Source organism: Pleurodeles waltl, chromosome 9, assembly GCF_031143425.1.
Source record: "Pleurodeles waltl isolate 20211129_DDA chromosome 9, aPleWal1.hap1.20221129, whole genome shotgun sequence".
Taxonomy (NCBI): Eukaryota; Metazoa; Chordata; class Amphibia; order Caudata; family Salamandridae; genus Pleurodeles; species Pleurodeles waltl.
Genome location: NC_090448.1, coordinates 670842817 through 670986995, shown reverse-complemented (window position 1 = coordinate 670986995; position 144179 = coordinate 670842817). Strand labels below are relative to the sequence as shown.

Here is a 144179-nt window from a genome sequence, read left to right as displayed (position 1 = left end):
CGGCAAATGGAGTTTCGCTATGGAGTACGTTATACATTTTGATTGTGCGGTAGGAGTCTCGGTTGGATGAAGATATAATTAGTATGACATCTATTTGATAACGTTTTATAGGATTAATTTGAATGATATTAGAATGACGATGTATAACCAATTGAATCCTGTTCTGACTGAATTTATGCCTAAAAATATCTTTGGAAATAAGTATCGTAGTTCAGAACATGAACCACGCTCCTAAAATAAAATTACAGTAAGATAGAACTTAACAGAAGCATAGGAGGCTGAATTTGGACGTCGTTGACATATTGATGTCTATTAAGAAACAGAGCGACGCAATTGCCATAGGCACCGGCATGTATAGAAAAAAGAAATATTGAATGCAGGGAAATTTGATGTAAGGTCAATATTTACTTTGGTAACCTATCTAATTTGGCCTTAATTAACAAGAGAAGAGAAAATCTCTTTTATTTTGATATCAGTAATGTGGTAAATATGACCTAGTAAACATAGAGGACATTTCAATAGGGCCGCCATAGATACACCCATTAAAACGAGATCCAAAAGGAACTCTTTGGATGTTAATTACCAATTCTAAACTTTAAATTCAAATTAAGACCATATTAATGGTATAAGAGAATGCGATGAAATCTATAAGGTTGTTGCCAAATAGAGTTCTGTTTCTGAGTAAGTCATATATTTGGGCCATATAGTCGGAGCGTGTTCGATCATAATATAATACAATCATTATGATGTCAGATTTGATTCTGTTTGACAGAATTTTATAGAACTGATTTAATCAATATCTGAATGACTATGTAAAATCAAACGTCTAACCGATATCGGACGTTTTGACAAATGTTCGTAACAATGGGGCTGTATTGGTTTCAAAAGAACTAGAGCAGTAGATTTCAAAATGGCTGCCACCACTTACACTTGTGTGCAAACAGTTTGTCAGTATATCTCTCTATTACATATTCCTCCGATTCCCGGTATATGTGATTTTACTCGTTTTAGACCAGTTATGATAATTTACTTTGACACGGTAGCCACATCAAATATTTTGGTCATTATTCTGGTGTTTATAGATTTTTGCAAATTGGGCTAAGATACCTAACACAGTAGTTATGGATGTGAGCGTCTGAATTATGGACAAAACATAGGTATTTAGAAAGACAATCAAATTATTAAATGTGACAATGTGACAATAATAGCTGTATAATATATTTTGGATTAAGGGGTATCCTCTTTTCCTTTTGGGTACTAAAAACAACAGAAATTCATGTAATATTAATGACAGTAATATTTGGTTTGTCTATAATTCATTGACCACTATGCAGAACATTTGCCAGTTTGAAATATAAACCTTTTGTATTTCTTCTGTCTCTGGGTCACACATGTATTATTCAAATGAAATTTAGATGATGGTGACAGTAAAATTGAAATATTCATGTACACACATATTAACAATGCAAGAGGAGAGCAAAATTCATATGTTCCATTATAAATGGTCTTAAGTTTTGTACAAGAAACACAGACTCACAGGATGATCAATACCATAATGGAATATCATCATAAAATCATGAGGCCGTAAGCATGTGACTTTAACATGTTTAATGGAATTCTAGAAATACAGTATTTTAGGATATAGATACAATTTTGTATTAAATTATGGTTTTATATGGTAAAATATATTTTTAGCCCTGAAGAAGTCTGTTAGGACGAAATGCGTTGGCTATGGATTATTAATCTTCAATACAAATTAATAAAGAACAACAATTTTAACAAGACTTGACTTTGGAATTATGTGACTTATGATTCAATTTGAAAATATGGGAAGATAAATCTTTTGGACACTAACAAATACGGCTGGGTGCTGGGTCCTCTTTTGAATGTTTTAAACCAGATATTCTAGTTATATGAGGTTTAGGGGGTTGGGCCTCAAAAGCCAAGCACCAATAGCATTATTAATTGAATATGCAACTAAATATAAAGCTGCGGCAATGAACACCTCACCCCCCTATTGTATTGTGAGATATGTAGGCATTCACATCTTGTCCCTTTCCCACTTACGTGTGACAGGAACATAACGTACTTTTGGAGGGAATTGTTTATAATTGCCACCCCAAGCATGCCTCCTTATCTATTGTTTGGAAACATACCATTGTCAGGGGTCCTACAAGATCTGTATAAATAGATCTCACGCAGACAAAGTTATCAGAGGGATTCCTATGAGATGCCATCAACTCTAACTATGCTACATGTCGCTTTGATGCAAATCTAGCCTTTGTGTCCCTGTGGAGTCTGATCTAGAGACATCATTCCAAGGTAACAAGAGTTGGGGGGTGCTTCTCATGGACACTGTACTGGTAGATTAGGTTTATCACACCTAGCTCTCTTTAGGTTAGAGATTAGGTTCTTCATGCTAGGGTATTAGTGCCTATTTTACATCCTATGTTTATTGCAAGATGGTGGGGGTCTTTATTCATGACTCTCATCTTCACAATTCTGTTTCTTGCACTGTTTATTATCTTAATCATTGCAGCTCATGCATTTTATAGTAGATTGCAGTCTTGTTAATAAAACCTATTGAAAACAACACTGCATCTCCTGTATTGCCTATGTGTGACTGAGACTTGTTGCTAATGTGAAAAAGGAGTACTCTCTGTATAACCACGACTCCCCTGAAATGTCGCACGCTTGATTCCACACGTAAAGGCTGCCAGAAATTACCTTTTACTGTTTTGGTTTTTGGTAAGGTACTGCTTGTGAGCCAGGAGGGTTGGGCCGACAGTTGCGACTTGTTGTAATTGCCTACAAACAAAAGTGCTGTCCTCCCTAAACCAGCAGCCTTGCCTAGAGTAATAGTCCATCTACCACATGACCTATGGGGAGGGCTCTTTAGAGTGCAGCTTTGCTTCCCCTTGGCCTACAGACACCAGACGCACATCGTTTTGAGTATAACCTGTGTGAAAATGTCAATTGTGCAAAGTCTAAAGACATGTCTGTACAGCTTATGGGTCATCCAGGAATGTCATATTTCTCTAGCTCGGCTCAGGATCAGAGCCCAGGCCTTTTGCCACCCAGATGTGCCAAGTTAATCACATTCTCTCCAGCAGCAGGAACAAAGGCCTCCCCACACAAAAGAGCAATTAATAGTGTTTAACTCAGCTCCTGAGGAGGAAAGGGGTGGGGCAGAATGCTCAGTCAGCTAGTTGTCATACTTTTCTAGGAATGGGCCTACCCAAGCAAACTAAATAAAAGAGGGAGCCCAGACCTCTGGATTCAACCCAGGGGCTCCCTTTGAAGATTTGCTGGGAAAGGCTCTGGCAATGATGTCAGCAAGGGTCGGAGCTGAGACCCCCAGAGCAGATGTGGCAAGTGACTCCAGGGAGACGACAATTTGAAATATCCCTGCAGGCTGTGCACAAAGGTTGGGACAGGGTCAGAGAGGTGACATGGCACCCCAGGATAGGCCAGATGTGCATCAGTGCTGGAACCTCCCACCACCCCTTAAAAGGACTTCTGCAGGGGGGAGATCTCTCTACTGGGTGTGCTTTTCTGCTGGACACTGAAACTGGAAGCAACGTCCATAGGTAGTTGGAAAAAAGAACCCCCTGATGGCATCTGGACTAAGGAGTTTTACTTTATTGACCCTATGAATCTTGTCCTCTTACACATCCCGAGAACTATCTGTGGGAAAGACTGGCCTTCTGTGCCAAGAAGGACAGAGGTCCAGAGGAAAACAAGGAGAAAGTCTGATGCATGGAAACAGTGAAACCAGCTCTCTGCAAAGATTGTCACCTTTGAGACCAGGAGGCCTGATGAAGGTGCTCCTGGTGGCTAGGATTCACCATCAGGAGCAAAACAAGACCAAGACTGAGACAAACAGCCCAACAAGGCCCGAGATATGAGCCTGCAAAGGATTTGACCTTTGACCCCCCTCCAGTGAGGCCCGGATGTGGCGCTCCACTGCTGGAGCCTTTTTAACTCGCCCATTTGTGTGCCAGGGCCCAGGGTTCTCACCAAGAGAATTGCGATTGTTCTACTGGCTGGAGGTTGCGTGGGGCCAACTCCCCAACATCCAAAGGGGCTTGGAGACCCCATCCCCCAGGCCGGTTAATTATTGAGGGCACAGGGACCACAACACTGGGCCCCTTAGGCAGCCCAGGTGGGACAGCACCGTAGTGCTTCTCCCATGTGAAAGGATGAAAAGGGAGGGGCCGGAAGGGGCCTAGGACCCCATCCCAATGCCCCACAATGGCCAGGAAGGCAGGGGGAAGAGCTGCAGCACTGCCCCTAGACATGGACAGCCTGCCCCGCTCTTCGTGACTTGGGGGAGCGAAGGCCACCACAGAAGTCAGTGCCTGCCAGCTCCTGCAACAACATGGAAGAGTGCTGCCAGTGCGGGGTGCCAGAGGAGGCAGCAAAGGGTGGACTCCCTGAGCTGCCACCCAGCGCTAGCCTGCATGGGGTGCAAACAGTGGGACCGTGCACCCCAACTCCTAAAAAAAGAAGGGCCGCGCTATGCTGCGCAGAGAAGAAAAACAAAAGAAAACAACAACCAAAGCTCTCTCCGGCTCAGTGGGAAAGCCACTAATTAAATATGTGCGTCCCATTATGCCCTGCAGGGCTTGTTCAGGTTGCATTGTTTTATCACTTGTGGTAGCCCCTGGATGGAGGGCCACCACTGACATCATGGAAGAGGCTCCAGGGTAGCTGCAGAAGCACTGCAGCCCCCGCTCCCAATGAGACTACAGAAGTGTTGGGAAATGTACTGACCATAATTTTGGAGGGTCTACAAAAAGATCAGTAACCAAGGTTTCTTGCCTATTGTTAAGCACTCCCTACTCTGGAGATGTGCTCTATAGTTGGGAATGCAGTGCCCTCTAAGGGCAAAATCTATGGCTGCAGTATCTGCGGCATGAAGGTGATTAGCATGAGCTTCCATGTTGTGTAACGTCCCTTAGGGGCAAAGTCTATGGTGGCAGCTATTATGATCAGAAATGTGATGCTCTTTAGGAGCTATGTTTTAATTGCGTTTTTCAGGTTGTAAGTTACTATGGGTACACAAATCCTTCCGACATGCCTATACCTTTTTCTTGTCAAAGCTTTATAGAAATAATGATGCTGACAGCCTCTTGTGATCAAAGTATACATGCTTTATCGCCAGTTATGGGCCTGGCACTTTCTACAGGGTCATCCCCAAACTGTTTGCCTTCCTCCTCCTATTTTTTCTGACCTTTTTTTATTTCCTCTAGGACTCTGAGCTCTTAATCACTGCTGATCAGTGCTAAAGTGCAGGTGCTCTCCTTTCTAAAGTTGGTATGATTGGCTTACACCTAATTGGCACGTTTAATTTACCTGTAAGTCCCTTGTACAGTGGTATCCTTAAACCCAGGGCCTGTAAATTAAATGCTAGTAGTGGGCCTGCAGCACAGCTTCTGCCACCCACAGAAGTAGCTTTTCAAACCTGTCTACGGTCTGCTAGCGCAGGGCCTGCATGCACAGTTTACTGCCACAGGACAGGGACATGGCATCTAAATTTACTTGTCAGGTCTGGATCTCCCCTTTTACTGCACATAAGCCACCCCTAAGATAGGCTCTTTCTAGCCCCATAGGCAGGGTGCTATACAGGTAAAAGGCAGGACATGTGCCTGGTTGGGTGGCCTGTCCTGGTAGTGACAAACAGCCTAGTTAGTTTCTCACTGCTGTGAGTGCGGCCTTGCTTCTAGGATTCCATTGGAAATGCCCTACCTAATATCTTGTGGCATTTTCTGATCTATGAGGGGTAGCGTAGGCATCTTTGGTATGGTTGTAATGGTAGTGAGAAATGCTGCTTACTGGTGTAGGTGGATTTTTTTATTACCATTAAAGAAATGCCACTTTTAGAAAGTGGGCATTTCTCTGTGCTTATGACTCTGGTGTGTTGAAGCTTGACTCCAATCCACGTCTAGGGCAGAGTGACAGCTTGGCTTTGTGCATAGTTTTCAGACAGCCAGTACACAAGGAGGATGGAGGTGTCACAGAGGTGCATCTACATACTGAATGGTCTTCTTGGGCTGGGAGAAGGGGAGGGGGGCACACTTGCATTTCTAAAGGCTGTGTCCTGGCTTCACACAAAGGACTCATTTACCTCCCGCTGATATAGGGAGCCTGTGCTGGAGGAGAGAGGGGACACTCCAAGAACCAGTTAGGACTGGTTGGGACCTATTCTCCCCCTTTTGTAAAAGTTGGGCAAAACTGAGTAAAAGTACAGGGGTATGTACCATGTTAGACAGCCTCAAATGGACTACTGAAATGGACACAGGATGCTGCTGGAAGGACTCACCAGGAACCACCTTTGGACTGCTGCTGTTGTGCTGTTCTGTGACCTGCTTGTTCACTAAGAGGAACTGTCACTGCCTGCTAAACCTTTGTGCTGGCCTGCTTGCTTGTGCCCTGATGCCCTGTACCCCATTTTACTGTCTCCAGGGGCTGGGTGGTGTGCCCCCTGTTCCCCTGCAGCTCTTTTTGTCTCCCATCGCTGGAGAGAGCTCAATCTGACTAATTCCCTTGGTGCAGGAAGAGCGCTTTACCACTCTGCCTTTTAACAGCGCGAAGGAGGTGCTGGAGGCATTGCTGAGGAGCGCTTTGTCTTTGTGAGAGGTGTAGGAGGCTGGCCTGGTTTGTAGTGGGTACCTACAGTACTTACACCTTATACCAGGTCCAGTTATACCTTATTAGTGAAATGTAGGCAGTGTTCTAGCAGCTTAGACTGTCTAGAGGTAGCTGCAGCAGAGCAGCTTAGGCTGAACTAGGAGACATGCAAAGCTCCTGCAATACCACTATAGTTACACAGTACTTATACACATTAAAAGACAATACCCAGTGTTACCAAAAATAAAGTTGCTTTATTTTAGTGACACAAGGCCAAAAATACGTGAGAGGCAGTGCTCCTTCTGGAGGTAAGTATTATACACAATATATACACTAGAGAGGAAAATCTGGTAAGTAAATAGTCATAGAATAGTGCAAACAGTAGAAAATACAATAGAATGCAATAGGCCTACGGGCAATACAAACCATATACTAAGAACGTAGAATGTAAATCACGAATTCCCCCCTAGGCAAGTGTAGTGTGTAGAGGGGCGCTGGGAGTGTAAGAAAGCACCAAAGTAAGTAAAATACCCCACCCCAGAGCCAAGGAAAGTAGGAGTAAAGCACTGCAAGTTTCCTGAGGACACACTACAAGTCGTGATAAGAGTTTTTGCAAGAACCAAGTGTAGGAAAGTACCATCTTACCTGGCATGTTACCCCCATATTTCACTGTATATATGTTGTTTTAGTCTATGTGTCACTGGGACCCTGCCAGGCAGGGCCCCAGTGCTCATAAGTATGTGCCCTGTATGTGTTCCCTGTGTGATGCCTAACTGTATCACTGAAGCTCTGCTAACCAGAACCTCAGTGGTTATGCTCTCTCTGCTTTCCAAATTTGTCACTAACAGGCTAGTGACTAAATTTACCAATTCACATTGGCATATTGGTACACCCATATAATTCCCTAGTATATGGTACTGAGGTACCCAGGGTATTGGGGTTCCAGAAGATCCGTATGGGCTGCAGCATTTCTTTTGCCACCCATGGGGAGCTCTGACAATTCTAACACAGGCCTGCCAGTGCAGCCTGAGTGAAATAACGTCCACGTTATTTCACAGCCATTTACCACTGTACTTAAGTAACTTATAAGTCACCTATATGTCTAACCTTCACCTAGTGAAGGTTGGGTGCAAAGTTACTTAGTGTGTGGGTACCCTGGCTAGTGGTGATCCCACATCGTTCGGGGCAAATTCCCCGGACTTTGTGAGTGCTGGGACACCATTACACACGTGCACTGTACATAGGTCACTACCTATGTACAGCATCACAATGGTAACTCCGAACATGGCCATGTAACATGTCTAAGATCATGGAATTGTCACCCCAATGCCATTCTGGCATTGGGGGGACAATTCCATGATCCCCCGGGTCTCTAGCACAGAACCCGGGTACTGCCAAACTGCCTTTCCGGGGTCTCCACTGCAGCTGCTGCTGCTGCCAACCCCTCAGACAGGTTTCTGCCCTCCTGGGGTCCAGGCAGCCCTGGCCCAGGAAGGCAGAACAAAGGACTTCCTCTGAGAGAGGGTTTAACACCCTCTCCCTTTGGAAATAGGTGTGAGGGCTGGGGAGGAGTAGCCTCCCCCAGCCTCTGGAAATGCTTTGATGGGCACAGATGGTGCCCATCTCTTCATAAGCCAGTCTACACCGGTTCAGGGATCCCCCAGCCCTGCTCTGGCGCAAACTGGACAAAGGAAAGGGGAGTGACCACTCCCCTGACCTGCACCTCCCAGGGGAGGTGCCCAGAGCTCCTCCAGTGTGTCCCAGATCTCTACCATCTTGGAAACAGAGGTGTCTGTGGCACACTGGACTGCTCTGAGTGGCCAGTGCCAGCAGGTGATGTCAGAGGCTCCTTCTGATAGGCTCTTACCTCTCTTGGTAGCCAATCCTCCTTCCTAGGTAGCTAAACCTCCTTTTCTGGCTATTTAGGGTCTCTGCTTTGGGGATCTCACCAGATAACGAATGCAAGAGCTCATCAGAGTTCCTCTGCATCTCCCTCTTCACCTTCTGCCAAAGGATCGACCGCTGACTGCTCAGGACGCCTGTAAAACCGCAACAAAGTAGCAAGACGACTACTAGCACCCTTGTATCGCTTCATCCTGCTGGCTTTCTCGACTGTTTCCAGGTGGTGCATGCTATGGGGGTAGCCTGCCTCCTCTCTGTACCAGGAGCTCTGAAGAAATCTCCTGTGGGTCGACAGAATCTTCCCTCTGCAACCGCAGGCACCAAAAGACTGCATCACTGGTCCTCTGGGTCCCCTCTCAGCACGACGAGCGTGGACCCTGGAACTCAGAAACTCTGTCCAAGTGACTCCCACAGTCCAGTGACTCTTCAGTCCAAGTTTGCTGGAGGTAAGTCCTTGCCTCCCCACGCTAGACTGCATTGCTGGGTACCGCGTGATTTGCAGCTGCTCCAGCTCCTGTGCACTCTTCCAGGATTTCCTTTGTGCACAGCCAAGCCTGGGTCCCCGACACTCTAACCTGCAGTGCACAACCTTCTGAGTTGTCCTCCGGCGTCGTGGGACTCCCTTTTGTGACTTCGCGTGGACCCTGGTTCACTCTTCTTCCAAGTGCCTGTTCAGGTACTTCTGCGGGTGCTGCCTACTTCTGTGAGGGCTCCCTGACTTGCTGGGCGCCCCCTCTGTCTCCTCCTCCAAGTGGCGACATCCTGGTCCCTCCTGGGCCACAGAAGCACCCAAAAACCTCTACCACTACCCTTGCAGCTAGCAAGGCTTGCGGTCTTTCTGCGTGGGAACACCTCTGCAAGCTTCATCGCGACGTGGGACATCCATCCTCCAAAGGAGAAGTTCCTAGTCCTCTTCTTTCTTGCAGAACTCCAAGCTTCTTCCAACAGGTGGCAGCTTCCTTGCACCCTCAGCTGGCATTTACTGGGCTCCTGCCCACTCTCGACACTGTCGCGACTATTGGACTCGGTCCCCTTGTCTTACAGGTACTCAGGTCGGAAATCCACTGTTGTTGCATTGCTGGTGTTTGTTCTTCCTGCAGAATCCCCTATCACGACTTCTGTACTCTCTGGGGGTAGTAGGTGCATTTTACACCTACCTATTAGGGTCTTGGGGTGGGCTATTTTTCTAACCCTCACTGTTTTCCTAGAGTCCCAGCGACCCTCTACAAGCTCACATAGGTTTGGGGTCCATTTGTGATTCGCATTCCAGTTTTGGAGTATATGGTTTGTGTTGCCCCTATACCTATGTGCTCCTATTGCAATCTATTGTAACTTTACACTGCTTGCATTACTTTTCTTGCTATTACCTGCATAATTTTGGTTTGTGTACATATATCTTGTGTATATAACTTATCCTCTTGCTGAGGGTACTCACTGAGATACTTTTGGCATAAAGTACCTTTATTTTTAGTACTTCTGTGTATTGTGTTTTCTTATGATATTGTGCATATGACACCAGTGGTATAGTAGGAGCTTCACATGTCTCCTAGTTCAGCCTAAGCTGCTTTGCCATACTTACCTTCTATCAGCCTAAGCTGCTAGAAACACCTCTTCTACACTAATAAGGGATAACTGGACCTGGCACAAGGTGTAAGTACCTCTGGTACCCACTACAAGCCTAGCCAGCCTCCTACATTGGTGGCAGCGGTGGGATAAGTACTTGTAACTACTTACCACTTTGTCATTGTGTACTTTTCATAAGAGAATAATATACAAAACAAGTTCAGTGTATGTACACCTAACCAAAAAGTTTTGCTTTTCTCCTCTTAAACTTTTTACTAAGTTCTGAAAAGTACTCTAAAAACTTCTAAAAGTTTCTAAAAAGTTAGAAAAAGTTTTTTTCTCTGTTCTTTAAAAAGTTCTTAAACTTTTTCTTCCTTCTCACGGTCTCTAAACCTTTTGGTATCATGTCTGTGGTAGACTCTACTCTTAAAATGGTCAATACTACTTATGATAATTTGAATTACAAGAGCCTAAGGAGTCTCTGCTTAGATAGAGGTTTAGTGATAGGAAAGAACCCTTCAAAAGAGTTTCTATATAACATGCTTATTGTGAATGATGAGTCCCAAGGAGGCACTTCAAATGAGAGGTTAATAGAAGGTTCCCATTCTGACTCAGGGGATCTCCTTGAGGGAGGTGGGGAGGGCTCTGTTCCAGATCTGCCCCCTAGCAGGACACCTAGTAATGTTGGAAGTAATGGAGGTTCCCATCATAGTAGGGGAGTCTTTATTCCTGGAGGCCAAGTTATTAGGGTTCAGTCAGTTAGGGACAGATCCCCCTCTGTTGTTTCCAATTTATCTTCTGTGTCCAAGCACTCCCAAACCACCCACCCTGAAGACAACATGTTAGAAAGGAAACTCAAAAAGTTGAGGGTTGAAGAGACCAGACTGAAGCTTAACCAGCAACAGCTGGCCTTAGATAGGGAATTCCTAGACCTGGAGAAGGAGAGACAGAGATTGGGGTTTGGACCCCATGGTGGCAGCAGCAGTATTCCTGATAGTAATCCTGTTAGAGAGCATGATTCCAGGAATCTGCACAAGATAGTCCCCCCTTACAAGGAGGGGGATGACATCAACAAGTGGTTTGCTGCACTTGATAGGGCCTGTATGGTACAGGGGGTCCCTCAAAGGCAGTGGGCCGCCATATTGTGGCTATCTTTCAATGGAAAGGGTAGGGATAGGCTCCTTACTGTTAGAGAAAGTAATGCTAACAATTTTGCAGTTTTGAAGGATGCACTCTTGGATGTAATTGGCTTAACCACTGAACAATACAGGATTAAGTTCAGAGACACCAGAAAAGAGTCCTCACAAGACTGGATAGACTTTGTTGACTGTTCAGTGAAGGCCTTGGAAGGGTGGTTACATGGCAGTAAAGTTTCTGACTATGAAAGCCTGTATAATCTTATTCTGAGAGAGCATATTCTGAATAACAGTGTGTCTGACTTGTTATACCAATATCTAGTGGACTCAGATCTGACCTCTCCCCAAGAATTGGGAAAGAAGGCAGACAAATGGGTCAGAACAAGAGTGAACAGAAAATTTCATACAGGGGGTGACAAGGATGGCAAGAAGAAGGATGGTAAGTCTTCTGACAAGGGTGGGGACAAAAGTAAAACTGAGTCTTCATCAGGCCCACAAAAATTCTCTGGTGGGTGTGATGGGTCCATATCCTCTTCCAATAATCAAGTTAAAAAGCCTTGGTGTTATTTGTGTAAAGTCAAAGGCCATTGGACAACTGATGCCAGTTGTCCAAAGAAAAACACCAAACCTCCCACTACCACAACCCCTACTGCAAATTCTAGTGCCCCTAGTAATAGGAGTGGTGGTGGGAGCAAACCAACTAATAGCCAATCCAAGGGAGTAGCTCGGCTCACTTTTGGTAATTTAGTTGGGGTTGGTCTTGTTAGGGAGACCACAGAGGCTGTGTTAGTCTCTTAAGGTGCCATTGATTTGGCCACCTTGGTTGCTTGTCCCCTTAGTATGGATAAGTACAAGCAACTTCCCTTAATAAATGGTGTTGAGGTTCAGGCCTACAGGGACACAGGTGCCAGTGTTACCCTGGTGATAGAAAAACTGATGCACCCTGAACAACACCTACTTGGTCAGCAGTACCAAGTGACAGACGCTCATAACAACACTCTTAGCCACCCCATGGCTGTTGTGAATCTCAACTAGGGGGGAGGGGGGGTTACTGGTCCAAGGAAAGTTGTGGTTGCCTCAGATTTACCTGTAGACTGTCTACTGGGGAACGATTTAGAGACATCAGCTTGGGCAGAAGTGGAGTTGGAGGCTCATGCGGCAATGCTGGGCATTCCTGGGCATATTTTTGCTTTGACAAGGGCTCAGGCCAAAAAGCAAAAAGGACAGGGTAACTTGGATCCTGGAACAATGGACCAAGTGCTCCCAAAAGCTAGGGGTAGCAAGGGTAAATCCCTACCCACTATCCCTCCCTCTACAGATGATTCTCCTTCTGAGGAAGAAGAATTTCCTCCCTGTGCGGAACCTTCACCAGATGAGCTGGCAGCAGACACTGCTGAACTTTTGGTTGGAGGGGGGCCTGCCAGGGAAGAGCTGAGTGTGGCACAGCAAACCTGTCCCACATTAGAGGGTCTCAGACAGCAAGCTGTCAAGCAGCAAAATGGGGATGTCAGTGACTCACACAGAGTTTACTGGGAGGACAACCTCTTGTACACAGAGGCAAGGGACCCAAAACCTGGAGCAGCCAGGAGATTGGTCATTCCCCTGCAGTACAGAGAGTTCCTCCTAACTCTGGCACATGACATTCCTTTGGCTGGGTATTTAGGCCAGATCTAAACATGGGAAAGGCTTGTCCCCCTGTTTCACTGGCCTAGGATGTCAGAGGACACTAAAGATTTTTGCAAGTCTTGTGTGACGTGCCAAGCCAGTGGTAAGACTGGTGGCACACCAAAGGCTCCCATTATTCCACTACCTGTGGTTGGGGTCCCCTTTGAAAGGGTAGGGGTTGACATAGTTGGCCCCCTTGACCCTCCTACTGCTTCAGGCAATAGGTTTATCTTAGTGGTTGTGGACCATGCCACAAGATATCCTGAAGCAATTCCTCTAAGGACCACTACAGCTCCTGCAGAGGCAAAAGCCCTCCTGGGAATCTTTTCCAGGGTGGGTTTCCCAAAAGAGGTTGTACCAGACAGGGGTAGCAACTTTATGTCTGCATACTTGAAAGCTGTGTGGAAGGAATGTGGTGTAACCTACAAATTCACCACTCCTTATCATCCACAAACTAAAGGACTGGTAGAGAGGTTTAATAAAACTCTCAAAGGTATGATAATGGGACTCCCTGAAAAGCTCAGGAGGAGATGGGATGTCCTGTTACCTTGCCTCCTTTTTGCTTACAGGGAGGTACCCCAGAAAGGAGTGGGCTTCAGCCCCTTTGAACTCCTCTTTGGACACCCTGTAAGAGGTCCACTAACACTTGTGAAGGAGGGTTGGGAACAACCTTTAAAAGCTCCTAAACAGGAAATAGTGGACTATGTACTTGGCCTAAGATCCAGAATGGCTGAGTACATGAAAAAGGCCAGTAAAAACCTTCAGGCCAGTCAAGAGCTCCAGAAGCAATGGCATGACCATAAGGCTGTTCTGATCCAGTACCAACCAGGACAGAAGGTGTGGGTATTGGAGCCTGTGGCCCCAAGAGCACTCCAAGACAAACGGAGTGGACCCCATCTAATTGTTGAGAAAAAGGGTGAGGTTACCTATCTGGTAGACCTGGGTACTGCCAGGAGTCCCCTTAAGGTGATTCATGTCAACCCCCTAAGACCCTACTATGACAGGGCTGATCTCACCCTGCTCATGGCAACAGATGAAGGACAGGAAGAAGAGAGTGACCCTCTTCTCCTCCACTGAAGAGGATGCTTTAGTGGAGGGAGTAGTGTTAGCAGATTGTCTGACTGCAGAACAGAAAGACAACTGCATAAATCTCCTTGGACAATTTTCTGAACTCTTTTCAACTGTGCCAGGCACCACATCTTGGTGTGGACACACAATTGATACTGGAGACAGCTTGCTTGTCAAAAGTAAAATCTATAGGCAGCCTGACCATGTCAGGGACTGCATAAAACAAGAGGTACAGAAAATGCTTGATCTAGGAGTGGTTGAACCTTCTGAAAGCCCATGGGCGAGTCCTGTGGTGCTTGTACCAAAGCCTCACTCAAAAGAGGGAAAAAGAGAGATGAGGTTTTGTGTAGACTACAGAGGTCTCAATCAGGTAACAAAAACTGATGCTCACCCTATACCCAGGGCAGATGAGCTCATAGATACACTGGCATCTGCCAAGTATCTAAGCACCTTTGATTTGACTGCAGGGTATTGGCAGATCAAATTGGCTGAGGATGCTAAACCTAAAACTGCATTTTCAACTATAGGAGGGCACTACCAATTTACAGTGATGCCCTTTGGTTTGAAGAATGCACCTGCCACTTTTCAGAGGTTGGTGAACACAGTCCTGCAAGGGTTGGTGGCTTTTAGTGCAGCATATCTTGATGATATAGCTGTCTTTAGCTCCACCTGGGATGAGCACCTGGTCCACCTTTGGAAAGTTTTGGAGGCCCTGCAAAAGGCAGGCCTCACTATCAAGGCCTCAAAGTGCCAGATAGTGCAGGGAAAGGTGGTTTATCTGGGACACCTGGTAGGTGGAGAGCAGATTGCACCACTTCAGGGGAAAATCAAGACAATCATGGATTGGGTTCCCCCTACAACACAGACCCAGGTGAGAGCCTTCTTAGGCCTCACTGGGTATTACAGGAGATTCATTAAAAACTATGGCTCCATAGCAGCCCCACTTAATGATCTCACCAGTAAAAAGATGCCTAAAAAGGTATTGTGGACAGCTAGCTGTCAGAAAGCTTTTCAGGAGCTCAAACAGGCCATGTGCTCTGCACCTGTCCTAAAAAGCCCATGTTACTCCAAGAAATTCATTGTTCAAACTGATGCATCTGAATTAGGGGTAGGGGCAGTCTTATCACAACTGAATTCTGAGGGCCAGGATCAACCAGTTGCTTTTATCAGCAGAAGTTTGACCTCTAGAGAAAAGCGTTGGTCTGCCATAGAGAGGGAAGCCTTTGCTGTGGTCTGGGCACTGAAAAAGTTGAGGCCATACCTGTTTGGCACTCACTTTATTGTTCAGACAGACCCCAAACCTCTACTTTGGCTAAAACAAATGAAAGGTGAAAATCCTAAATTGTTGAGGTGGTCCATATCTCTATAGGGAATGGACTATACAGTGGAACATAGACCTGGGAGTACCCACTCCAATGCAGATGGCCTCTCTAGATATTTCCACTTAGACAATGAAGACTCATCAGGTCATGGCTAGTCTTATTGTCCTTCGTTTGGGGGGTTGTGTAGGAAAGTACCATCTTGCCTGGCATGTTACCCCCATATTTCACTGTATATATGTTGTTTTAGTCTATGTGTCACTGGGACCCTGCCAGGCAGGGCCCCAGTGCTCATAAGTATGTACCCTGTATGTGTTCCCTGTGTGATGCCTAACTGTCTCGCTGAGGCTCTGCTAACCAGAACCTCAGTGGTTATGCTCTCTCTGCTTTCCAAATTTGTCACTAACAGGCTAGTGACTAAATTTACCAATTCACATTGGCATGCTGGTACACCCATATAATTCCCTAGTATATGGTACTGAGATACCCAGGGTATTGGGGTTTCAGGAGATCCCTATGGGCTGCAGCATTTCTTTTGCCACCCATGGGGAGCTCTGACAATTCTTACACAGGCCTGCCAGTGCAGCCTGAGTGAAATAACGTCCACGTTATTTCACAGCCATTTACCACTGCACTTAAGTAACTTATAAGTCACCTATATGTCTAACCTTCACCTAGTGAAGGTTGGGTGCAAAGTTACTTAGTGTGTGGGCACCCTGGCACTAGCCAGGGTGACCCCACATCATTCAGGGCAAATTCCCCAGACTTTGTGAGTGCTGGGACACTATTACACGTGTGCACTGTACATAGGTCACTACCTATGTACAGCGTCACAATGGTAACTCCGAACATGGCCAGGTAACATGTCTAAGATCATGGAATTGTCCCCCCAATGCCATTCTGGCATTGGGGGGGCAATTCCATGATCCCCCGGGTCTCTAGCACAGAACCCGGGTACTGCCAAACTGCCTTTCCGGGGTCTCCACTGCAGCTGCTGCTGCTGCCAACCCCTGAGACAGGTTTCTACCCCCCTGGGGTCCAGGCAGCCCTGACCCAGGAAGGCAGAACAAAGGACTTCCTCTGAGAGACGGTGTAACACCCTCTCCCTTTGGAAATAGGTGTGAGGGCTGGGGAGTAGTAGCCTCCCCCAGCCTCTGGAAATGCTTTGATGGGCACAGATGGTGCCCATCTCTGCATAAGCCAGTCTACACCGGTTCAGGGATCCACCAGCCCTACTCTGGCGCAAAACTGGACAAAGGAAAGGGGGGTGACCACTCCCCTGACCTGCACCTCCCAGGGGAGGTGCCCAGAGCTCCTCCAGTGTGTCCCAGACCTCTGCCATCTTGGAAACAGAGGTGTCTGTGGCACACTGGACTGCTTTGAGTGGCCAGTGCCAGCAGGTGACGTCAGAGGCTCCTTCTGATAGGCTCTTACCTCTCTTGGTAGCCAAACCTCCTTCCTAGGTAGCTAAACCTCCTTTTCTGGCTATTTAGGGTCTCTGCTTTGGGGCTCTCTCCAGATAATGAATGCAAGAGCTCATCAGAGTTCCTCTGCATCTCCCTCTTCCCCTTCTACCAAAGGATCGACGCTGACTGCTCAGGACGCCTGCAAAACCGCAACAAAGTAGCAAGACGACTACTAGCAACCTTGTATCGCTTCATCCTGCCGGCTTTCTCAACTGTTTCCAGGTGGTGCATGCTCTGGGGGTAGCCTGCCTCCTCTCTGCACCAGGAGCTCTGAAGAAATCTCCTGTGGGTCGACGGAATCTTCCCCCTGCAACCGCAGGCACCAAAAGACTGCATCACTGGTCCTCTGGGTCCCCTCTCAGCACGACGAGCGTGGTCCCTGGAACTCAGCAACTCTGTCCAAGTGACTCCCACAGTCCAGTGACTCTTCAGTCCAAGTTTGGTGGAGGTAAGTCCTTGCCTCCCCACGCTAGACTGCATTGCTGGGTATCGCGTGATTTTCAGCTGCTCCGGCTCCTGTGCACTCTTCCAGGATTTCCTTTGTGCACAGCCAAGCCTGGGTCCCTGACACTCTAACCTGCAGTGCACAACCTTCTGAGTTGTCCTCCGGCGTAGTGGGACTCCCTTTTGTGACTTCGCGTGGACTCCGGTTCACTCTTCTTCCAAGTGCCTGTTCGGTACTTCTGCAGGTGCTGCCTGCTTCTATGAGTGCTCCCTGACTTGCTGGGCGCCCCCTCTGTCTCCTCCTCCAAGTGGCGACATCCTGGTCTCTCCTGGGCCACAGCAGCACCCAAAAACCTCTACAGCGACCCTTGCAGCTAGCAAGGCATGTTTGCGGTCTTTCTGCGTGGAAATACTTCTGCAAGCTTCATCGCGACGTGGGACATCCATCCTCCAAAGGAGAAGTTCCTAGTCCTCTTCTTTCTTGCAGAACTCCAAGCTCCTTCCAACAGGTGGCAGCTTCCTTGCACCCTCAGCTGGCATTTACTGGGCTCCTGCCCACTCTCGACACTGTCGCGACTATTGGACTTGGTCCCCTTGTCTTACAGGTACTCAGGTCCGGAAATCCACTGTTGTTGCATTGCTGGTGTTTGTTCTTCCTGCAGAATTCCCCTATCACGACTTCTGTGCTCTCTGGGGGTAGTAGGTGCACTTTACACCTACCTTTCAGGGTCTTGGTGTGGGCTATTTTTCTGCCCCTCACTGTTTTCCTACAGTCCCAGCGACCCTCTACTAGCTCACATAGGTTTGGGGTCCATTCGTGATTCGCATTCCACTTTTGGAGTATATGGTTTGTGTTGCCCCTATACCTATGTGCTCCTATTGCAATCTATTGTAACATTACACTGCTTGCATTACTTTTCTTGCTATTACCTGCATAATTTTGGTTTGTGTACATATATCTTGTGTATATAACTTATCCTCTTGCTGAGGGTACTCACTGAGATACTTTTGGCAGTATTAGTACTTCTGTGTATTGTGTTTTCTTATGATATTGTGCATATGACACCAGTGGTATAGTAGGAGCTTTACATGTCTCCTAGTTCAGCCTAATCTGCTTTGCCATAGCTACCTTCTATCAGCCTAAACTGCTAGAAACACCTCTTCTACACTAATAAGGGATAACTGGACCTGGCACAAGGTGTAAGTACCTCTGGTACCCACTACAAGCCCAGCCAGCCTCCTACACCAAGCAAGACTGCAAGCACCAAATAGTGGATTCCTGGACCTGAAGACCTGTGAAGAGAGGAGATCAAGTCCAGAAGTCGCAGAAGATTCCAGGAAGGACAGGAGTCCCTGCCAACCTAGAAGATGGTGCAAAAGAGGATTCTCTTGTTAGAAGAAGTCTGTAGAAGAGCACTGTAGGAGGCTGGCCTGGCTTATAGTGGGTACCTGATGGTACTTACACCTTGTGCCAGGTCCAGTTATCCCTTATTAGTAGATTAGTAGTGTTCTAGCAGCTTAGGCTGATAGAGGTAGCTATAGCAGTGCAGCTTAGGCTGAACTAGGAGACATGCAAAGCTCCTACTATACCACTTATATCATATAGCACTATAGCATAAGAATCACAATACTCAGAGTTACTAAAAATAAAGGTACTTTATTTTAGTGACAATGTGCCAAAAATATCTCAGAGGATATACTACGTTAGGAGGTAAGTAAAATATACAAAATATACACACAAACCAAAATCAGGTAAGTAAACAGTTAGAGAAGTAGTGCAAACACTGTAGGATACAATAGGATGCAATAGGCATAGGGGCAACACAAAACATATACTACGAAAGTGGAATGCGAACCACTTAGGGACCCCAGGCCTAGTGTAATGTGTAGAGGGTCGCTGGGAGTGTAAGAAAACACTAAGGGTGTCCAAGATACCCCACCCCAAGACCCTGAAAAGTAGAAGTAAAGTTAACCTACTTCCCCAGAAACACACCAAAGTCGTGATAGGAGATTCTGCAAAGACAACAACTGACTGCAAAGAACTGAAGACGGGTTCGTGGACCTGAGGACCTGTAAAGGAAGGGGACCAAGTCCAAGAGTCACGAAAGTGTCCGGGGGGGGCAGGAGCCTACTAAACTCTGGATGAAGGTGCAAAATGGCTGCCTACAGGTGGTAGAAGCTGAAGATTCTGCAACAACGGAAGATGCCAGGAACTTCTCCGTTGTATAGAAGATGTCCCACGCGTGCTGGAGGATGCAGAGTTGTTTCCACGCAGAAAGACTGCAAACAAGCCTTGCTAGCTGCAAAGGTTGCGGTTGAAGAAAATGGGTGCTGCCCGGGCCCAGGAAGGACCAGGAGGTCACCCCTTGGAGGAGGAGACAGAGGGGGCACTCAGCAGCACAGAGAGACCACGCAGAAGCAAGCAGCACCCGCAGAAGCACTTGAACAGGGGCTCAAGAAATCTGAGCACGTCTCAACACTACAAAGGAGGGTCCCACAGAGCCGGTGCTCAACTCAGCGAGTTGAGCAATGCAGGGTGAAGTGCCGGGGACCTGAGCTATGCTTGTGCATGAAGGATTCCTTGCAAAAGTGCACAGAAGCCCTAGCAGCTGCAGTTCACGCAGTACACAGGATTACTGTCTGGAGTGGGGAGGCAAGGACTTACCTCCACCAAATTTGGACAGAAGGAACTCTGGACTGTCAGGGTCACTTGGATCTAGCTCCTGTGTTCCAGGGACCACGCTCGTCGAGATGAGAGGGGACCCAGAGGACCGGTGAAGCAGAAGTTTGGTGCCTGCGTTGGCAGGGGGAAGATTCTGTCGACCCACTGGAGATTTCTTCTTGGCTTCCAGTGCAGGGTGAAGGGAGACAGCCCTCAGAGCATGCACCACCAGGAAACATTCGAGAAAGCCGGCAGGATTAGGCACTACAATGTTGCTGGTAGTCGTCTTGCTACTTTGTTGTGGTCTTGGAGGCATCCTGTAGCAGTCAGCAGTCAATCCCTGGCAGAAGTTGAAGAGAGAGATGCAGAGGAACTCTGGTGAGCTCTTGAATTCGTTATCTGATGAGAAACCCACAGGAGAGACCCTAAATAGCCCTCAGAGGAGGATTGGCCACCTAACCAAGTAAGCACCTATCAGGAGGGGTCTCTGACGTCACCTGCTGGCACTGGCCACTCAGAAGACTCCATTGTGCCCTCACACCTCTGCATTCAAGATGGCAAAGGTCTGGAACACACTGGAGGAGCTCTGGGGTGGTGATGGACAGAGGAGTGGTCACTCCCCTTTCCTTTGTCCAGTTTTGCGCCAGAGCAGGGGCTGGGGTATCCCTGAACTGGTGTAGGCTGGTTTATGCAAGGATAGCACCATCTGTGCCTTTCAAAGCATTCCCAGAGGCCAGGAGAGGCTACTCCTCTCAGGCCCTTAACACCTATTTCCAAAGGGAGAGGGTGTAACCCCCTCTCTCAGAGGAAACCCTTCGTTCTGCCTTCCTGGGACTGGGCTGCCCAGACCCCAGGAGGGCAGAAGCCTGTCTGTGGGTTGGCAGCAGCGGTAGCTGCAGTGAAAACCCCACAGAGCTAGTTTGGCAGTACCCGGGGTCCATGCTGGAGCCCCGGGGATGCATGGGATTGGCACCCCAATACCAGATTTGGTACTGGGGGACAATTCCATGATCTTGACATGTTACATGGCCATATTCGGAGTTACCATTGTGAAGCTACATATAGGTATTGACCTATATGTAGTGCACGCGTGTAATGGTGTCCCCGCACTCACAAAGTCCATGGAAATTGCCCTGAACAATGTGGGGGCGCCTTGGTTAGTGCCAGGGTGTCCTCATACTTAGTAACTTTGCACCTAACCTTCACTAGGTGAGGGTTAGACATATAGGTGACTTATAAGTTACTTAAGTGCAGTGTAAAATGGCTGTGAAATAACGTGGACGTTATTTCACTCAGGCTGCAGTGGCAGTCCTGTGTAAGAATTGTCTGAGCTCCTATGGGTGGCAAAATAAATGCTGCAGCCCATAGGAATCTCTTGGAACCCCAATACCCTGGGTGCCTAGGTACCATATACTAGGGAATTATAAGGGTGTTCCAGTGTGTCAATCAGAATTGGTAAACATGGTCACTAGCCTGCAGTGACAATTTTAAAGAAAGAGAGAGCATAAGCACTGAGGTTCTGGTTAGCAGAGCCTCAGTGACACAGGCACCACACAGGGAACACATTCAGGCCACAAACTATGGGCACTGGGGTCCTGGCTATCAGGATCCCAGTGAGACAGGCAAAAACAAACTGACACACAAGTAAAAATGGGGGCAACATGTACTGGAACACACAATTGTTCAAAATATGCTCGCTCAGGATTAGATTATACAGGCTTTCCTAGTCAGTCACCTTACTGCCATGTAACCAACCCTCCAAGGCCTTCACTGAACAGTCTACAAAGTCTGTCCAGTCTTGAGAGGACTCTTTTCTGGTATCTCTGAACTTTATCCTGTATTGTTCAGTGGTTAAGCCAAATCCATCTAAGAGTGCATCCTTCAAAACTTTGTAATTATTAGCATCACTTTCTCTGGCAGTAAGGAGCCTATCCCTACCCTTACCAGTGAAAGATAGCCACAAGATAGTAGCCCACTGCCTTTGAGGGACCAACTGTACCATACAAGCCCTCTCAAGTACAATTACAAATACAAGTGCAGCAAACCACTTGTTAATGTCATCCGCCTCCTTGTAAGGGGGGACTATCTTATGCAGGTTTCTGGAATCTTGTTCTCTTACAGGATTGCTATCAAAAACACTGTTGCTGCCACCATGGGGAACTAACCCCAATGTCTGCCTTTCAATCTCTACATCTAGAGATTCCCTGTCTAAGGCCAGCTGCTGCTGTCTTAGCTTCAGCCTGGCCTTTTCCAACCTCAGCTTTCTGGGTTCCTTTTCCATAGTGTTATCCTCAGGGTGGGAGGCTTGGGAAGAAATTTGGGAATTGGCAGAGTGAGACCTGTCTCTGACTGGCTGGACTCTATTAATCTGGCCTTTTGGAGTGAAAGGTGCCCTACTAGTGTGTGACCCTCCCCCCCCCACTACCAGTGTCACCAGGAGGCCTGTTAGCTGGCAGGTCTTTGGATGAACCCTCCCCAGCATCCTTAGGGGACTCCTCTGAGTCTTGCTGGGTACCCCCCTCCTCTACCTCCTGATCCTGGGATGGGCCAAACTGGTTCTGGTCACTTTCTAGGAGAAGGCTAAGGAGAAGATCTTTGGTAGGGTTCTTACCAATGCTTAAACCTCTTTCTATGCAGAGACCCCTCAAACCTTTAAAGTTTAAACCATAGGTTGCCTGGACAACTGAGGAAGTAAGTTATACTGCAGACATGATTGTTAGAAAGGGTTTAGGACAGAGAGAAAACAAATTAGAAACTTTTAGAGAAAAGAGAAAAACTTTTTCAAACTTTTCAAAACTTTTCAAAACTTTTCTGAAACTTTTTAGAAAGTTTCTAGAAAGAAGGTTAAACTGTTTAGGTTAACTGTGTATATTTTAAATTATTTGGTATATGTTTTTCTTATGAAAATCACCAATGACAAAGTGGTAAAGCAGTTACAAGTACTTATCCCACCGCTGCACCACCAACGTAGGAGACTGGCCTAGCTAATAGTGGGTACCTGATGGTACTTACACCTTGTGCCAGGTCCAGTTATCCCTTATTAGTAGATTAGTAGTGTTCTAGCAGCTTAGGCTGATAGAGGTAGCTATAGCAGAGCAGCTTAGGCTGAACTAGGAGACATGCAAAGCTCCTACTATACCACTTATATAATATAGCACTATATCATAAGAATCACAATACTCAGGGTTACTAAAAATAAAGGTACTTTATTTTAGTAACAATGTGCCAAAAATATATCAGAGGAAATACACTCTTAGGAGGTAAGTAAAATACACAAAATATACACACAAACCAAAATCACGTGAGTAAACAGTTAGAAAAGTAGCGCAAACACTGTAGAATGCAATAGGATGCAATAGGCATAGGGGCAACACAAACCATATACTAAGAAAGTGGAATGCGAACCACTTAGGGACCTCAGGCCTAGTGTAGTGTGTAGAGGGTCGCTTGGAGTGTAAGAAAACACTAAGGGTGTCCAAGATGCCCCACCCCAAGACCCTGAAAAGTAGGAGTAAAGTTACCCTACTTCCACAGAAACACACTAAAGTCGTGATAGGAGATTCTGCAAAGACAACAACTGACTGCAAAGCACTGAAGACGGATTCCTGGACCTGAGGACCTGTAAGGGAAGGGGACCAAGTCCAAGAGTCACAAAAGTGTCCGGGGGGCAGGAGCCCACTAAACCCCGGATGAAGGTGCAAAATGGCTGCCTCCCGGTGGAAGAAACTGAAGATTCTGCAACAACGGAAGATGCCATGAACTTCTTCTTTGCACAGAAGATGTCCCACGGCATGCTGGAAGATGTAGAGTTGTTTGCACGCAGAAAGACACAAACAAGTCTTGCTAGCTGCAAAGGTTGCGGTTGAAGAAAATGGAAGCTGCTCGGGTGCAGGAAGGACCAGGAGGTCGCCCCTTGGAGGAGGAGACAGAGGGGGCACTCAGCAGCACAGAGAGCCCACGCAGAAGCAGGCAGCACCCGCAGAAGCACTTGAACAGAGGTTCATAAACTCTGAGCACAGCGGTCGTCTCAACACTACAAAGGAGGGTCCCACGAAGCCGGAGGTCAACTCAGCAAGTTGAGCAATGCAGGACGGCGTGCTGGGGACCTGGGCTATGCTGTGCACAAAGGATTTCTTGCAAAAGAGCACAGAAGCCCTAGCAGCTGCAGTTCATGCAGTACACAGGATTACTGTCTGGCGTTGGGAGGCAAGGACTTACCTTCACCAAATTTGGACAGAAGGACCACTGGACTGTCTGGGTCACTTGGATCCAGCTCCTGTGTTCCAGGGACCATGCTCGTCGAGATGAGAGGGGACCCTGAGGACCGGTGAAGCAGAAGTTTGGTGCCTGTGTTAACAGGGGGAAGATTCCATCAACCCATGGCAGATTTCTTCTTGGCTTCCAGTGCAGGGTGAAGGCAGACAGCCCTCAGAGCATGCACCACCAGGAAACAGTCGAGAAACCCGGCAGGATTAGGCACTACAATGTTGCTGGTAGTCGTCTTGCTACTTTGTTGTGGTTTTGCAGGCGTCCTGGAGCAGACAGCAGTCGATCCCTGGCAGAAGTTGAATAGAGAGATGCAGAGGAACTCTGGTGAGCTCTTGCATTCGTTATCTGATGAGAAACCCACAGGAGAGACCCTAAATAGCCCTCAGAGGAGGATTGGCCACCTAACCAGGTAAGCAACTATCAGGAGGGGTCTCCGACATCACCTGCTGGCACTGGCCACTCAGAGGCCTCAATTGTGCCCTCACACCTCTGCATTCAAGATGGCAGAGTTCTGGGACACACTGGAGGAGATCCTTTGTTCTGCCTTCCTGGGACTGAGCTGCCCAGACCCCAGGAGGGCGGAAGCCTGTCTGTGGGTTGGCAGCAGCGGTAGCTGCAGTGAAAACCCCAGAGAGCTAGTTTGGCAGTACCCGGGGTCCATGCTGGAGCACCGGGGATGCGTGGGATTGGCACCCCAATACTAGATTTGGTACAGGGGGACAATTCCATGATCTTAGACATGTTACATGGCCATATTCGGAGTTACCATTGTGAAGCTACATATAGGTATTGACCTATATGTAGTGCACACGTCTAATGGTGTCCCCGCACTCACAAAGTCCGGGGAAATTGCCCTGAACAATGTGGGGTGCCCTCACACTTAGTAACGTAGGTGAGGGTTAGCCATATAGGTGACTCATAAGTTTCTTATGTGCAGTATAAAATGGCTGTGAAATAATGTTGACGTTATTTCACTCAGGCTGCAGTGGCAGTGGCAGTCCTGTGTAAGAATTGTCTGAGCTCCCTATGGGTGGCAAAAGAAATGCTGCAGCCCATAGGGATCTCCTGGAACCCCAATACCCTGGGTACCTAGGTACCATATACTAGGGAATTATAAGGGTGTATCAGTGTGCCAATCAGAATTGGTAAAAATGGTCACTAGCCTGCAGTGACAATTTTAAAGACAGAGAGAGCATAAGCACTGAGGTTCTAGGTAGCAGAGCCTCAGTGACACAGTTAGGCACCACACAGGGAACACATTCAGGCCACAAACTATGAACACTGGGGTCCTGGCCAGCAGGGTCCCAGTGAGACAGGCAAAAACAAAGTGACACACAAGTAAAAATTGGGGTAACATGCCAGGCAAGATGGTACTTTCCTACAGGCACCAAAGAAGATGGCTGCGGGTTCCTGAATGGTACAGGAGATGTCAAACGTTGAAATCTTGTATGCAGGCTGTTTGCGTCGCTGGATTTGTCCAACAAGCCTTGGTGCAAGCAAGGTCGCGGTTTGCGTCAAAATGGCGCTGCCTGGGCCCAGGAGGGTCCTGGGGGGCCTCAACTCGGACTGAGGAGGCAGAGGGGGCTCCTAACACTGGAGAGAGCCCACAGATGACCAGGCAGCACCCACGGGAGTCCCAGGCTACGGGGACAAAGAAGGTGCAAAATACAGTTGGTGCAGCAAAACAAAAGAAGGTCCCACGCCGCCGGAGAACAACTCAGCGAGTTGTGTGTGGCAGGGTGGAGTGCTGGGGACATGGGCTACACTGTGCACAAAGGATTCTTGGAATAAGTGCACAGAAGCCCAAGGAGCTGGAGATGACATGGTGCACAGGGGTACTGTCGCAAACCAGGAAGGCAAGCTCTTACCTTCACCAAACTTGGACAGCTGGACCTTAGGACAGTCTGGGTCGTGTTGGTCCACCACCTTTGTTCCAGGACAGCATGCTCGTCATCAGGAGAGGAGTCCCAGAGAACCGGTCATCGTCGCAGAAGGTGCCTGCAGGAGCAGGGAAGTGACTCTGTCACTACACAGGAGATTCCTTCGGTTCTTCTGGTGCATAGTGAAGACAGGGAGTCCTCAGAGCATGCACACCTTGGAAACTGTTGCAGTTGCTGGCTGGAGCTGAAGTTGCAGGTCATTGGAGTCATCCTGGATACTTTGTTGCAGTTACAGTGGTTCCTGGAGCAGTCTGTGGTAGATCTGATGGTCAGAAGCTGAAGCAGAGGATTCCTGGAGGAGTCTTGCAAGCTGAATCTGAAGAGACACCCACAGGAGAGACCCTAAATAACTCTGAGAGGGGGATTGGCTACCAACCCAGGATGCACCTATCAGGAGGGGTCTCTGACGTCACCTGCTGGCACTGACCACTCAGAGATCTCCAGAGTGTCCCCACACCATGGAAATCAAGATGGCTAACGCCAGAGACACACTGGAGGAGCTCTGGGCATCACCCCTGGGGTAGTGATAGACATGGGAGTGGCCACTCCCCTTTCCTTTGTCTAGTTTATGGGGGTCCTTGAACCGGTGTAGACTGGCTTATGCAAGGCGGGCACCATCTGTGCCCTTCAAAGCATTTCCAGAGGCTCTGGGAGGCTACCCTTCCCAAGCCTGTAACACCTATTTCCAAAGGGAGAGGGTATAACACCCCTCTCCTAAAGGAAATGCAGTGTTCTGCCATCCTGGGACTGAGCTGCTCAGACCCCAGGAGGACAGAAACCTGTCTGTGAGGTGGCAGCAGCTGTAGCTGCAGTGCAAGCCTCAGAAAGCTGGTTTGGCAGTAGTGGGGGTCCATAGTAGAGCCCTCAGGATGCATGGAATTGGCCCCCAGTACCAGATTTGGAATGGGGACAATTCCTTGATCTTAGACACCTTACATGCCCATATTCGGAGTTACCATTGTGAAGCTACATATATTTGATCTATATGAAGTGCATGTGTGTAATAGCGTCCCAGCACTCACAAAGTCCCGGGCAATGGCCCTGAACTATGTGAGGGTACCTTTGCTAGTGCAAGGGTGCCCTCAGACTTAGTAACTTTGCACCTAACCTTCAGCAAGTGAAGGTTAGACATATAGGTGACTTATAGGTTATTTAAGTGCAGTGAAAATGGCTGTGAAATAGTGTGTGCACTATTTCACGCAGGCTGCAATGGCAGGCCTGTGGAAGGGTTTGTCTGAGCTCCTTAAGGGTGGCAAAAGAAATGCTGCAGCCCATAAGGATCTCCTGGAACCCCAATGCCCTGGGTACCTAGGTACCATATACTAGGGACTTATAACGGGGGTCCAGTGTGCCAACGGAAATTGGTAAATGAAGTCACTAGCCTATAGTGACAAAGTTAAAAGCAGAGAGAGCATAAGCACTGAGGTTCTGGTTAGCAGAGCCTCAGTGACACAGTCAAACACTATACACACCACACACATTAGGCCATAAACTATGAGCACTGGGGTCCTGACCAGCAGGATCCCAGTGAGACAGGCAAAAACATACTGACATACAGGTAAAAATGGGGGTAACATGCCAAGAAAGATGGTACTTTCCTATACATATACAGTGGGAGAATAGGGTTTTGTCCAGGACACATGTATGAAGACAATGTTTCATTTTATGTGCATTGAGGATAGTGTCTAGGCACCTCTGATAATGTATTTACTGTGCCATGTGTATCTTTGGTAGTAATGATGACAACCTGACTACTGCTTATGTTGCAGGAAAACCAGTAACCTGTGTGTTGCATGTGGCTACTGCTGGCTTTTGCAGAGTACCAGTAAGTCTGTAATGTTCTGACAACTGCTTGTCTAGCAGGGTAATACTGACATGTTGAGTTTGGTCTAATGATGTTTTATGCAATACAGTTCAGTTTTCTATAACTTGGTGTTGCGTTTCCTTTGTGGTGTATTTTTTGTGTAACATGTGTTGTGTATGTTGTGCTATCTCTTTACAAATTGCCTCTGGGATAGGCCTGACTGCTCATGCCAAGCTATCAAGGGGGTGAGCAGGGTTTTTCTTGGGTGTGTAACTCTATCGCTCTAACTAGAGTGGGTGGGTTCTGCCTGGTTTAGGTGCATACTCTAGCTAACCAGAAACCCCATTTTAACACCAGTATTAAGGTGGTAATTTTGAACAAGACGGTAAATGCTGCCCTGCCGGTGCTGGCGGTAACTACCGCCAACAAGCTGGAGGTCCGGACCGCCAAATAATGAAGCACATGAGAAACAAGTAGCGGTCCATCCACACACCACCATCATTGTGGTGTGGATGAGGACGGAGGAGGCCACCCACAGGCCGGCGGAAAGGAACTACCCGCCCACCAAATTATAAAGCACAATACCACAGTCAGTTCCGGGGCAGGAACAACTGCCACACAAAGGGGGTTATTCTAACTTTGGAGGAGGTGTTAATCCGTCCCAAAAGTGACGGAAAAGTGACGGATTTACCACCAGCCGTATTACGAGTCCATTATATCCTATGGAACTCGTAATACGGCTGGTGGTATATCCGTCACTTTACCGTCACTTTTGGGACGGATTAACACTCCTCCAAAGTTAGAATAACCCCCAAAGTGTGGTGGAAACGAACAAAATGAAAGAAAACACTCACCGGAGGCACACAGAACACGCCAACGCAGACATGGAGAGGGAGTTGGAAATAATGCCAGTGCTACTCCTTGCCATATACCTCCACGACTGTGACAGCAGATGACAACGGTAAGTACCGCAACCTAGTACACATGGGGAGAAAGGGCACAGTTACACTCCCACCCCACCTACCCTGCAATGCACTTCCAACCCCTCCCACCATCCCACACAAGCACAAGATGTACTTAACCGGCACAAGGCAACAAAGACATGCACCAAAGTACACACATGTGCACACCAAACCCCCACAGTGAAACGCTGAAACAACGTCACCATAATGTGCCAACAGCACTACTGGGCACTGAAATGTATTCACAGTAAAAAACGTACTGTCTAAATAAGGCCATTGGCCAGTCCATTAGATAAAATAAGCCGACTTGACTCCTGCATGTGCACACGGTACTCCACCTGAAGGGGGCATCAATGGGGCAGCCAGGCACTTCAGGGAACAGGGGGTGGCGGGTATGGGGGCTTACATCTGGAATGGGGGGCTTGGGCTTAGGTTTGGCAGGTGGAGGGGGTTTGGGCTTGCCCTTGGAAGGTGGGGGAGTGTGCTTACACCGCGGGGTGGCCGAGGTACCTGGGGCAACACAGGGCTTCTTCTACCCTGGGGAAGGGGCACGGGAATGAGAAGGGTGGACTGGGGTAGACTTGGACGTGGAAGGACTGGACTGGGCAAGGAGATGGGCACAATTAGGGACGACACGGGTGGGTCAGAGGATTCAACAGGTCAACACGGGAGAGGAAAAGCTTCTTAGGGGCAGTTGGGGGTGATTTGGAGGAAGGTCTGGGAGTGACGGTGGAGGGAGTGCTAGTGCCAGGTGTAGGTGTGCCGGATGTGGATGCAGGTCCCTGTAAAGTATGCTGATGTGTGGTGGATGTGTGTTGTGTGGATGTCTGCGAATGTTTGAGTGTTTTGGGGGGGTGGACACAGTGGGAGAAGACAGGCTGCCAGTGTAGATAGATGTTGTCTGGGTGTCTGCAGGTCTGGTGAGTGTGCTGCAAGTGTCTGACAATGTAGTTGTGGTGAGTGCAGGTGTGGTGTCTTGGGTGCATGTCTGGATATCAGATGTTGTGGTGACTGCAATAATGGGGCCAGCAGCAGTGACTGTGGGTGCAATGCATGTGGGTGTGCATGGTGAGGTGACAGGCAGGGTGGCGGGGGAGGTTGACACACTGGGGGAAGTGGGTGTTGTTGTCTCTGCTTTGGTATATTGGGTGTGTGCATACCTGTGGTGGGAAGTGTGGTGCTTGTGTTTCTCTGTGTGCTTCTTGTGTGTTGATCTGTGTGCATGGCTGTCTGGACGTGTGCTTGGGATGGGTGAAGGGAGTGGGGTGCTGGATGGGGTAGAGGTGGTGGGTGGAAAAACCAGGGACACTGGCTGCCGTCAAAGAGGAGGCCAGAGCCTGAAAAGATCTCTGTAGGCCAGACATGGCACTGTGAATGCCTTCCAGGTATGCCTTGCCTTGCTGCATCTGGGATGCTAGCCCCTGGATGGCATGCACGATGGTTGTCTACCCTACAGAGATGGTCCTCAGGAGATCAATAGCCTCCTCCGTGAGGGCAGCAGGGCTGACTGGGGCAGAGGATGAGGTGCCTGGGGCGAAGGAGACGCCCACCCTCCTGGTGAGAGGGCACGGGCAAGTGGGTGGGGAGCAACTGGGAGGGCGGAGATGGCATGGGGGGGTGGCAGAAGATGACATGGAATGGGTGGGCCCAGTAGGGTCCACCACCACCAGGGAGCTGTTATCGGATGAGGTATCAGAGTCACTATCGCCAGTGGTAGTTGCCTCCCCGTGGTACTACGCTCGCCATCCAACCCACTGGTCCCCTTGGCATCTGCCGACTCTGCCTCCTTGGAACCGTGGGCTGCTGCATCCTATCTCGCCGGTGCCACTGCTCCCTCACCAGATGATGTTGATGTACACAAAAAACACAAGGGCACAGGGGTGGGGAGATAAAACATGGGAGAACTTTGTAAATACCTGAATTAATGTACAAACCCGGCTCACACACACTCCCATCCAGGTCACACACCTACACGCAGCACCTACAACAATAGTCATGACTGTGACCCTGACTAATGGCCACTGCCCCAGAATACACCCCATTACCCACAGGAAACACGGACCTCATTAACTCTGTGGAGTACACACATGGGAGACAATGCCCAATGAATGCACTCACCAGTCAATGAGCCCACAAAACATCCAGGATTACAGAAAGGGCCCCCCCCCCCATGGGCCTATTGGGGCCGCACAAACATGCCCTCACACCATTCCTGGGTCTTGGAGGGAGCAAGACTGCATGAACACACCTGTCCGAGTGCCTGGCACTAGACAGCAAACATACCACAGCACTCAAACACATCCATCAAAGAGTATTACAACAGTGTTGGTACTCACCCCCTTGTGGCTGCTGTGCTGCCTTCAAGCGCCCATCCAAATCCGGATAGTCCACCACCAGATTGCGGGCCATTAGGGGGGTCAGAATCCGACAGGCACCGCTTCCGCATTGGGAGGCCTTCCCCAGCTGGGCCTCACCGGTCTTCCTGGCCCAGCGCCTCAGGTCCTCCCACTGCTTCCTGCAGTGGATGCTCCGCTGGTTGTAGACCCCCAGGGACTGCACTTCCTTGGCAATGGCTTGCCAGAGTCCCCTCTTCTGAAGGGCGCTGACCTGCATGGGACACACAGAGCAGAAAAACAGACGTCAGTATGTGTGCACCGAATACAGATGACATGTCGTCCCCTATGGAACTGACATATTTGAAAGCCATGTCATCAACACACATACATTACATGCCAGACAGTGTACAGCTGGACAGTCACATATCGAACACATATGCATAAAGGCATCCGCCACAATCTCACACATCCAAGGATGACACCCGCCAACTCACCTGCTCCTCTGTTTGCCCATACAACTTGGCATACAGGAGTAGGACCCCGTCCACCAGCTTCTCCAGTTCCTCTGTGGTGAAGGCCGGGCCCGTTCCCCTGTGACTCGCGCCATCTCAGGGACCAGAGTCAGGACGCAGCAGCACACACAGTGGAGTATTGCCCTGCACAGGAATCAGGAGTCAAGTGGCAAGGGTCTGACGACATGGTGTACGTTCTGTATGTTCTGTGGCCGGCGGCGATCATGATAGGCCCAGGTTCCCCATCGACAACCATGTAATCCAATGATTGGGTGCACGGCGGTGAACATCGCTTTCCACCATGACGACTACCGCCAGCGGTATGATGTTACTTCCACTCCCTCAGACCTGGATGGCAGGAGGCTGACATCTTGCTACCACCACGTTATCGTAGCCTGGCTATGGGCCCCATTCAGGTCCTCCTTGTCTACGACCTTAGTCGCTTGCTTACATGAGTTTCTGTTCCTCACATGCACCCATCTTCGGAAATGTGTCCACACTGGTATGCCATTTAAACAGAGTTGACTGCACACATTTGCCTGACGGTGTACTTAATACTTAGCGTTTGTGTGTGTAACCTACGTGACGCACATTAATTGAAACAGTAACATCATGTGTTTCTGGTGTATGAGTGCCCTTCAAATGTGTTCTTTCCTCCCCCATAGGTACAGACCCATGTGGCGAGGGAGGGCCCCATCTGTGTACGGACCTTTGGTTGATTTGGAAACGATGGATGAACGTCACATCATTGTCATCTTCAGATTCAATTGTGCTACAATCCATGACCTCTGTGCTTTACTGGATCCTGTACTGAGAGCGGCTAATCGGAATCAGCATGCCATCCCTACTGAAGTGCAAATGCTATCGGTACTCCATTTTTTGGCTACAGGCTCATTTCAGGTGACAGTAGGCATGGGTGCAGGGGTCTCACACCCAATGTTTAGCCTCATCCTGTACAAATTCCTGGATGCATTCGTCCAACACCTGCAGACATACGTCCAGTTCCCTCAAAGGGCTGAACTGACTGCCATCAAGTCTGGATTTATGCCTTTGCTAACATCCCACATGTGATAGGTGTCATTGATGGAACCCACATAGCTGTCATACCCCCAAGAGTGAATGAACAGGTGTACAGGAATTGAAAGAACTTCCACTCCATGAATATACAATTGGGGTGTACTGTTGACCAGTACATATCACATGTAAAAGCCAGGTTCCCAGGCTCAGGCCATGATACCTTTGACTTGAGAAACAGCAGTGTACCATACTTGATGGGACTACTACAAGGGAACAGAGGATGGCTCATAGGAGAGTGTGTATGACAATGGTTCTGTACATAGGTGACAGCTAGCCAATATGTACGTGCAGTCAGTTCATTATGGTTATATTTACGTCCACTATTGCAGGAGGTTCTGGCTACCCCAACTTGCAATGGCTCCTGACACTAGTGAGGAATCCCAGGACAGAAGCAGAGAAGAATTATAATGAGGATTGTGGACGTACTAGGAGGGTGATAGAGCGCACTATAAGTCTCCTGAAGGCTAGGTTTTGTTGCCTCCATCTCTCTGGGGGATCCCTGTGCTATGTCCCTGACATGGTGTGTTAGATGGTGGTGGCCTGCTGCATTCTGCACAACTTGGCTGTGAGGAAAGCTATCCCCCCTCTGGAAGAGGAGGGTGATGTCCAACTAGCCCAGCAATCTCAAGGAGGGGATGAGAGTGATGGTGAGGAAGAAGAGGGGGAAGATCTTAACTCCAGGAGCCAGCTGATCTGATATACTTCCAGTGGCCCTAAGGTATTGTTCAATATTGCTGTTGTCTTCACTGCATAGTTTCAGTTTGACTCATGTAGTTGGTAATGTGGTGTCTATAGTCATTGGCACTGTTAACTGAGTAGTGAAATAGCATGTGCCAGGTGACCCAATATTATGTACAGTGTGGCTTACTTCAGACACTACAGTGTGTTGGATCCCCTCCTGCAATAAAGGTATGATTATGAAATTGATTGCCTAATGCATACATACTCACAATTTAAACTCATAATGATGAGGGACATACGATTTGAGTGCATATGTGTTTTTATTAAGTGACACAAATTTGTTATATTGTTGTACAATGATAGGGAGTGGGCGCACAGTGCATATCTATACTCTGGTGCATGTGCTCAGCTGTTGGTGGCACTGGGTTTTGGTCCATGTGTCCATTGGTAGATGGTGTGTTGGTAGTGGCAGGTCTACAAGGTAGCACAGTGGCACACAAGGGAGACAGTTCAGGACAGAGCCACTTCTTAGCGGAGGCCCTGACCTTGGCTGGTGTTCCAGTGCCATGTCTGGGTCTGAGGGCACGTTTACGTGACTGGAGCTGCGCTGCAGGGCTAGGGGTGCTGGTCTCCTGGGTGTCCTCTGGCAGTGCCACCAGTCCAGTAGCTGCTGCTGATGTAGATGGCAGGGCAGCGTCCTGGCTAGTGGTAGGGGCTTGCAGGTGGGTGCAGGTCTCAGGCTGGCTGGGGTAGTGGTGCTGCAGCCCCCCATGCAATGGTGGCCATGGTGGCATTGAGCTGTTTCCAGTGCTCTGTGGCCTCTTTGTGGTATGCTATCTGCAGCCTTTGATTCCGCTCAAGGGTGGCCAGGATCTGGCCCATCCTGTCCTGGGTATGGTGGTATGCTCCCAGGACCTCAGATATCACCTCCTAGGCTGCTGCATCTATCCTTTGGCTTCCCCACTGGGCCACTGATGCCCTCCCACTGGCCCCTGCCCCCTGTGCCTGTGTCCCCTGCACAGGTCTGGCAGTCCCACTTGCACTGGGGCCTTCGTCATCCTGCCTGTTTGTGGGTGGAGATTCTGGCCTCTGTACATGTGGGCCGCCAGACTCTGCCTGGGAGACACTCGTGTGGGGTCGTTTGTCCAGAGCTGATGTTGGTGGCTGGGTGGTAGGGCTGTCAGTGGTATCCTGGGTGGGGCTGCTGGAGGGTGACAGTCCAGGACTGTGTGACGGGCCAGGGTATTCCTCACTTTCCATACATCCCTCTCCAGTTTCCTTTAAGGAAAACAGGCTGCATTACAAAAAAAAAACTGCTTTATTTAGAAGCAGTCACAGACATGGTGGTCTGCTGTCTCCAGCAGGCCACCATCCCTGTGAGGGCCGTCATTCCCAAGGGGGTCGCAAATTGCCACCTACCTCATGAATAATCATGAGGTGGGCATTTGCGACCCCCTTGCGAGTCGCAAATAGTGTCAAGGACACTATACTACATACAGTTTTGCAGCTCGCAAATTGCGAGTCGCAAACAAAAACATTGATACATGTAGCCCTAACTTCAGTTGCCCTAATTGTTCAAATATGAGTAATCATGTCTTCTCTCAATTACACGTAGTTGTTAATTTCAGTTGTGAATATGAACTGATTGCAGCCAGGTAAGTCAGCAGGCAGGATCATCCTACTATTGTCCAGATTTACAAAGAAGTTGTGTTGAGTTTGTGTTACTCATTTGATATTGACCAGGTGCAAAATTTATTTTGGTAGTTACAAACCAGCGCAAACCTCGGTTTGTGTTGCTCTGTAAAAAAAAAAAGAGTTAACTCAATGCAAGACACTGTGCTGCTTTGCTTTACTTTGCTCAGGTAGTTGTAGAGGCATGGGAACGCCTATTCACCAAACATTGATTCGGACATAAACCCATATCTACCAATACTTGCAGATACTGATTTGGGCTAAAAGTGGTGTGCATTCTGCAGCACACACAGAAAGAGGAAATAGCCTCAAAGCATATTTTTTGTGCAAGAAGGTACACCTCCCCGCACAAAAACTATTCTAATCATAATGCAGGCACCCCTGCACTATGGCGCAAGGGTGCCCAAGTTGGCACAAGGCAACCCCAAGTCCATCAGTGCAGGAAGAGAACAGAACTGCCACATTTCTTTAATAATATGGTGCTGTTCTGATCTCTCCCTGTCAAGCACTGCAGCAACTTCACCTGGTACACTGCGTTGCATTAATCAGTGAAGTAAACTGTGTACACCTGGGCCTATGTGTTGGCCTTTAGCAGTGGTGTAATGCAAGCTCCTTTAGCCCCCTCCACCTCCCATTGCAGGGGGGCCAACCCTCAAGAGGACACCTAACTCTTCACGGGCCCCAATAAACTCAAGGTCAATGCATATCTTTGCTATATAGGAGACTTTGGGACCCCACTTCACATTCTGCAGGAGGGCCCCATCATTTTGTGTTACACCACTGGCCTTTAGCGAGGCAGTCAGAGACAGTGATTACGATAAGTAAGTTTTGAAGGTTGGCTGTGCAGGCGTGCCCAGCATTGAGTGAGGCAGCTAATGCTTAGTACCACTGGGCTCCAACTCTAAGGAAGCTCCAAGGCTCCTTAAGAGTCCTTTATCTCCCTGCAGAAAGGGAAACAGCCTGTGGGACAGGTATCATGTGCACCGTAATTTGCTCAACACAAGACACCGGTAATTGTGTGGATGGCACGCAAATGATGATGAGAAGTCATTCAAACCAAGTGCCTTTTCTACGGCAAGCCACTGAAGACAGACCAATAAGGGCATGCTGAGGACGGCGCAGAGGCCCAATCCCAGATTTTTTTTCAGTGTGCTCTCTGGATCAGCAAGAGCACATGGACGCGCGAGGGACAGGAAGAGTACTCCTCCCCAGTAAACAATGACTCCTGAGGTAGGGACCATTTGGCACAAATGTATCACTGCTTTGTGGACTGGCCTCTGAAGTGAATGCACACGAGAGGCTTCAACATTGCAGTTTCTGAGTGCTTTGTTTGGGGCCAACCAGTCTAAGAGTGTCCCCTTTGAGGTGAAATGTATGGGAAGCCCTGGTAGGCCTCTAACGCAATAAGAGATGTTTCTTGTACTTTAGGGTGGCTACTACTGGCTTTTTCTTTCTGCTTGGATTTCTTAGAATGGTTCCTTCTTTAGTTCCTTTTCTCTCTCGTGCGGCCGGCCCTGCTGGCGCCTTAGTTGATTTGGAGAAGATGACTTGGACTCTGAGTGGGTTAGGGTGCAGTGGAGGGACTGTTTATAGGAGGTGGCACTGTGATTCAGATATCCTGGTATCCGGCTGCTTTGCAGGTATTGGTCTAACGTTCTCAGTTTTTGGCCATGTGTGACCCCTATCACAGGTCATGGTATCCTTTCAGTATGTGGGTTTCCTGCCCGAAGGGATTCAGTTCGGTTTAACTGCCTTGTTTTTGAGTGGTCAGAGGGGAGCTAAGTATGTTTCTGTGTGGTGTGGTCAAATATGTCTCCAATGGTGCTCTCTGCTCACATCTTGAACAGTTAACTTCAGCAGCTGCCAGCGTGTCCTATATTCCAGTGCAGAACTTTCGCCCACCGGTGCACTGGCACCATTTTTTCTGTTGTAGTATTCCTTGAGAAGGGTTCCACCACGATTATCTTACAGGCCATATGCATCCTCTCACTTCCTCTTAGCGCAGACTTTTAAAATATTCTTGATCCCCGTTCTGCTCTCTTATGAGGGGTCAGCGCTCCATTATTTTAACTTGTGGAAGGTTCTGTCTTTAGGTTTTATCCTGTTGACTCCTTTTTGTACCATGAGCTTCCTTGGCAATGCTTTGTTAGCTGGAGTCTGCACCTTGGCATGCTGTGCCTGAGGCTGAAGACCCTCTTTTGGTGGGTTTCTAAGGTTACACTGTTTGTGACTTGGCAGCTTCTTGGGACAGGGCCCTGTTGATCCTTTAAAGAGGTCTGTGGTGCACTGTCTCCCTTGTTAGGGTCTCGCGTGCAAGGGCATGCACTAGTGCATATGTCTCTCTTGCAAGGCACCATTATATACAAAAATGGCTTGGAGCCTGCCTACAGCTTACCATTTGTTGACTTCATGTCATTCCTCTTTGCAACCTCCTTAATTGGCCAGTGAATGCGAAATGTAATTTCTGATCATTTTTGTTGAGCAGAGACCAAGCTCAGATTGATTCAAGTTAATCTGTGGCTATCCACTGCTCCCAACGCTATTGAGGTACTAGTTCTTCCTACTTCCCAGGCCCCCTGCTTCCTCCATAGCGCTTAGGTTTTTTCTTGTTTCTTTAGTCTCTGATTTTGCTCCATTAAAGGCATACAGGTTTTCAGGTTTGGCAAAGCTTGAGGTCTTTTCCTGTGAATTGATTGTACTTTAAAACGTTCTGCACCGTTTTAGCAATCAAACCAAGCATTCAATTTCTCACAGGAACATCAGAGGCAAAGGAACGAGAGTTCTTGCAAGTAGGAAATGTGCACAGCTCTTCACTTGGTTTCATCAGGAGGTGTGTGAACCTTCCCTTATCATCCATGAAATCAGAATATGACTCTTTAGAGGCATAGGGTCTACCTGCTCCTGCAGCTTCCAAACCAGTTTCTCGAGAATACCAAGAGTTGCTTTTATTGCACAGCCTTCTTCCACTTGACACAGAGGAAGGAAGGAAGAGATCAGAACTTGCAACATAAAAGTCTGACATAGATCTCCACACCACGTGCATTAAAAGAAAGCTTTTTGTACTTGGTTACATATGGATTAAGTTTTTGCTGCTTCGCATCATTATCAACAATGGGGCTTAATGCTACTCGAGTTATCAGTACTTAGGGGGTCATTCTGACCCACGGGAGCACCGCCAACAGGCTGGCGGTGCTCCAACGAGCATTCTGACCGCGGCGGTTCAGCCGCGGTCAGAAGCGGAAAGTCAGCGGTCTCCCGCCGACTTTCCGCTGCTCGTTTGAATCCTCCATGGCTGCGGAGCGCGCTCCGCAGCCATGAGGATTCTGACCCCCCCTACCGCCATCCTGTTCATGGCGGGAAAGCCGCCATGAACAGGATGGCGGTAGGGGGGGTTGCGGGGCCCCTGGGGGCCCCTGCCGTGCCCATGCCAATGGCATGGGCACGGCAGGGGCCCCCGTAAGAGGGCCCCGCAAGGTATTTCAGTGTCTGCCTTGCAGACACTGAAATACGCGACGGGTGCTACTGCACCCGTCGCACCTTCCCACTCCACCGGCTCGATTACGAGCCGGCATCCTCGTGGGAAGGGAGTTTTTCCCTGGGCTGGCGGGCGGTCTTTTGGAGACCGCCCGCCCAGGGAAAAACTCATAATACCCTCCGCGGTCTTCTGACCGCGGAGCGGTATTATGGGGGCGGAATTCTGGCGGGCGGCCTCCGCCGCCCGCCAGGATTAGAATCAGCCCCTTAGTGTCTCTGGAAGATGAACGACACAGTTGGTCATAGACAGATCGCAAGGGCAGTCTCATTAACATCATGAACCATCTGTGCGCATGGAAGAGCACTCTCAGACCTGTCTTACTTTGTTTACAACTAGAATCTCTAACCAATAGGCAGAGATTCTGGTGGACCTACCCAGGGCCTGCTTAATAGCAGAAACTGTAAATTTCTCCCCCTTTCAGCCTCATTCAGCTCTGGTGACAACGGTATTGGAGAAAGCAAATAAAACCCGTAACAAACGCAGCTCACCGCTGTCAAAGGTGCCACTGCAGGGAGAACACAACTATTATGTAGATTCACTGTCCCAGAATGGTGGCCTTAATCCTCGTTCGTTCAGGCACACCACTCGGATCTACAACAATTTCAGAATTGCCTGCTCCTTCTGTTGCCCTCTTCCATGGGGTGTGAATTCAGAAGCAGGCCTAGCCTCTTGCACCTCGTTTACTTTTAGGTGCACACACTTAAGACATTTAGGGGATCATTCCGACCCCGGCGGCCCAGCGGGAAAGACCCAGCAACGATGAAGCCGGCTCCGAATGGAGCCGGCGGAGTTGCTGGGGCGCGACGGGTGCAGTGCCAAGCAGACGCTGAAAATCTTGCTGGGGCCCCCAGGGGCCCCACGACACCCGTTCCCGCCAGCCTCTTCCTGGCGGTGTAAACCGCCAGGAACAGGCTGGCGGGAAGGGGGTCGGAATTCCCATGGCGGCGCTGCTTGCAGCGCCGCCATGGAGGATTCCTTTGGCCAGGGGAAAACCGGCGGGAAACCGCCGGTTTCCCTTTTCTGACCGTGGCTTTACCGCCGCGATCAGAATTGGCCAGGAAGCACCGCCAGCCTGTTGGCGGTGCTTCCGTGGTCGTTGGCCCTGGCGGTCAATGACCGCCAGGGTCAGAATGACCCCCTTAGACCCTGATTTAAGAGGGCATAGCGCCACTTTAACGCCGCCCTAGCATAATTTGTTTTTACACTAAGGCGACACTAAGGTGGGCTTTTCTTTGTGCCATATTTACAAAGTGGTGCAATGCATACATTGTGCCACTTTGAAACCCTTTGTGCTACATTATGCCTGCACCAGTCATATTGTCTGCAAAGAGGGGGGGCAAAAAATGGCGTAAAGAAATCTAAGAGATTTCTTTGTGTCATTTGTCTCGGCACTTTTAACCTCTGCTCAGAGCAGGCGTTAAAAGGGGGCAAACCACTGTTTACAATGAGCCGCTATGTACTGTTTTAGAGTTAGTGCCAAACTTTTGGCGCTAAATCTGAACAGTACATCAATAGTGTCAGAAATTCTGACGCTATTGTCCCTATCCTATGCCATGGTGCGCCATATTTTAATTACGGTGCACACATGGTGGCAGTAGGGTGGTGCAAGGGGTCACAAGAAAAGTGGCGCTACATGAGTATTTGCATTCCTAATATAATTTTCTCATTTTAACTTTCACTTTTGACATCAGCGTACTTTATTACTGCCTTATTAGGAATAATATTTAAAAGCTACTCTAGATAACCTTTACCAGAATTGCACATGCCACAACTCATGAAGTCCATGCACCTATAAAAGACATTTGGGATTCAAAGATTTTCATTCGGTAGGGGCTTGTGGCACAAAAACTTATTGTTACACTTAGGTCCTTGAACTAACAAGCTTTGGCAAATCCAATAGGTCTCGCCTATGCAAGATCAATTAACTTTGTCACTGTTTCTGTTAGCCATGTTGTACAGCCGCTGGGCTGCTGTGCAGCATGGAAGAAAGTAAAAATAAAGTGAAATGACGCAGTTAGAGCTGGCTATGGCATAGTGCTTTTTTTCTTTACTTTGACAGTACTGCTATACAACACAGCAAAGACACGTTCAGAAAGGCAATAGCTCTAGCATAGGCAAGAAGGATAAGTCTTGCCAAGGTTTGTTCATTCTTTGGTGTCACTTTGGCAGCATGTAGGTAGGTGGCTATTAGTTTCTATAAGAATCTGCATTTATTTTCCCCGTGTTTCTGGCGGTCTATATTTCATACGTAGGTTCTGGTATTGAGTCTTGCTCCTGCCTACAATCTTTGTGGAGTGGCACCTGGAATGTCTGGTATATTATCATTATGTAAGAACTCTTGACGAGAAAGGTTGACTAGGGGATAATGGTCTGATTACTTACTGTTAGTCTTCAGTCCCAAAGTCGTAGCCTTCATTGTCACAGTCATACTTTCCACCGGTCCAACCTTAATCCATAATTGCATGTAGTAAACATACAGGATCAGGGTGCCTTTAGGGCTGTGTGACTGCACTGAGCACTGATGTGTTTAGCAATAACTTAATATTTGAAAGCACCTGCTACAGAGTTCCTTGTGCATCCATCTTTCAGGCAGTAATAAAAATGTCAAAATAGCTCTTGTGATTATTGTTCCTGCTAGAGAAAGAGATCTGACTTTTTTTCTAGCTGCACTTTTGACTAACCATAAAGTAGCATAGAGGGTTAATATGCCTGCTGCAAAGAACTGATCTGTATTCTATGTAAATAGAGGAGTGGATTAGTAAAGCCAGCCTGTGAGTATTTAGGGTGTAGAATATGGTATCGCTGGTAGCCCTACCATTCAGCACACTTACAAATACCATCTTGGGTCCAGTCAGGTACTTTTACTCCACCTTAAGCTCAACCCTGGGTAGTCGTGGCTGCAAGCAGTAAGGCTCAGCAAAGGAATAATGTGTACAGCATTTAACAACATCAAACAAAAGAATAAGAAAACCATATGACACAAAAGAAACAAAACACCAGGTTAGAAAAATAGATAAGATATTTATGAATATTTAGAGACCCTAGTCATCAAAATCCACCTACGGGGTTCCAGAGATATGGAATTTTAAAAGAATAAGGACATGATTTAGATCTCAGCAAATGGCATACTCAGTCACAAACATGACTGATATCCTGTCTACCGTATTATGAACCCCAATAGAATATACTGGGATCGTAATAATGCAGACAGGATATCCGCCACATTTGTGATGGAGTATCCCCTCCGCCAAGATCTAAATCAGGACCTAAATAACTTTAGCATCAACTGCAAACAAGTATTAGTCAACAAAAACTTTAGAAACTTTTGAAAAGTGCCAGATAAGATACTTTGTACAGTTACCTGGTCACCAGAGTGTTTTTAGAGCAAGATCCAAACTTTACAGGATGACGTACTAGACGATAATGGAGTGGTCCTGATGTTGAGGGATGCAGGCTCAAAGATGCTCAAGGATTCTCTGGATGCTGTGAGGTCCATGGGGGTGAAGTCCGGTTGAATCGTCGGTCCACAGGTGAGTGGGGCGACTCTGTCCATGGATTCCAGGGTCCAGGAAGTCCTCTTTGCTGGGTTTCAAGGGCTGCCAATTCAGATCTTGCGTTTGTTCAACAGAGCGGTCACTGTGCAAATTATTGGTGGAGAGTGGTGTCCCTCTCTGGTGATAAATATGGTCACAATCAACACTCACAGGTCCAGCCGACACAGGTGCACCTTTTGGCTATCGCCAAATTGTCCTTGGGGGTGCCAGACACTCTGTAGCCGCAAGATTTCTGCCGTGGGTACCAGAGATGCAGCTTGGGCTCCTTCAGCTTTAAATGTCCCCAATGCTGTTTTGGTGGTCAGCCAGTTGACCCTTGGAGTCTCTGCTTTGGACTGGGGCCAGGGATCAGTGTTCCCCAAACTAGGCACGCAGAACAGAGTCCAAACTCCATTAGACCAAACTGCAGCAGGTGCAGTCACTCCTGTGCCGCAGCCTCTATTTGTGCATTTCCAATGGGTTCACTGTGGTCTCCTTCTCGTCCTCTTTCCAGTCCAGCGAGTGCGGAGGGTCAAAGTGCCAGTGGGCCATATTTATCCCAAGAAACTGCCCTGAGGGGTCACGTGGTCACTAGCCAATAGGCTACTGGGGTCCCCTCCTACTTAGATACAAACAAACTTCCTGTGATGTGTGGCATCTGGCTATCCCAGAATGCCACATTATTGCCCACTTCAAGATGGCAGGATTCTTCCTCAGTCGTGAGGAGCAAGGGAGCCCATCCTAGAGTTATGGCTACCTGGGGTCAACAAGCCCACAGTAAAACCAGTTTGGGGGTGAGTTTCCTCTCTCTGGCCCTTTCTCCACGCTGTCTACAGGGACATAAAGAATCCTGCTCAGGGGTGTTGAGCCAGAAGACCCATCAAACGCGGATTCCCCTTTGAAGCACATCTTCAGGCTAATCCCACAAGTGGTCATCCTGGCAGAGGAGGTGACACTTGGCTGCTGCAATACTGCCTTTGTCCCTGGGAGTCATTCAGGTCTCCCCAGGGGTTCAGAAAGCTGTCTAGATGTGTGTGCCTTTATGAGGCTGCTGGATGAGGAAGCACAGAGTATTCAGATTTCTAAAAGTGGCCAACCATTAATAGTGACATTAATTTCGACCTAAGCACCAGATCGCATTTAATGTCACAATTAATTTGATATTTCATATGACCCAGTTTGGTAGACCAAGTCAAATGTTAGCCAGGTGGGGAGGTCACCCGGTAACCCGGGGCTACCCCACCCTGTAGTAGCCAATGGGGCTACCAACTTTACCCACACCAAAACAACAATTTGGAAGTGTTGTTGTTGAGACATATCAAAATATATATCTCACTTAACAAAAATACAGCTCTTTGCTGTAGGGCTCTATAGGCCTTCCTTAGGGGAGACATGCATATTGTTAAGTGGTAGGGTGGCTTTGTCACTGGTTTAAATGGCAAAGTCGAACTGACAGTGAAAACACCACCCTTCCAGTCTGCAGTGGCAGGCTGGGAGCCATTTTGTGTCTTGTCACTTGAAGGGTGGTACAAATAGTGCTGCAGCCCTGGGTGGACACTCTGATTTAAGTGCCCTGGGTATCTTATACTAGTGACTTTTAAATAGGTCAGGCCTTGCCAACTGGGTGTATCCCATTTGACATATACTTTGGATGGGGTCAGAATATTGGCACTGAGGACTATTTAGCAGGCTTCAGTGCACTCTCAGAGTCGAAAAACCAGAAGCATAATCCAAAAATGTGGGGGTGAATATGCAAAAGAGGCATTTCCTTACACAGCCCTTACCAGCACTTTAAAACAAATGAAATGTAGGTGAGAGAGAGCTATGGAGAGATGAGGGGCACTTTTGCCAGGTGGTAGTGAGGGACTCTGAGGAGGAAGTAGGGGGACACCAAAAACGATTCCTGCACCAGCGCTACCAGCTTTAAAACAGGCCTTGTACAGGATAGACTTTGGGTCGGAGGCTATATATAAATCTACAGGATGGGGGAAAGTTAAGTCATTAAAATAATTATGTGTTTTCATTTTCTATATGGTTATTTTTATTGGGGAACAATCATGACGGGCTATCTCTGGAAAAACTCATCAGGTACTAACTGAAACGAGAAACTACCATTTAGAATAATGAATGTAACAAGTAAGAAACTGCGAGATTTTGCCACAGCATACATGCCGACATTTAGGAATAGGTAAGAAGGAGATTCCGAATAATAATTTGGAGATCTAAATTCCCCTTACACCTTCATATAAGAGGTTCAGTAGGCGTAATCTACAGTAACTCCAATTTGGCTTTGAAAACCATGAGATCTCGCCTCAAATAGGTGTGTTAGTGTGTATGCCATACATTCACCATTTATGTAATGTATTCTTTGTTGAATCTTTAACCCCTTCGCTGCCAGGCCTTTTCCCTCTCAGGAGTCAGGCCTTTTTTTGGCTATTTGGGGCAGTTTGCGCTTAGGCCCTCATAAGTTTTTGTCCACATAAGCTACCCATGCCAAATTTGTGTCCTTTTTTACCAACATCCTAGGGATTCTAGAGGTAACCAGAGTTTGTGAGGTCCCCTGATGGATACCAAGAAATTAGCCAAAATGCTGGAAAAAAACGTTTTTTCCAAACAAATGGGAAAAAAGGGCTGCAGAACAAAGCTTGTGTTTTTTCCCTGAAAATGGCATCAACAAAGGGTTTGCAGTGCTAAAATCACCATCTTCCCAGCTTTCATGAACAGGCATACTTGAATCAGAAAAACCCATTTTTCAACAGAATGTTGGCATTCTACTGGGACATACCCCATTTTTACTATTTTTTGTGCTTTCAGCCTCCTTCCAGTTAGTGACAGAAATGTTGTGAAACCAATGCTGGGTCCCAGAAAGCTAAACATTTCTGAAAGGAGACAAAATTTTGAATTCAACAAGGGGTAATTTGTGTAGATCCTACAAGGTTTTCCTACAGAAAATAACAGCTGAAATAAAAAAAAATTGAAATTGAGGTGAAAAAAAACAGCAATTTTTCTCCACGTTTTACTCTGTAACGTTTTCCTGCAATGTCAGATTTTTGAAAGTAATATGCTGTTACGTCTGCTGGACTCTTTTGGTTGCGGGGATATATAGGGCTTGTAGATTCATCAAGAACCCTAGGTACCCAGAGCCAATAAATGAGCTGCACCTTGTAATGGGTTTTCATTTTATACCGGGTATACAGCAATTCATTTGCTGAAATATAAAGAGTGAAAAATAGTTATCAAGAAAACCTTTGCATTTCCAAAATGGGCACAAGATAAGGTGTTGAGAAGCAGTGGTTATTTGCACATCTCTGAATTCTGGGGTCCCATACTAGCATGTGAATTACAGGGCATTTCTCAAATAGATGCCTTTTTTACACACTGTCTTACATTTGGAAGGAAAAACTGTAGAGAAACACAAGGGGCAATAACACTTATTCTGCTATTCTGTATTCCCCCAAGTCTCCCGATACAAATGGTACCTCACTTGCGTGGGTAGGCCTAATGCCCACGACAGGAAACGCAAAATGGACACATCACATTTTCCCAAAGAAAACTGATGTGTTTTTTTGGAAAGTGCCTAGCTGTGGATTTTGGCCTCTAGATCAGCCGGCATCTATGTAAACCTACCAAACCTGTGCCTTTTTGACAACTAGACACCTAGGGGAATCCAGGATGGTGTGACTTGTGGGGCTCTCACCAGGTTCTGTTACCCAGAATCTTTTTCAAACCTCAAAATCTGGCAAAAAAATACTTTTTCCTCACATTACGGTGACAGAAAGTTCTGGGATCTGAGAGGAGCCACAAATTTCCTTCCACCCAGCGTTCCCCCAAGTCTCCCGATAAAAATGGTACCTCACTTGTGTGGGCAGATCTAGTGCTCGCGACAGGAAAAGCCCCAAAACACAATGAGGACACATCAAAATTATCAAATCCTAAACTACCTGTTTTTGCAAGGGTGGGGCCTGCATTTATGGTCCTGGATTCAGCAGCGATATAGGTAAACCTACCACACCCAAACATTTTTGAAAACTAGACACCTGATGGAATCCAGGGAGGTGTGACTTGCGTGGATCACCCAATGTTTTCTTACCCAGAATCCTCAGCAAACCTCAAATTTAGCTAAAACAAAATCACATTTTTTCCCACATTTCAGAGTGGGATCACTGCACAAGGACAAATTTCCTACCACCCAAAGTTCCCCTCCCGGTAAAAATGATACCTCACTTGTGTAGGTGGGCCAAGTGCCTGTGACAGGGAAGAGCCAAAAACATGTCAAAATTGAGGGGGAACCAAAGCGGGTCCAAAAGGGCAGTTTGCAAAGAAAAATGTTTAGGCTGATAAGTGCAGTAAAAATGGCCTAAAGACAATTTGCCGCACAGGGGAGCAACCCCTTTCTTAGGGGTCGCTCCCCACATATAAAAAAATAATATAAACAAAAAAAATCCCTGGTGTCTAGGGTTTTCTGCCCCCCCCCTGCGGGCAGATCGGCCTAATTACAATAGGCCGATTTACCCCCAAGGGGGGGCAGAAATGGCCTACAACAAATTTGCCCCGCCAGGGGAGCGACCCTTGCCTCAGGGGTCGCTCCACTCACATGAAACTGGCAACAACAAAAAATACCTGGTGTCTAGTGGTTTCTGCCCCCAAGAGGGGCAGACTGGCCTAATTCAAGTAGGCCGGTCTTCCCCAAGGGGAGACAGAAATGACCTAAATACAATTTGCTCCCCAGGGGAGCGTCCTTTGCCTAAGGGGTCACTCCCCATTTATAAAAAAAACAAAGTAAACAAAAACAAATATATTCCTGATGTCTAGGGGTTTCTGCCCCTCCCCCCACCGTCCGGGGGCAGATCAGCCTAATTATAATAGGCCGATCTGCCCCCCGGGGGACAGAAAAGGCCTAAAAATATGTTGCCCTGCTAGGGAGTGGCCCTTGCCCAAGGGGCCGCTCCCCTTATGTATAAATATAAATTTAGAAAAATATTCCCTGGTGTTTAGTGCTTACTGCCTAACTTGGGAGCAGAATGACCTAATAAAAATATGCTGATCAACCCCAAGGGGGCAGAAAAGGCCTAAAAGTAATTTTGCCCCCAGTAGAGCGACTCTTGCCTAAGGGCTCACTCCCCACATATAAAAAAAAAAGAAAAATTATCCCTGGAGTCTAGCGGTTTCTGCCCCCCCCCCACCCCCCCCCCATTCCCGGGGCAGATCGGCCTAATTATGATAGGCCAATCTGCCCTAGGGGGTGGGGAGCAGAAATGGCCAAAAAATAAATTTCCCCTCTGGGGAGCGGCCCTTGCCCAAGGGGCCACTCCCCTTATTCAATAACAGCAACAAAAAACTTCCTGGTGTCTAGTGGGCATTTCTGCTGCAATGGGGCAGCAGAAATGCAGAGAGAGACATCAAAGGAAAGGAAAGACCCTTCCTTTCCTTTTATCCTTTTGATGCCTCTCTCGGACCTCCAGTAGCTGCCCTGATACAAAGTTGTCACTCCCTGATTTGTTCTGGGCTCGCCGTAAATCGTTTGTATCACAGAGGACATTCCACCATAAATGAAATGAAGCTGCAGCACTGTGATGGTGGAAAGTCTTGTGATACAAACGATTTACGGCGAACCCAGAACAAACCCGGGAGTGACAACTTCATATCAGGGCAGCTACTCACACATGACTTCTAATTAACGGGAAAGAAAACGGACACAACTGACCTCCAGATAAAAATACGCCTCTTCGGAAAGGAACGATCCTTCGAACAAGCCCCTAACGGCAATTCTGGTATAGAGTTGCTATCAAAAATATACATCTATATCTATTGCCTTTCGCATTCCAATACAAAGAAAGACGTTTCGGTGATAACGATGTAAAAATAAGACACATTAAGGACTTTGGTATTACTATGCTAAACGTTCTATGTATGCACTTGGGTCCCAGGATTCTTTGCAGAGCGCCCCTCCTCTCCAAACTATGGGATCTGAGGCACATGCCTTTTCAGCACGGTTGCCGAGGTAACAGGGCCCAGCACGCTTGTCTGTTGGGATTTCGGCTCAGTGAAGCTTGCTTAGCTGAGCCTGCGCACAACTGAAGAGCCTCCGGGTCAGGGAGAGGAACAATCGGAGAAAGGTGGAGGTGTTAGAAGGATAGGTAGAGGCTAAAGTGGGAGAAGCATTAAGGGTGAAGAACGTCTCTTGGCTCACAGCAGGTCGCCCTCGGGTGGGCATGAAAGGAAGGGAGAAAGAGAGTGGCTGGGCGCTGGGCCATTCCCGCCACAAGCATGTGAGTACCGCGCTGAGGGTCGTCAAAGGGAAGGGGAAAGTTTTATGTGCAGCAGCGGCGGGGAACGTCTAGGGTAAGCCCGGGTGGGCTAGCAGTCAACCGGCACTTCCCATTGGCTGTCAAAGGTAAGAAGTGGTCAGGCACCGTCCTTAAAAAGGTCGTTAGTGTTTTCTCAGTAGTGCCAGGCTATGTAAATTAATAGTTCTTTAAGAGTATAACCCCGAAAACTAATTCTCACTTAGAACTCATAGAACTCATCGGAGTAGTTCCGGACGCAAATGTAGAAAATGTCTCGTTCTACCACTCAACCCCAAGGCTCTGCTCGCGATACCAAGCACTGCCATCTTTCTGCACCCACTTCACACCCTCCTATAGCTTGGCCTTCCCAATTGCAGGTCAGTGTGCTTTGCTGTAGCCGTAGAGGCCCTAAAAATAAAGGGGACACTGGCAGAGACAGTCGCCACGGGGCTGGAAGAATGTCAGAGTACGGGCCACACCCACAGATGGGTACCAGGGCACTGTGCCTACTTCCTAAAGTAACTTGCAAATCACTATCCGCAGTGACACCTCGTTCCTGCGCGTCGACTGGAAATGAAAATAAATAATAATGTAATAATAAGGCACTATGGCCGTGGTGCCGTCTATTCCCACTACTCAGAGGATGAGTGTGACGGGTATTATTATGTATTAGTTCTGTTTTTCGAACCAAGAGTGTTCCGGCTTCTGGGCGCTAGAAACAGCCGCTGCTTTGCATTACTACATAATTAAATAATAAGCATAGACATTCGTAGTGGCAGAAGGTTGTTTTAATCGCCTTTTGTCTCTTTTATTGCAGCACTAGGGGTAATACGCGCCTTTTGACAGCAAACTTCAGCAAAGCTGGCACTGACGGGGCATCAGTGCGTCTGGGACTCGGCGGGATGTCTGTAGACGCCGAGGAGGTGACACGTCTCCGCAAACCACGCTTCTCCTATGAGGAGAACCAGATCTTGATCCGGGAGGTGCGTGCCAATTACAGCCGCCTGTACGGCACGCAGAGCCGGCGGGTGACTGTGGGCGAGCGCCGACGCGTCTGGGAAAACATCGCCGCCAAGATCAACGGCATCACCAGTTGGAGGCGCACCGGGCAGGAGGTACAGAAGCGCTGGAACGACTTCAAGAGGCGCACCAAAGAGAAGCTGTCGAGGGTGCCACATTCCACTCAGGGCACTGGTGCTAACAGTGACGAGGCCTACTCTGCTGAAGAGGAGACTATTTTCGCCATTCTGGGGCCAGGCGTGGCGGCAGGCTTCAGTGGCATGGACCTGGAGAGCCCGAGAGGCACGTTGCAAAACTCAACGAGCTTTCCACAAAGGTTTCACCTCCCAGCAGATCATCATTCAGGTGAGCCTCCACCGCCCTTATATGATCCACGCTTCCAACTGAACCTACCGATTCGTTGGTCATTATTATTTAATAACAAACTACCTCGGCAGTGGCCAGTGTATTGTATGACAATCACCTGTTCTCTGAACATTGAGCAACGTATTTTATTCACAGTCATTATTAATATACAGCCCATGACAGTTAATTGGTTAATGACGTCATAATGTGGGCATTAAATGATAATATCTCTCTAGTACTGGTCTCTGCTTATCTATTTTCACACACTGTGAAAACATCATTGTCCAATGAGGTCAGAGGTGGCTATCCCTCTTTGTCCAATATCGCCAACAGTGCACGGTACTAATGGCTAAAAATACTATCGAGAATTCAAATTCGTCCGCTGGAAATGTAGTAATAATAATAAAATAAAAATGTAATAATAATAATAAGACTGCATTACAGCTGTGGTACTATTCTTTACCAGTGGTGTTATTAATCTATTTAACGACATTCCAATTAGACTGGGTTAGATGGGAGGCTGAGCATGAACCTTCTTTGTTTAAACTGGTGGCTGCCATCCCTCCAGTTAAAATCCTCCAGAACGTCTAAGCTAATTATCATTTTCAAATTTAACTGGGCCCATGTTTCTCTTCTGTGATGGTATTTTGTTAATATCGTCTTGTATTCAGATTGATTTCTATTTGTGATTTTACTCGTTTTAATGTTTGTCTCCTGTTACATGGCATACACCTATAGATATGCACACAATGAATTTTTCAGTTCTGCTGTTTTACAGTAGTAAGTATAGTTATCCAGAATTTCTGTACTCTTACTTCCCAAACGTTTTTTTCCTTCCAACGTGTTTGGGTTCTCACAAGGCGCTGAGGCATCATGGCAGGATGTAGTAGTACTTGAATTGTTATTTTCCACTCCAACATGGCTGCTGCTTATGCTTTACTCAAAAAATGGTATGTTGTAGTTTCATGTTTATTCAAGTGCAAACAAGATCATCGCCCAGACTCATCCTCTGTAGACGAATGAGCTCCACTAAATGAAGGTAAGATGCAAGTGGATTTATTGTATACAATTATGCCCACGACACGAACACATCCTTCTCAGTCTGAATCCTGGATGCAACTGACCTACTGGTCAGACCCCTCAGACCCACACATTTCAACATGCATCATAATACCACAACACCATCCCCTCTACACAAAACAAAAATTAATGAAAGAAAGCACAGTTGAAATAACAACTACCTAATCAAAATACAATCATAAGTACAATTCACTACATTAAATGCAGAATATCACCCATAACAAGTAAAATGCGTACTAAAATAAAAACATCAGCCGATACATTAAATAATCTTTAAATTTATGTGACATTTTCAACACCCTTGAACTCACACTTGTTAATCTTGCAGAACAAAAAACTTCTTTATCAAACTCTTTTGTTGAGTTATGCGCATCACACAGCTTCATAATTATCTAATACTTGACTGTTTAATTGGTGAACATCCGACTGCAACCAGGTACCCCAGTCTGATCCTCATGCACACCTCTGCTTTTGTTTTATGATACTTGCTCGGTCAGGAGGAATTTTGACTAGTTGTCTATTGTTCAACCAGCACTTTTAGGAGATCTAGCAACTGTAACTGGCGAAGAAAATTTAGATTCTCCTTTAAAAAAAAAAAAAAATCTTTTTAGGATTTTTAATTCTGACCCAATCTCATTTACAAAAATTACGATCATGAGATTTACGTAAATCATCAAATTGTTATTTCATATTTGCTTGCTTCACTGCTACATTTATATGATGCATATTCTCTTGATTGTTCAACACCACCTCTTTCCGCTTTATCCCTCATCCATTCTGGAAACAAACTAGTATGAATTTTTCATCTCTGCAACAAAGTAAAAGGGGCTTCTTTGTAGCAAAGTACCATCTTGCCTGGCATGTTATCCCTATTTTTTATTTGTGTTTCAGTTTGTTTTTGCCTGTTTCACTGGGATCCTGCTAGCCAGGACCCCAGTGCTTATAGTTGTGGCCTGAATGTCTGTTCCCTGTGTAGTGCCTAACTGTGTCACTGAGGCTCTGCTAATCAGAACCTCAGTGCTTATGCTCTCTCTGCCTTTAAACTTGTCACTGCAGGCTAGTGACCATTTTTACCAACTCTAATTGGCACACTGGAACACCCTTATAATTCCCTAGTATATGGTACCTAGGTACCCAGGGTATTGGGGGCCCAGGAGATCCCTATCGGCTACAGCATTTCTTTTGACACCCATAGGGAGCTCAGACAATTCTTACACAGGACTGCCCTGCAGCCTGAGTGAAATAACATCCACGTTATTTCACAGCCATTTTACACTGCACTTAAGTAACTCATAAGTCACCTATATGTCTAACCCTCACTTGGTGAAGGTTAGGTGCAAAGTTACTAAGTGTGAGGACACCCTGGCACTAGCCAAGGTGCCCCCACATATTTCAGGGCAATTTCCCCGGACTTTGTGAGTGCGGGGACACCATTACACGCGTGCACTACATATAGGTCAATACCTATATTTAGCCTCACAATGGTAACTCCAAATATGGCCATGTAACATGTCTAAGATCATGGAATTGTCCCCCCCATGCCAAATCTGGTATTGGGGTGCCAATCCCATGCATCCCCGGGGCTCCAGCATGGACCCCGGGTACTGCCAAACCAGCTCTCTGGGTTTTCACTGCAGCTACTGCTGCTGCCAACCCACAGACAGGCTTCTGCCCTCCTGGGGTCTGGCAAGCCCAGTCCCAGGAAGGCAGAACAAAGGATTTCCTCTGAGAGAGGGTGTTACACCCTCTCCCTTTGGAAATAGGTGTTAAGGGCCTGAGAGGAGTAGCCTCTCCTGGCCTCTGGAAATGCTTTGAAGGGAACAGATGGTGCCCTCCTTGCATAAACCAGTCTACACTGGTTCAGGGAACCCCCAGCTCTGCTCTGGCGCGAAACTGGACAAAGGAAAGGGGAGTGACCACTCCCCTGTCCATCTCCACCCTAAAGGGGTGGTGCCCAGAGCTCCTCCAGTGTGTCTCAGACCTCTGCCATCTTGAATCCAGAGGTGTGAGGGCACAATGGAGGCCTCTGAGTGGCCAGCGCCAGCAGGTGACGTCAGAGATCCCTCCTGATAGGTGTTTACCTGACTAGGTGGCTAATCCTCCTGCAAGGGTTATTTAGGTCCTCTCCTGTGGGCTTTTTCTCAGATCACGAATGCAAGAGCTCACCAGAGTTCCTCTGCATCTCTCTCTTCAACTTCTGACAAGGATCGACCGCTGACTGCTCCAGGACGCCTGCAAAACTGCAACAAAGTAGCAAGAAGACTACCAGCGACATTGTAGCGCCTACTCCTGCTGGCTTTCTCGACTGTTTCCTGGTGGTGCATGCTCTGGGGGCTGTTTGCCTTCACCCTGCTCTGGAAGCTAAGAAGAAATCTCCCATGGGTCAACGGAATCTTCCCCCTGCTAACACAGGCACCAAACTTCTGCTTCACCGGTCCTCTGGGTCCCCTCTCATCGTGACGAGCGTGGTCCCTGGAACACAGATGCTGGATCCAAGTGACCCCGACAGTCCAGTGGTCCATATGTCCAAATTTGGTGGAGGTAAGTCCTTGTCTCCCCTCGCCAGACAGTAATCCTGTGAACTGCAGCTGCTAGGGCTTCTGTGCACTTTTGCAAGGAATCCTTCGTGCACAGCACAGCCCAGGTCCCCAGCACTCCTTCCTGCATTGCTCAACTCGCTGAGTTGACCACCAGCTTTGTGGGACCCTCTTTTGTAGTGTTGAGTCGACCGCTGTGCTCAGTTTTCTTGAACCTGTGTTCAAGTACTTCTGCGGGTGCTGCCTTCTTCTGCGTGGGCTCTCTGTATTGCTAAGGGCCCCCTCTGTCTCCTCGTCCAAATGGCGACCTCCTGGGCCCGGGCAGCGCCCTTTTTCTTCAGCCGCGACCTTTGCAGCTAGCAAGGCTTGTTTGTGGTCCTTCTGCATAGAAACAACTCTGCATCCTCCAGCATTCCGTGGGACATCTTCTGTGAAAAGGAGAAGTTCCTGGTGTCTTGCGTTGTTGCAGAATCTTCAGCTTCTTCCACCCGGAGGCAGCCATTTTGTACCTTCATCCGGGGTTTAGTGGGCTCCTGCCCCCTCCCCCCCCCCCCCCCCCCCCCCCCGGACACTTTTGTGACTCTTGGACTTGGTCCCCTTCCTTTACAGGTCCAGGAATCCGTCTTCAGTGCTTTGCAGTCAGTTGTGTCCTTTGCAGAAACTCCTATCACGACTTTAGTGCGTTTCTGGGGAAGTAGGGTCACTTTACTCCTACTTTTCAGGGTCTTGGGGTAGTGTATCTTGGACACCCTTAGTGTTTTCCTGCACTCCCAGCGACCCTCTACACACTACAGTAGGCATGGGTTCCCTAAGTGGTTCGCATTCCACTTTCTTAGTGTATGGTTTGTGTTGCCCCTAGGCCTATTGCATCCTATTGTATTGTACAATGTTTGCACTACTTTTCTAACTGTTTACTTACCTGATTTTGGTTTGTGTGTATATTTTGTGAATTTTACTTACTTCCTAAGGGAGTATATCCTCTGAGATATTTTTGGCACATTGTCACTAAAATAAAGTACCTTTATTTTTAGTAACTGAGTATTGTGATTCTTATGATATAGTGCTAAATGATATGTGGTATAGTAGGAGCTTTGCATGTCTCCTAATTCAGCCTAAGCTACTGTGCTATAGCTACCTCTATCCGCCTAAGCTGCTAGAACACTACTAATCTACTAATAAGGGATAACTGGACCTGGACCAAGGTGTAAGTACCACAAGGTACCCACTATAAGCCAGGCCAGCCTCCTACATTCTTCTGTCGTACTGTGGGGAATAATATTGTAAATATGTATAATTTCTAGTAAAAAATTGGATACTTCCTGGCCAGATGACAAAGTTGTTTGTGTCCCCTCTTTCATGATTCTGTTAGCCCTTTCCTTCAAACCATAAGAACCTGAGTAATACAGTGCTACTTTCCAATATTTCACATCATGTTCCTTAAAGAGAGAACATACTCTCTCAGACACAAAGTGAGGGACGTTGTCTGTAACCATAACTTTAGGTGAACCTTATACATTAAACACTTTCTCTAAAAATGTTATGGCTGCCTCTGTACTCGGTGATTGAATACATGAAATGGAATAATGATCAACAGTAATCAATTAACATGACAAGGTATCTCATTTTTTCAGGAAGCAGCAGAAATGGACCCGTAAATTGCAAACCCACTTTATCCTAAGCTGTTTTCGGAAACGGTACAGGATACAAGGAAGACTCCTTCATTTTTCAGTGTTTGTCTGATAAAAGACGCTTGGGGCATTCATCAATAATATGTTTAACATTAGCCTCTGATGATGGCCACCAGTAATATTGTCTTACCCGTTTACACGTTTTGGATCTACCTAGATGTCCCTGGTGAGCTAATAAATCATTTTCTGTCCTAAACTTTGAGATGGGGCAAACAACTCTCCATGCAATACGATACCATTCACAATGGATAACTCTTCTGGCAGGTTGGAAAATTAGTTTAGCTCACCAGTTAAACATCTACTCTCTGGTCCATTCATCATTAAATGTATCCACTTTCTTCAAGTTCTCGTGTGTTCGATACCGCTGCCCACTTTTACTCAGTGATCTCGATACCATAATCCGCGACAGTATCCAATTTAGCCCCCACACACTCATCATCAGCCCAAGCTTCGTCACCTAGCGTAATTTTCTAGAGGCATACGCTGTAAACAGTCCGTTTGGAAGTTCTTCCCATTAGGAAAATTTTTAATATAATTATCCTCCTGTAGTTTGGATGTTAACCATAATCAACCTTGCAGAAGTGTTGTTAGAACTTTTTACATTTAGAATTTGCTCAAGAGGTTTATGATCAGTGTAAAATTCAAATGGGCAACTCCAAATGTACATTTTGAATTTTTGTACCACCCAAATGCAAGCCAAAACCTCTCTCTCCTATATAATTTCCCAGAATGCTTCAGTGCGCTTGATGCAAAACCAATTATTTGCATCTTTCCACTCACCCACTGACTCAAAACTGCCCCAAGCCCAGTCAAACTCTCATCTGCTGTGATCACACATTTACTTCCTACTTTGTAAGGATACATTGCAGGTGCTTCAATTATCAGTTTTGTAACAGGGGTGTGGAATCTAATAAAATATCTACTTGTCCATGGGACAGGTTGCTTCTTAAATCTACTTGTCCTGTAAAAACAAATCTACTTGTCCCTTTGGTGCCATGTAGTGCAGCGACAAATAATGGCTGCAATCTCGTTATGTAAGAGCTCTGATAATAGCCTCTCTGATTATGCCAGGGCTACTACTATAATAGGGCATCAATACTTGCAACTTCAATCACTACTATAGTAATTTCCTTATTTTTCCACCTTTCCGCAGATCTACATACTGGGGCTGGAGGAAGCAGTAAGCAATAGTTCCAGGGCTGGAATGCCTTCGATTCTGCAAACTTGCATGTTTTAAGGATTTTCGCTAGCTCTTCTCTAATCTTTTCCCATAATGAGAAAGGTTGGAAATGCACTCCTGACAATGGCAAAAGTAGAAATTCTTTCAGGGTTCCGAAAAAGTGGTTGGAGGGAAAATGAACTTGTAAATACTCAATAGATTTTTACATAAGCAAATATACACACACATTTGCTCATGCTAAAATATAATTCACAAATATTTTGTAGGAGCACCATTTCTTGGTCTACTTCTGTAAGCTCTTGTGAATTTATGAAAGCCACTAATTCAAAGACATATACCATTGGTGCACTTATGTGACTTTCTTTAAGAATTGGGTCCCTAATTAGGTCTGGCATTAACAAATACATTTAGTTTTTATTAAACTTCTATTTCTTTCTCTGTCAGCTGGCTTCACTGTGAGTGATAGCATTCTGCTATTCCACAAGGAGCATTTTGGCACACAAGGTAGGTTTGTTCAGTGCCAGGAACTACTGTGCCAATTAGTGGCTTAACAAAACTTGAGGCATTCTCCCTCCAGACTCACTGAGGGCAGGTGCTGTGCCGAGGGGGTGCCTTGGAGGGGGGCTGCTGGGCCTTTCTAACACCACTGGTGGCAATGTGTGCTTTTTGAGACCAAAAACTTTATTTTTCTTTTTGCTAGTGTTTGTTACAATGGTGAGGTCCTGGCAGCTCCCAGAACAATAAAGTGTTACAAAATCCATGTCAAAACAAGACACACATTGACGAAACCAAAAGACTCACAATTTTTTTTCGGATCGGTTGGCTTTGCCAGCGCTTGTTTATTTCCATGTTTCCCATAATCTTGTTGAAAATGGTTACGCTGATTTTCTATTAGGAATATTTTTGGGAAATACTAGCATGCATCAACACGTTTTACTAAATGACGTTTCAAAGAAACAGCACCCAAAATTTCATAGTAGCGAAACGTTTTTTTTCCTAATTGCATTTTTTTCTGAATAATTTATTTTCTAAGCAAAGAATCATCACTCTTGCTTAAAGGTTTTGCAAACATTTGCATCTTATCAAAGAGCATTCTGGGAGCATTATTCTTAACCTCAGATTAGTAAACTTTTTAACTGGAACCACTGTTAGTAGTGCAGTGTTGTAGGAAAGTACCATCCTTCTTGCATGTTACCCCCATGACATTGGGTGACAGGAATGCCACATCCCCAGGTAACCATATTGAAAATCTTCGACAATTCGTCTGACCATACAAATTGTACCCCCTTTCGGAGTAGATTTCTTAGTGGCTCCACAGATTGAGCATACCTTGCAAAAAGCATGCGTAATACTTAGCAAGGCCAAAAAGCAATCTCAAACTCTTCCTGTACGTTGGTGCTTTGACTTTCTGAATTGCTTTTTTTTTAAGGGAGAACTTAGGTTTTATACCCTCAGTTGTAATCTCATTGCCTAAATATTCTAGCGCTTGCACTTCAAATGTGCATTTAGTCCATCTAACGGACATTCCAACATGTAACAACACTACCAAGACTTTTCTTAAAGTGCAGTCATGGCTATATCTATTATTCGCAAAAATTAGAACATCATCTTGGAACGCTTGTACTCCAGGCATTTCACCAAATAAGTTGTCCATCAATTCCTGAAAGACACTGGCTGCTGACACTAACCTGAATGGAAGCCTGAGAGATTCATAAGCTACAAACGGTGTCACAAAACCGGTTACGTCTTGTGATTCAGGTGTCAATGCTATTTGATGATATGCCAATCATAAATCAATTATTTAGAACAATTTGGCATCACCTAAATTTGCTAGCAATTCATGAATCTTAGGGGTAGAATGACAATCAACTAAAATATTCATATTTAACATTGAGAAGATTCAGTGGGCTCAATTATTCTTTGAGAGGACATTTCTAAGAGGGTTCTCTTCAAATCCTCCTTGACGCTGATAGGAACATTCCTAATTTTCTGGACCACAGGTTGTGCACCAGGTTTTAGCTGAAATCTATGCTCAAATCTTTTACGAATCTAGCCTGCTTCCTAAAAACATCTTTAGTTTGCTCAAGAACATGTTCCCTTGAACACATTTGGTCATTGTCAACACTGGCTGACAGTATATGTTCATCTTCCACATCGACATACAATTCACCAAACACAACAGGGTTATCTGCTTCTGCCGCAACTTTAAGAGGTGTTTTTTATTAAAAATAGAATCCACAAGCGGACCTTTGTCCATGGAAGTGGCAGTAATTGAATTGCATTCGATGGGATCGCATTGTTCAACTTCTCTACACACGTATCCTCTGAAATATCAACACTACTGATTTTTATAGGATTTTGCTGCTTTTACATTCAATTAGAGAATGACCCATTTACTTGCATTTAATGCAACTTTTTCCAGTGGCTGGGCACACTGGATTATTCCTTATATGACTCATAGATCCATATCTATATCATTGTAAGAGTTGCGCAGGTTTCTTACTAAGATTTTTCTCTTAAATACATTGGTTAACAAGGCATACCGATCCACTACAGCTCTCCTAATCTATGTCGGAGGTTGACAGCATGTTTATCGATGCTTCAGCATTCAAGGCTTTTGAAGACACCATGGAGTGGTCATTGCCTTTAGCTATATCAATAACCTCTGTCAAATTTAAGATTCCTGCATCCTCATAACCTCCCATGAATTTTCCTAGAATATCAATTAAATACAAATTGGTCACAGATGCAAACATCTATAGTCGCACCAAAGTCAGAAGTAGCTTCATCTATTCTTAAGGCTGAGACCTATTCAACACTCTCTTCAGGGTGTCGTTTACATTTAAAGACATTTCTTTCTAACATAATACTTGGTTCATTTGAATACTGCTTAGACAATCTTGCTACAGCTTCTTTGTACACCTTCCAGCCTGCTTCCTTTCCCACCTGGTGGTGGTACTGTGGGTAAATTATCAAACACTTCCTGTCCTGCATGGCCCAAAGCACAAAATAACGTGCCAATTTTCACGTTGCAGAATAACTAGATGCATCAATCACTACAAGATAGTTTTCAAAGAATCTGAACCATACTTTTCACTTTATAAGTAGTTTCTCTAGACATTGGAAGAATGGTGGAGATTGTACAAATTGATACATATTAGAAGCCATAGCGAATGTAGTCTTAAATCTCAGGAGTTGCTAAAACAGTTGAAAAAATAAAAATAATAATAATTCACTGCAATGCTAAAAGTGAAAGTACCTCATAACATTTCATGTGTGCCTGCCACTGTAATCATAATCATAAGAACAATGAAACTCCCTAAAATGTGTCAGGTGTGCCTGTCACCCTAAATGTAATGCACAGGCGTGAATAAAATTGCTGTTTTTCAAATGTTTATGGTGTGCCTGACACTAAAAATGCAGGTGCCTGAGAGGGCTGTGAAAAGTAAGGAATTGGGCCTAGAACTCAGCCCAATCTAAAATGGGTGCCAAGAAACAGGACCGGACGCGTAGTACCAGCAACATTAAAGCAGAGATGCACAGTCTATCAGGACACATCCTCCGCAGAGACGCGTAGAATTTCAAACTTCAAGGCTACAAGGACGTGTCTTCTCCAAGACACGTTCACCATTGGCAAGCTTCCAGGCATGCACTACCTCCGATGGCTCTGATAGAGTATTTAGCTGTACGGATGTCAGGTGACGGGTGTGCGCCACTCACCTCCTTTGACGCAGTGGCTCCCACTTCCGTTTCCTATATTTTCATGAGAAAGTTGGATGGTGCACTGAGGGGCCCAAATAAATCCCCCATGAAGTACAATTAAATCTTCCAAAGTTAAAACTAATCTATGCATATCGTAACTAGAAACTCCAAAAATCGTGGTCAGTGGGCGCCAAGAAGCACAGCAAAGATGTCCCTCATCACCAGTATGTAGGAGATTGAGCGCCACCAAGTGAAGGTAAGATTGAAAGTGATCTATTGTATGTAAATATGTCCATCACACAAACACAGCCTCCTCAGTCTGAATCCTGGCAGCAACTGACCTACTGGTCACTGCCAGAACCCTCAGACTTCCACATTCCAACATACTCCAAAATACCACATTCTCCAGGTAGAATGCTTATGGCATATTTCCTTTGTGAGTGGATTCTTTAAAGTATTTCCTATTGACAGCCGAGTAGAGTCCGGGAATGGGAGGACCAATGCAACCTCACACGTGGCTGCTACAGCCAGCAAACAATAGGGGGAATCAAAATGCACCTTGCATTCACTTCACTTTTTACAGAAGAAACCACATATTAAAAGTGTTAACTTTCTTATTTCATTTCACTGTAATATTTGCAGATTTATTTATACTCTATAGGAATGGTAAAGGTCCAACTGTGTGCAATGATACTAATAATAATTTTTTATATAGTACAAAATTCGGGATGGATTTTCATTGTCCCCTAAAAATAAGTGTTTATTAACCCATTGTGTTTTTTTTCAACTTACAAAATACAATCTGCGTCCTATATGTTAAAACAACTACACAGTAGCATGTATATTATCCGTCCATTCATCATCAATATCTCCAGAAAAATGCATTAGATGTCATGAGTCAGTACCACAAGACCCTTCACCTTATGACTTCACCCTCCCTGGGTCCCCAGCTCCTACCACCAAGTTATGGGTTTCTAGAATACATTTTTTTACGTATCCAGCAGGTTGGATCATTGCCTGGCAGTGATGGACAGTGGGAATGAAAGATACTGTGACTCCCAAGGACTAGGGTGGCGTGACAACATTTGGGTTGCTCATTCCTGTTTTGGCTTCTTGTGTTTTTTTTCTTAGATCAGTTTTTGCCTTTTGATTTTATTCGAAAATGTTTCCTTAGATGATTTATAACCACATCTACTTTCACTATTGTTACTGTAAGAATTAGGGCACGGCTGTTAGTCTGTGTTAATTGGGACAGCTCATATACAATTACAATACGTTCCTGGTGAGGAATAAATCGGTATATCGCTTTTTCAATTAAAACCTGCTTGAAGTCCCTTGTTTAGCTATTTCATCATATGTATCTATGTTATAAATGCTAGATGCATCTTAGCTTTAGGTTCTATGATATACATATTTTAAACTCATGTGTAATTCAGTCCCTATAACAATTATATTGGAAAAACTTAGCATTACATGCAACATTCAATAATCACAAAAAAAACTCGCTGGAGTGCATGAGAGTCGTGAGCTTTTTATAAAGTTATGTTTGGGACTAGAATTGTTGTATGGACTGAATTTATGTGGGGACAGGTTGTTTGATTAGTTAGTCCAGATAGCTTAAACTTTGCACTTGGTTTATGGTGGGGAGAGTTTAGTGGTGTAGATGATATCTCATGGCAACTCTGGAGTTTGAATAATTGTTTGTTGCTTGCGCCTTGGATGTACAATGATGGATGTGATGTTTTTTGGCATACTAAGATCCTTTTGCTGTAGTATTGCTTTGCTCTGCAAGATAATTTTGGCCAAGCCAATTCGTGTCCCGAAGTCTGCCTTTTGATGTTGAACGTCTTGAGCAGCAAATTAATAGTTAGGTTTCAGTTAATATATATATATTTTTTTTTGGTTCAGAATTTAGGGGGTCTTAATATGTTGTTCACTGGTGCAAGGCTACTCTTGTATCACGTAACCAGTTCCTGTGTGACCATTTAATCTATTTGTGTGGAATGAGATTTAGTATGAAGATGACACCTCTTTACTGTGTTTTTGTGTTTTCTCATTCATTGCTCTGTGCACATGGTAACATACATTTGGGGAGTCTGGAATTGTCAGGTTAAACTGAATAGGTTTATGGTTAAAGCAGTCAAGACGTCCAGAGGGAGTTTCTTGACGTTGGGAGATTGGGTGTGGATCCAATACTTGTTTTGGCTCATGAAATACACAAGTGTTTCCATCATATAGGTTGAACTGCTTACTTGATGGAGTTGCGATTATGCTCAGTTGGATTTTATTCTAAATTTCTTAGTTGTTGAAATCATCCAAGATTTGTCTCAATGCATTTGTCTTTCATGAAACAAAGTTTTACTTTTTAACATAAATCAACATTTTCTGCTTTTAACAAAAAGGCATTCTTTGGCCCTCTCAACTCTACATGGGTAATGCTGGTCTAGTCTTGGCTGACTAGAGTTAAGTTTCAATCAAATGCATTTTTACTTGCGTTACACTTCCAGAAACGGGAGCTGTCTGGTTAAATCTATGAATATTGAAAATATTCTATGCTAAAACAAGCCTAGTGTTTTAAGAAAGTTTGAATAACGTAGTTGTGCCACTAAAAGTAAAAGGAAAGAAGACAGTATGAGAACTTTTGAAGTAGTGTAGTAATAAAAAGCTGACAAGTGACCTGTGTTAGTGTGTCCTCATTTGGGTGTTTTGTCCAGTTCTGAAGGTCACATGAAGAGTATTGAGGTCACACCTGGGCTGCTGTTTATGGATTTTGATGCCACAACTGGAGTATTGTTTACAGGTCAGATCTAGACTGTCATTGTGTCCAGTTTTGAGTGCCTCGTCCAACACATTGTGTCTTTTTCTGCACATTGCATTTGGAGTATTATGGCCAGCTTAGGATCACATCTGGAGTAGTGTCTTAAGTTCTGTATAGCTCTTCATTTGTGTTTTTCCACATCCAAAATTTGATTGAGGACTGCCCGGAGAAAAATACTTAGATTGTGCACAATGTCTGCATCAGAAACTGCAAGACGGCAAACGCAAAAACTTAAATATGAACTTTTGGGAACGTGAGATATGAGATAAATATCAACTTCATAAGGACCATAAGAAAGTGAGCATGATCCCCCCCCCCCCCCCCTTTTTTTTTTCCCCCCTTTTAGTTCCTTCAGCTTCTTCCTTGTTAACAACTCAGCATAGTCCTTAATTGAATATGCCATGTATTCTATTAATGAGGGGATGTGAATGAGGAAATTACAGGAATCTCTGCTATAGGACAGCAGGGGTCTATTCTGAGCCTGATGTTTATTGAAAGGAACAGTTCCTGCAGTTCTGAGGTAGAGTTTTTTTTGTTATTAACTTGTCAATTAGGGGGTTTAGTCACTCATACAGGTACCGAAGGGCTCTACGTTTAGGAATCTGGGATTTATTTATGCAAGAATTACCAAAGGCCTCAAGGGCGTAGAAATTAACATAACTGCCCTTCATGCATCTGATCCAAATTCAGTAACATCCCAAAGTTACTTAAATCTTATGCTATGTGCTCCCAGTTTCACCAGGTGCCTAAGGTCAGCCTCCCAAATCTTGCTGGCTGTGAAACAAACTTAAGTTCTAAACGGCCTTGAAGAGACTCTTGTAGTCTGTTTCCCTCTTTTTATACCACCTAAACTTCACAAAGCCTCTCCATACACAGGCTTCCTATAGCATGTCTCTCAAGGCACTTTAAGGCACAGTGTATCATCCACAATGCAATCCAAATAAAAGGCTCACTATACCTAGGTTCAGTACAAAGACTACACCTTTCCAACAATGTAGACAAGTGCTCACCACCACATATAGGGATAGTAAAGGCTCCAAAAAAGTTACAGTCCATCAGATGGCAATTAAAGTTCCAACAATGTTCCCAGAACAGGACACTGCGTTTAAGATTAGCACTTTGACTGGCCATCCATGCCTTTTGAAAAGAGAGTCCATCAGAGGATCTTCCCTCTCAGTACAAGCAGCAAAACGTAATTCCTTGCCCACCAAACTACTAATTAACATATATGACCACCTAAAATTAAATAAGGAAGTGAAAACTTGGTTGATTCCATAGATAAAGCAAACTGGGCCCCAATTTGCCAACATCAAATAACGTTCCTTATCGTATACAGCATTCTACCCAATGGTGGCAGAAGAGAGATGAACCCTATAATCACACCACTGATTATCATTACACAGTGTCTTGTAGTGATCAGAAAAACTGAGTAAAATACACAGGGATCCCCTCGTGGCTAATGGCTGGCTGTGTGCAACTGTTGTCCAGTCTGACTTGATTACAAACTATACAGGAGCTATTGCTCTTGTAAGCATTTTAAAACACCTTCATGGCTGACTGTAACTGATACAGGCCGGGCAACTGTAATACACAAACCTCAGAGAAATCATCTACTTCATACTAAATGACTAGTTGTAGTAACACACATATACCCTTGTGGCCTTTTTGTAGCTGCTTTGGGGCCAGCTCTAGCATAGGAAATCTTAAATCATTCATCAGAACAATATAGTCAGCACTAAAACAGATATGCAACCAATGTGAAGGGATATGCACATCTAGCTGGTATGCAAGTACTCTAATGTAGTCAATGCTTGCAGTTCCTGGCCATCTTACTGTCCATCCAGTCTTAGAATCTCATAACCATGTAATGGACAAGTGTAGCACAGAGCATTCAGGTGGATCTTTCTCTTCTATATTTTTTCCTATTCGCCTTCCTCTGCATCCTCCTTCCAACTTGCGCAGGAGATTATAAAGTGGCACACCTAATCTGCTGCATTTAGCACTAAAATGAATTCAAAATTATAATGAATGCTCTTTGTTGTAATATATAGATGTCAGCTACCAATAACTATAATTTGCACACTTCATTCTCCATAACTCTGTTAAGCGCGACCTCTCAGGTCAATTATGCATGACACCAAAACACTTCCCACATGGATTCACGCCAAACACAACACCTCGTCATCGTTGCACTTTCCTATCTTATATTAGAGACATGACTTTTGTAAGTAACCGAGTAATCCTGGTTTGCGCATTTCAGTTCTGAGAGTAAAATGAAAGGCAATGTAGCCAGTTGGTGTGTTAAGAGTTACAATGGGGCACACTGCAGATACTGGGGAGTCTGACAGAGGTCACAACAAAATACTGGACATCATCCACGTTAAAAATAATTGAATGCTCCAAATCAGGAAGTCATTTGTTCAGCACAGTAAAATTCACCAGCATTTTTAGCTTCCTTGGATGAGTTTGGATTTTCTGGATTTAAATGGCAGCAGAGTGCCTCAGTGAGTTAAACAGTAGCCTATTCGGGATCTGTAGGTCCCAAGTTTGTATCCTGACAAGGCCAACTTAGTGTTTTACTTCCCAAGGTTGGTAAATTGAGAACCAGTAAATTGGGTAATAGAACACTAGCTTTCATAGTACTTAGAATCCAGTCTAGGCTCATATAGCAAGCATAGTTGGACATTTTTCCTTTAGGGTCCCAAAAGAACTGTGAGCTGAGTGGGAGCCCTGGACATATGCAGTGCATCGGTTCCTCTTGCTTTTGTGTAAGTTGATGTGTGTATGTGTGTGTATGTATATGTGTGTATGTGTATGTGTATATGTATATATATATATATAATGTCACTTACCCAGTGTACATCTGTTCGTGGCATGAGACGCTGCAGATTCACATGCTGTGCACTGTTCCTGCCATCTAGTGTTGGGCTCGGAGTGTTACAAGTTGTTTTTCTTCGAAGAATCTTTTCGAGTCATGGGACCGAGTGACTCCTCCCTTTCGGCTCCTTTGCGCATGTGCGTCGACTCCATCTTAGATTGTTTTCCCCGCAAAGGGTGAGGTAGGAGTTGTGAGTATACTAGTGGTGCCCATGCAATGGAGTAGTAATGTATGCACGCAAGGGTGAGGTAGGAGTTGTGAGTATACTAGAGGTGCCCTTGCAATGGAGTAGTAATGTATGCACATAGTGTGTATTAAAAATAATATTTATTTATTTACATATTTACAATGTTCATGCAACTAAAAACGGCTACAGGCTCCCGGGGAGGTGGGAGGGAGCATGTGAATCTGCAGCGTCTCATGCCACGAACAGATGTACATTGGGTAAGTGACATTTTCCATTCAATGGCATGTGCAGCTGCAGATACACATGCTGTGCATAGACTGCAAAGCAGTAATCTCCCCAAAAGCGGTGGTTAGCCTGTAGGAGTTGAAGTTGTCTGAAATAATGTTCTTAATACAGCCTGTCCTACTGTGGCTTGTTGTGTTGCTAACAAGTCTACACAGTAATGCTTAGTAAATATATGAGGCGTAGACCAGGTGGCTGCCTTACAAATTTCTGTCATTGGTATATTTCCAAGAAAAGCCATTGTGGCGCCTTTCTTTCTAGTGGAATGTGCCCTTGGTGTAATGGGTAATTCTCTTTTTGCTTTAAGGTAACAGGTTTGAATGCATTTAACTATCCATCTGGCAATGCCTTGTTTGGATATAGGGTTACCTGCGTGAGGTTTCTGGAAAGCTACGAACAATTGTTTTGTTTTATGATTTTTTTTTGTTCTGTCATTGTAATACATTAGTGCTCTTTTTATGTCTAATGTATGCAAGGCCCTTTCAGCTACTGAGTCTGGTTGTGGAAAGAAGACTAGGAGTTCCACAGTCTGGTTTAGTTTTAATGGTGATATGACCTTTGGTAAGAATTTTGGATTTGTACGGAGAACCACTTTATGTTTATGTATTTGTATAAAGGGTTCTTGAATAGTAAATGCTTGTATTTCCCTCACTCTTCTAAGTGATGTGATGGCTATTAGAAAGGCTACTTTCAAAGTCAGAAATTGGATTTGACAAGAAAGCATGGGTTCGAATGGTGGGCCCATGAGTCGTGTTAATACAATATTAAGGTTCCACGAAGTTACTGGTGGTGTCCTTGGGGGTATGCTTCTTTTTAGTCCTTCCATAAAAGCTTTAAAAACTGGGATTCTAAAAAGCGATGTTGTATGTGTAATTTGCAGATAGGCAGATATTGCAGTGAGATGGATTTTAATGGAAGAGAAAGCTAGATTAGACTTTTGTAAGTGTAATAAATAACTTACAATGTCTTGTGTGCAGTCATTTAGTGGCATAATTTGATTAGTGTGACAGTAGCAAATAAATATTTTCCATTTGTTTGCATAACAATGTCTTGTTATAGTTTTTCTCGCTTGTTTAATGACCTCCATACACTCTTGTGAAAGGTTTAAATGTCCGAATTCTAAGACTTCAGCAGCCAGATTGCTTGATTGAGCGATGCTGGATTTGGGTGTTTGATCTGTTGTTTGTGTTGTGTTAACAGATCTGGTCTGTTTGGTAGTTTGATGTGGGGTACTACTGATAAGTCCAACAGTGTTGTGTACCACGGTTGGCGAGCCCAGGTTGGTGCTATGAGTATTAGTTTGAGTTTGTTTTGACTCAGTTTGTTGACCAGATAAGAAATGAGCGGTAGAGGGGGAAAAGCGTAAGCAAATATCCCTGACCAGCTGATCCATAGAGCATTTCCCTTGGACTGAGGGTGTAGGTACCTGGACGCGAAGTTTTGGCATTTTGCGTTTTCTTTTGTTGCAAATAGGTCTACGTTTGGTGTTCCCCAGCAGTGGAAGTGATCCTGTAGGATCTGGGGATGTATTTCCCATTCATGAGTTTGCTGTTGGTCACGACTGAGCTTGTTGGCTAACTGATTCTGAATGCCTGGTATGTATTGTGCTATCAGGCGAATGTTGTTGTGAATTACCCAATGCCAAATCCTTTGTGCTAAGAGACACAGTTGTGACGAGTGTCCCCCTCCCCCCCCGGAGTCCCCCCCCCCCCCTCTGTTTGTTGAGATAATACATTGTCGTCATATTGTCTGTCTTGACAAGAATGTGTTTGTGGGCTATTAGTGGTTGAAACGCTTTTAATCCTAGAAATACCGCTAGCAGTTCCAAGTGATTTATGTGAAGTAGTTTTTGTTGATTGTCCCATTGACCTTGTGTGCTGTGATTGTTGAGGTGTGCTCCCCACCCAACCATGGAAGCATCTGTTGTGATAATAGCGTGAGGCACTGGGTCTTGGAATGGCCGCCCTTTGTTTACATTTATAGGGTTCCACCATTGTAGCGAAGAGTGTGTTTGGCGGTCTATCAACACTAGATCTTGTAGTTGACCCTGTGCTTGCGTCCATTGTTTTGCTAGGCACTGTTGTAAGGGCCGCATGTGTAGTCTTGCGTTTGGGACAATGGCTATGCATGAGGACATCATGCCTAGTAGTTTCATTACAAACCTTACCGTGTAGTGTTGGTTTGGTTGCTCTTTGTGTTTTGAGTGTTGCTCCCAAGTATTGTATTTGGGATGGTTGCAGATGTGATTTTTGGTAATTTATAGAGAACCCTAGTTTGTGTAGAGTTTCTATGACGTATTGCGTGTGAAATTGACATTGTTGAGTTTTGGTTTTTATTAGTCAGTCGTCCAAATATGGGCATATGTGCATGTGCTGTCTCCTTATGTGACCTGTTACTACTTCTAGGCATTTTGTGAATACTCTGGGGGCTGTTGTTATCCCGAACGGTAGCACTTTGAATTGATAATGTTTGCCTTGGATTACAAACCTTAGGTATTTTCTGTGAGAAGGATGGATGGGTATGTGGAAATAAGCATCCTTGAGATCCAGTGTTGTCAAGTATTCCCCCTTTTTTAGTAAGGGAACTACGTCTTGAAGTGTTACCATGTGGAAATGATCTCATTTGATGAAGAGATTCAGTGTTCTGAGATCTAAGATAGGCCTTAACGTTTTGTCCTTTTTTGGAATGAGGAAATATAGTGAGTAAACACCTGTTCCTTTTTGGTGATTGGGTACGAGTTCTATTGCTTGTTTTTGTAATAGTGCTTGGACCTCTATATGTAATAGGTCAAAGTGTTGTTGAGACAGTCTGCATTTTTGGTGGCACATCTGGAGGGAATGTTGTGAATTCTATGCAATAACCATGTTGGATAATTGACAGGACCCATGTGTCTGTGGTAATCTGTTCCAATTGTGGTAGTATTTGGTTAGCCTCCCCCCCACCCCCCCACTGGTGACAAGTGTTGGGGTGTTGTGACATTGAAGTCACTGCTTGCTAGGGCTTGGTTTGGCGGGCTGGAATTTTCCCCTTCCTCTTGGGAATTGTCCTCTATAGGAACCACGAAACCCCCCCCACCCCCCCTCTGGTATTGTGATTGATAGGTGGGTTTTGTCTGGGAGGTGCTTGTGATGCCACTCGCTTGCCTGCTGTGTCGATTTTCCGACTTTCTTTGTCAGGTGGTGGAGCATCCCCTGACGATTGAGAGTTTGCTCTTTGCCTTGCTGCCCCTACAACCACGGAGTCCGGTGTGAGCTGCTGCGTTATAAACACTGGGCCTGTTGGAGGTGGTTTGTATTTCTTTTCGACTCTAGGCGTGATAGCTCTTCCCTTTACAGGCTCTTGTAAGACCTGTTGTGCATGCTTGAGCATGCCCGGTAGCATTGGCAGGCTTTGAAAGGATGCGTGGGTGAATGTCAGAGTGTTAAAAAGGAAGTCATCCTCCACTGGCTCAGTGTGCATCGCTACGTTGTGGAACGTAGCTGCCCTGGCTAGTACCTGCGTATATGCAGTACTGTCTTCTGGTGGTGACGGCTTGGTTGGATAACACGCTGGGCTGTTATCCGATATTGGTGGATCATATAAATCCCATGCGTCAGCATCATCTTGGGTCATCCCAGTATGTGTGGGTGACTGCATTATTGGTGTTCCCACTGGTGACAATTGTGGTGAGTGCAGTGGGGATGGTTGTGGTGAGACCCGTGGTGTTGGTGACTTGTCACTAACCACTTTGGCCCTTGGTTGCATTGCTGTTCTTGAAATGCAAGTTTTCTTTTAGATTTGAGTGAAGGTAAAGTCTGAATCTTGCCAGTATCCTTTTTGATATGTAACCTCTGTTGTCTTTGGTCAGGTTCCTCTATATCCAACTCTTGCTCAAATCTATGTCTTTGCTTCAGTTGCATGGAAAGCCCTTGCTCCTCTGTGTATGAGCTTCTTTTTGGCTCCGAGGCCGCTTTTTTTCAGTACCGAAGTTTCTGATGTCATAGTCTTTTTCGGTTCCGAGGAGCTTTTACGGGGTTTGTTCGATTCGATCACTCGTTGTCAAAATTGTTCGGTGCCGTAATCTCGACCGGAGTCGGAAGTCTTCGGCAACTCTTTGTCCTTTTTCAGTGCTGGTGTCTGGTCACCTTCCTTTTGGTCGGTTGAGCCATGGCCTGCTGGCGGTGGCGTCCCCATGGCCTTAAGTTTTTTTGCTGTGACCCTGAGTTTGGGACGGGGCCGGTTTACTCACGGTTTGTTGCACCGTCGAGGGTCGTTCACTGTCGGATTCATCCGAGTCCGTCTCTTGGATGGAGATTCTTTCCTCCTCCTCGACGTCGAGCTGTTCTTTCGGTTTCGACGCCATTTGCAGTCTTCTTGCGCGTCAATCTCTCAAGGTCTTCTTTGATCAAAACGCTCAGCAAGCTTCACAAGTATCCTCTCTGTGTTTGGGTGACAAACACAGATTACAGACCCGGTGCTGGTCTGTATAAGGATACTTTGCGTGACACTTAGGACAGAAACGGAAGGGGGTCCGGTCCATTAGTCTGGGATGACTGGTGTGGTCCGGACGACCAGGCGTCGGTGAAGAGTGGAAGCCCCGAAGGGCTGCCGAAGCGGTCTTGATGTCGGTGCCGATACACTAACACTAAACCGGTACCGAGCGATAACAATACCGTCAAATTTTTGATACTTTAGCTAACTTTCCCGATTTTAAATACGGAGCGAAGAGGAACACGTCCGAACCCGATGGCGGAAAGAAAACAATCTAAGATGGAGTTGACGCCCATGTGCAATGGAGCCGAAAGGGAGGAGTCACTCGGTCCCGTGACTCGAAAAGACTTCTTCGAAGAAAAACAACTTGTAACACTCCGAGCCCAACACTAGATGGCAGGAACAGTGCACAGCATGTATATTTGCAGCTACACATGCCATCAAATATATGTATATGTACATTTATTGTGTTTTATTTGGTTTCTGGTCCTGTAATTGAGCAGTGGTGCAGAGCTACTGTACTATCTATGGAGAAGATGGGAGAGGATGTGTATCTGTGTGTTTGCATGTCCGTCTATGATTGGAATAACAGTAGTTTATGCAAATGAAGACCATGGTGCTCTGGAACAAAAGTTTGTGGGTCTTTGTGAAAAAATAATGGGAGGAGGAAATGAGGGGATTGTAGCCATGAAGGTTTCTTGAAAGAGCAGTTTTTGTTTCAATGCATGGGGTGCAGAATGTACACAAAGTATTCCAGAAGGGGGAGAGGAGAGGTGCAGATGCAAGCAGGGAGAAAAGAAAGCACCACCTACTTCTACTAAATCTAATGAAGCACTGTCCAACATTTGGGGCCGTATAAAAGTATTAGAGACCCAAACATGGGTACCCCACTTCAAGCTCTCTTATGCACACTTCACATGCAATTCGAAGGAATAAGGGGCCTCGACATAACCTATTTTGGGATGGGAGTATCACCTGCATGGTAGTACAGACATGTCCTCTGCCCTGCATGACTCCAGCTGTAGTTTATTTGGGATCCTATCTGTTTCAGCAAACATGATAATCCTACATGTACACTGAGGACTACAGTTAGCATCTGACCATGAAACTCAGTGCATGGCTCTGAGGTCTAGGCACATGTGCTCGCTATTCCACATGGAACTAATGTCGGTGTCATGTGGTGTATACTTTAACAGTGGTAGCAGGATAATACTAAATAGATCATTTTTCCTATTTAGTGCCTACAGGCCCCGCCACCTTGTGCAATATTCTGCTTGAATGTAATTCCAGTCCCTGTGCTGACACCCTCTTATACCTGTCATATGTCCTATATGTATGGTGACTGATATCAGAACTTAGTGGTTATTGTTCAGAAATGGTTGCAGAGACCCATGAGATCAATTTTGTTTGGCCCTGGTAAAACCTAGCACAGAATGAAGGTTGTGGTACAGCCTATCTGGGCAGCAATACTTTAGTGCTCCTATTCCAGAGTAGAAGTGTTAAGCCTCAGACATTAAAGGGTAGTATCGTTCGGAAAGGGCTGCTTTAGAAATGTATCTGTGACCTTGATAGCAAAGGCCTTGTTATAGTCACTTTCTGGTCACTGATATTCAGTTGATGGTGAGTAGGTGAGAAGTGAGCTCTTGTTTGTTGTGCAAAGAGAATTATCTAGGCAAGCCCTGTGTTTTCTCCAAGTGTGATACTGCAGGAGGCTGACGACAGCCAGTGGCTGAGTCTTCACAATGGTACCTATGATTGGGTGCTCCTGTTTGGAGACTGCTTCAACACTGCCTTCTAGGACAACCATCCCCGTCAACAAAGTCTATGGGGCTGGTTTGGTGTTTGGCGGATGAGTTGCTCTGTCATAACCGTGACTGAGTTCCTGTTCCTCTTCTTATTACAGGTGCATTCTATCCTATTGCACTTGTGTGAGTCAGCTGAGAGGTCCTTCAACTTGTGATGGAGTAACCGGTACACCAAAGATTAAATAAGGCAGTATGATTTCCCTGCATGAAGAGAAAGTACTGTTTCCAGAACACTGACAGTGGACTTCACATCAGATGTAGTGAAAATGATTAAAATAGTTGGACCAAGTCTATCCCACTTAGTTTTAATTCACATTTCATCATGACCAAGAGAGGGAGTTCTCCACAGAGTTTTCAAAGAACTACAGAGATCTAGGGCTGGTGTCCTCAGCGGACAGTCTGCCAGAGGTGAGGAGACATTACCTGAAATTTGCACAATGTCCCTGGAAGAAATGTGGGTCCGCCTGGTCCTAGGGAGCATATAGGACGAATGAGAATGGAGCACCTGATACTGCAGGGAGAGGAAGGAGGGTAAGCCAAGCGACTTTGCCTGGAGCTTGAGACTGCCCAGAAGAGCGGACTCAGTAAAGGAAGTGCACCTGTGCCAAGACAAAATTTAGGTCTCTTGAGATCACTGTAACTTTATGACCAACTTGTATATGCCTCCACAGCTGACAGCTTGGGAGCATGACCACCAGCATGATTGCAACATTGTGACTCACTGACAGGAATGGAGTGATTTTTGCTGATGATGCCGGAAGCTGACCGTGAGATCGAAGGACCTGTGACTGCCAGAGATGGGGAGGCTCCTTGTTGTTTTGACTGTGGGCTCACCTAGGCCTGTGCTTTTAGCTTGCCAGAGCTGCCATGTTCTTGAACTACACTTGGTAAGGGAGGCCACCCACGCTGCTGCTGTGAACTGTAAGCAGGACAGCATGCACTGGTGTTGTCTGCTGGCCTTGCTCTCGAGACTCTTGATACTTCAGGTAAACCAATCAAGTAAACGAGAACGCTGACTGTTCCTAACAACTAAATTAATTGAATGTGTGTGTTTTTCTTTTCTTTTTTAACTCGTTGAAGCCCTGAGAAAACATTTTATGGATCAAATCTGTTATTATTTTCAATCATAAACATCACATATGCATTGCATCAAAAATAATACAGTTGCCGTGGTATGAGGCATGCTCCATGTATAGTGACAATAAACATGAACAAAACTTTAACATTGTTTCCCTGCTACTGGCACATCATACAGCCATCACTCGATCCCAAGCCTTGTTCCTACGTATAGATCTCTAATGCTCACTCACTCCCTTTCGCTCAATTCAACTCCAACACCCTCAAGTAGGCCGGACATGTCAATTCTGTGAACTCCGTGGATAGTAGTAGTAAGAATGGTTGCCAGAGTTCCTTAAAGTCGCCACTGCGCTGCTGTGAAGCTAAAGTGAGCTTTTCCATAGCGAGAATGAACCACAACTTGTGGAGCCATGAAGTTACCGTCGGGATCTTGTCAGTCCCCCACACGGCCAACAACAGCTGCAGTGCTGCGTTCAAGGCCATCTGCCGTCCCTTCAGTGATCTCAGGGGGAAAGTAAGCGGGATAGGCAGGCCCAGCAAAGTATACGCAGGAAATCTGGGGATCTGAGTATCAAACGGCTCATCAATAGTATCTATAATAATATTCTCCCAGTACCGATGAAGCTTGGGGCAATGCCATAGTAAATGCACAAGCGACCCACCACCCCCGCAGCCCCTCCAACAAAGGTTAGACTTAGTGGGATCCCAAGCATGAATCCTTGCTGGGGTATAGTACCAATAAGAGGCCACCTTATAGGCTGTCTCTGTGCCTGCCGCATTGTAGGCCGTGTGGTGAGTCCTGTAGAAAATGCCCTCCCATTCCTCATCAGAAAGCTCTGTCTCCAGTTCCCTCTCCCACCTCAGCTGACCCTTAGTCTTCGGCGAACGGGCTTCCCCCCCTTAGGAGACCGTAGAGCTCCGAAATCACCCGCTTATTGTCATTTTTCACTAAGATCCATTTTTCAAACGGCGTTAACGGTCTATCTATTAATGCTCTATTGGCTGACAACATGGCCCAGTGCCATATTTGGTAATACATCATCCTGTCCGCCTCCGTTAAGCCATATGCCTCCCTCATCTGGTCAAAGGAGATCACCCCCCTGCTCATCGAAAAGGTAACCTACCCTTTTGCAGCCCCCTTCATGCCAACGGCGTAGTGTCTCCCGTTGCAGGCCCGGGCCAAAATCAGGGTTCGCACCTAAGGGAGTCATTAGTGATGGGAATGTCGTCAAGCCCAGTCTGCTAGTTACCACATCCCACACCCTCATCGACACCTCCATGACCGGGGACGCATACAACCCCGCGCTCTGTGGCGGCGGCGGAGCCAGGGCTCCTTCCATATATGGGAACCCGCCACCGCTTGGTCCATGAAACACCAATGTTTCTCGGAAGACGGGCAACTCCATTCTAATAAGAAACGCAATTGTGCTGCCTGAGAGTATCGTAAAAGGAAGGAAACCGCCAATCCTACCTCCTGCGTAGGGCGATACAACACCCGACGTGGTAACCGCGCCGCCTTTCCTTCCCAAATAAATTTTAGAACCGCTGTTTGGAGGGCTGCTATCGTCCGTGGCGGGGGCGCCACCGGAAGTGCCTGGAACACGTACAGAACGCGTGGTAAGACAGTCATCTTCACCGCTGCCACCCTGCCCAGCCAAGACAGTTTAAGTCTCCCCCAGGTCTCTAGGTCGCGCTGCACCTCCCTGGTCAGTTTCATGTAATTCAACATCGCCGTACGAGCAACAGTGGACCCTAAGTCAATCCCCAAGTATGGGAGTTTTGAGGAAGACCATATAAAGTGAAATTGGGCCTTCAGATCTCTTTCATGTTCGACACTAATAAACCTGCTCATGGCCTGGGACTTTAACATATTCATCCGGAATCCCGAGACCCGTCCAAATTTAATCTAATATCTCCATTAGTGCAGGCAGTGAGGTTGCAGGCTCCGCGAGGGTAAGAATCACATCATCCGCACACAATGAAATGATGTGCTCATCTCCCCCAAACTTCACTCCCATGATCTGAGGGTCATCACGAAGCCGCTGCGCCATGGGCTCCATATAAAGCGCAAACAAGAGAGGCGATAGCGGGCACCCCTGCCGGGTCCCTCTTTGAATTGAGAACAGCAACGAGAGTGTCCCGTTGACCCGGACCGCCGCCCGAGGCGCCTGATAGATAGAATGGATCCATGCCATGAAACCCGGGCCCAGTCCAAATCGTTCCAGCACCGTGAACAGATATGGCCAATGAACCCTATTGAACGCCTTTTCGGCATCGATAGAGAGAAAGAGCGCCTCCCTGCGTGAGCGATCAGTTTTATCCAATAGAACGAGCAGTCTCTTAGTGTTATCACTACACTGCCTATGCGGTATAAATCCTTTTTGGTCGGGATCCACAAGGCCCGGCATGTAATAATTGAGACGGTGTGCGAGTATGCCAGTGAACAGTTTGGCATCGATATTCAAGAGGGAGATAGGCCAGTAGGAGGCACACTCCTCGGGATCCTTCCCCGATTTCGGAATAACCACAATAGTGGCATCCAGCATGCTGGCTGTGAGAGCCCCCGTCTGCCAAAAGGAATTGAAGAGTCGCACTAATATCGGTACAAGTTCCACACAGAAGGTCTTGTAAAAAAAAGTGCGGAAAAACCATCAGGGCCAGGTGACTTCCGGACCTGCAAACGTGAAATTGCTGATATGACCTCTTCCGCCCTAATGGGTTGATCTAATGAGGTCGCCTCTCTCTCGGTCAAAGAAGTAATTGCTATACCCTCTAGGAAGGCTCCCGGAGATGCCTTACCGGGATCCTCAGCCCCATATAGTCCTCGATAGAATTCCGCAAAGGCCTCTGCAATTTGGTCGCTCGTGTGCGCTTCCGCTCCCGAGGGAGAGCGAACCATTTTTATCATTGACGCCGCGCGCTGCGCTCGCAACCGATAAGCCAGTAGCTTCCCACATCTATTGCTCCCTATATAATACTTATGCTTAAGGCGCACTACCGCATACTCTGCCCTGTCCCAATCCAACCGCCTCAACTGCTTCCTCACTTTCTCAAGCTCTCGCCAGACTCTCGGAGCACCGGTTTGTTTATGTGAACGCTCCAAAACTCTCACTCTCTGTTCTAAATCCTCTCTAAGCAATCTCCTTGCTTTATTATCCCTAGCGGACAGCGACATCACCTCACCCCTCAATACAGCCTTCAGTGCCTCCCACAGCGTCGCCAAGCAAATGGTCCCATCATCATTAAGGCTAAGGTAGTCTGTTATTGCGCTACGAATCGCCTCTACTGTTGCACTGTTCTGAAGCATCGAGTCCCTGAATTGCCACCCCGATACGCCCACGCGCTCCATACTCATGACAACCTCCAAAGTAACCGGGGCGTGATCCGACAGGGCTCGAGGCTCGATCACTGACTCCCTAACCCGGGGAAGAAACTCATGGGAGGCCAAGAAAAGGTCAAGCCTTGCGTTTTTCTTGGTCACTGCTGAGTAAAAGGAATCGTCCCTTAAAGTGGGGTGTGCCCTCCTCTACACATCCTCCAGGCCACACTCACTCAGCCATTGATGACCCGCCACTGTAATTGACCCCGTCTGCCCATACCGGTGACCTGAGCGATCCAAATCACCATCCATCACCAGATTAAAATTGCCCCCCACCAGGATAGCACCGTCTGGAGATTTTAACAGCGGGGTCAAAGCCTGTTTTAGGAAGACTTCCTGCTGGGAATTAGGCACATATATAGAAGCAATTGTGAATGAAAAAAAACCCAGTCTCAATCTCATGGCTAGAAGCCTACCTTGCACCTCATGCAGTTTTGTCACCACTTCCCCAGGGAATGAGCGCGCCAACAGTATCGCAACCCCTGCATGTTTCGTTGATGCCGAAGACCAGAAGTGCCTAGGGAACCACTTAGAGCGCATGCGGTAAATATCTTTTGGGACGAGACGTGTCTCCTGTAGCAGGCATATATGACTCCCCAACCTCTCTAAGGCGGACAGGATGGCCAGCCTCTTCGTAGGATTATTAAGCCCTCGGACATTCAAGCTTGTACATTTAATAATCATACCCTATAATGAGAGTGTTCAAAAAGGAAGGGACCTCACAGGAAGAACACCCCCGGACCAGAAGATGAACCACCTCAAACACCAAGGCCTGAGACTATCTCCACACAGAAGCCAGCATTGCAGGGAAACACAACAACATTCAGACAATGCGCACAACAGGTGCTTACAACCGAGAAGTCCTCGCGCATCCAACTTCACGAGGGAATGTGTCCACAGGGCCGTAGAACCATCCATGTTTGGTAAACCAGGTCCAACGCCCCGCCACCCTGACCCTCCTCAGCGGCCAACAAGCATCAAGGCCATCCGCAGTTCGGGTCCCTCCTACCCCCCCCTCCTCTAGGCTGAAGTTCCGGCAGCTACGCTGTTCAGAACGGATTCCCGCTCCGACCTCTGCTCCGAGGCCGTAGGGCACTGCAGTTTCCTTCTTTTCTCCTTGCGCCGCCAACGTGGTGGGCCCCCAACAGGCAAGGCCGCCCCCTCACTCGCGTCCTGGCAGTTCTCCTCCAAACCCAAGATCCGAAATGCTTCCGAGACGGATTTCACCTGCCGGAGCTGTTCCTCCCAATGGAAGACCAGGCGGAACGGATGGCCCCAGGAGTAAGACATATCGTGCGCCCGCAAGTGCTCCGTAATAGGTCTAAATTCTCTCCGCCTCTGCAGGGTCCGCCCAGAGAGGTCGTGGAATAATTGGAGCTCATATCCTCTAAAAAGTACCTGCTGAAGATTGCGAGCCCGCTGTAGGATCGTTTCTTTAAGCACAAAATGGTGGAGACAGGCTAGGATATCCGGGGAGCGGTCTCCAGGGCCAGCAGCGCGGCCCACCCGATGAACTCTGCCCAGGACTATCTCCTGAGTGTCCTCCGGGCCCAGCAGAGAGCGAAACAGGCCCACCACATACTCTCCAATGTGCTCCTTTTCCACCCCCACCGGGGCCCCTCCGATGCGGATATTTTGTCTCCTTGAGCGATTTTCCAAATCCTCGACCGCTATCTGGAGGAGGTCCTGCTGCTCTCGGAGACGGACGACCTCCTGCTGCAGGCCCGCCACCTCTTCACCATGAGGAATTACGCCATATTCCAGCTGCGCCACTCGATCTCCCAGGGAGGTAACCTCTCCACGCAGCTCCTTCACCTCCTGGGATATGTCCCTACGAAGCTCCTGAATATCGCTCTGAAGCGAATCAAACAGGGAGGTCAAAAAGCCCTTTGTGACTGGTGAGTTTGGTGACCTCGGGGCAAAATAAAGGCCTCTCCTCTATTTGCCCGCGCCTCCAGGTCCCTCTACGGTCCTTCAAAAGGGGCGCATTCTGCGCCCAACGCGCCCACCAAGCCTGGGGTCTAAGCCCCTTCCGTGCCCCCGCAGCCCAAGGGGCCCAGCGCGATCCTTCTGGGGCTCCAATGCCTCCAATAAAGGGCCCAGGCAGCTGCCGAAGAGAGGCACCGCCTCGCGGCCCAGGGCGCCGCGGCCCCGAATACGTTTCGGGGCCGGCCGCTCCTCGCTCCTCAGGAGCAGCGTCATTCGCCGCTCAGCCCCCGTCGGGCTGCCCCCAGCCAAGAGCAGCGCCCAGCGCTTCAGGGGGGTGCCTCAGGACGTCCCCCTGCAAGGCCAGTCGTTGGTGTTCCGGGCCAGGGCGGCGGAGCTCGGACAGGCACGTCCTAGCGCGCCGCCATCTTGGCCACGCCCCCCTGAGAAAACATTTTAGTAGTGGAAAATAACTAAACTACGGGAACAGAATCGCGAAGGCTGCTATGGTAAGCTTGCACAGATTCGATAATCTCACCTACTCATATCCTGTGTGATTATAATCCTGTAGCACACATTTTAGAACCCTGTGCCTGATTGACCTTACTTTTCGTGGTATTATGTTTTGTTGTGAAATAAAAGTAGTATAGGTAAATCACTTGGCTGGTCAGAATTGAATGTCCCTGTTGCCTAACTGTTTGAATTCTGCCTCTCTGCCTCCTGCACTACCTCCTTGAGGCACCTGTGAGTGCTTGCCCTCAGTACCCTGGGAGTCAAGTGTGGAAAATGTACATTTGATGCCATATTTACAGAGCCTAGTAGGACAGACCCCTGGATACCAGAAGCAAACAACTCCAAACCCCACAGTTGTGACCCAGTAACCCCTGCTTGCCCTGTTGTCCCATGGGAATATACAACAAGGATGTAACACAGAGAACAGGCAGACAGTCTGTGCAATGGTGTCTAATAAAAAGGCCTCTACCCCACTTGTATAATGAGCTGCCACCATCTGTTAGTAATGCCATTTTAGTCATTGAAGAGGTTGCTGCTCAAGCTAATAGGAGTACCATTTTAGATAGAACCAAACCACGCAAGGGTGTAGCTGTGAAGTTGGTTGTAAGCAACATGCTGAAAACATGCCTAAGCCAAAGTTTCTGCTGTACAAGAAAATCTAACTGGTCTGCAAGAATGATTAAATGTGAAGCAGGTCTTCACATGGACAAAGTGGTAGCGACTGTAAACTCTCTATAGGCCTTGACGTTTTTGTTCACCATAATTTTTCCATACCTGTTTGCGAAGCTCCCACCTGAGTAGTATTTACATGTCTAGTAATATTCACCTGTTTTAAAGCCAGAGTTTCAAATGAACATACAGCATACATTATTTTCCAAAACTGCACTGCTTGCACAAGGTATCTGTATCTAACCTAGCCTGTTAACATTGAAGTGAAACAATGACTTTAAAGGTCTTTTCGACTTTCCGATCGCCCTTGTTGAGGATGTTATTGGGAAGATATTCTTGCTTTGATCATTGACTTGTAGAGCGACATATCTAGATTGGAGTCAGGAGTGTCTCTTGGGGGCAACAAGGGGGTGCTACAGGACATTGTTGAGGAATAGATGAGAATCACATGGCCTGGGAAAAAATGACATTGATAAGAAAGATTCTTGTGTTCTTGAGGATATCGCCCAGGAGTTTCTTGATTTTGTTCTTGTTGTGTTGTGCCACTCACTGCTGACTATCTCCAGGTTGTCTCTTGAGCTTTCGGCGAAGAGCTGCAGTTTCACTCTGTACAACTCTTCAGCCTGATTCAAAAGAATGGGTTCACTGGGAGGTCTGCAGTGAGAACAGGTGATCATACAATCAATGTAGTTATTGTGCATCATGTGTATGTGCTAGTCTCTCAATGACATCCAGCTAATACTTTTAGGCTAAAGTCCTCAATCTTGGGCTCATACTTGGAACCGCAACCTCCGCTTCACAGGTGAATGCTTCATCTTGTCATTCAAATGAAACTCAATTATACTTATGATGCCTCACTCAAAAACCTTGACCATTATAGCCCTGGGTCAGCAAAGGTCGAGTTATGGGCAAGTATCAATTTGAATCTGTGTGCACCAAGAAATTTTTACAGGCTCCCCTAAACTACATATATCCAAACATGTTGTGTCTCCTCCCCCCACCTGACACTTACCAGGGTGACTCTGGGGTTCAACTTGACAAGTTAGTGTAATTATTCTGTGAGGTGCACCAAGTGACCTTTGCTGTACCTCACTGTAAGGCTCAATAAGACTGCCCTTAGGGACTAGACCTGCACCGCACTGATTATTAAGGTGAAGCACTTGCTGAACAGCTACTGGAAAGCTAATACAAATTAGCCTCCCAAAGCTTAAGGCAAGGCAAATGTAACTTTCTAAAGTATATTTTTCTAAGTATTTATTACAAATCTTACTTCAGTATATTGGACTTGTAATTAATATGACAAAAGGTCTTTGAATGACTATTTTAGATGGTTCCTGTCAAAAGGTATCCCACTACAGCCCTGCCAGTTTTGTGGGCTGTTTGCTGGGCGAACATGCTAAATTTAATGTTGCACCTGTTCCACTTTTAAATATCAAGCACCCTACTTTGTGGGCAGCAAGGTGGACTTAGGGGTAATTTATTATTATTATTATTATTCAAAATCCGGGTTTCCCACCTATCCAAAAGGGTTATTTTGACAGGAGTTTTTTAAACTGAGATAGTTAGACTACACTTGAGAGGCCAGAAGCCATGTTGCAGGCCCACTCTGTGGATGGCACATTAGGTGCTGCAGTGCAGAGTTGGCGCTTAACTTCCACGTCATTTGTATATTTTCTATCCCACATCCTAGGAAAGTATAGGCAAGTTAAAATGTCAAACAGGAATATGCTTAAAAGAGGAACACAGGCACATTACTCCTGCTTACGAGGGTTCAAGTGAACAGATTTAAAAAAAAAAAAAAAAAACAGCAAACCTAAGGTCCAGAAAAAGATTGAAAAATCTTGGGTGATCATACAGAAAAGGTGAATTTTCCTACAGGTATAAATGCTGACTCAATCCTGATAGAAGTAAAATTCAAATTGTGAGGTAGCATGTCTTTTGCAGTAGAGCACAAGTACCCTCACGTCTCATTTGACCCCGTGGGGGATCTTTAGTGAGGTGGTTTGTAGGTCCACAGCAACTTCAAGCTGAGGATGTATCTGTTGACATCATCATCCGTCTTGGGCAGACTCCGAGACAACAAACGTGAGCATAGAAATGTTTATGCAACTGTTTCCTACCCATATCCATTTGTTGATCGAATTAAATTATTTTTTAGCTTGTCTGTACCATTGGAAAGAAAAGCCACTTAGATGGAAATCAGTTATGGTACTGCCCCTGTTTGAAGCAGTCCAGCTCGGAGAACGTTGAAAGCAGTTGAGTGTTGGTTTGGCACTGTCACGTTTCAGCTGTTTTTTTTTCGAAATTATTTCATCATTCTCTTTTTTTTTTTTTTTTTTTTTTCTTTTTTTTTCTTTCAATCTGTTATTATGAAAACAGGGTTCTTTTAATGACCAATGCCTTGTTTGCTCTGTCTGGAAACTTCAAGCGGTCCCTATTTATTTGCATGTTGCTTGATTGCTGATCGTAAAGAAATATCTCCACATTGGAGTAGATTTTTTTTGGGGAACAGCTGTACATTTTAGTATATATTGAGATGTGCCCCCTTATCCACATACACCAGGGCTTCATGTTATCGCACCTCTGGCTTACTTCATTCATTCCCTCAACCCCATGAAGGCCTGGGTTTTCACCACTATCATAGCTTTCTTGCTTCTGTTTTCTTAATCTAAATGTTTCTGTTTTCTAAATCCAGTCCTTTGGATATAGACACCCTTGCTCCTTTCTAAACGTATTTGATTCATTCTTTCGCCCTTGCCTTTTGCATTGGAGAATTCCACACTGAGGGTTGTGCTACACCAAGGTATTTGTTATGTTGTATGTGGTATGAGCGATAAAGAAAGCGCTACACTGTCGCGTGCTGCATTTACGGGAACTAGATGCATTTACAAACATGCCATGTTTCTCACACATCACATTTTCCCAATTCATGATCTGCATCACAATTATTTTTGTGAATGGTTTGCAATATATTTCTGTTTTGGTCGGGGAATAGATAGTGCTGTAATTTTTGTAGGTCACGCTCACCTCAGTATGAAAACAGAGCAATATATTGAGTTCTGGAACAATATATGTAATATTTTGTCTTGTGGCTATGATGATAGTTTGCCTTTGAAAATGTGGTCCTGTTAGATACAAAACCTCTCTATTATTTGACTGCATAGTTTGTGATGACATCACGCTTCCAAAAATCCGCATAGTTTTTAGAGTAAGTCTAAATTATTTTTTTCACTAGGTAGACATTTGCAGAAAGGCAAGGGCAGGGGGTTGTGTGTGTGTGTGTGTGTGGGGGGTTAATCCCCCTTCCTAGCCTGCCCCTTGTTTTTTTCACTGAACCATCTCTTTACCCATGCTCATTTCTTTGAACAGTCTACAGACATCTCCATGGTGGTTGGCTTGAAATGTACCCTATGTAAGCTCCTTCATACAATGTTTCACGTTTCTACAGTTAAGCCATATGTTTCTCATCAACACATTGAACTGCCTCATCCTCTGGTCATTTGCAGAAGCCCTTAATTTGTAGTGTTGGCAGATTTGTGATCTCATATCTTTTGTGATCAGTTCAAGTTTTTTGGCTTCATCAAATGTAAACACTCCTAGTGATGGTACTTGGTAACCAGCTTCCTGTGTTCAGGTCACCAAGCTGGTAAATTTATGTTTTCATTAAATTCCTTGGATACATGGGAAGTGGGGATAGTGGTGAGGAGTTATGTTACTGTTTGCACAGGTGATTCCCCACACTTTATACACTTGGACCCCTTGTAACCTACAACATCAAGAGAAGTCAGAAAAGGTGGGGTAACCATGGATTTAGACCTATCCTTGATACCAGATGGTAACAATGTCACAAAGAGCACCTTCAACCAAATGAAAACGCTGTGTCGCATCTTTCTGAACCTTGAATATCAACAGAAACAACAAGCTATCCTCACACTCATAATGTTTAAGCCTGACTATGCCAACAGCCTGTAACTTGGTGCACCCAGATTCATCTTATGCAAAATACATCTAATACAAAATGCTGCTGTAAGTTAACTTTTGAGTCCTCTTCAATTGAATGCATGACAGCAGTCCTGTAGTCACCCAACTGGCTAACTGTGGCCATAAGGACAATGCTCAAAGAATTCTGCATTGTCCACAGAGCCTCCAAAGAAAAGAATAACTATACCTACAAGTTAAATTCAAGCAGTGCAAACAAAACTGCGCCCAGGCTTGTCTCCCACCTATCTTCATACCACCTTACCATATGAAATCCACAAGAGGCTGCTTTCTCAGTACAAGTGGCTAGGCTCTGGAAGTCTCGACCAACCAACATTCGAAGCATCCAGGAGCATATACACTTCAGAGGACAGTTGAATTCATGCCAATTTCCAAAAAACCTATTTCATTACACATCCCTGGAACAGAATCCAGAAAGACAACCCTGGGATATAACTCAGAAAGCTGTTCACACCTATAAGTTCACTCCTCAGCTTAGAACCCACAGCTAGGCTCCAACTGAACCAGCAAAGTACTTTTCTATGTGCAGGTAAGCAAAAAAGAGTTGATGTATGGTTCACCTGGATATTATATAGTTATATCAATTCGTATGACGTTTCTGGTCTATACTGATAGTAATACCATAAGCAGTTGGCAACCAACTGTAGCCTACCTCTTGCACTTACATAAGACATATCTGCTACCAGACTTGTCTATCAACTATACTGTGCCAGCCAATAATCTAGCGATCACCGAATAAATAAACATGGACTAACCTAAGGGAATTGTCACATATTGCTAGTCGGAGAACTGTAACCTAGTCCACCCCTGCAGGTCCCAAATAGTTATACACTATGAACGCTTCTTTATATCTCTTAATGACAGTCAGATATGGGATGATCCTAACCAGGCCACCCAGCTAATCTCATAAATTATTTCGGTCTCACTGGAGACACCATATACACGGTCACTTGCAAGGCATTTTGTTTACCTACAGGAGAGCTTAATGCCCGCCTGTTGCTTACCATTGGTTGGTTTCACAGCCACTCAAATTTCCTTGCTTTTCTTTGGTCAGCACATGCCAGCTTCACTTCTTCTTCCTGCATTTGTCCCGCTCCTGGAACATTGCTGAAGTACTGCTTCCATGCTGAGTGTGTCCTTGCACTGCTTGACGGACTTCAAAAGTACAGTTTTTGTTTTCTTTTGGTTGCAGCACTTTTTGTATTTGCAGGCCTCTTAGTTGAGACCTATTGACTTTGCCAATGCTTTTTAAAATTCACTGTAATAGAAAGTTTTGGACTGCCTTTTTTTCAGTAGCCTGGAAAGGGTGAACATGAATCGAAATCTCTAACCCAGGTCTTGCTTTCCTGGTTTCCCTTACTTCTTCCTGCATTGCATAACCCAGGTGGGGCAGTCGTTTGCTGACCCTACCTTTTGCCTTCTGTTCCCTACATTCTGCACCTTTTTAGTTCCAAGTCTACTGTCTAGTTTGCTAACTAATTCTTGTAGGGATTCTGAAAGCTTCCCTGGGAATGTATTCTGCTTACAGTTGGCTTTGTGGTTTGTAACTCATAGTTGCTTGCTTTCTATTTGCTGGCTTTATTTGTGGTAGACTGTCCAGCTTGAGTGTGTCCCTCCTGTTGAACATTGCTTGTTTACTGTATATTTCAAAGTGCTCGCTTTCTGTAATAGGCCTTTCAATCTTGTTCCTATTTTGTCACATTTGCTGTGCATTCAAAGACAGAGGTAAAATGTCAGGCCCTGTTTTCCACAAGAGCTTGGTGTTTACTTTTCTTTGCTGTCTTCAAACTGAGCTGCATTTTGTGACAATCTTGCTGTGAAAGGATAGGCTTTTTTTTCCTGGTGCATAACAAAAGTTCAAAATCTGTAAATGAACTTTTGCTGATATTTCAGAATATATCAGAATTATAAAAGTACAAATGACTCACATTTTCTTTTAGTTCTAAAGTGTGGTGGAAACAAGTATTTGAATATGATCAAAACACATCAATGCACTAGGTGATGACACTTCCACACATTATCGTTTGTGTGCAGTAAAAACTCTGTCTGTACACATTTCATGGTTATTCCAGTTGAAAATGTGTTGTCAGTATTGGCAGTGTGCCAACACACCATACCTTTTCACTGTACTCCACTCTATGCAAATCCACTCTAGGCCACGCCACCACCCCATTCTATGACACTCCACTCCACATTGGGACATGTCAATCAGCTATGCGCCTCCACTCTAAGACACTCTACAACACTCCACTGTACCACATGCCGCTCCAATCTACAGTTCCTACTCTACTCTACAACACTCAACTCTAGCTACTCCACTCAACACCACTTACCCCACTCCAGTCTGTCCCATTCCAGTCAAATCTACCGCACTCCACTTTACCCCTATGTACCCTCTCCAGTCTACCCCCGCTCCACTTGAACCTACTATTGCAATCCACTCCATTCCAATTGACCCTACTGCACACCAGTCCACCCCGTCGACCTCAATCCACCCCTTGCCAATTTACTCCACCCCACCTCAATCTACCCCACTCCAGTCTACCCCAGTGTACTGCACTCTACTCCAATCTATCCCACCCACCCCAATATACCCCAGTCTCTCACTCCACCCTGCACCGTTCCACTCCAGCCAATCTACCCCACCCAACTCCAATATACCCCACTCCAACCACAGTCTACCTCACTTCACTCCACCCAGTCTACCAGACTCAACTCCAATCTACTCCATTCCACTCTACCCCAGTTTACTCTACTCCAGTTCAGTCTACACAACTCCACTCTACCCCACCCCTCTCTACGCCACTCCACTCTATCCCACTCAAATCTACCCCACTCCACTCTATTCTACTGCAGTGTTCTCCACTCCATTTTAGTCTACCCCACCCCAAGCCACCCACTGTACCAAACTCCACCCCAATCTAACCCAAGCCACCCAATAGATCCCACTCCACCCCAATCTAACCCACTCCATGTTACCCTTATCTACCCTACACCACTTCTATCCACTCCAGTCTACCTCACTCCACTCCAGTCTACCCCAAGCTACCTCACTCCAATCTACTGCAACCTACTCCACTCGACCCCAGTATACCTCAATCTACCCCAGTTTACCCCACTCCAATCTACCATACTGCGGTCTGCCCTACTCCTACTCCATCCCACTACCCTTTAACCGTACTAAACAGCAGCCACACTGTTGTACAACATGGCTAAAACACATTGCCAAAGCCAATAGTTCTTGCGTAGGTGAGACCTATTGGTTTTGCCAGTGCTTGTTGTCCACTAGCTCTGCTTCTTAAGGGGGAATCATGCACCCTGATTGTGTATTCATCATTTGGGAGTCTCCTTGAAGGGCGCAGGCCTGATTTAGAGGCTCACGGACAGTTTACTGTGACACAAACGTGATAAAATCCCGTCTGCCATATTACGATCTCCATAGGCTTTTATGGGATCGTAATACGGTGGATAGGGTATCCATCATGTTTGTGACGGAGTAACTCCCTCTGCCAAACTGTAAGTCCGGCCCCATGTCTTTGAGCATCAGTGGCTGTAAGCATTTAGGACTGGATTTAGGATTGCAAGACTTTTAAAAGCACCTTACTTTAGCAGATCTTAATAAGAGTCTCAGACTCGTTAATGAAGTTAAACATGTTGTGTTCTTGTGTTTGAAGTATTATTTCTCTGAAGATTAAAGAATATTTTGATGATGATGGAAGAAAATATAGAGCTCTGCCACTTAGTGTATTTATGGGAGCTGCGTTAGATGGGATGGTGGATAAAGGGTGCAGGATGAGTGTGCTCTTTCCATCATGCCATCCTCTGTCTCCTGTAGTGCAGTGGCAAAGTGACTGTTACAGGGTGGTGTGTCAGATTTTGACTGATGCTGCTTGGGCATTCTGATTGGTGGGGAATAAGTAGAAGAGCTAACCCTTGTCCTGGAAAGCTGGTCGTGCTCCATCATCCAGTTCAATCATTAGTTTATTTTGAAAAACATTTCCTTAAAAACAAAGCACAAAATAATACAAATCGTTCATCGTAGAGAAATATACAAAACAATTCATTCATCTTGCGTGTATATACAACTTCAAATCGCAATTCTTGGGAATTTTTCTTAAAGTCACAGATCAATATAATGCAGATCGTTCATCATGCGAAAGTGCAAAGAATAGATCATTCCTCGTACGTAGTTATACAGATTCATATCATAATTCTTAGGAAAACAGCTTCATTACAATAGCACTCAAGACTGCACCTATATTTGATATATTAAACAGTCAGTATATGATAACATATAGGTTTTCCTGTGGATTCATGTAGGCCTTTATCTTATTTTGAAAGCTAAACATAATATTTATTGGAGCAGGGCGCTTTATCATTGTTTTCTCCTCAAGGGGCAATCTGGATTAAAAAAAAAAAAAAAAAATCCAATTGGTCTCCCACCCACTGTCAGAACCGGCATAAAGTAGAGACTGATCACCCTGTATGTTACGTGTTGGTATGGGACTCTTTTAGTGTGCCCCTAAAATCGTATCAGTACAGCCAACATGGCTAGTTCAGTTTTGTGGTAGCCACACCATCGACAGAACAAGATGTCATAGGTTCAGGCCCCTTCTCTGCAGGAGCCATACTCAAAGACATAGTTGCTTGAGACAGACACTATTGGGGGCAGGTGTCACTCGTCGAGACCTTTGGGCTTTCAGATGGTCCCTCATTCCTAGACAAAGGCACACAGGACGTATCCAGTTCTTTCTTAGTCTCACTTAGGCGGGACCTCAAACAGTGCATGTGCTATATCTTCTTTAGCTTTCAGATGGCATACAGAGCAATAGCAATCTCTAGAGTCACATAACTATTTTTCTATTTTATCCTATGAGCTCCAATTCCTAGGATGCCATAACAGAATTTTATATAAAGTGTCTTTGTCAACTGTGGATGAATGGAATTTAAAAACATTTCAAAGTGAGGACTAGGTTTACTATCCAGAAATTGGGCTGATAGTCTCCCCAACCTTGTACTTTGCTGTAGAGTAATCAAGACGTAATCCCAAAAGATGAACTTCAAATGCTTTTTGGATTAAATGGGCAAAGAGTGGGGACTTGACCAAAAGGAGCTTAGTCCTAACTAGGTGAACCCTGCCTCAACATACCTGAACCACAGAAAAGTGAGGTTAGCGTCAATCCTCAAACTTTCCCTCTCTATGAGATGCTTGCTCTGGTACGGACCAGATCCTCACCCAATAAAGGAGAGGTCCGAGAGCTGCAAGATGTTGCACTCTACTAAGAGCTACGTCATGGAACTGTGATGAGTATTTTTGGGAAGGTGAAATAGTGCCCTGATGAAGATGTTTTCGGTAAATGTCAGTTTTTCAACATTACCTATTCCCCTGAGCTCTGAACCATATAAGACTGTTGTCTGTGCTTTGAACTTGGCCACTTCAGTGGCCAGAGAGATGGCTCTGGATGTCGCTGCCTGGTGCTTTTTGAGTATTGCCATTCCACAATGTTGAAGGACAACTGTACGCTTTTGGATTTGTGGAGTCCAGGATAGCTTACTATCAAGCATTATCCCTAGGTGCTGAAATTTAGTAACTAGTTCAAGGCTCTTCTGCTGCAGGCATGGGTTCCCTCTGAAGGTCTTGTGTGGTCTAATTACCATATGTGTTGTCTTTTTGATGTTAATTTCCAAGCCCTTCCTTCACTGTATGCATTGCATTTATCCAGGAGAGACTGTAAGCCCTTCGAGGTTCGAGATATCAAAAGGGTATCATCTGCGAATAGAAGACTTCTGAGAGAACTTCTTTGACATCATTTACATAGTGTGAAAAGAGTGTTGGCTAAATATGCAGCCTGGTCTAACACCACTTCTTATTTAGATGTGATCAGTTAATTCACCCTGAGGGTCCGTAGCATAATTAAGCATAGTTATCCAGATGGAGTCTTATTATTTGGATTAAGAGATCGAGAGGGACACCTTGCTTCCTAAGGGAGTCCAGTAACAACCCCATAGGGACATCATTGAATCGTGTCCTCAGATCAACAAAAGCAATCATAATACCCTAAAAGGACGAGGGAGGGAAGTTGAGGCTAGTTGTTGACTATTTTACAAGGGTGCTCTAGGGGTTCCGCAAGTGGGTGTGTAGAGTTGTTACACAGATTGATCTGCAGTTGAGAACAGGCTCCTGTAATTCGCACATGGCTCACACTTCTATCCTGCATTTTACGATTGTCAGGATCAGGTTATTTTCAACTTGCCTCACGGAAACTTTCATTTGCGCTGCAAGTGATCAGCAGACAAACCTAGCGTGATGTTCACACCCCTTCCTCGAATTTACCAAGGCTGATTCTGTTCTTATTTGGCATTTGTTGGGTATGTGCGCTGATTACAGCAGTTTATCAAGGGATGTCCCCTCCATCCATAATCATTCTCTCACAAGAGAAAGCATGTGAAATTAAGGGCAATCCATCTTCCACAAAAGACAGTAATGGCCTATAGAGGTGGGCAAGCCAACCAATTAACTCGGAGAGCCTAGCAAGACTCTGGGCAAGTGCATGAGACTAACGCTGAAAATGTTTGCTAAGTAAGTCCTAGACCAAATATCATGCAAAACATGATGAGCGTCTCTTCGCTATTAAAAAAGAAAGAAAAAAAATAAATTACTACTTTAGCATGGGGAAGATTTGATATTAGTATGTGACATTATAGCATTACACTGGGAAATACTTTATTAAAAGTTAAATAACACATATTTGCCTAAGATCACACAATTTAAGCGGGAAAGCCACAGGTTATTCAGGTTTTCAATTAACAATGTACAATTAAGCCAGCAGTTTCCAGTAGTTGGTTGGTGCGCTTGAGGAGGGCTAATCATCGGAAAAGGCATGACGTATGCATGCCTTACACTAATGAAAGCAAGCAGATTTTAAAAGGCAAGCCCACGAACCAATTTAAGGGACTGACGTGACATGGGCGTGGTTAGAAGCCCAAAGAGGAGATTACATCAGGGGACGGAGTGCTTCGCTCGTCCCTAAAAAGAGAGGTATGACAAATACCATTTTCCCCCCCCCCCCCCAGTCTCCTTATTAAAGTATAGAATTACGCATCAAAGGAGGGGCTGTTTATGATTCACACCCTTCACTTCTAATCCTGGTTATCACTAGTGGTCCAGCTGACCATTACCCAGTTTGTGGACATGTATTCCTCATGGACGGATAGCCTCACCCACATAATTGTGGCATGATTCATCCTTGTACTGTCGGGTTAAGATGATACTAGCCTGGTGGCCTCAACCTTGAAACAAGATAAAGATTCTTCTCCTGGGGAAGGGAGTTAAAGATAAAGTGTGTCCTGGTAGTCTAGGGAACCAGTCTTAAATAAAACTGCCTCTGTGCATATCCAGGATGTTTCCTTTATTCGTGGATTGCACAGGGTAGGATTCAAATCGTGTTGCTTCCAAATTGTGGAGCATCTAATGGTGGATGTTATGGGTCGTTGATGAGATCAACACACCCACACTGTTCTTCTTGCCAACATGTTTCTGACCTTAGGTGGGACTCCTTACCTGGACTCCTCACTGTATTTCCTCTTCCAGGACTGGGCTCCTGGGTCTTCGTCTGGGCTTGATAACTAATGAAGTCCCTACTGTCTGTCCCACATGTCAAACCGTACATGCAGAAGGTAAGACAAATTCTCACCTAGTCCTCTTTTAGCCACCCTGCAGTTGTCGGTGATAAACTCCATCAGCTACTAAAGAATGGAATATCACCTATAGTAACATTAATGAAGGTCGAGACTCCACATGTGCACCTAGAGTTGCCCATCTCTAGGGCTGCCACAACTGCACTAAAAGAGGACTAAGTGAAAATGTCTGCCTTGCGGTGACATGGGGCAGGAGGCTCGCAATTGTTTATGAAGTTGTATAAACCTTGTCCTTGTGTACCCAGCACAGGAAGTGAGTGCTGCTCTTAGACTGTCAGAAAATAATTCTGTAAAAGACCTGTAGACTGACTCACAACAATGAATCCATGTATACTGCATGCACTTTGTTTCACTTTTATTCCCACCGCTACACCGGTAAGCCGACTTATCACATGCATGACGAGTCTCCCTTACTGGTACGTACTCAACAGATACAACACATACTAATAAGCACCAATGTCTGCTTCACTCACACAGAACAGGAAGGAGAGCAACATTTCAACTTTGTCTCACAAACAGCGGATATTGGTTGGAAATGAGTTGTACGAACACCCCTGACAGGTAGAGACGGGTAGAACAGAGGCACCAGAAGCAGTGCAGGGGTATCTTTCTTGTGGTAGGCACAGTGTCTGCAGCAACCATGTAAGCCAACATCAGGCAATGAATGTGATCAACACTGGCAGTAACGGTACAGAACTAATTCGACAAACGCGCTGGAATGATTTTCAAAGTAGGGTTGCTGGCCAGTGGGGGCAATTCAGTAGAGTTACATGTGGACAACTAGTGGAAAGTCAGTCTTGCTGACGTAAGAATCATATTATTAACCACTATTGGTGGTCTACTCTGTTTACGTCAACCATGTCTGTGCCCAGTTGAACCCTTGATACACAAAAGCAATACAATCAAACCTCAGCTCTTTGTGTCTGTACTTTCTCAGTGCGCTTTTCTAAAAATGAGTCACTTTGATCTGTACTACTGAAACACCTTAACTAAGCACTGATGCCTGTTCGATGTTTTAAATTTGATTACTAATGCTCGCAACATTTTTATTCCTGATAATACTATTAATAATACCAGACACCGTGAGATCTTTCAACAGTAACACCTATTCATTCACACAAGCTTATGTTTTTAATAATGCATAGGTTTTTTCCAAACCTCAGCAGTTAATAATACCCAAATCATGACCTGAACAGTTGAAAATTTTACACTAGCATGAGAATGCCTAAATAACATTCAACCATTTTTAAAGTGACTGATAAACTGCAAAAGATGATGGTGTTTTGCAAAGTCCTGTACCACTGTACCAGAAACTTGTTTTTTTAAATATTTCCCGACTATCTTTCTATGTCTCGCCTCCTAAACCGCACAAAGTCTGTTGCAAAAAGTATTGTCAGCTTACTGTGGGTTTAGAGCCTACCCAGTGCTTATCATTGGTTGGCTTCATTGTTACCCTCATATGCTTGCTTCCTATTCATCAGCTTGAGTGGGCTGTACTTCCCAGTCTGCATTTATTTCTCTCCTGGAGCATAGGCGCATTCATTACTTGTCCGTCTACCAGTCACTTAACAAGAGCAATTTTTTCTTATTGTTAAAGCACTCCATGAGTGCATGTGTTTTCCAGCTGCCTCCCTCATTTAATTCCTCCCTCATTTAATTCCTCCCTCAGCCTTCCTCAGATTACATGGGGCTCAGAGCCTGCCCACTGCTTAGCTTTGGTTGGCTTCATTGTCACACTCATTTGTTTGCTTATTCACTAGCTTTTGTGGCTTTACTTCCTCTTCATGTGTTTATCCCTCCCTGGAATATGGATGCATTACTTGTGCCTTTCCACTGCTCATTTTTCTTTTTACTCCTCGTTTAAGCATGCCATGAGAGTGCATGTGTTTTCCAACTGTCTCACTTGTGTACAAAACGACCCCATTCACCCAATGCCTCCCGACCCTCAGGTTGCTCTTTCTTTGCCTATGTGCTTCTCCCTGCTCCCTATGTGACGTGTACAAAGTTGTGTGCGTTTGCCCTGACCCCCCAGCTCCACGCTCTCTCATCTGTTTGTTTTCCACTGCTCCAGGCACCTCTCTCTCTCTCTCTCACTCTCTCTCTCTCTCTCTCTCTCTCTCTCTCTTCTCTCTCTCTTTCTCTCTTTCTTTCTCTCTCTTTCTCTCTTTCTCTCTCTTCTCTCTTTCTCTCTTTCTCTCTTTCTCTCTCTTTCTCTCTCTTTCTCTCTCTTTCTCTCTCTTTCTCTCTCTCTTTCTCTCTCTTTCTCTCTCTCTCTCTCTCTCTCTCTCTTTCTCTCTCTTTCTCTCTCTCTCTCTCTCTCTTTCTCTCTCTTTCTCTCTCTCTCTCTCTCTCTCTCTTTCTCTCTCTTTCTCTCTCCCTCTCTCTCTCTCTCTCTGTCTCTCTCTCTCTCTCTCTCTCTCTCTCTCTCTCTGTCTCTCTCTGTTTGCTTCCCTCCACGTGCTTTCCATGTCCCACCCCACACTAACTCCACAATGTTGCCACTGCCTGCCCAGATGTTGCTTTCTCCCCTCTCCAGTTGCTTCCACACACCCGGACTATGTGATCCCAACACCTACTGTGTTGCTTTCCCCTACACTCTTGTGGCCTTTTTTTGTTTACTGATCCATCTTGGAGTGGTAAAGAAAAAGTAAATGCTCATGTTATTTTGTATAGAAACCCATGCTTGGCACAGAAGCTTACAGACCAACTTTTTTCCTCTTTTTTTTTTTTAGCCACGCTGCAGGGCATTGGTATCCTGTACAGCATGGCAGAGACCATTGACAAAGTCAAAAGGTCCCAAGAGCGGGACCTGTTGGCTTTGCCAGTGCTTTTTTAAAGTGCTTTTATTTCCTCCCCTCTCTTTCACCCACATACCTGGGTAGGAGGATTAAACCTGATTAAGTACTTATTAAGTTACTAACATACTATATAGATGGCTATTTCAGCTTTGACGCCGACAAAAACTCTTTTCTATTATAAATGAATATAATTTAGTTTAATGATGCCCAGTTCACTAATCTCAGGGAAGCATTTAACTCCCTGTGCAATGTAATGCACATATTGTCTTCCTCGCAACTCTGCTACACTAAGAATTTATTGCAGTGTTAGTACCTACCCCTACCCTGTTTCATCAAATTCAGTGTGTTTTTTTTTAAACATCTGCTTTAGACCCCCCTGAAATAGGTCCTTGGAACTGTGCAGCATTTCATGCATGATTGGTAGCGGCAAGTTTACACCACTTCTGCATGGTTGAAAAGATTAGATTTGATTTTTAAATCGAGCCTATCAGACAGTGCAAGCTGTCTAAAACATGTGTCTAACACACATATGTGTCAGTGGAATGGAGCAACTGCCACATGCCTTTTTAGGTCAAGCATAGCAGCGCGAAGTTCCGCTTTTCCGACGTTTTGATGTGTATCTGGGCTTTTAACCTTGCCCACCGCACGCCCATCACGATCACTCGTTCGTGGGCATGCGCTTCAAAAATCCTTGTTTTCGTTGGTAACTGCTTTACGTCTGTCCCTCCTTAGGACGGTTTTGTTACCGCCTTGACCATTGCCCCTGTTACATGGATAATCGCACTTTTGCCGATAACTTCGACTGCGAGTGAACCTCTTTTTGTCTCTATCGTTCCTGCACACAGCGGCAGTTTGAATCGGCTCGCTTATGTCAACTGTTTTACTTTTTATTTTCAGTTTGTGTGGCAAGAAAGTTCCAGTTAGAAATTAACAACGCTAATAGCACTAGCTCGAGCAAACGCGTGACCTATTGCATTGCAGATGCCTTTTTTAATGTTTTGTATTGCTGGTGCTGCACAGGCCCCCGATGATGTACTGCCCTGCCACAAGTAGAAAACGTATTGGCTTTGGCAGTGCTTGTTCCTGTTCACTTACCCCTGGGTTTTGTCAGGCTCTGTTCATGGTCTATGCCAGTGTACGCTTCTTTGGCTTGGTTATTAACATAGAAGATCTTGATGGCCTTCCTGGAAAATAAGATGAATTATTTAATCTTATTTGCTTATTTCATCCTATAATTTCATGACAGTGCAAACTATGGGAACAACAAAAAACAAACAAAAATAATAGGCATAAATAGGAGTTGTGTAGTTAACCATAATAATTTAGCAAAAAACAATTTCACATGGTCTTTCATCCATAATCAATAAGTTTTTTTTTTTTTTTTTTGTAAAGCACAGCTACTCACCTGTGAGGGCCTCTGGGGCGTTGGGTGGGGGAGGTGGAGTCTCATCCGTAGAGCCACGTCTTGAAGTTCTTCCTTAAGATGGTGAGCGATGGGCTTTGTCTGAGGTATAGGGGCAGGTTGTTCCAGCTCTTTGCTGCGATGTAGGTGAAGGATCGTCCTCCGGCGGTGGTTTTTCTAATGCGAGAGATAGTGGCCAGAGCCAGTTGAACGGAGGGAACTGAGGGGGTGTGGAAGGAGACATGGTGGTTCAGGTAGGCCGGACCGACGACTTGGATGGCTTTGTACATGTGGGTGAGTAGCTTGAAGGTGATTAGTTTTTCTATCAGGAGCCAGTGGAGAGTCCTCAGGTGCTGGGAGATATGCTCTTGGCCTGGGAGGTTAAGGACAACTCTGGCGGCGGTGTTCTGGAAAAGTTACAGCTGTTTGAGGTTCCTCATCATAGTGCCAGCGTAGAGAGCGTTGCCCTAGTTAAGCTTGCTTGTGACTAAGGCGTGGGTGGCTGTCCCTCGGCAGTCTGCTGGGATCCATTTCAACATTTTCCAGAGTTGGTGGAGGGTGTGCCAGCAGCTCGGGTGACTGAGTTTACCGGTCATGTTATAGCTAGGGAGGAGTCCAGGATGATGCCTAGGTTTCGGGAGTGTTCAGTCGGTGAAAATGGGGTGCTGAGAAATGTGGGCCACTAGGAGTCCTCCCATGCTGAGGTGGGTTTCTGAAAATGATGAGCTCTGTCTTGTCAGATTTGAGCTTGAGGCAGCTTTCTCATCCAGGTGGCGACGGCTTCCATTCCTGAGTGAAAATTCCTTTTGGCCGTGTCTGCTTCTTCGGTGAGGTAAATGATGAATTGTGTGTCATTGTGTCATATGCCAATGTTCATTCTGTGGCTTCTGACGATGGCTGCGAGAGGGGTCATGTGTATGTTGAAGAGTTGGACTCAGAGAGGATCCTGGGGGAACTCCGCAGCTGACTCCTGTGGGTTTAGATGTGTAGGAAGGGCGCCTGACCCTCTGAGTCCTTCTGGAGGGGAAGGATTCGATCCATTTCAGGCTTGTTCCACTGATTCCTTTGTCGTGGAGTCTGGTGCATAGTGTGCTGTGGGAGACCGCGTCGAAGGCCGCTGAGAGGTTCGAGGAGTATGAGTGCTGCAGTGTGGCTGCGGTCTAGAAGTGATTGGATGTCGTCGGTGGCTGCAAGAAATGCTGTGGTTGCTGTGGAACCCAGACTGGGAGCTGTCCAGAAAGTTGTTGACCTCGATGAAATTTCGTAGTTGTGTGTTGATGGCTTTCGCCAGTACTTTGGCCGGGTAGGGTCGAAAGTTCTTTGGTTTTGATGGGTCGGCAGAGGGTTTCTTCAATAGGGGGCATACTTCAGCGTGTTTCCAGTCCTCTGGTAAGGTGCCAGTGTTGATGGAGTGGTTTTTCATGTTCGGGAGCTCGGGGGCGATGGATGTGCTGGCTCTGATGTAGATGTGGAGCGGGAAAGGGTACATGGGGGCTCCGAAGTGTGTGCTGTTCATGATGCTTTGTTTCCTCCATGGTGAGCGTGGACCAACTGTAGATGGTCTGGGCGGGTGGGTCGGTCGTAGGTTCTGATGCTGTGTTGGTTATCCAGGGTGGAAGCTGTCGCAGATGTCTTGGATCTTGCAGTGGAAGAAGGTGGTGAGTTTGTAGCAGAGGTCTTGCGACAGGGGGATGCTGGTGGCTTTGGAAGGGGGATTTGTGTACTCGTTGAGGACTGAAAAAAGTTCCTTCATGTTGTGTGTGGAGGTGTTGATGCGTTCCTGGAGTGCGTTCTTGATGTGCTGGCGGTGGATGGTGGTTGTGGCTCTCTTTGGTATGCGCTTGGCCTATGTCAGACGGAGGGGGACTAGAGTGTTGGTGAATTCAGTGATCCATGCGTTGACGTCAGCGGAGGGAGGCAGAAGGGATTTTGCGAGAGTTGTGAGTTGCTCGTTAGTTATTTTGTTCCATTCCCTGTGGGGGGACTTGGGGGTGTGGATGCGGTTACTGGGTGCGGTGATGGTGAAGTGTAAGCAGCGGTGATCGGTCCAGTTTGGGGTGGAGATGGTCTCAAAGGTAATCCGGTTGCTTGAGGTGAAGATGGGGGTCTAGTGTCCTGTGATGTACTTGTTGTAGGAAAGTACCATCTTTCTTGGCATGTTACCCCCACTTTCTGCCATTGACCTTTTGTACAACATGCCCTGTGTCTCTGGACATGGCTGGAATGTCGTAGCATTTCCTTGGTGCTTCAGCACCTGACCGTTTCTCTGAACGCCAAAGCCAGCGATGCCTGGTGGATCACCAATGGCGTCTCCATCCAGAGGTGGTGTAAGGTCTCTTTCAAGAGTAGGGAGAACCTTGGTTAGATCTGTTCACCATGCTGAGAGTGCACCATGTCAACAGTTTTGTGCGCTGTAGTATGACGTTTACTCCCAGACTCTTGCTTTTTGCCTTGAGTGGAGCTCTGACCTCCTGTACCACTTTCCACCAGTACCACTCTTGCCCAAAGTTCTTAAGAAGATCAGCATTCTTGGTATCCCGAGCTATTTGAGCATGAGCACTGGTCCTCCGGTTATGCAGCCTCTCCGGGAGGATCTTCGTTCCCAGAAACAGAGGATGGTCCTGCACCCATACCTACGCACTGTGCCTACTTGCGCTGAGATTCAGTGGCACCAGGTGACAACTTCCTCAAGAGAGCTTCCTTCATGGCCATAGTATCGGCCTATGGTCAAGAAAGCTGTTTTAATGGTTAGCAAACAGAGTGGGCTGTTGTGCAGAAATTTGAAAGGCACACACATTAGAAAAGTCAGGGCCAGGTTTAAGTCCCATTGAGGCATGAGAAATGGTCTGTGAAGAAACTTATGTTCAAGACTTTTTAGGGTCAGTGAACTGCAGGTGCTATCTGTGCACCCTCCTTATACCACCTTTTTACCTAGACAAACTGGTTTTGAGAACTTGTGCCTCCTTTCTTCCAAAGGTTGGTACACCCTTTCATGTAAGCCAGAACATTGTTGCCTACCTTCTTAGCTCCACCTCATCCTTCTAAGGAAGAGAGGAGACTCCACCATCTTGACCCAAAAAAAAAATGTTCTCGTTCTACATCGATTTGGGGGGGGGGTGGGAAGAAAGAAAGAAAAAATAAATAAATTGACAATAAGAAAATGAACTCTGGGTGGATGATCAACTCTTTATAGACTGTGTTGGAGCTAAGAAAGGGAAGGCACTGCAAAAGCATACTAGACCATGTCACAATGGTTAGTACGCTGCAAAAAGGTCTGCTATGCATTGGCCAGAAAGTAGCCCCCTGAGGGTTTGTGGACTCATTCCACCAGAGCCAAGGCTGCATGCAACCACTGTGTTAGCTTGCGGAGTCCCTGTCCTGGACATCTGTCAGGCCGCTGCATGGGCATCTCTGCACACGTTTATTAAACACTACTGCCTGACGGCCAGGTGTGTTATGATTTTGCCTCTTCGGTCCTGTAGGACTGAAATCAGTTTTGCAGACCCACCTCTCTAGGGAGGTGTTGCTTGAGTATCTATTTTATGGTAAGAAATCTACAGATAGAAGTCTCTATCAAATGGACAAATAACTTGCCTTCGGTAACACCTTATCTGGTAGAAACTATCCAGCTGCAGATTCCTTACTGACCTTCCCATGCTCCCAGCTGTGAAAACGGATCACAGTATAAGGGTCACACTTCTGAGGGCCTTCAACATGCATACCAGTCTGTCAGTGTTCCTTGTGGCTCTGCGGTTCTGGTGTGGAAATTCTCAAAAAGCCGAATGATGCGACCTACCGGCACACTGGTACTGCACGAAAACCTGGGGGCCCATTCTGACTCTTGGGAATTATTCTAACATAAGGAATCTGCAGCTAGATAGTGAATACCAGCTAAGGAGTTACCAAAAGTAAGTAACTTGTTCTTCTCAATAGTATTTTGGGCACCTCGTGCAGCTTCAAAGGTTGCCAGGAGAACTTTCATTGGAACTTGTGACGCATACCTGACCCGAACAAGTGGAAATGAAGTGAGTACAAGGAACATAGTTGCAGTGAAATGTACCATGGTTCTGTTCTGTTTTGTTTTCACTTGTGTGTGTGTGTGTGCTGTATAGTTAGTTTTGCATGTAGTGATGTACTTAACTAAGTATCAATCCAATATTATTCAAACAATTGCCAGGTACAAGATTTGGTATTTAGTAGTATTTAGTTGTCAGACAGAAGAAAAAAAGGCCTACCACCACTTATTTCTGATGTCTGTTGGTGATCCACCACTGAAATGGGGGACGTGGAAAAATGTATTCTTACATTATGTGTAGGTCCACCAATCTGAGTGCAGAGAGAAGGTGTTGGAAATGGCCCTTTTTGCAGGGTCATCCTCAGTATTTTTGCCTCCTTCCTCCTATTTTTTTCTGACCTGTTTTTGTTGGCTTTAGGCCTCTTGACACTTTACCACTGCTAACCAGTGCTAAAGTGCATATGCTCTCTGTGTAAAGTGTACTGTTGATTGGTTTATCCATGATTGGCATATTTGATTTACTAGTAAGTCCCTAGTAAAGTGCACTAGAGGTGCCCAGGGCCTGTAAATCAAAAGCTACTAGTGGGCCTGCAGCACTGGTTGTGCCACCCACATTTGTAGCCCTGTAAACATGGCTCAGACCTGCCACTGCAGTGTCCGTGTGTGCAGTTTTAAACTGCCAATTCGACTTGGCAAGTGTACCCACATGCCAGGCCTCAACCTTCAATTTTACTACATGTAAGGCACCCCTAGGTTAGGCCTTAGGTAGCCTCATGGGCAGGGTGCACTGTATATCTAAGGTAGGACATATACTAGTATGTTTTATATGTCCTAACAGTGAAATACTGCCAAAATCGTTTTTTCACTGTGCAAGGCCTCTGTCTTATAGGTTAACATTAACCTTAAAGTGCAGATTCTCTCTGAGAGCAGATAAAAATTTGGAGTTTAGGGTCTCTGAGCTCACAATTTAAAAATACATCTTTTAGTGAAGTTGGTTTTTAGATTGTTAGTTTGAAAATGCCACTTTTAGAAAGTAGGCATTTTCTTGCTTAATCCATTCTGTGACTCTGCCTGTTTGTGGATTCCCCTTCTGGGTCAGTTTGACAGTTGGGCTGTTCACAACTCTCCTCTAGACAGGGGGCTGGGGTGTAGCCTGCATATCTTGATTAGCCATCTGTGCTGGGGGGGGGGGGGAGGGGGAGTGGTCACTCACACCTGAAAGGACTGTGCCTGCCCTCACACAATGCGGTCTCCAACCCCCTGGTGAGTGTCCCGGGCCTGGCCTGGACAAGGAAGGATCTTGCAACACTTGAGACTTTGCTTGAAGTTTGCCAACTTCAAAGGCAGAACTGGGTATAAGAAGAAGACCCAAAACCCCAGACTTTTAGAATCTTTCTGGAATCAAGAGGAACCTCTGCCAAGGAAAAAAGCTGGAGGAGGACTACTGTCCCTTTGCTGTGTTGCTTTGCTGGACTGGCCTGCAATTGCTGCTTCTGTCTTAAGAGTGCAAAGGGTGAACTTTGGTGTGTGTCCTGCAAGGGCCTGGAGGAGAGCTTTCCTCCTGTTGGAAGTCTCAGGGACACCAAAGCCTTCAGTTTCCTCGACCTGCAGCACTGTGAACTGTGTGTTTTGTGCTGCTCAAGAGGAGAAACCACAGCGAAGCCGCCAACGATGCCGCTGGCCTGCACCGTGGCCTGCCGACTCCACACTGAGTCGCATTGCCCCGCTTCGCACTGCGACCCTGGTCTCCCCGACGAAGTCATCGGACGACTTCACTGAGCTGCTGCTCACACCCATTGGGGGCAGATGGGCCTATTTTTGGAAGGCCCATCTGCCCCCAAGGGGGGGGGGGGCAGAAAGCCCACCAGAGGCCAGGGAAGTTTTTTTTCTCCAAAAATAAGAGGGTGGGGTATGACCATACCCCCACCCCAAATAAATGGGGCCAAAGTTGTTCTGCCCACCAGTGGGCAGACGGGGCAATTACCCCTGATCCACACCCAGGGGAGGGGGGTGGGGGGAGGGTGTGGGGGGCAGAAAGTCTACTAGATGCCAGGGAATGTAAAAAAAAAAAAATATTGGGTATGGTGGCTACCAACCAGTATGGGCCTAGTTACGCCCCCACCTCAACTGAAGGGGGTAACAGTCTTTCAGCTCTCCCCCGCACTCCAAAACATCTTATCCCACAGCAAGCAAGAAGACATTTGATTATTTTGGGTTTTAGTTTTACATTTGGGCCATGAGAACTTGGCTTACTCTCAAAATCGTCCCACTTGGAATGGTGAGGGCTGCACTTCATGGATTTTGGGACGCTGCCATGTAGAAAAATCCACAAGACCTAGACACATCTGAAAACTAAACATCTGAGTGATTCCAGGGTGGTGTGTTTTACATGTACCCCGCACCATTTTTGTACTCACAATCCACTGCAAACCTCCAACTTTGCTGGAAATAAAAAAAAAAAATCCCACGTTTTTGTGATGGAACCTTCCGGAATCTGCAGGAATCCACAAAATTCCTACCACCCAGCATTGTCTCATCTATACCGCTAAAAATTCTGCTGCACTTGTCAGCCTAAAATTATATATATATTTTTTTTGCAAACTGCCCTTTTGGACCCCCTTTGTTCCCCCTCAATATCGACATGTTTTTGGCTCTTCGCTTTCACGAGCACTTGGCCCACCTACACAAATGAGGTATCATTTTTACCGGGAGACTAAAGGGAACATTGGGTGGTATGAAATGTGTCCCAGTGCGGTGACCACACATATAAATGTGGGGAAAATGTTTTTGTTTTTTTTAGCTAAATTTGAGGTTTGCTAAGGATTCTGGGTAAGAAAACATTGGGGGATCCACGCAAGTCACACCTCACTGGACTCCCTCGGGTGTCTAGTTTTCAGAAATGTCTGGGTTTGGTAGGTTTCCCTAGAAGGCTGCTGAGCCCAGGACCAAAAACGCAGGTGCCCCCCCTGCAAAAACAGGTAGTTTTGTATTTGATAATTTTGATGTGTCCAGATAGTGTTTTGGGGCATTTCGTTTCGCCGGCAGTAGGCCCACCCACAAAAGTGAGGTACCATTTTTATCAGGAGACTTGGGGGAACACTGAGTGGAAGGAAATTTGTGGCTCCTCTCGGATTCCATAACTTTCTGTTACCAAAATGAGAGGAAAAAGTGTTTTTTTTTGGCCAAATTTTGAGGTTTGCAAAGGATTCTGGGTAACAGAACCTGGTCAGAGCCCCACAAGTCACCCCATTTTGGATTCCCCTAGGTGCCTAGTTTTCAGAAATGTGCTGGTTTGCTAGGTTTCCCCAGGTGCCGGCTGAGCTAGAGGCCACAATCCACAGGCAGGCACTTTGTAAAAAAAAAACCACCCGTTTTCTGTGAAAAAATGTGATGTGTCCACATTGTGTTTTGGGCCATTTCCTTTCGCGGGTGCTAGGCCTATCCACGCAAGTGAGGTACCATTTTTATCGGGAGACGTGTGGGAACACAGAATAGCAAAGCAAGTGTTATTGCCCCTTGTCTTTCTCTACAGTTTTTCCTTCCAAATGTAAGACAGTGTGTAAAAAAGACGTCTATTTGAGAAATGCCCTGTATGGGCACCCTGGAATTCAGAGATGTGCAAATAACCACTGCTTCTGATGGATACAACTACCTGTGGATTCCTCACCTCATGAATACTCCCATGGCGCCAGCATTCGACGGAAATCTTCTTACTAGTCTCTGCACGTCGACGAGGACGTCACTGTCTCGCACGCGACGCCGTCTGACGTCATACAGGCAATAAGAGGTCCTCGACGACGTGCAGACGTCAGTTCCCTTTTTTCCGTGCATTCGAAACGGTTATCTTCGAGGGAGCAACTGTTACTCTTGCGGTTACAGTGTATATCTTGCTGCGTACTCTTTCTCTGTGGAAATAATGTCGCAGAGAAAGTCTGGATTTAAGCCTTGTCGTGAGTGTGGAGGCAAGATGACGGTGACGGATCCTCATTCCGATTGCCTTTGGTGTTTGAGCTCCGACCACGACGTCTCGACTTGTGATTCGTGTCAGCACATGAATCCGAAGGCCCTTAAAGAACGCGAGGCGAAGCTGTTTATGGCCAAGTCAAAGGAGAAGCATCACAAGAAAAAGTCTTCTCCAAGACATCGGCGTCATCGAGACTCCCGGCGCCGTAGAGAATCTCGGCGTCATTCAAGGGAGGCTCGTTCCAGGTCTCCGGATCGGCGCCGGAGGACATGGGAGGTCAGCCCCACGGTGACGCCGCATCCTTCGACGCCGTTGCTCTCTCCGGCGTCTCCAACTTCGCCTGGACAGGCGTCGGTGATTGAGGTATTGGAGCCTCAAGTGTTTTCTCCGGCGCAGACGCCGAGGCCGGCGTCGGGGTCGCCTCCGAGTCAGGCACCCCAGTATCCGGCTTTTCCCACCCCTGGAGCCGATAGTTCCGCATTCTTGAATGCGATGTATGCCATCTTCCAACAGATGGCTCCAGGGGGTGCTCCGGCTGGGCCTTTGGCCTTTTCTTTGGGTGATCCTGCGCCTCTTCGGCCGGCACCCTTTATGCCCTTTCTCCCGTTTGGGAACGTGGGCTCGGCGCCAGTGTCGGCGCCGGTGGCCGCTCCGATGGCTTCGGACGGATTGGCCCCAGGGATTTCCATCCCGTCGACGTCGAGATTTCGGCCTGTGACTCCGGTGGGTCCATCCGTTTCATCTGCTCTTCAGTCGGCGCCGAAGTTACCTGTGGCGCCGGATGCGGCGTCGGTGGCTTCGGAAGATCGGCGCCGATCTCCGACTTCGGCGGAGGTATTGTCGACTCCGCGGATTGAGCAACGACTGCATTCAAGGAGGCGTGCTCTCCGGGTACTAGAGGAGCAGGAGTACCAACGAGCCCTAGAGGAAGGAGAGCTAGAGGACTCGGGTGATGGGCTGCGTGGACTGGAGTCGGCCAGTGGGCTGGACACTTCCCCTGAGTGGGACCTTTCGTCCCCGGGGGAATATACCGAGGAAGCTGCTTCCTTTCATACAGTGGTACGATAGGCAGCTAGTTTTTTGGACCTGCCTTTGCCGGTGGTGGAGGCGAAACAAAACCTTTTGACAGAGGTGTTGCATCCGGCCTCAGCCGCGGCGGAGCCTCTATTACCTTTTAATGACGCTCTGCTGGATCCGGTTTTAGAGGTGTGGAAGAAGCCGGCATCTTCCCCAGCAGTTCACAGAGCCGTGGCCAGGAGGTATCGGACGGCTCCAACTGATCCTGGTTTCCTATCTAGGCACCCTACGCCGGAGAGCTTGGTTGTGCAGGCCTCCTGTTCGTCCAAGTCAGCGCCTGGTTCTTTTCCGACGGTGCCGGGGGACAGAGATTCAAAAAAGCTGGAGGCGCAGTCGAAGAAGATTTTTTCGTCCTGCAGTCTGGCTTTAAAAGCCACCAATGCAACCTGTATCCTGGGGAGGTATATTCATGCTCTGATGGATGACATCTCCTCTTCGTTTACAGAGCTTCCCCAGGGTCTTTTGGATCTTGTCTCTGATGCTCAGGCTGCTGCGACCCAAATTATCCAGACGGGACTGGATACCACCGACTCGGTAGCCAGAGCAATGGGCACAACTGTGGTGGAAAGGAGACAGGCCTGGCTCCGTAACTCGGGCTTTTCGGCAGATGTACAGTCCACATTGTTGGATCTCCCGTTTGATGGGGACAAACTGTTTGGGGCTAAGGCTGATTCGGCCTTGGAACGGTTTAAGGAGAGCAGGGCCACGGCTACGTCGCTGGGACTCCAAGCTCCTTCTTCCACGGCCTCTTCCAGATTCTTCAGGAGGTTTCGTGGATTTGGGCGTGGCTCTTCCTCCTCTTCCTTTCGGGGAAGATATCAGCAACCTGCCTCTTCCCATCCCTATAGATCTTTTAGGGGGAGGGGTAGGGTCCGCACCAGGGGAGCTTCTCAGCAGCACTCTGCCTCTTCCTCATCCTCTGGCGGGGTGCAGCAGGGGAAGCAGCCTTAGGCTTCCACCATTTCCCACTCACTCCTCTCCTGTAGGGGGAAGATTACAGCATTTTCTCACCAAATGGGAGACTGTTACGTCGGACACTTGGGTTCTCAGTGTTGTGGGAAAAGGCTACACCCTTCCCTTTCGGGAGTTTCTGCCCCTCATCCCGCCCCGCCCTTCGTATTGTTCACAAGAACACCTCCTGTTGCTAGAACAGGAGGTAGAAGTCCTCCTTTTAAAGGGCGCGGTGGAGTTGGTCCCGGAGCAGGAAAGGGGTCAAGGAGTTTACTCAAGGTATTTCCTGATTCCCAAGAAGGATGGTCGTTTGAGACCAATTCTGGACCTGAGGATCTTGAATTGGTTCCTCAAGCAGGAAAAGTTCAAGATGCTGACCCTAGCACAGGTGCTTTTGGCGTTGAACATGGAAGACTGGATGGTGTCTGTCGACTTGCAGGATGCTTACTTTCATATCCCGATACTCAAGTCACACAGGAAGTATCTCCGGTTTGTGGTGGGATCGCAACACTACCAGTTTGCGGTCCTTCCGTTTGGTCTTACTTCAGCACCTCGAGTCTTCACGAAGGTGATGTCGGTGGTTGCGGCAGAGCTCAGAAGGAAGGGGATAGCAGTATTCCCTTACTTGGACGATTGGTTAATCAAAGCCAAGTCCCCGGAGCTTGTGTTGCGTCATCTGCAGTCAACAACCCAGTTGTTGTTCGACCTGGGCTTTTCGGTGAACGAGCCCAAATCTCACCTAGAGCCCTCTCAGCGCCTCCTGTTCATAGGGGCAGTACTGGATACAACATTGGGTCGGGCCTTTCCTCCGCCTCAGCGGATTCAAGATATTCAGGATTTGGTTCCAATGTTTCGAAATGGAGCGGTAGTTCCAGTCCTCAAGGTCCTTCGTCTGCTCGGTCTTTTTGCCTCCTGCATTCTGTTGGTCACGCATGCTCGCTGGCACATGAGGGCTCTTCAGTGGTGCCTCCGAAGGCAGTGGTCTCAACACAGAGGGGATCTAGAGGGTACTGTCAAGATCTCCAGAGATGCTGCTGTGGATTTGAAGTGGTGGATTGCAAGCAACAATCTTTCACAAGGAAAGCCGTTCCAGCAGTCGCCACCAGTGACAACAGTCATAACGGATGCTTCCACTCTAGGGTGGGGAGCTCATCTGGGGGATCTGGAGATCAAAGGTCTTTGGTCTCCAGAGGAACAGATTTTTCACATCAATCTGTTAGAGTTACGGGCTGTACGTCTGGCTCTCAAGGCCTTCCTCCCTTCCCTTCGTGGTCAGTCGGTACAGGTCCTAACGGACAATACTACCACGATGTGGTACATAAACAAGCAGGGAGGAGTGGGGTCGTACCTTCTCTGCAGAGAAGCTCTTCGACTGTGGTCCTGGGCAAAGGACCATCGGATTTGCTTGATAGCAAACCATCTGGCCGGAGTTTTGAACGTGCGTGCGGACAGTCTCAGTCGCCACTTCTCGGCAGACCACGAGTGGCGTCTCCATCCAGATCAAGTCCGTTTAATCTTCCAGAAGTGGGGGTTTCCTCGGGTAGATCTGTTCGCCACTCGAGAGAACGCGCATTGTCCGTTGTTCTGCAGCCTTCAGTATCCGATGCAGGAAGCGTTGGGGGACGCGTTTCAAATGACCTGGTGCGGCCAGTTGCTTTACGCGTTTCCTCCCATACCCTTGATTCCTCGAGTATTGAGGAAGATTCGCCAAGACCGGGCTCTAGTAATCTTAATAGCTCCGGATTGGCCAAGGAGGGTGTGGTACTCCGACCTTCTCCAACTCTCAACGTGCCCGCCGCTCCGTCTCCCTTTCAGGGCAGACCTCCTCTCACAGTCGCAGGGGCAGGTTCTACACCCCAACCTCCAGAGTCTGCACCTACATGCCTGGAGATTGAACGGGGCAACCTGAGTTCCTTCTCTCTCCCGCCTGAGGTAGTGGATGTTATATTAGCGGCCAGGCGACACTCCACTAAATCTATCTACGCTAATAGGTGGTCTAAATTTGTTGCGTGGTGTGGAGAGAGGCAGATTGATCCCTTACATGCTCATCTATCGGACATTTTGTCTTTTGCTCTATCTCTGGCGCAAAAAGGTTGTGCAGTGGCTACCATTAAAGGTTATTTATCGGCCTTGTCAGCCTTCATATGTCTTCCAGACCAACCATCTTTATTTAAATCCCCTATTGTTATCAGATTCTTGAAAGGTCTTCTAAATCAATATCCTCCAAAGCCATTCGTTATGCCGCAATGGGATTTGTCCTTAGTCCTGACTTTCCTTATGGGGTCCCCTTTTGAACCTATGCATTCTTGCCCCTTGAGGTATTTGGTTTTAAAAACAGTCTTCCTGATAGCTATAACATCAGCAAGGAGAGTGAGTGAGTTGCAGGCCTTATCAGTAAAACCCCCTTATACAACTTTTTATGGGGATAAGGTGGTGTTGAGGACCAAGGCTGCTTTCCTCCCGAAGGTTGTTTCACCCTTCCATTTGGCTCAGGCAATTACTTTGTCCACGTTCTATCCTCCGCCTCATCCTTCCAAAGAGGAAGAAAGACTGCACCGTCTGGACCCAAAGAGAGCGTTGAGCTTCTTTATCGATAGAACAAGGGATTTCAGGCTGGAGGATCAGCTGTTTATTGGATACGTGGGCAAGAGGAGAGGAAAGGCAGTCCACAAGAGAACACTATCCAGGTGGGTTGTTCTTTGCATTAAAATATGTTACTCTTTGGCAAAGAAGGATCCTCCTGAGGGCATTAGAGCTCATTCCACCAGAGCTAAGTCGGCCACTTCGGCCTTAGCCAGAGGTGTTCCTGTGGTCGACATCTGCAAGGCCGCAACTTGGTCGTCCCTTCACACTTTTGCAAAACATTACTGTTTAGATTCTGAGGTTAGAAGGGACGGCCATTTTGCACGGTCAGTGCTGCAGGATTTCTTGGTTTGACCATTTAGGCACCCACCGCCGGGCGTGGTACTGCTTTGGGACTCTATTCATGAGGTGAGGAATCCACAGGTAGTTGTATCCATCAGAAGAACGAGTTACTTACCTTCGGTAACGACTTTTCTGGTGGATACATTAGCTACCTGTGGATTCCTCACGGTCCCACCCGCCTCCCCGTTGCCTTTATGGTCTTGCCAAGTAATCCTTGAGTGCGCTCCTCTTGGTCCTTGAGGGTGCAATAGATGTATATATATAATATATTTGTATATATATATGTGTATATGGTATATACTTGGTGTGTGTATATATTTTAAAAGAGAGAGTTTTATATATATATATATATATGTACATAAAAAGATTTACAGTTATTCATACAATGTGGTGTATTTTACAATATAATGGATGTTGCCTTGCTCTTTCATTGCATTGCCTGGTTGTTCTCATGCACGTAAAAAATGATTGGTACTGACGTCTGCACGTCGTCAAGGACCTCTTATTGCCTGTATGACGTCAGACGGCGTCGCGTGCGAGACAGTGACGTCCTCGTCGACGTGCAGAGACTAGTAAGAAGATTTCCGTCGAATGCTGGCGCCATGGGAGTATTCATGAGGTGAGGAATCCACAGGTAGCTAATGTATCCACCAGAAAAGTCGTTACCGAAGGTAAGTAACTCGTTCTTTTCAACACCTTATCTTGTGGCCATTTTGGAAATACAAAGGTTTTCTTGATACCTATTTTTCACTTTTTATATTTCAGCAAATTAATTGCTGTATACCCGGTATAGAATAAAAACCCATTGCAAGGTGCAGCTCATTTATTGGCTCTGGGTACCTAGGGTTCTTGATGAACCTACAAGCCCTATATATCCCTGCAACCAGAAGAGTCCAGCGGACGTAACGGTTCATTGCTTTAAAAAATCTGACATCGCAGGAAAAATTTGCTGAGTAAAACGAGGAGGAAAATGGCTGTTTTTTTTACCTCAATTTCATTTTTCTTTATTTCAGGTGTTGTTTTCTGTAAGAAACACTTGTAGGATCTACACAAATGACCCCTTGCTGCATTCAGATTTTAGTCTACTTTTCAGAAATGTTTAGCTTTCTGGGATCCAGCATTGGTTTCTCACCCATTTCGGCCACTAACTGGAAGGAGGCTGAAAGCACAAAAAATAATAAAAATGGGGTATGTCCCAGTAAAATGTCAAAATTGTATTGAAAAATTGGGTTTTCTAATTCAAGTCTGCCTGTTCCTGAAAGCTGGGAAGATGGTGATCTTGCCACCGCAGACCCTTTGATGCCATTTTCAGGGAAAAAACCATGAGCCGCCTTCTGATGCACTTTGTTCCCATTTTTCTGAGAAAAACTAAATTTTCACTGTATTTTGGCTAATTTCTTGGTCTCCTTCAGGGGAACCCACAAAGTCTGGGTACCTCTAGAATCCCTAGGATGTTGAACAAAATTGACGCAAATTTGGCGTGAGTATCTTATGTGAACAAAATGTTATGAGAGCCTAAGCATGAACTGCCCCAAATAGCCAAAAAAAGGCTCGGCACAGGAGGGGAAAAGGCCTGGCAGCGAAGGCGTTAATGTTCTCACCTATTTACTTCTATAAGGTGACTTTTCCCTCTGTATTGGTAGGGCTCCCTCATTTATTTTTGAGTTTGCACCTACTAAATTTAAGGTGCATGCTAATTAGTTTGCTATGTTTTTCTTTTTCTTTTCCTTCCTTTCAGGTTGTTAAAAATTTTTGCCCTGATGATGACCCTGGGTAAACCACTCTATAGGCTTGAAAGGTCCACAAACAAACTAGTGGACTGATCAGATTTATCAGGATGTACACATTGTACTCTTATTTTGAGTCTTGTTGAGAATCTGTAATTTTATCAGCCCCTAGTGGTGGGTGGCGTGTGTGTGTGTGTGTGTGTGTGTGTGTGTGTGTGTTGCATGTATATTCTTTGTACAGCACCAACACGCAAACTTTGACAAATGTCACTATTTACTTTCGCTGCATCGTTTTTTGGAGAACCTGTAATGTGATATGTTATGTTGAAAGGACCCTTATGCAGTGAATAAAACTAACTGTATGGTTCCATCTTAATGTTTCTAGATCACAATACTTTGCTGTTAGAAACTGCGTCTTTAGCGGTCAGAGGTATGCACCCTGTCCAAGTAGGGAGTGCAAGCTTAGTCATGGTAAGTCACAACACAGCCTAAATTACCTTTTGCCCCCACCCCCTGGTAGCTCAGTAAAGAGTAGTCAGGCTTAATTTAAGAGGCAATGTGTAAAGTATTTGTGCAACACTTCAAACAGTAAAACAATGAAAACGCCACACAAAAATAATCCACACCAGTTTTGAACAAGAACCAAAACAACAAAAAATCCAATAAGTAGAAATTGAGATGTGCATTTTTAAAGAACAAATGAAACTGTAGTGCTTAGAAGACGAAAGCGACAACTGGGACTATCTGGTTGCCCTAGTCTAGGCCCAAGTCAAAAGTTCCGGCAGACGTCAATAGAGCACAGGCTGGCTACAAGACCCTTGAGGGGCCCGGTGAGCAAAAGTATCTTGGTCCTTGAGATGCATCAGGTCTAATTGGTGCAGCGATGTTGATGCGTCATTTCTGGGTCCGCGATAAAGAGTGCATATTCAACCCTTTGTGTGGGGACAAGCATTGCCTGTTCAGATTTAAGTGTCAGACCTTCCCTCCCTTCTTGCCCAGAAAGAGCCATCTGAACACAGAGGAGTACACAGACACACCTAACATTCCTGTGTTTATGGCTGTCTAGAGAGAATGCACAATGTGTACCTGTCACGCATCCCAGACGTATATTGGAGACCGGCAGCAAGCACACAGAACTGTACGAGCAGAGAAATGTGGCATTTCTAAAATACTAATGTTAAATCCTACTTTACCAGTAAAGTGGATTTTTATCGTTATCATTCCAAAGATATGAATCATGACCAGCTGCTGCTTTCCAATCAGGAAGTACAACTTAAAAGTGTACTAAGAAATTCCCAATTTTAAACTATGAGAAGAGTAGGCCTCACAGTAGTGAAACCTGAACCTAGCTGTTTTTCACTGCACGGACGTGCAACACTTAAAATGATATGTCCTACTTTTTACTTACACAACACCCTGCCATATAGGCTTCCTAATTTAGAGGTGAGATATGTGTAATAAAAGGGATGGTTAAGGCTTGACAAAGGGTTTCAAATGCCAGTTCGAAGTGGTAGTAAAACTGCACACAGGCTGCACGCAGGCCTGTGCTATGCTTAGGGGGCTACTGGAGTGGGTGGCCCAATGAGTGCTGTAAACCCACTAGTAGCATTTAATTTACAGACCCTGGGCACATGCTGTGCATTTTAACTAGGGACTTATAATTAAATTAACTATTCCATTTGGGGTTAGGCCAATGTTACCATGATTTAGGGGATAGAGCACAGGCAGTTTGGCACTTGTTGGCAATGGTGAAGTGCACAGCCCTAACACCAGCAAAAACGAGGACGGAAAATGAAGGGTAGCAAGCAAAACATTGGAGGAAAGACCTTCCCTAGGGCTGTCAGGTCTAACACTTGCCTAGGAGGTTTGGACTGAAAACCCCTCCTTAAGGGAACCATCGTCTTTCTCCTGCATTTACTAGCCCACGTTACAGGGTTGCCCCATAATAATTTGTTTGTTTCCAAAGAAATTAGCAACAAGGAGTGGCAGTAAATCTGTTCTGCTGAATTGGTTGCAAATTCTGCTTTTTAAAATATCTTATGGGGTTAAGGCGCCTGCTGCAGAGATCTTTGTATGCCAACTAAATCTCAGTGAATAATAATAATGGTAAGATATCTCTGGCGGTAAATGTATTTGCTGGAGAAATCTGTGTTTTGTCTAGTCACACTTTTGAGTCAAAGTAGCATAAAGGGTTACTATGTCTCTTGCAAAGCATGTTGTGTAAGACGCTGATGGCAGATTTGTGGGGTACTGCTTTTAACACAGAGATCCTTTTGTTACTTGCAGTTCATAAATTGTAATCCTTCTATTATAGCACAGTGAGCTATGAAGGACACGTGACTCCTGTACCTTGTAACCCTCACCGTCTTATGTAACGCATGATTTACACACACATGATTTACTGTCGGTGTATATTGTGTACATGTGATGTTAAGCACTCTGACACCCTGCATTGGGATGAGTAGAGCTAAAGTGCTGTTAAAGAAATAAAACAAATTAGTGGTATTTACATTGTTCTTCGTGAAAATATGGGCAGAAAAACACATCTGACATTTTTAGTGCATGCATAACGTAAATACAGGGATTACACAAAATCAAAAGCATTCCTCTAAAATACCTGTGAAGTGATAAACTGAAGCTGTGTGGCTGTGTTACCCTTCCCTTGCGTTTAGATGTGAGCCCCCTGCCGACACCCCCCAATTGCTCCCAGCCAGATACACCAAAAAAAGGGGGGCTGATGGTGCCTTATCTTCGGCCTTTGTTATTGGCCCAGCTGAAAATTGATAAGCCCCTTTTATGCCTGCACATTGGTGGTCAGCACAAAAGCAGGCAAAGTGCGGGTGCTGCTGAAAATGTCCTGGTGTCTGAAAATTACACCAGGACAAATACAGCATGTTTCTGCGGGGCCCAACCTCTTGGCATGGTTAGACGGTGTTCACCCTGTGAAAAGCATAAGTAAACACTGTCTACCCACGTGTATTCTCAACTTGTGCCCTGCTGCTGTGTTCGGCTAAATTGATTGTAGGTAGCTCCTAGAGGTGAAAATCTATTGCTACAAGGTACACTCGGCTCTATATCAATGCAATTGTAATGTAATGCTTGGGAGGCTTCCGTGGCTCCATTCTGCATAGTAAGTTGTGATATTGGAGTGGCCTTCATTTTCACTTTCTAGGTTAGTAAAGAGGGACCTTTATGTTTTTTTCTGAAAAATAGAGGTGGCCTTGGGGCTGTTAGCCCCTCTTCCTTTTTCATTTAAAATTAACGCGACTACTTCAGTTAGACCATCAATCTCATCCACAGTACAGTTTTCAGACACATGTAGAATTTGTGCACCTTGTGGACGTTCTACTGCCTTCCTTTTAATCTTCTTAGGTCTTAGCAGGCAATAGTGCTACACAACACACCACAAACATGACTGTAACTGACCTGTGCTCCTGATGTGTAGTGAAGCTCTCTACAGCATTGACAAAATAAGTTCTTTCTCAGTCTAGTGCTTAGAGTATGGCAATACCAGAGCATCTTACTAATCAACAAAGCAATCCCGTGGACCCCAATGAAACTAGCTTTCCAAATGTCTTAAAAATCTGCCCACGCCCGCCCTCTTTTCTGAATACTGTTAACATTTTTGTAGTCACTGGATCAAAAGCTAATAAAAAACACGGACGGCTTAGGGTAGAGGTCCAGCCCTCCTCTTCCTGCCACTAATCGTCACAGACAGGCTCACGCTTGGCCCAGTCTTCACCCGGCAACAGGCTGTGCGGCAGCGATATAGGTGTGCTTAAGTAGCGCTAGCCAGGTAGCTGGCTCTCCTTTCATCCACTGCCTTCTGAGTACTACAGTTTTCCCGGCCCCAACTACAGAAAAAGTATGTTAGCTGGAGTAACTATATGCTCCCGCCATGCACCATTGGGATCAATTATGCCATTGCAGATGTCTCATTGATGTTATCAATGATGTCATAGAACATGTCATTGGTAATGTAATATGTGAGGTCATAAGCCATGCGAGGCAAGAGTTATAGTTAGTTCAGGTAAGTCACACCTAAATCCTTTTCAGAGGCTCCTTTTCATTGAGGCCATCCTGGTTATGGTGCGCTTTCAAGCCTTTCCTCCAGACCAACAAGTTCAGGATTTAAGGGTTACAATCCTGATGTGTCATCCTCTGTTCTGAGTTTCGGTGAGGGTGGCTCTGAGGCTTCTTGCCTTACTAGCCTCCTGCATTCTTCTCTCAAACCATGCAAGATGGCACGTGCAAACTTTGCAGTGGGACCTGAAGTATCAGTGGACCAAGTACCGTGGAAATGTGCCAGATTTCATCAAGCTGTCATAGGACACTACATAAGATCATTACTGGCAGCTGCCCTACCTTAATTGGATCAGTGAAACACCTCTTAATACCCCCACCCATAGTTGACGGGGGTGATAAATGTTTTGCTACTTGTTTGGAGAGGTCATCTGAGAGAGGTGGAGATAACAGGACTCGGGTCTCTGCGTGGGAGGGTGGGTGGAGCTTCCGTTGGCCAGGAGAGTGTGTGGTACCCACAAAATCTGGGCTTAAGCATCTGTTATCTTATGAGGCAAACTCTTTGGTAGGACAATCTTTCGCAGCAACAGGTATAGGTCTTGGACCCAAGCCTGTGCTACTGCAACTCCATGCGTGGACATTGGGTAGCAACAGTTGATCTCCTTTGATTGTCCTCCCAAGTATGGCGATGCCATCCTGGCAGCCAGATGACCTTCTGCAAAATCTCTGTATTCAGGGTGCTGGGACAAGTTTGTGGCTTGCTGCAGTACCCTTGTATTGGACCTGTTGCAGGCGAAAGTCACATGAGTTGTTTGCATTGTTTTTGGCCCAGTCTTTGGCTCTGTGAACAGCTGAAAGCTATCTCTCTGTCCTCTCAATCTTTTTATGTTTAGTAGACCAACCGTCTTTGTTTAAATCACTCATTGTAATGCTTTTCTTGAAACGTTTACAACATTAATTTTTGTCTTAACTCTCTGTAATGCAACAGTGGAATTTAAATGTGGTTCTCACTGTTATGATGTGCACCCTTTTTGACCATTGCATAGTTTTGTTGCACCTACTTGCCTTTAAAACGGCCATCTTGATTGCAATAACTTGCAAACAACAGGTACGAGAACTTCATACCCTTTCATTCTAGCCTCCATATTCAACCTTTTCTTGATCAATGTGTTAAGTATCGACCTGCGTTGCTGCTGAAAGTGGTGATGCCTTTTTATGTTGGGTAGGACCCTCCTGACCTTTGCTCTTCCTCATCCCTCAATTCAGGAAGAGTGATCACACCAAGGAATGTGGGCCATCAGTTCTTTGTGGGGTTCTCTGGGGACAAGAAGGGTGCCGCAGTGCAGAAATGTACTGTAAGGAAATGCCTCCTTGGCATGGTTACCCCCTGACTTTTTGCCTTTGCTGATGCCAATTTATGATTTGAAAGTGTGCTGGGACCCTGCTAAACAGGCCCCAGCACCAGTGTTCTTTCCCTAAACTGTACCTTTGTCTCCACAATTGTCACAACCCTGGCACCCAGGTAAGTCCCTTGTAACTGGTACCCCTGGTACCAAGGGCCCTGATGCCAGGGAAGGTCTCTGAGGGCTGCAGCATGTCTTATGCCACCCGAGCGACCCCTCACTCAGCACAGACACACTGCTTGCCAGCTTGTGTGTGCTGGTGGGGAGAAAATCACTAAGTCGACATGGCACTCCCCTCAGGGTGCCATGCCAACCTCACACTGCCTGTGGCATAGGTAAGTCACCCCTCTAGGAGGCCTTACAGCCCTAAGGCAGGGTGCACTATACCACCGGTGAGAGCATAGGTGCATGAGCACTATGCCACTACAGTGTCTAAGCAAAACCTTAGACATTGTAAGTGCAGGGTAGCCATAAGAGTATATGGTCTGGGAGTCTGTCAAACACGAACGCCACAGCACCATAATGGCTACACTGAAAACTGTAAAGTTTGGTATCAAACATCTCGGCACAATAAATGCACACTGATGCCAGTGTGCAATTTATTGTAAAAATACACCCAGAGGGCATCTTAGAGATTCCCCCTGAAAACATACCCGACTTCCAGTGTGGGCTGACTAGTTTTGCCAGCCTGTCACACACCAGACATGTTGCTGGCCACATGGGGAGAGTGCCTTTGTCACTCTGTGGCCAGGAACAAAGCCTGTACTGGGTGGAGGTGCTTCTCACCTCCCCCTGCAGGAACTGTAACACCTGGCAGTGAGCCTCAAAGGCTCACCCCCTTTGTTACAGCACCACAGGGCATCCCAGCTAGTGGAGAGGCTCGCCCCTCCGGCCACTGCCCCCACTTTTGGCGGCAAGGCTGGGGAGATGATGAGAAAAACAAGGAGGAGTCACTCCCCAGTCAGGACACCCCCTAAGGTGTCCTGAGCTGAAGTGACTCTGACTTTTAGAAATCCTCCATCTTGTAGATGGAGGATTCCCCCAATAGGATTAGGGATGTGCCCCCCTCCCCACAGGGAGGAGGCACAAAGAGGTTGTAGCCACCCTCAGGGCTAGTAGCCATTGGCTACTAACCTCCCAGACCTAAACACACCCCTAAATTGAGTATTTAGGGGCCCCCAGAACCCAGGAAGATAGATTCCTGCAACCTGAAGACGAAGAAGGACTGCTGACCTGAAGCCCTGCAGAGAAGACTGAGACACCGATTGCTTTGGCCCCAGCCCTACCGGCCTGTCTCCCCACTTCAAGAAAAACTGCAAAGAAGCTCCCGAGAACAGCAGCCCTTTTCAACAAACCTGCAACTTTGCAACAAAGAAGCAACTTTTAAAGACCACACGCTTCCCGCCGGAAGCGTGAGACTTTCCACTCTGCACCAGATGCCCCGACTCGACCTGCGGAAAACTAACTCTACAGGGAGGACTCCCCGTCGACTGCGAGCCCATGAGTAGCCAGAGTTGACCCCCCCCCCTGAGCCACCACAGCGACGCCTGCAGAGGAGATTCAGAGGCTTCCCACTGACCGCGATTGCCTGCTTCAATGAACCCGACGCCTGGACACCACACTGCACCCGCAGCCCCCAGGACCTGAAGGAACCGAACTCCAGTGCAGGAGTGACCCCCAGGCGACCCTCTGCCTAGCCCAGGTGGTGGCTACCCCGAGGAGCCCCCCGTGCCTGCCTGCATCATTGAAGAGACCCCCGGTTCTCCCCATTGAATCCTGTTGAAAACACGATGCCTGTATGCACTCTGCACCCGGCCGCCCCAGTGCCGCTGAGGGTGTACTTTCTGTGCCTGCTTGTGTCCCCCTTGGTGCCCTACAAAACCCCTCCCTCCCCCCCCCCCCCCGGTCTGCACTCCGAAGTCAGGGGTACTTACCTGCTGGCAGACTGGAACTGGGGCACCCCTATTTCCATTGAAGCCTATGTGTTTTGGGCACCACTTTGACCTCTGTACCTGACCGGCCCTGAGCTGCTGGTGTGGTAACTTTGGGGTTGCCTTGAACCCCCAACGGTGGGCTACCTTGGACCCAACTTTGAACCCTGTAAGTGTTTTACTTACCTGTGAACTTAACATTTACTTACCTCCCCCAGGAACTGTTGATTTTTCCGGTCCACTTTTAAAATAGCTTATTGCCATTTTTGTCAAAACTGTACATGCTATTGTGATAATTCAAAGTTCCTAGAATACCTGAGTGAAATACCTTTCATTTAAAGTATTGTTTGTAAATCTTGAACCTGTGGTTCTTAAAATAAACTAAGAAAATATATTTTTCTATATAAAAACCTATTGGCCTGGAATTGTCTTTGAGTGTGTTCCTCCTTTATTGCCTGTGTGTGTACAACAAATGCTTAACACTACCCTCTGATAAGCCTACTGCTCGACCACACTACCACTAAATAGAGCATTAGAATTATCTCTCTTTGCCACTATCTTACCTCTAAGGGGAACCCTTGGACTCAGTTCACTCTATTTCTTACTTTGAAATAGTATATACAGAGCCAACTTCCTACATGTACCATCCCTCAAAGGATCATCCTCTGCATTAAAATCTGCAACACACTGGGTAAGAAGCCACTTCTGGAAGGTGTTGAAGGCTCACTCCACAAGGGAAAAGGCTGCTACCACTGCAGTGGCATGCAAAGTGTCTCTTTTGGATATCTTTCAGGCTACGTAGACAGCAGTGCGCATGTTTAAAAACCACAGCTGTCTCAAAAACCAGGTCAATCGAGATGGGCATTTTGACCACTCTGCCCTGCAGGACTTATGAATTTGAGCCACTCCACAGACTCTCCTCCTTGAGAGGTACTGCTCTGGTATCTATTAACACGGTGAGAAATCTGCAGTTAAAAGTATCCACCAGAAGAGAAAGTTACACACCTTTATTTGGTGAATACTCAATCTAACCTCAGATTCCTCGCTGCCCTGCTACCCCCCCCGTATTATGGTATGGTCTTCTCCATCTAAAAAGATCCCAGGTTAAGAATCTGTACAGTTGTTCTTTTGATTCACCGATGGACTCCATGTCTGAGGGCACAGACAAGTTAATGAAAGAAACTGATGTCATGAGCGCATGGATGGAGTTTATCTGCGGCTCAGTTTGTCACTTCTAGAGCGGAACACCATCAACACATAGTTGTATGGCACCTTCTACTTGCTGTGCAGGAGCACTGCTTTTCAGTTTCCTGATTCTGTCTGCCTCTTAGAGATATCCACACAGTGAGGAATCTGCAGTTAGAGTATAAACTCTGACTGTCGGGAGCTTTCAAAAGATTGTGCATCTGAATAAATTAATTATGTTCTCACACAATGGAGAAAATGTGTTTGCTCTGTCTTGAACCAAAGGTATAACAACATCTCTCTCTTGCATGTCATACACAAAAAACAAGAAAGAAAAATCATAAGCAATAATAGTATCAAACATTAATAATATTTATTTATAATAAACACAATAATATAAAAAAATAGCAATCATTTCTATATACAAACACCCCCTCTGAACAGAAAATACGCCAACATGGAAACCAGACACAAAGGAGAACACACCATGAACAGAGACAACATATACTACACAAATGGACACAGACAATGTCAAAAAAATCTCAAGACAAGACAGAGAAATCCAAAAAACAGATAAACCCCACCACACAAATACATCATTTATCAAAAAGCTAAATATTTACAAATTATAACAAAATTAACACACAATTATATATAAATTTATAGCAATATTACGACAATTTTTGGTAACTCGTGAGAACAGTCTGCTCTCTCTCTCAAAATATCATGATGTATTAAGAAATATGTTTCAAGATGTTATTCCTTTTATCAAATGTCCATTTGAAATAATCAAAGAAAGGAATTTCCAAAAGTCATCACATGTCTTTTCTGGTCCAGAATTCTCTCATCCAATTTGGCACATCAAAAGTCGCCGACACGCATTCTTTGTGGACCGACAATATAATCAATTAAGTTGACTCCACCTTCCTCAGGGCGTTCACAATTCTATGAAACATGGGGTCTCCTTCGTCATAGTTTATCTAATACAAATAAATATAGGTGTATAAATAACACCATCAAAATAATTTTTTTAAACTCAAATACTTTTCCCACTCTCAGCCCATGTCGTGAAAAAAGTGTAAAAAGAAAGATACCAAAAGACCAAAACAGAACCATCACCACGTGAAGCAAAAATAATATAATCAAGAGTAACCTACAACGACGTAGATGGCAAACACAGCTTCATTTTATGGCCAGCTGTGACCCAATAGCTCAAAAGGTTACTCGCTCCTCCATCATAACTTTACAAACAAACTACAAAAAAACAACAAACACCTAATCAACAAATTAATTAAAAATTTCAGGACTGAATACACTGCACACAAAACAAAAACCGATCGTAGCAAAATCTCTGTGATATACTTACCGATATTCAATTATACACATGAGTAATCCAAAAAAGCAATTGCAGACAAGATTAAACAGGCTCCTTGCGTTAGTCAAATATTCAAAGCTGCCATGTAAACATGGTCAGCTTCAATGTTTATAACAAGAAAAAAAAAGGACCGGAAACTAACCGGATCCTTTTGGATTAGAACGCGGCGGCTATCTTAGAGTGGTCAAAATTAGGCGCACTCTTCGCGTTAATGTTACATTCCATGCTGACGTGTAAACGCGGTCCGCTACAATGTTTATAAAAAGAAAAGAAGGACCGGAAACTAACCGGATCCTTCTGAATTCAAGCGCGGTGGCCATCTTGGAATGGTCAAAAAGTGCCAATAGGCCCTAGTAGCAGCGCTTTGCTAATAAACCAAATTTTTAAACAAGGACAAGACCGATACCTATCACAAGAAATCACATCTAAAGGATTACCTAAGACTCAATATCATACTAAAAAAATAACCTACAGAGGCATAAGCAACCAAAGGAAAAACTAATATAAACAGAACTAAAAAACAAAAAAACATAAAAAGATAACCTAAACAAAAAACTTTGAAGAATAGAATATGCAGGGTGTTTGTATATAGAAATGATTGCTATTTTATTATATTATTGTGTTTATTATAAATAAATATTATTAATGCTTATTAGTATTATCGCTTATGATTTTTCTTTCATGTGTTTTTTGGTGTATGACATGCAAGAGAGAGATGTTGTTATACCTTTGGTAGATTACCCTTGATCTCTCTCTTTATTGATTTAGGGGCCCTGCTTTATACTTGGTTTGCTCTGTCTTGAACTCATGTTCTTAACCTCAAATTGAAGATGTATTAGTATAAATAAATGAAGTGTCTAAAGCATTCATATGCTAACGCCACTAAAAAGCGTGGTACCGAAGGTAAGTTACTTGTTCATTTAAAATACAATTGCCTTCAATGATGCAAAGTAAAATCACTGTGATGTAAAATCTTCCAATGAAAAGATACTCCGAATGTACTCACCGTGATGTAATCAACTTGATGTAACCGCTGCGATTTATCGACTGACATTCTTCACATGGTTTCTTATCCGTAGCCTGCATTAAATACATTCAATATATGTTCATACCATTTCTCTCACAGAAAAAGCCTTCAAAATAGAAGTGAACACTCATTAATAATTTGATTTTTGTGGCCGGGTTAAAACTGGCTATGTGTCTGATATATTACAAAGTAACTTTACACAAAAAAAATATATTTAATGCTGTGCGAGAAATAGCAACTGCAAACTAATCTGCTGGACTGATTTTGCAAGTGCTGTGTCCTATCGAGTGCAGGTGCTGTAAATAATGGGCATTCCCCGAGTCCAACCGAGGACGCACACAGGATCCAAGGACCACTGCATGAATTTTATTTGAAATAGAAGGGAGAATTTACGGAGTAAGCAGAATTAGTAAGAACATGCAGCAAGAATGTGTGTAGCTGGTGATAACTGGTAAAGAAAGAATCCTATACCGCTAACTCTAACGAATGGTGTGTAAAAAATTTTTATGCACACTTCATTTCTCAATGTGTCCACACCAAGGTTTCTTTTATCGTAGTGCTATTTAAGACCCCAATAACAAAATTGTGTTGGTCACATTTAGCAGTTACACGTAAACAGTGTTTTAGTGTGAATCATTGGGAGTATGTCTGACTCATCACTAGACCCACACAGCCCACTACGCACATAAACAAACTACTTATACCTACAGACACTAACAGTACCATCCAATAGCAGCAAGTTGCATGCTTAGTAATGTTGAAAAGCCAGCCACATACATAAGTAGAAATGCCAGTTGTTCGCAAATAGACAGTAGAACACCAGCTCTTGCATTGACATTAAAACAGTGTGATGTTGTGCCTGCATAAAGAAACTGTACTAACGCCGACTCACACCAAGTCTGTATCAACATGAGACTTACTAATGGTCTGTGGATGTTATGGATAATTCACCCTTGTGATACGTAAGTAATTGGTATGATGTAACATAATAGAAATAAAACCATAATGGTGAGACCAAATGCGGCGGGTGGAATTGTAGACACTTCTCCAGGGTGAATATTCACTTATATTCCAGGCTGTGTGGCAGAAAGCGTCTGTCAGTATTCAGTTGAAGGCTGAGGCTTTACTCTTCTGAAGAAACAAAGCAGCCTAAACTCCTAACCCTGCTGTTTGAAAAATGTATTTTTACATTATGTAACTAGTGATTGTGTGCTGTCTTTCTGAAACACTCCAAGTCCTCTTGTTTTATATAGATTTAAAACTTTCTACCATTATTGACTTTTATGAGTCCTTTCGGTGCTAATGCTAACGTCTATAGAATTCCACCAACACGTTTGTAGTTATTAGAGTGATTAGGTTTCTTCAAAGCTGTAATGTTTACTACCACCTACTGAGAGTTCTTGCTGAGAAGCAATTTGAGCATACAGTTGCTTACCCTTAACAGTGTATGGTCTTAAGAGATTGGCAAGGCATCTTTAGAATAATAAATTAGACTGATCACTTCTTGGGTCCTCATAATGAGTTGCAGTATCCTACCTGGAGAGTTAACCCGAGGTGGGCTACCACTTCAGGACAGTACAGGAAGCCTGGGTCTCTGGACCCGATAATTTCAGGTCTGAAGTCACCTGGCCAAGTTTCACAAAGTGGAGATCTGCATTCCGTGAAACCTCCGCAAGAAGCGCAACAGGGACTGTGGACATTCCAGCCCAGCACCCACTCACCCCCTGCAGCACTGTGTGAGGAGCAGATAATGCTACTCCATCCTGGCCTGCCTTGATGTGACCTCTTTAACCAACTAGTCCTCCTACTGACGACTTCCACCTAGTCTGAGAAGGCAGAAAAAGACAGCAGACTTGTTCTAGAAACCAGGATGAGAAGCAACAGAAAAGGACCTGGTATTCCTGGGTCCAGCTGTTTATTTCCCATTTGGGGGACGCCACATAATTGCCGATTTGGGTGTAGTGGTATTGACTGGAATCTGCGATTCATTGCTCCCTGGTACCCCACACCAACATTTGGCAAACTGATAATGAGGGTCTTAATTGATGTTTGCAAAGCTTATAGTTTCCTAGCAGATTTGTTTATTAATTTTCTGTAGCATCACTTGATGTACTGATCTTTGCCTACATAGTTCCAGTTGGGTAAGTCATTTTATTTTTCTGTGACCTAAATCCATCTAAGTACCACTTGTCATTCAAAATGTTCCCAATGAATAATTTGAGCACTACGTTTCCGGCCTTCACAGATGACTTCCATCAAGAAATGTTAAATCCAAACCCTTAGCACCATGGCGTACACAGAAACTGACTCTTACGAGGAGTAATGAATCAAAGTTAGAAAACAGTGACATAAATCCCTGCTTTGCGAATTATCTTTACTGGAAGCCACTTACAAGGAACTTTATATAGAAGCAAATTTAGACCTCTACCTCCAAACAGTTTCAGAACTCCCAGGAAGAGTAAAGTTATTTTCAAATGTGTTAAGTTGTGTATGAATTGTCCTCCCACCACCCATCATCCCCTACTCATCCCACAAATGCCCAGACATCGACCAATGTATCAATAATGAAATTGGACACAACACTGACTTCAATGAGAAGCCTTTTGAATCCTCCCCACAGTATCTCCCTGGCATACCTTCACTCTACTCTACCTAGGCAACAGCCTCAACATCTGCATCTCAATATAGCCTGCAGCCCATATAGAGGATCTACTGGCATCCTTTCTTAAAGGAAGCATTCCCCAACCACTTTTTTTTTTTATACATCAGTACCTCTCTCATAACTCTGGGCTGCTGGATCCTGCCATACCAACACTGGATCGGTTTGTGTCCCACCTAAAAAAAAAAAAAAAATCCTCCTCTTCACCTCAAGAAACCCTCCAGTTGCCACCTCATTATAACTGTTTTTTCTGTTATATAAAGTCAAAAAAGCAATGGCGCTGCACCCTGAATCTTGTATTTATCAGAGCCGTCTTCATTTTTACAAGCCATAATTCCTCCCCAAGTGCAGCAGCAGCTGTTTAGTGAGTAACCATCAGGCCCACATACTTACTTTTCCACATGTTTGTAAAGTTGCTAGACAGTACTGAAATGGTTCACCTCCTCTTGTCTTTCTGGGCAGTGGTACATTCTGCAAACAGCATACATCCTAATTCGCCTCTCTTGTCTTTCTGGGCAATAGTACATTATGCAAAAGGCATATTGCATCCTGATTCTCCTCTTCCCTTACATAAGCTGGGGTCTTTTCAGGGTTTAACTCTTGCGTATACTTTATTCACTCATTAGAAGGTATACCTTGTGTACTTTATGATAAATCTATTTGCCAACAGCACACAGGATTATCATTGATAAATGCTGTCCACATCTGAAGTTCTCCATAGTCTCATTTAGTCTTGAGTGTCAGCCACTGATTTGAAACGAAACCGCACCAAGACACCATTACCTCCTTATGGTGGGACTCCTGAGACTAAAGTCCTCTGCATGGCTTGAAAAAGCTGTTCCACCCTGACATGTTAATTTTTCCGTCTGGTACTATGTTTCCTTCTAGCAAACCTGAAACTTCAACAATAACTGGAGGTCCTTCAGATCTTATTGTAGTGTTTGCCAGCAGACATAGTATCTCTTGACTTGGGGACAACCAAAGTTCTTCTCCAGCCCGAGTGAGGGTGGTACTGCACTGTCTTCCCAGGCTATGGTGGGATGGGCGTGGGATTATAGTTTAGGGTAATACACCTTTTCACTAGTCTCTCCAGGCAGAGACTGCATTCTTCCTTTTCTTTCCTTGTTAAATGCATGTGCAGTTCTAAAGGTTGCTGGTGTTTGTGGAAAACTAATGTTGTCACTGTCTGTGGGTACACTAGAGAATACTCTCCTTGTATGCTGTCCTTAAGCCATAGAGGACTTGACGGTCGTTGTGTCCCTGTGCTCAGGACCTCCTCTAGGAACCTTTGTAATTTTTCGGTGGGCTAAGTTGGCACCCCATTGTTTTGTGGGTGGGAGGAGACAGTTCCCATCACATTGTTTTATTTTGTTTATGTTAGGCATTCTTTGCTGTTGCTGTTGTGAAGCACAAACTTTAATCTTCCTTTGTGGTTGACTGTCACCTCGCAAATATGGCCTTCTCTTGATCTGTTCCACATCACGCCCTGATAACTCTAAACCTTGGACTCCAAGGTCCTGAAGCCTGTAAAAACAAGAGGCAAGGGAGGCAGTGACACTGGGAGTTGAACTTTGATTTGAAATAAAGAAGAGCTCTGGTTGCCTAAGGTTTCACGTTGGTCCTCAATAGATAGATAGACATTGCCAGTAATAATCTGTACATTGAGGACATCCTCCACAATAGTTCTGGGAAGTCATCATGCCAGAACCTGAGCTCATACTGATGTTACCTTTTCTTCATGTTATTTTCCTCATGTCTTTAATAAGTTGTGGAACCATAAATGAAGTAATTTTTTTACATGTAATATGTCACTACACACAGAGATTTACTAGTATTTATTTCGTTCCTCTCTTTTCACAAAAATAGACTCAGGATATCTCTGTTCCAAAAATCATTAATTGCCATTTATTTCATATATGCTTGTTACAGTATTAAATCCGTACCTTAAGGAAATAAAAACTGTCACCTAGTTTGAGAAGGCAGAAAAACACAGTGGATTTGTCCTAGAAACCAGGATGAGAAGCAACAGAAAAGGACCTGATATTCCCAGGTTCAGCTGTTTTGGGAGATACAACACATAATTGCCGATTTGGGTGTAGTGGCATTGGCAGGAACCCGCGATTTTGGCTCCCCGGTACCCCACACCAACATTTGGCAAAACTCATAATGAGGGTCTTAGTTGCTGGCAATGCTTCTGTCTTGCAAAAGAGTCTTTGCAAAGCTTATCATTTTCTAGCAGATTTGTTTATACATTTTCTGAAGCATCGCTTGATGTACTGATCTTTGCCTACACATTTGCCCACCTCTGGGGCAGACACCAGCTCTGGTTGGAGAGCAGTCCCCATAGCACTCTGTAGAGCACTTCCTTCCTTGATCCAAAATCTTGGTAGTCTGCAGCCTGGAGCACCCACAATGGAGGCTTAAAGAGATGTGAGTTTTCCGAACCTGGTTTTCAGCCGCCACGCTGAGCAGGGATTAGGGAAGGAGTCCCTTTCACCTTCACAACTGAGATTGCAATTCCACCTTTCAACCCCATCATTCAACAAATGGCATTGCTACAGTAAGGCTAATCAGCAGCTCCTTTCAGCAAAAATGCCTAATTGAATTTCGAGTGGAGCTAGTCTCCTGATTCTGCACTTCACTGTCTGGGTCTCCACCCTCCAGCTTCATAAATGTCAGAAATACACTTTTGATGTCTGCGATAACAAAAAACTCACTTTCCACCATGCGCACCTGAACAGAAGCAAGGCCTTCAAAATGGGAACCCTCAGACATTTATTACTCTGGCTCACTCATACACACAATGCATGTGATACAGAAGCCACACATACACAAACACAACTTACACTTCGAATGTTCGCACGTAGAATGGAACTTTACACAAGTAGGCCAGTACGCCCTGCACTCCCTGATGTAGGTAAAAAGGTCTGGTCACAACAATAGGTTCACAAAATACAGCCCGCTTCCACGATTGCGCTAAATGCTGAACACACAAGATACTGTCTACTGTCTGCAAATGAAAGCATGCTTTTTACGCTGCTCTAGGTCACAGGACAGACCCAGGACCTCACTCATGTCAAGGGGCACATACTTGCAGTTGGGCACTCAGGGCAGGGGAAGACATTTGTACACCATGTAGGTGAAATTCCCGTTCCAACATACCCTTCAAGGCACCACAAACACATCAATCATACATACAGAGGACAGATTAGAAAAAACATGAAATGTATGTATTTCTTCTGATGTGCTGTCCCATCCAAAAGTATTGCCTGCATGAGTACCAGTTTTCATTATGCATGGTCAAATATTAACTCTTGAAAACAGCCGTCCGTAATCAGTGTTTCAGTCTCTCGTATACAAAGCTTGCTTAAGACCATCATCAGGACTAGGTTTCACCACCCGCTGCCTGCTCTACACAGATTTGTGTTTTGTAAGAATTTTAATGGGGACTAGTGATTTAAGCAACAAACACCATAATATATTGCTCGACCTACAAGAATATTAGGCCTAAGTGATCTTTACTCTGGCCAGAGGCAATCACTGTATTTCTGGCAGGCCTTCAAGTACTATCTCACTTGCAAACTTAAATACAAATCATTTTGTACCACAAATGAAAGGTTTTTTAAGCAATTAATCCCACATGAATATTTCCACAGGGGAACTTTGCATGGTTAGCCCAGTACAGCCAAGGTATACGGTGAAATCCAAATGGGTACGTGTTTAGTATCACTGTCTGCATGAATAATGATTTGCTAGATTTCCTTGCATCCACCATTCCGTCAGCAAAATCCTATTTCCACTCAGTCCTGTCAACTAAAATCATTCTAGTCTAAACAGGCAAGCCTGAAAAATTGTGTGCATTTACACCGTAGGTACAAAGAACAAGAAAAACCTTGTCCGTTTCAGTCCATAAACTGATCAATCAATTTAGGCAGTATTTTCTGTAAAAAAATAAAAAAAAAAGTTTTATTGGTTTTGTCTGATTATGCTCACTAAGCCAATAGGAGGCACCTTTACCCTTTCGTCCGATATAACTAAAGCATCTTAATAGAGAAGAAGAGTGTCACTTGTGTTCACAGAAACTAAGTGTCAGTTGGCAAATAGTGTCACTCAATAGCATAGACAAAACAAAGAAACGTATTTGAATTTTGCATCTCTCATGCAAAGTTGTCCATTTTAGGAGTTAATTTAATCTCAACCGTTAAAAAAAATGCATTTGATGGAAGAAAACAGGCTTGTATTCTTCCTTCCAGCATAGCTCAGCTGCCTTCTTCAGTGCAGATATTTTGTGGCTAGAAACGTGGTAGGAAAGCGAGGAGCAGTAACTTTGGCTACAAGCGTATGGAATTTCACTTTGATTGAAGTAGTGCTGTATAAGGCTAAATTATCCTTTGTCGCTGCTTTGTCATTTTAGGGCTCTTTGAGATTGAAGTCATGGCTTACTTTGAGTGGACAGCTAGCTCTAAGGATATTAGTGTAAAAGAGAATACACAAAAAACGTGATGGATGGAATGCTTGAATTAATCTTGACCCCTGGTAATTACTCAGGCTGCATCCCAGTCCATCTTTATTTTGCATACTATGGAACCTCACTTTGGACCCAGCCACATGCAAGTTAGTCTTGGCCCTGCTCCAGTGGGAACAGTGCAGCTCAAACGCCTAGGCCAGGTCCTATCTGAACCGAAATGCAAGAAATCCAAGACCGGTTTTACCCTTGTTAGGGCTCAGCAGTTGGGTAAAGTTTGGTTCCATTGCCATAGTGTGTGCAGGACTCTCATCTGGGCATTCCCGTCTCCCTTAGGAAGTCATACTGACGTGTACAAAAAAGTGATGAGGATGGAATACACAAATTATTCTCCACGCCAGGTAACTGCTTTCTGTAAGAAAAATTGTTCTATGGGCAAGGGCAAACTAGGACTGCAATTGTTTATTTTTATTCTGATGGAATGGTTTCAAAGTATAATTAGTTGCATGAAAATGGGTTTGACTAAGATTGACCTGATAAAGAGATTATCCTTTTCAGCCTTTTTAAAAAATATTTTCCTATTTTCCCCAGATCTTCCAGCAGTAGGCAGAGTGTCTTCAGTTCCTGAAATATCTACAAACGCATCATGCTGTGACATGGATGGGGGTCTATTGCAGCTTAAACAGCGTGACTCTCCATCGCCGCAGCTCGAGACAGAACCTGAGATCCAGATTATTCAGATTCCACAACTAACTCACTCATCAGCAGTTCCAGCTAATTGCCCTCTGCCAGGCCACTCGCCCACGCAGAACACAAGAGAATACTCGCCTAGACCTGGACCCTCATTGTCCCCTCCACTGCGACGACGCAGACACCGTCTGGAGTTACCTTTGACCTCTGACCCATCCCTAGAGTTCCTGCAGGCTCAAAGGGAGACAACTGAAGCCATTCGGGACTTGGCCTACACCATCCGCCAGAGCATTGACAAACTAACCAATGTGGTGGCCACTGTCCTCCCACTCTTCCAGCATGCCGGCGACCTGGGGGATTCTGATCTCCTGCACCAGTCTTCCCACTGCAGTCTTCCTGGGGGCATAGTCTCCACACCATCAGATCCTTCCACAGCTGAAATCGCAGTCCCCAATACCACCACCACCTCCCCAGACACCTTTCCCACAAAGGTGGAGGCTTCTCCAGATCGTCATGAGGTGGACACTCACCAGACCAGAGGAATGCCTGCTGCCTATGACCTGGTGGAGGACAGCCATGAGATCAGACCTGAGGAAATCATAAGAATACCTATTTCGCCCCCGTTAAAGAGGAGAAGAGGTGGCTACACATCTACCCGCAAACGCAGGGGTAGGTGGAGGCACTTATGACCGCTCAGAAGAAAAGACAGAGAAAATCCATCATTTTTATAAAGGCATTAGCCAGCTTGAGTGCTTCAAAGTCTGTTAGCTGGTCTGACACCAAGAGTTTCAAGATCATGTTTGTCCTGTATGCCTTCTTTCTGAAATCCTTATAGTGACCACCCTGCTGTTATTTCTTTTTCTCTGCACTGTTTATGAATTTCCACCCATTTTTCCTCTAAACGTTCATTCTATTACATTGTGAAAGTTAGAAGGGTTTAACTATCCGAAGGTGATGGCCATATCTGCGTCATAAATAGTTAGAAATGTAATGTTTGAACCTTACCTGTTTGTCATGGCCAACAAAAACTTAGTGTGAGCTTTGGGTGTATTTAGGGAAAAGGAAATAAATACACACATGGATCTCAAGTGGCAATTTAACATGCAGACCTGCTAGAAAAAAAAGAAACATTTGCTGCAGCCCGTTCTCATCATATGAACTGTTGAAATCACCAGAAAAGTATGGCTTCAGTATACAATTAGGACATTTTCCACGAAAATGCTGGAGTGTGGGAAGTACTTGAAGCCGTATATACAAACTTAAAGCAGATTCTCTGACAGACAGCCAGTGCAGCGATTTTAAGGTCCCCATTTAGGGTTTCAGCCCACTGAGAGAATGCTGCATTGTAGGACAGCTGGACTCTGTACATTGAGGTCATCCAAGACAAATCCCTTAAGAGACTCGCAACTTGGGCAGAGCCTCAGTTGTCTATACTGCTGGATATTGTAGACCGAAGCCCATCGCTAAAGGGTAATCGGTCAGTGTATGTTAAAATGTCTGCCCTATTTTGTTGGGCATTCTAGTGTGCGTATTTCCTGTTTGGGACTGACGGTCTCAAACAGGAAACAAGAAACAATCCTAGCATGTCTGAGCTATTATTTTTTTGGTGTTCAGGAGCAAGCTCCCTTTCAAGATTTGTAACTGAAAAACACACCTTTGCCAATCAGCAACATTGGAATTGCCAGCCTCTTTGTCTAACTATGGTGGGCAGCCTTCTGCCGGTGGAATGAAGATCATCTCTCTCACTTTCCATTACCAGTTTTGGGATTGTCAGGATATATGGAACACCCTAGGTTTTGCCAGTGTTAACGAAAATGTAGCCATAGATAGAATGTCCACAAGCTTTGTTTCAAGGCTGACACAAAACTTGCGCATCTTTTCTGTATAAGATTCTGAAAATGCATCTGACTGCGACATGAAAGAAGAAATATGAGAGAATGTTTCGAACAGAGCCCAGTTCAGGGACCTCGCTGGGCTGGCTTCTGAAGAATTTGAATTTGGTATTTGAATCTATAATCTCAGGTCCAAATTAACAGGGATTTGGGCTAGGACAGGAATGCACTGTATTTACGCAGTATGGTGCATTCTTGTCCTTTCCCCCTGCACTGGTGCCAATTCTGCAGCCTAGCGCCAACGCAGATACACTTGCTCCATGGTGCAAGGGTATCTGTGTTATATCCAAGATTCTTTACTGCACAGAAACGATCCAAAGAGGCGTTTTACTCTATCTGTGTGTGCTGAAAAATGCAGCACACATGGAAAAAGGAAAAAATTAGAAGAAATAAAAATATTTCTCCTCGTTAACACCTGCCCTGGAGAGGCATATGGTTTTGGCACATTCCCAGGTTTACAAGCTCTCGTAAATCTGGGTATGTGTCAAAATCCTTGGAGCAGACGAAGGCAACGCAGAGACTTGCACAGCCTTGCCTTACCCCATATCAATGAGGCCAATCAAAGCCACACAAAGTGGCTCATAGATATGATTTTGTAGTCTGTGCCACCGGAGCAACAAAACAAAATGATGCTTTGGCGGCGCATAGGCCTTAAATATGTATCTCAGTGTTTAGGAAGATGCCACTTGCCACTCTCCAAAAGATACTCTGTTTTGTAGACTATGCAGCTGTAAATGTACATTTAGCAGCTTTAGCAGCCAACGTGAGAAAAAGGACAGCTTCCTTTAGGGAAGACACCAGTTATGAAGTCCTTCCTAGAAGACTAATAGATTGGCTCTTCAACGAGATGGGAAGTACCAAGTTGGGATCTGTAGATAATGCTGACTCAGTCAGTCACCACGTTTGAGGTATTGAAAAAAGCCTAGTAAAGTTGCCCGGATTGAAGATTATTTTTACTTCATTACAATTCCAACCATCAAACGAGTAAGGAAGCTATGAGTATGTAAAAGGGAATAGCTTCTCGTGATGCCCGTGTCTTTTTCGGAACTCACCTGTATTGTCATCAGAGGATAGTTCTTCTGTACATGCCAAACAAAACACTAAGTTGCCAAAATCCATTTGAACTAAAATTGAGCAGTCTTTACATACATTAGCTGCTCGGATACCTCTAGTGTATTTGTATACACAATACGAGAATCCAGAGGCATAAATCAACTTGTTTTACCTTTTGCTTAGCACCACATAAATAGTACTGTCCATTGCAAGGTAGATAGTAAACTGAGTTCCGTCTTGTTACTTCTTGGCAAATAATTTAAAGTTATGCAAGTGGATTACAAAGTGAAAGGAAGCTGCAGCACCGCCTTTTATTCAAGTCACTCAATCTTTATTGAGTCATAAAAAGATATGATCATATAAGATACAAATCAAGTGCAGTTAAAAATACAATAATCATCCATTAACATTAAAAGAAAACCGAGAAATCTCAAGCCATGCCAACAACACTTTAAAACCCTTGTAAAACACAGAAGCAAAGCAGGTATACCAATCGAATTCAAATGTGCAAAAAGCAAACAATTTAAAAAATAAACAGTTGTAGAGAAATACAACAGCATTACAATAATTTTAAACAAACCTGGTACTTTTAAAAGGGTGCTACAAAAAAAAAAAAGACAATGAGTTACATTTTTGTATAGGTGATTTCAAAAAGCACCCCCCCATAAAACAGACTAAAGATTTCACCAGCTGGCGGAGGAAATACATCGCGGGCCTATACTGTGAAAAAGCATAAAATTGAAGAATGGGTTTTAAAAATCTTTTAGCCAAGGGTTCATAATATTTGCAGAAAAGGGCAAAGTGCTCCAGGGTTTGGACTGAAAACTCATCGCATGGGCCCACCGGGATATAAGCTTTGTCAAACTGACCTAAAGGAAAACAAAGCAAAGATCTGATAGTTCAAGCCAAAATTTGGCTAGTAGAGACCTTTCCCAGGGGCTGAAAACAGAAGACAAATATAGTTCAGTGAGGGTTGGTGTTTGAACCAGAGTGTAATCGTGCAGCAACGGTTCCTTTAATTCCTCTTGCTCTCTAGATGTGGTCATATCTTTGGCAAATAACGATTTTACTTTGGGGATAGCTGCATTGGACAGGAAGTGGGGGTGGGGAAGAGAAAATTTGTTCCGGCCAGTGTCTTTGGTGGTGGATTGCACATATTGTAACCATGGGACCATATTGCGACCTCTGACCTGCCTTAGGTCTAGAGCTCGCCCCCCACGTCCGCAGCACCAACCTGCTGTCTCCTGCCTCTGACCCCTGCCCACGCTGCTGCTAGCGTGTTCGAGGCCCTCCTCCACCCGCAGGCCCCCTCCTGCGCCTCATCCCTGGTGTCTAGTGGGCTCTAGTAAGCTTCACTTGACCCGTGTGCCGCTTTCCGCCGTCCTGTAAGTGTTTTCTATATTTTCAGCGCCTTGCCTCCTTGCGCTTCTTCCCCCGTCGTGCCCCTTCTGATTGTGCCACTTTTCGCCGTCCTGTAAGTGCTTTTCTATTGTTTTTTTCAAGCGCCTTGCCTCCTGCGCATCTGCCCCCGTTGTGCCCCTCTGATTGCTGTACCCCGATTGTATTTTGTGCCATTAGTGTATTTTTGTGACTGTTTTTCAAATTGTGCCCGACTTTTTTGTGCCTTGTTTTTCTTGTTTTCGCCCCTTGGGCGCTCCCCCTTGCAGTTCTCTCCCTGCCGCTGCCTCCCTGCGGCCCCGCCCCCCTCGCACCCCCATTCGCCGCTCCCTCCCGCCTCCCAGCTGCTCCTCCCTCCCCCTCCCTTCTTAATGGCTGGCGCTGCGCGTCCGCTGGCAAGCCCGTCTGCGCCCATCCGCGCCTGGACTGCGCCCAGCGCCACCCCCCCCCGGTCCTCGCGCCCCCGCGCCCCATGCCTTCGTTACTCGGCCAGCGAACTCCTCGCCTTCAACCCTGGCCCCTCCACAGAGTGCTTCCAGGCCAGCCCGAAGCACACCAAAGGACCTTTTTCCTGCCGCACCTGCAACTTCACCTGCAACAGAACAACGAAGCCAGCAACAACCAACACAAACCACCTGCACTGCATCCTCCTCAACACACGCTCCGCACGAAAGCACGCCATCGAACTCTGGGACCTACTCGACAGCACCGCCCCAGACGTAGCCTTCCTGACCGAAACCTGGTGGAACGACTCCTCGGCCCCTGACATCGCCATCGCCATCCCTGACGACTACAAGATCACCAGAAGAGATCGCACCAATGGAATCGGCGGAGGAATAGCCATCGCCCACAAAGCTACCCTCAAGATCCATACCCACACGGACGACACCCTCAAAACAGCCGAACACCTCCACTTCCAGATTCACACGGATCCCAACACTACCCTCAGAGGAACCCTCATATACCGTCCTCCAGGACCAAGAGCCCTCTTCAGCGACACCGTCTCCGACCTCGCAAGCACCCACGCCCTCGCCTCTTCAGACTACATCCTCCTGGGAGACCTAAACTTCCACCTGGAGAACAACAATGACGCCAACACCGCATCACTGACCACCAACCTCTCCAACCTCGGACTCCGTCAACTGGTCAACACTCCCACCCACATCGCCGGCCACACCCTTGACCCACTCTTCACTTCAAGCAACCACATCTCTTTCAGCCACACCTCCGAACTCCACTGGACCGACCATCACTGCGTCCATTTCTCCTTCAAGAAAAACACCGAACACCACCGCACCCCTCTGCCCCCTCACCGCCGCTGGGGAAAAGTCACCGAAGACCAACTCACCAACACCCTCGCCAAAAACCCACCACCAGACCCCACCGACCCGGACTCCGCCGCCATCAACCTCCAACAATGGATCCTCAACTGCGCCAACATCCTAGCCCCACTCAAGAGACCCACCGCCAACCAAGAAAAGAAAAAACCAGCCTGGTTCACAGACTAACTAACCACCTCCAAACGCACCTGCCAGAAACTCAAGAAAAAATGGATCCTCGAGCGCACACCCGAGAACCTTGCTACCCTCAAGGAAGCCAACCGTAAACACCACCAACTGATCCGACTCACTAAGCGCTCCCACTTCACAGAACGCCTTAACAACAACGCTCACGACTGCAAGGAACTCTTCAGCATCGTGAAGGAACTCTCCAACGTCAACGACATCCCTCCATCCCAGAAACTCTGCGACGATCTCTCCACCTTCTTCTACCAGAAAATCGCAGCCATCCACGACAGCTTCAACACCTCACCTCCGCCAGACCCCACCCCCAACAACTCCTCCCACGCCGACCACATCACCACCTGGACCCAAGTAGACGACGCCAAAACCCTAAAAACCATGAACTCCATCCACTCAGGATCTCCCTCTGACCCCTGCCCACATCACGTTTTCAACAAAGCCGACGTCGCCATCACCCCCATACTCCGCAAGATCATCAACCTTTCCTTCAACACCGCTACCTTCCCGGACAGCTGGAAGCACGCAGAAATCCAACCTCTCCTCAAGAAACCTAAGGCTGACCTCAACGATCTCAAAAACTTCCGACCAATCTCCCTCCTCCCTTTCTCAGCGAAAGTCATTGAGAAGATCGTCAACACACAGCTCGCCCACTACCTTGAAGACAACTCCATCCTAGACCCCTCCCAATCCGGGTTCAGATGAAACCACAGCACAGAGACTGCTCTCCTCGCCGCCACAGATGACATCAGACTACAAATGGACAACGGCGAAACCTCAACCCTGATCCTCTTAGACCTAGCAGCCGCCTTCGATACAGTCTGCCACCGCACCCTACTAACCCGTCTACACGAAGCCGGCATCCAAGACAAAGCCCTCAACTGGATCTCCTCCTTTCTCTCCGGCAGAACCCAGAGGGTCCGACTCTCACCTTTCCACTCCAAAGCCACCAACCTCATCTGCGGCGTCCCCCAAGGCTCCTCACTAAGCCCAACGCTATTCAACGTCTACATGGCCCCCCTCGCACAACTGGCCCTCCAGCACAACCTCAGCATCCTCTCCTACGCCGACGACAACCAGCTCGTCCTCTCCCTGACCAAAGATCCTCACACCGCCAAAGCCAACCTTCACGAGGGACTGAAATCCATCGCCGAATGGATGAGCAACAGCCGCCTAAAACTTAACTCCGACAAGACGGAAGTCCTCATCCTCGGGCGCACCCCCTCGGCCTGGAATGACTCGTGGTGGCCCACCGCCCTGGGCCCTCCACCCACCCCAGCCAACCACGCACGAAATGTCGGCTTCATCCTCGACTCCGCCCTCACCATGTCCAAACAGGTCAACGCAGTCTCATCCTCCTGTTTTAACACCCTCCGTATGCTCCGCAGGATCTTCAAGTGGATTCCAACAGGAACCAGAAAGACGGTAACCCAAGCCCTCGTCAGTAGCAGACTCGACTACGGCAACGCACTCTACACAGGCATCCCAACAAAAGACATCAAACGACTCCAACGCATCCAGAACGCATCCGCCCGCCTGATCCTCAACATACCCCGCCGATGTCACATCTCCCCTCACCTGAGGGACCTCCACTGGCTCCCGGTGGACAAGAGGATCACCTTTAAACTCCTCACCCACGCACACAAGGCTCTACACGACACCGGATCCACCTACCTGAACACCAGACTCAACTTCTACGTTCCCTCACGTCAACTACGCTCTGCCAACCTTGCCCTCGCCATCGTCCCCCGAATCCAGCGCAAGACCTCTGGCGGCAGATCCTTCTCCTACCTCGCCGCCAAGACCTGGAACGCACTCCCAACCTCACTACGCCAGACCCAGGACCTCCTCACCTTCAGGAGACTCCTCAAGACATGGCTCTTCGAACAATAGCAGCACCACCCCCCCCCCCCCCCCCCCCCTAGCGCCTCGAAACCCTAACGGGTACATAGCGCGCTTTATAAATTATTGATTGATTGATTGGGATGGAAGTGACATTCTCGCAGCTCAGTCTGAGATAATCTCCTGGTTCAGTGTGGTATATTTGTTGGACCAAACAGAAATCCAAAGTGTTAATGGGGTAACCCTAATTGAATCAGATGCATAGTCCAATCCTAACTCATCATGTAGTAAGTAATTCAGTGTTGAAGGGGGAAGGTCAAGTAAGTGCTGGCAAAATCTATCCTCCTCCACATGTACCTTGGTCATGTCCCAATAAACCCAGATGCCAGATCCGTACAATAGAACGGGTAAACACTTATGCTGATATATCTCCAAAACTGGCCTAATCAGTTTGTTGCCTGCTTGCTGGGCGAAATTATATAAGGCCCTCACTGAGTGATTAAAGTGAGAGCGGCAATTTTGCTATGCAAGGGACCTAGGAGCTTTTGGTATCAAACAAGATTCCAAGGTAGGGCAAGTTGGTAACCTTCTCTATGCACTTATCCTTTAGCCAAATTGAACCAGTTTTGACAGCTTTCCGGCTACATGCCATGAATTTAGTTTTGGAAGTATTTAGGTCCAAATCCAGGTTGTCCATACAAGCAACAAAATTGCTGATCAGTGCCCTCAAGCCGTTAGGGGTATGTGATTTCAGAACTGCATCGTCTGAATAAAGCAGGGCTTGGACTAGGGCGGACTTGATCTAAGGAAGATCCTTTCCAGCAGTCTAAAGGGTGGCTTTCAATCCATTAATATATGGGAGGAACAATATGGGTGCAAGGACACAACCTTGGCCAATACCACACTAAAGGTAAAAGGTGTTTGTGCATTCTCCTCCCAACCCATACCTTACAGAGGCATTTATCTCATAGTGTGAAGGCCGGTGTGAAGTCAACCAGCTCCTCATCTATCCCTAACTCCAAGAGGATTGACCACAGTTTACTTCTGTTGACTCAATCGGAAGCGCTGTCCATGAAGGTGAGAAGCAGCTACCCCGCCTTAACTGTTGTGTATTGGTTGATGAGAAGCTAAAGATTGAGACATTGTTCCACTCTGCCAATTTCCTGTCTGAAACTGTAATGCATGGGAGAGAATACATTTATTCATATTATATAGGTATAAGACGTGCCGCAAACTGCATTCTCAAATGATATTTAAACCTTACTAAGCTCTCAGAACACACGGTGCCAGGCAAATCTGAAAATTGTGTGAGAGAGAAGCATTGTGGGTTTCAGTTTAATGACATATTGTTCATTCTCAAAAGCACCTAAGGTTTCACCTTTGTCGTATTTCTAATCTTCCCAGAAAATAAGTGAAAGGCTACCATCTTCTGACCTTTTATCCCAGCCCTAGACCACACAAACATGACTTGGAGGGCTGTGGGGTGGTGACTAGCAGAGGAAAATGCTCCAATCTCACTCACTCGTTTTGTTCAGTTAAGAAATAAGCAAACCTACTTACGTTCAGTGATAAACATGCCAAGAAAGCTCCAGCTTCTTAAGTAGTGTGCTGTAACCGAACATTATCAGTACATCTCTTTTACCGCATCAGTGCTGATCCTCCCAACATCACAAGGGCTGCTTTGACTTTGTCATCTTGTAAAAGCCCAGCAATATGGGCACCAATATTTGTTAAACATCTGAAAGAGCCAGCATATTTTGTAGCCAGAAATACTTTGGTGTGTGAAACATGCCTCTATTGGTAATGGATATACATTTTCCTAAAAGAAGTACTTCAAGGGAAGGCTTCTTCTTTCTCAGCATACACAGTAGTGCCTTTTTCCGGAACCTGTGACCCATCCTCATCCAGAAAGGAAACTTATACATTGCACACAGATTCTTTAGCGAGAGCCCATTGAGTCTTTTTCAGCCGTGAGAGGCAGGGTCTCTTATTTTATAGGAGAATTTCAGAATTAGACTATTATTGTCATTAGCAAAGGAAATTGAGAGTGGACAGGCATTTTCTAATTACTTCGGTCAATGCTACAGTAGGTGCATTGTCTGTCTGGAATAAGTGATTATTATGGTTTGACGTCTGTTATCCATTACAGAGACCCTGGCCTAATTATTATTATTTTTTTTAATTTTTTTTTAACCAGAAGTCACAGCCTGTTAAGGGTCACATTTCTTAACAGTTTCACACAGTGCTGCTCTCCTTTCATTTTCTTTGCACCCCCTACCATTTTATATCATATGTACTTTTCCTTTCTTTACATGTCCTGTTTACATTATTTTTGACTTTGCGAGTGTTCTGTTTTCGCTGTTTTTCCATTACATACCTCACTCACTAATAGGATCTGCTTGTTTTTCCCGAATGCCTTAGTGTTTTTGGTTTGTTCCCCCTATTTCTTGCTGCCTTTTTTTCTGGCAAATCTTTACAAACAGATGTTTCCTTTAACTGTTTGCTTCATCTGTCCTTCCTCTTTCTTTAGCCGTACTGTTTCTCCTTTTTCTGCCTCTACTTCCTTTTCCCTTCTCTTGTTGCCCATTGACCAGACCAGTGTTCAATCAAGAGAAAATATGTTTCATTTACAGTGACAATGAGAAGTCTCCATACAAAAAAACTGACTTATGGAACAGAATGCTGCAGTGTGTGGAACAAACTGGCAGTTTAGTTCTAAGAACCATAGTAACATGAACTTTAATTTGACAGAAGTGTGGTGCACTCATCAGATGGTCCAGGACATGTACAATGAGGAAAAAATCAGTGCATGCTACTACAAAGACTCTACTGGGGATGTATATAACCTCTCATGTTCTTTCAATTTAGAACATTTTGGCACATAATAAAATTGCAAAACTATGGTAATGTAACATTTTGTGCACTTTGCTGAGCGGGGTGAGTGTCTTCCAGTCCACACGCTTTATTGAGCTCTGAAGCATGGTCAGATCCTTTCTGGATTATGAAAACTCTACTCAGCTATCTTTAAAGAAAATATTATGTAAAGAAATGAAACAAATCTTCAATGACTGATGATATGCATTTGCAAGGCGATGGAAGAGATTCTAAAATATTTTCTTACACATTCGAGCCATCCAGGTCACTCATTAATGACATCACTGAGCTGGAAAGACTGCCTTCCTACCAACTGCTGCTCAAAGATGTGAGCCTGGAAGCTTGTTTTAAATTCTGTGCATCATCTGAAGAATGGCTCAACTGTTAGAGCATTAAGCTTGCATGTCACATGTAACATTAGGCATAAGCTCATTGTCAGAACATTACCCTCTTATATCTGTAAATTGAGAGATTGCTTGGTTATTAAAGTCCTTTACATGGTCTCCGTACGTGTATGCTGAGGAACTGATCTGCTGTTAGATGCGTGTATCTGGATTACGAGAATGTCACTGGCCAGATTAAAGTGGTAAAGGGTTTAAGTTGTTATGCCTCTGTAACAGGCCTTTGGTTCTGTCCTGATCCTCTTGACTGACATCTGCCCAATCTGGAAAGAGAAGTGAACATCTGCCCGACACACGGAAGGGAACTCTTGGAACACAAATGACTGTGAGGGAAACAACCCTGCCCCTGAAAGTGCCCTGAGCGTGCCGGTTGCTCATGAGAGCTTAAACACACACATGCAGCATCTGGCAACCAACCTGTACCTAGTAAACTGGAATTTAGTGGGTATTAGAACCAAACTAGCTGATGGGGATTGGGTTAGATTTATTAATTTCAAGAAACCTAGGTGATCAATAAAGTTTACAGGCTGGGATATACAACCCACAGCATAGAGGCACTACCATTTAAGTCTGGCAGGCCATCTGGAGGGCTAATTATATGGATTAAAATGACACTTGACTGTTCAGTCAAGGAAATTGACTGTGTCATCGTATCTGCTTGCACTTATGTTGACTACCAAACCTGGGAGCCTCGATAATCTTGTAAATATCTGTTCGAAGGCATGTGTAGCTGCAGATACACATGCTATGCATAGCTCTTCCGACATCTAGTGTTGGGCTCGGAGTGTCACAAGTTGTTTTTCTTCGAAGAAGTGTTTTCGGAGTCACGGGATCGAGTGACTCCTCCTCTCGGTTACAGTGCGCATGGGCATCAATTCTATTGTTAGTTTGTTTTCTTTCCGCTGTCGGGTTTGGAGCGGTTTCCTCTCGCTCCGAGATTTCGATTCTGAAAACCTCAGAAAACCTACTTATTTGTCAGTATTGTTTAGATCGCGTTTCCCATCTAGCATTGAACCGGTAGTACCCGTTGGAACCTTCATCTTGCTCTTCGGGGCGCGTGCGCCCAACTCTGGCCTGTTCGGGCCTACCACCTTGAAAAGTCTGATGGATCAGACTCCATTCTAATTCTGCCCTCAGTGCCACGTGAAGTACCCCTATACAGACCAACACCTGGTTTGTAATTTGTGCCTTTCTCCAGACCGTCGAGAGGAAGATTGCGAGGCCTGTTGATCGTTTTGATCAAAGAAGACCCTGAGAGATCGCAGAGCCCAAAGACTGGAAATGGCGTCGAAAAGCACCAAACATCTTGATGTCATGGAGGAAGAGCAGGCGCAGACAGCAGTCTCCATCCAAGACACTGAATCCGAACAAGAATCGGAAGACGATAGACCCATCACAGCTGCCCAGCATGTGAGTACGTCTGTCCCTACACCCCTACATAAAAAACATCTGAAGGGTTTGGGTACACCAATGCCGGAAGGCCATGGTTCTGCCCGAAAAAAGACTGTTGGCGACTGACCTTCAGGGTCGGCGCTGAAAAAGGCCACTCCTCCGTCCACCTCGGAGTCGAGTAAATCGGCTAAAGCTTCAGACTCAAGTAAAAGGCCTCATTCCTTGGAGTCGAAAATTCGGCACTCTGTTTCGGAGCTGAAACAACAGACTACTTTTTCGGTACCGAAAAAGATCCACATTTAGGAGCTGAAAAAATCCTCATAAATAGAGGAACAGGGACTTTCGAGAAAATTAAAGCAAATCTCAAAGCCCATGCTGGAATCTCATAAATCTTCTGAAGAAAAGACTGAGCTAATATTAGAGGTTATGGATGAAAGACAATCGAGAATCCATATATATAAGGAGACTGGACAAATCATCACTGCACCTCCTTCATAGAATAAAAAAAAGCTGGCTTTTCAAGAGGAGTTAGACTCTGTTCAACCACCAGCAGAAGTGCAGAAACAAAAGGAGAAACCAGCACCTCTCCCTACTTCTCCTCACTGTCCACAGCTTTCTTTTTCACCTCACAATAGGCCACCACCATTGCCTTCTCCAACACCTTCATTATACTCACATGGAGATAAAGTAGACCCATGGGATCTCTGACCCTGTTCCCATTCCAGACAATGATCCAGACCTCTACCCATCTAAACCTTCTCCTCCAGAAGACACCACTGCCTACACCCAAGTAATATTTAGGGCAGCAGCTTATCATGGAGTGCTTATGCATTCTGAACCCTTGGAAGAAGAATTTCTATTGAACACACCGTCTTCCACTCATTCCAGGTACCAGTGTCTCCCAATGGTTAAACATGCGGACCAAATTTTTTATGAACCTCTCAAAGCTAGGGTCATCACCTCTAGAATTAACTAAAAAAATATATAAGCCTGCTCCTACAGACCCAGACTATATCACTCATCAGGTCCCTCCAGGCTCAGTGGTAGTGCGGCAAGGAAAAGAGCAAACAGCCAGTCATCAGGAGACGCACGTCCTCCTGATAGTGAAAGTAGGAAATTTGATGTGGCTGGGAAAAGAGTTGCCACACAAGTGGCTAACCAATGGAGAATTGCCAATTCTCAGGCACGTCTAGCCAGATATGACAGGGCCCTTTGGGATGAGATGCAAGATCTTATACAACACCTCCCAAAGGAGCATCAAAAGAGAGCACAACGGGTTGTGGTAGAGGGACAAGCTATAAGCAATAACCAGATAAGGTCTGCCCTTGATGCTGCTGATACAGCTGCAAGGAGTGTCAATACTGCCATCACAATTAGAAGGCATGCATGGCTACGCTCCTCTGGTTTTAAACCAGAAATTCAATAGACAATACTTAATATGCCTTTTCAAAAGAAACATCTATTCGACCCAGAGGTAGACACCACTATTGAGAAACTGAGAAAAGACTCAGATACTGTGAAAGCAGTGGGGGCTTTATACACCACACCATATAGAGACTCCTTTCGCAGACCCCAGTTTAGAGGAGGTTTTAAGCCACAGTCCTCTGAGGCTTCCACCTCCCAAACAAAGCAGGGACAACAAACCCAATATCAAAGAGGGGGGTTTAGAGGGTCCTACAGAGGACAATATTTCAGGAGCAGAGGTAAATTCCAAACCTCAAACCAAAGCACTACACAACCTAAGCAGTAACTTCTTCCCACCCTTCCGCTTCACACTTCTCCTGTGGGAGGAAGACTACAGCAATTCCACTGTCATTGGCAAAATATCACCACAGACAATTGGGTATTATCAGTTATCCGCAATGGCTATTGCCTAGAATTAATCTCCACCCCTGCAAACATTCCACCACGATACCACACGTTGTCCCCAGAACATAGCGTTCTGTTGCATCAAAAGAGGAGCATCAAAAGAGAGCACAACGGGTTGTGGTAGAGGGACAAGCTATAAGCAATAACCAGATAAGGTCTGCCCTTGATGCTGCTGATACAGCTGCAAGGAGTGTCAATACTACCATCACAATTAGAAGGCATGCATGGCTACGCTCCTCTGGTTTTAAACCAGAAATTCAATAGACAATACTTAATATGCCTTTTCACAAGAAACATCTATTCGACCCAGAGGTAGACACCACTATTGAGAAACTGAGAAAAGACTCAGATACTGTGAAAGCAGTGGGGGCTTTATACACCACACCATATAGAGACTCCTTTCGCAGACCCCAGTTTAGAGGAGGTTTTAAGCCACAGTCCTCTGAGGCTTCCACCTCCCAAACAAAGCAGGGACAACAAACCCAATATCAAAGAGGGGGGTTTAGAGGGTCCTACAGAGGACAATATTTCAGGAGCAGAGGTAAATTCCAAACCTCAAAGCAAAGCACTACACAACCTAAG

General features: G+C 45.9%; 1 protein-coding gene across 1 annotated transcript; it reads left to right on the top strand.

The window, feature by feature from the left end:
- The first annotated feature begins 48193 nt into the window (after positions 1-48193).
- On the top strand, positions 48194-140438 carry MYPOP (Myb related transcription factor, partner of profilin). The gene is made up of 3 exons (XM_069207749.1): positions 48194-48468; positions 49304-49851; positions 129258-140438. Exons 2-3 carry the CDS (start codon positions 49389-49391, stop codon positions 130043-130045), a joined length of 1251 nt encoding a protein of 416 aa, XP_069063850.1. The 5' UTR covers positions 48194-48468; positions 49304-49388; the 3' UTR covers positions 130046-140438.
- Positions 140439-144179: the final 3741 nt, after the last annotated feature.

Bases quoted from the DNA above. Each gene is read 5' to 3' on its own strand.
- MYPOP (XM_069207749.1), top strand. From the start codon at position 49,389: ATGTCTGTAGACGCCGAGGAGGTGACACGTCTCCGCAAACCACGCTTC. The intron at 49,852-129,257 runs GTGAGCCTCCAC...TATTTTCCCCAG, and splicing joins CCCAGCAGATCATCATTCAG to ATCTTCCAGCAGTAGGCAGA.